Here is a 144,179-nt window from a genome sequence, read left to right as displayed (position 1 = left end):
TTGGCCACTTTAATGAATGGATCACTCGTCACTTTAATAATGGCACTTTAATAATGTTTACATATCTTGCATTACTCATGAATATATTGTATTTTATACCATCTATTGCATCTTGCCTATGATCATTGTTCATCCATATATGTATGTGTATATATTCTTATTCCATCCCTTTACTTAGATTTGTGTGTATTAGGTAGTTGTTGTGGAATTGTTAGATTACTTGTTAGATATTAGAACTAGAAGCACAAGCACTTCGCTACACTCACAATATCATCTGCTAACCATGTGCATGTGACCAATAACATTTGATTTGATTTGATTTGATTTGACATGGGAAAATGGGTTTGTGTATGATTCTGCATGCAAAGTTTCTCAAGTGAAGACAAGAGCCATTGTATCTATTCTGCACCCACTTGCAAGCACAATCTACAGACTATGGGACGACACATTGAGAACTATTGGCCAAATAAATGCAAAAATACAGACCAAAACTTGACACTGGCGGTTGAGGCTGGCTAATCTACCAATGCACTTCTTGAAGACACCCCATAATTTATCAAAGTCAAGTTTGAAGATCATTTTTGCAGGCATAACAGACTGAATCCCATTACATGTATCATTTGTCTTCAAAAAGTTCCATCTTCTCCTCATTTAGCATGATAATAACTTTCAGTTGTTCTTGGAAATTAATCCAGATTAGCTGGTGTCACTTTGAATAACATGTGTCAAACATCTTTCATGTTTCACATTGCTTTATTGGAACAAAGTGTGAAGCTGGCCGTATGGAAAAAGAAAGAGCATGAGGGGAAATAAGCTGTCTGACTGACTCGTCGTCCTTTTCATTATTTACAGATTGACCTAGCAGTATTTCTTTCTGTTTGGTTCTCTCATAAAAACTGGATTTTCCTATTTGGTTCCAGGTAGACCACAAAATATGTTTACAAACATGCCGGTACCAGATTTTGGGGAACTGAACTAGTCCCCGAACTGACTCAAAGGATCATGGAAATATACAGACGTGCACCAGCTCAGATACAATCCACATCAGAACATATGAGGAACATTGTATTTGTATATATGTCATGGGTCTAGTATAAAGAAAATGTCTTTGCTTAGATTTTTGGAAAAATCTATCAACAGTTTTGCTCTCACAAGAACTCAATTTGTATCGAGTAAGACAAAAAATGAATTGGGAAATCAGTTTTCATAGCCAGGGATTGAGAGCTGTGATCTATGTCAGGGCCAGGACTTTAAAACTTCGTTGCCAGAGTAATATATTTCTTATTCCCTGCCTGGGTAAATCACTGCCTGATAATGGGATATTAATAATCGGACTCCAATGGAGCCAAAGAGTGAATTATGCTTTTAAAGATGGATTACTGAATGGTGTGAGTGTGCTGGTTTTATTGCTGTAAAAGAGAGGAGTTTTTTTGTAATTGATTAATCCGATGTGCAAGCAACTGTGTCCGCAGCAAGGTGTGATGTCATCATAGAAAGATAACAATAGGAATATGTCTCAACATCAAGACAACTGTTAATGATTGGTTTACGGATGAACACTTATGGACAGAAATGGTCAGAAAAGGGATCGGATTTAGTTCAATAACAGAGTCTGTAGAGAGAGTTTATAAAACTGGGCATGTAATCCCAAATTCAACCTGGCTTTAATACCAATCGCAAACCTTTCATTCAAATAGAATAACTGGACCAAAACCCATGGGAAAGACATGAAAGGTTTCAGAGAGTGCAAATGCTTACAGCAAGAGAGCTTTTGAATTGTGTCTCACTCTGCATCCTGTTACCTGTCTCAGCAACAACTGCCCTCATTCTCTCTACCTGTTTCGCACAAGCAAAGCATATGGGCCATGCCAAGTGATCACCATGTGCCATCTGGGGTGTTTCCAGGTAAAACCACCCAGGCTTTGTAATCAACAAGGTTGAATACTGCGCTGTTCTATAATGTTCTCCCACATCATTTGAGTTGGAAGCATTTTTTCCTCACCTCCAACCTCCCTATTGATTCCCCTGATCGGGCCTATAAGGCCTTGGATCTGTGCATCTGGTAGAAAAGCCTCTTTATCCTGTCAGTTTAAAGTGAGAGCCTGGGGTATGACTGCTGGGACCACATAGGACAAGCCTGGGGTCACATACTGTATCTGTACAGACCCAGGGATTTGGTGGATGAAGGGGGTCAGGTGGTGCACGCTGGCAGGGTGTCAGCACTAATAACATTGCCTCGCTCCCATCACTGTTGACAGATGCAGCTTGGATTTAAACACTGACTTAGATGTATCGATACATAGAAAAACACAGCTGCTCTATGTTATAATCATTTGTTATTTGTGTCATGAAATGCACAGCAATGGATTTGATGTGCATTTCTGGAGTTATTACATCTTCAATGTGTCCTCAATATTTTCCCCCCGAATTCAACAGTCATCAAAGACAATACGAAGATAGATTCTGAGACCCCTCGGAACTCATTAGGTCTTCTGAACTTCCAGAAGTGAATCATGTTTAAAACATTCAGTATCTCTACAGTGCCCAAATAAGTAGACCCTATTCATCTCATAATTCCTCTATCAAAATAAATGTTTTATATGAGTCTTGAGAGAGGTCAGAATTATACGGCTATACACTTTATTAATGTGATATTAAATGGTCTTTTAAGTCTGGACTGTATTAAAATGTGTCATTACATATCATGTAACGTTGAAGTGGAATCTATGGGCAGTATATTTGATAAGGCTGGCTACAGAACATGACAAGAGATACATGAGAGAGTCATAGCAGAGGTTCACACTATCCTTCACCTTTGACCTTTCATTTCATCAGGCCTTGTAAATGGGAATTATTTTCCTTGGTTTGTTATCCATGGACAGTGCTTTCAGAAAGTATTCATACTTGACGTATTCCACATTTTTGTTGTGTTACAGCCTGAATACAAAATTGATTAACCTTTTACTGCAGTGGGCTAAATCAGGGTCATTGACAGCAGGAAAGGTCTACATAGATTTTCTTTCTCACCCATCTACACACAATATCCCATAATGACAAAGTGAAAACATGTTATAAGACATTTTTGGAAATGTATTAGATTGATCTAATTTACATAAGTATTCAAACCTCTGAAATTATACATGTTAGAATCACCTTTGGCAGCGATTACAGAGATTACAGCTGGGAGTCTTTCTGGGTAAGTCTATAAGAGCTTTGCATATTGGATTGTACAACATTTATCCATTATTCTTTTCAATGTTCTTCAATCTCTGTCAAATTGGTTGTTGATTATTGATAGACAACCATTTTCAGGTCTTGTCATGGATTTTCAAAGAGGTTTAATTGAAAACTGTAACTCGACCACTCAGGAACATTCACTGTCTTCTTGGTAACTCCAGTGTAGATTTGGCCTTGTGTTTGCAGTTATTGTCCTGCTGCAAGTTGAAATCATCGCCCAGTGTCTGGTGGAAAGCAGACTGAATCAGGTTTTCCACTAGGATTTTGCCTATGATTAGCTCCATTATATTACATTTTTTATCCTGAAAACTCCCCAGTCCTTAACAATTACAAGCATACCCATAACATGTTGCAGCCACCACTATGCCTGAACATATGGAGAGTGGTACTTAGTAATGTTTTGAAATAGGATTTTCCTCAAACATAATACTTTGTATTCAGGACACAAATGTAATTGCTTTGCTACATTTAGCGTCTGCCTTGTTGCAAACAGGATGCATGTTTTGGAATAATTGTATTAAGTACAGGCTTCCTTCTTTTCCCTGTCAAGTAGGTTAGTATTGTGGCGTAACTACAGTGTTGTTGATCCATCCTCAGTTTTTTCCTATCACAAACATTCAATTCTGTAACTGTTTTAAAGTAAACATTGGCCTCATGGCGAAATCCCTGAGCGGTTTCTTTCCTCTCCAGGAACTGAGTTAGGAAGGATGCCTGCATCTTTGTAGTGACTGGGTGTATTGATACAGCATCCGAATTGTAATTAATAACTTCATCATGCTCAAAAGGGTATTCAATATCATCTTTTTTTAGTTTTACCCATCCACCAATAGTTACCCTTTTTTGTGAGGCATTGGAAAACCTCCCTGGTCTTTGTGGTTTGTAATGTTGAGTCAGGATGCAGGTGTAGTTAGTGAGTTTAATAATAATGAATGTAGAAAGATACAAAAACAACCCCTCCCAGTCCACCAGGTACTGGAGCCGACCCCCACGATGTCGGGAGTACAGGAGTTATCTGACGGCACAGGCGGGCACCCCTCGATGTCCAAGGGAGGCGGAGGGGTGTTGTGGAGGGGTGTTGTGGAGGACGGCATCAGCCAAGGGACCAGTAACCACCGGCCTAAGGAGGGAAACATAAAAAGACGGTAAAATCCAGTAGTCGGTGGGGAGTTGTAATCTGTAAATTAACCCGTTGACCCTCCAGAGGACCTTGAACGGCCCCACAAATTGGGGAATCAGCTTCTTACAGGGCAGGTGGAGCAGTAGGTTCCTGATGGAGAGCCAGACTCGATAACCAGGATGGAACACGAGTGCCCCACTGCGTGGTGATCCGCCTGCTCTTTCTGACAGCGGATGGCGCACTGGAGACTCACGTGGGCATTGTTCCATACCTCTTCTGCACGCCTGAACCACTCGTCCACCACAGGAGCTTCAGTCTGGCTCGGAGTCCACGGAGCCAGGGCCGGCTGACCCAGATCACGTTGGAACGGAGTCAGCCCGGTGGAGGAGTGTCACAATGAATTCTGGGCATATTTAGCCCAAGGAAGGAATCGGGCCCACTGCCGGTCCTTGCAGTGACTCCACCTGTCCGTTAGACTGAGGCCGGTAACCGGAAGTGAGGCTGACCGTGACCCCCAGCTTCTCCATGAAAACCTTCCATACACGTGATGTGAATTGGGGGCCATGATCAGAGACAATATCCTCCGGAAGGCCATAGTGCCGGATGACCTGCTGGAACAGTGCCTCAGCAACCTGGAGAGCGGTAGGGAGACCAGAGAGAGGGGTTAAACTGCATGATTTTGAGAGTTTTGGTGATGAAACCATCAGAGTAGGGGAGATCAGTGACGAAATCAATGGACAGATGAGAACCATGGACGCTGAGGCACGGGAAGGGGAAAGAGTTTTCCTGCTGGGGCATGCTGGGGAGTACATACTGAACATAGTGTGCAATGTCCTGCGCAAAAGGGGGGCACCAGTATTTCTTAGAAAGGGATTGAGTGGTCAGGGGGATACAAGAGTGTCCAGCAATGAGGGAAGTGTGTGCCCAGGTCAACAACCGATCTCTGACCACCGTGGGAATGTAGATGTGCTCCGGAGGGCAGGTGGCAGGAGTGGGTTCCCTCTCTAGAGCCCGGCGGATGTCCACATCTACGTCCAAAAACACAGGGCCAACAACACGGGAGGACCGATTGATGGGTTGGCAGACACTCACATGGCCCTCCACCAACGTGGAACCACAGCGTGCGGGAAAGCAGGTCCTCCGACATCCTGGTCCCCAAGTGGTAATCCTCCTCTCTGACCAGGAGTTGGTGGTGTTATGGAGATGGAGCTACGGGAGGCCAAGGATGACTTTGTGCACGGGTGTGGAGGGGATGAAGAAGGGAAGGCTTTCCTGGTGCTTGAGTCCCACGGTGAGGGTGAGCGGAGCTGTGACGTGCGTAATAGTGCCGGATCCCAATGGTCGCATATCCAACGCTTGGACCGGAAACGGAGAGGAGAGCGGGTATGACGTGATATGCAGATAAGAGGCACAGGCCTGGTCAATAAAATTCCCTGCGGTACCGGAATCCACTAGAGCTGTAGAAACAATAAATGAGGGATAGACAGCTAGTGAAATCAATATTAAAAAAGGTTTGGCGGAAAGTGATGATGATGGATTACTCATGCCTAACCCAGGAGACGGGACGACCCTCTGCTCTCGTGGATTCCAAGTTGGGACATACCGGACACAGTTGAAGCTAGTGCCCCTACTGGCCACAATAGGGATAGAGCCCCAACTGTCTCTGTCGGCATTGCTCAGCCGCGGGGATGCATGTGGCCCCTACCTCCATGGGTTTGGGCTCTGACTCAGAATGGTCAACGAAGGAGGAAGAGAGGCGATGGGGGTGCTGGAGCTCCCGAAAAAGGTTATGCAGACGAATGCCCATCGCGATGAGTGTGTCCAAGGCTAGATTTGTCGTCTTGGCACGCCAACTCAGTCTGGACCTATTCCATCCGCTGGATCCTGCCACTGTCTGAAAGGTGAGTGGTCTGGCCATCCTGCCGTAGTTGGAGTATGCGCTTATCCCCCTCTCTGCCCTCTGGGGGATGGTTGAAGACCACCCTGAACAGAGTAATGAACCCCTCATAGGAACCCAGATCCTCCTCTCCTCTCTCCCAGATGGCCGTAGCACACTCTAACGCCCGCCCGGTCAGCAGGGAAATGACCGTGGCAACATTGGATCTCTCGGTGGTGGGGGCTCCCATTTGATGAGTGAAATAGAGGGAGCACTGGAGTAGGAAGCCACGGCACTTGGATGGAGACCCGTCATATTTGTCCAGGAGAGACAAATGGGCATTGCTGATCTGGGCGGACTGTTGGATGGGCAGGTGATGCCCCGTAGGAATGTTGAGACATTGAAGAACGCAGAGGACCTCATCCATAGCCATCCCCAGTTGTGGCAGCTGGTCATGTGGTTGGTTAAGTAGGTATCCCTGTTCACCGACCATTTGAGATGAGATTAACTGATGAGATTAACTGATTAACTGCTGCTTCCATTTGTATCGGCAGTATTCTGTAACATTGATGCAGGGAGTCGGGAAGCAGTTAGCGAGTTTAATAATAATGAAAGTAGAACGATACAAATCAAGAGAAACGTCTGACAAGGAAACATAACCAGTACTGCCTGAAGCGTGATGCTAGGAAGTGCTAGATAAAGGGGGAGTAATCAGGGAAGTGATGGAATCCAGGGGGCAGGTGTGCGCAATGAAGGGTTGCCAGGACTGGTGGTTAGTAGATCGATGACGTCAAGCACCGGAGAAGGGGAACGGGACTAGACATGAGATGGTTGAATCTGTGTTTGAAATTCACTACTCGACTGAGGTGTCACGCCCTGATCTGGTTCACCTGTCCCTGTGATTGTCTCCACCCCTCCAGGTGTCGCTTATTTTCCCCAGTTTATTTATCCCTGTGTTTCCTGTCTCTCTGTGCCATTTCGTTTTGTATGTTTAGTCAAGTCAACCGGCGTGTTTTTCCCCGTACTCCTTTTCTATTCTCTTTTGCTAGTCTTCCTGGTTTTGACCCCTGCCTGACTCTGGACTACTTTCCCACCTGCCTGATCATCCTGCCTGCCCTGACCTTGAATCTGCCTGCCCTTCGGTACCTATTGGACTCTGAACTTGTTTTGACCTTTTGCCTGTACTCGACCATTCTCTTGCCTACCCCTTTTTGGGTTAATAAACATTGTAAGACTCCAACCATCTGCCTCCTGTGTCTGCATCTGGATCTCGCCTTGTGCCTTGATATGAGGGACCTTACATATAATTGTATGTGTGGAGTAGAGAGATGAGGTAGTCATTCAAAACTCATGTTAAACACCATTATTGCACACAGATTCCATGCAACTTAATATGTGACTTGTTAAGCACATTTTTTACTCCGAAACTTATTTAGGCTTATTTAGGGGTTCATATTTATTGGCTCAAGACATTTCAGCTTTTCATTTTTTATTAATTTGTTAAAGAAATTTTGGGAAAAACATCATTCTGCTTTGACATTATGGGGTATTGTGTGAAGGCCAGTGGCACAGAATCTCAATTCAATCCATTTCAAATTCAGGCTGTAACACAACAAATTGTGGAAAAAGTCAAGTGGTGTCAATACTATCTGAAGGCATTTTAAATGTATGGTTAGCCTCTGTGGAGATAGATTTCATGGAAGTTAGCAACTTGCACGATTTATCCTTATGTACAGTAAGTGACCATTGAATTCAATCATTACTGGAAAATGTATGTAACCACAGCTTGGCTCTAAATAACCTTTGAGCTGCCTCATTTCCTATACATTTTATAAAATGGGAAACCGATGGGAAGGACTTAATCTACCTCTTTATCTGAATAGTCCACTACAGTGAAATCAAAGTACTATAATACAGTACTTATAATAATATATACAATAATACATATAATATAATACAATAATGTTATTTTGTAGACTGTTTTGTTGTGTCTGTCACCCATAGTAGTGGTGTCAGTGTTCCTGTATTCAGCTGGTGATGTGAGCCACAGCCCTCCCTGTGAGTCCTAGGTGGCTGTGGCTGTGACAGGGCTGCTGGGGATCAGGGGAGCATGGCCTGAGACCTGCTGGAGACAGGAGATAATTGGGCAGAACGTTGCCCAGTGTGGCAATGTGGCCACCCAGGGGCTCCAGCACTAATCCATCACTCCCGTGAGGGGATTAGTCGAGGGATCACTATCTCCACTCCCACTCCATGGCACCAGATCTACTGGGGAGCCACTGGGGGTTTAGACTGCTGGAGTTAGTCCTGCAGCTAAGCACTCGCCCTCCCAGTGCCCTGTCCGGATGCCACCAACCTGAACCTCCACACAGGGCCAAGCCTCACAGCTCTGCCCTCCACACATACATTCATACACTACCTTTTGTCTGGAGGATGAACCTCTGACAGAGTTGTGACTGGTATTCAGTTATCCGGTGCCAGGTGAAGTATTCAACAGAAGAACAGGATATAGCCATTTAGATCTCCCTCTCTCTTTGTCTTCCCCCGCCCCATCACTCTCACCGGCCTAGCAGGATTCACAAGGTGCCTTTGTCAGGGTCCAGACCAGTAAGATGTTCAGCTGTTACCAGGGGTCACAAGGAGTAATTAGTGGAAAAACAGGTTGTAAATTGAGGCCTGTGTCACATCCTGTTTTAATCATCTAAATCAGTGGTATCACTTTTCTTTCTAATCATTAAGGGAATAATCCTCTGGGTTCTGGGGTTATGAGAACAAATGCCCATCATTTACAATAATTTTCCTTTGGAATGTTTTGTCTGTCGAAGTCTGAACAATTCCAATCAGACGCCTGCTGGATCCAATAGAATGACTTCCTCAGTTACAATGAGTTTTTGTAACTTCTAAATCTATAACGCTGCAGCAATGGGAAATTGAGATACCAAATAAGAAATATATATATTTTTTTCATTAATTCATAATAATTTGGTAATGTATTGTGGCTCTGAACATTTACTGATTTGTCAGACATGGATATTAGCATTGCCGTTATTCATTTCTGCAGTGATGTTTGTGTTAAATCTCAAGACATTTATAGCTGGAGGTTGTTTGTTACAATGTCTCCTCCAGCACTCAAAATATTTACAGGCCTATGTAAAAATATATTTAGCATCTGTATGAAGTTAACAGGGAAGGGTTGGTGATGGATGAATGTATGTCCTGGCCCCACTATTTCACAACGTTAGTATTCTCCTCCTCACGCAACAATCAGGAACGGTTTGGAATTTTAAACATCCTCGGACCAAGGGCTTCGTCACAGACGCTTGTCGTTCTGTCTTTCACTCACACTTCTACTCCCTTGTTGACTGTTCATTCATTCAGTCATTCAGTCTCTCTCTCTCTCTCTCTTTCTCTCACTTGCTCTCTCTCTCTCTCTCTCTCTCTCACTTGCTCTCTCTCTCGCTCTCTCACTTGCTCTCTCTCTCTCTCTCACTTGCTCTCTCTCTCTCTCAAGTTTTGATTTATTTATTTTATTTATTTATCATTTGCAACTGCGACCTGGCCAAGATAAAGCGTAGCAATTCGACACATACAACAACACAGTTACACATGGAATGAACAAAACATACAGTCAATAATACAGTGGAACAAAAGAAAACAAAAAGGTCTATATACAGTGAGTGCAAATGAGGTAGGTTAAGGAAATAAATAGGCCATGGTGGCGAAGTAATTACAATATAGCCATTAAAACACTGGAATGATAGATCGGCAGAAGATGAATGTGCAGGTAGAGATACTGGGGTGCAAAGGAGCAAAATAAATAAAAAATTAAATAAAATACCAGTATGGGGATGAGGTAGGTAAATAGATGGGCTGTTTACAGATGGGCTATGTACAGGTGCAGTGATCTGTAAGCTGCTCTGACAGTTGGTGCTTAAAGATAATGAGGGAGATGTGAGTCTCCAGCTTCAGAGAATTTTGCAATTTGTTCCAGTCATGGGCATCAGAGAACTGGAAGGAAAGAGGACCAAAGGAGGAATTGGCTTTGGGGGTGACCAGTGAGATATACCTGCTGGAGCGCGTGCTACGAGTGGGTGCTGCTATGGTGACCAGTGAGCTGAGATAAGGCGGGGCTTTACCTAGCAGAGACTTGTAGATAACCTGTAGCCAGTGGGTTTGGCGACGAGTATGAAGCGGGGGCCAACCAACGAGAGCGTACAGGTCGCAATGGTGGGTAGTGTATGGGGCTTTGGTGACAAAACGGATGGCACTGTGATAGACTGCATCCAGTTTGTTGAGTAAAGTGTTGGAGGCTATTTTATAGATGATATCACCGAAGTCGAGGATCGGTAGGATGGTCAGTTTTACGAGGGTATGTTTGGCAGCATGAGTGAAGGATGCTTTGTTGCGATATAGGAAGCCGATTCTAGATTTAATTTTGGATTGGAGAAGCTTAATGTGAGTCTGGAAGGAGAGTTTACAGTCTAACCAGACACCCTGGTATTTGTAGTTGTCCACGTATTCTAAGTCAGAGCCGTCCAGAGTAGTGATGCTGGACGGGCGAGCAGGTGCGGGCAGTGATCGATTGAAAAGCATGCATTTAGTTTTACTTGCATTTAAGAGCAGTTGGAGGCCACGGAAGGAGAGTTGTATGGCATTGAAGCTTGTCTGGAGGTTAGTTAAACAGTGTCCAAGGAGGGGCCAGAAGTATACAGAATGGTGTCGTCTGCGTAGAGGTGGATCAGAGAATCACCAGCAGTAAGAGCAACATCATTGATGTATACAGAAAAGAGAGTCGTCTCGAGAATTGAACCCTGTGGCACACCAATAGAGACTGTCAGAGGTCCGGACAACAGGCCCTCCGATTTGACACACTGAACTCTATCAGAGAAGTAGTTGGTAAACCAGGCGAGGCAGTCATTTGAGAAACCAAGGCTGTCGAGTCTGCCAATAAGAATGTTGTGATTGACAGAGTTGAAAGCCTTGGCCAGGTCGATGAATATGGCTGCACAGTAATGTCTCTTATCGATGGTGGTTATGATGTCGTTTAGAACCTTGAGCGTTGCTGAGGTGCACCCATGACCAGGTCTGAAACCAGATTGCATAGCGGAGAAGGTATGGTGGGATTCGAAATGGTCAGTAATCTGTTTGTTAACTTGGCTTTCGAAGACCTTAGAAAGACAGGGTAGGATAGATATAGGTCTGTAGCAGTTTGGGTCTAGAGTGTCACCCCCTTTGAAGAGGGGGATGACCGCGGGAATCTTTGGGAATCTCAGACGATACGAAAGAGAGGTTGAACAGGCTAGTAATAGGGGTTGCAACAATTTCGGCAGATAACTTTAGAAAGAGAGGGTCCAGATTGTCTAGCCCGGCTGATTTGTAGGGGTCCAGATTTTGCAGCTCTTTCAGAACATCAGCTATCCGGATTTGGGTAAAGGAGAAATGGTGGGAGCTTTGGCGGTTTGCTGTGGAGGGTGCCGGCAGTTGATCGGGGTAGGGGTAGCCATGCGGAAAGCATGGCCAGCCGTAGAGAAATGCTTATTGAAATTCTCAATTATAGTGGATTTATCGGTGGTGACAGTGTTTCCTAGCCTCAGAGCAGTGGGCAGCTGGGAGGAGGTGCTCTTATTCTCTATGGACTTTACAGTGTCCCAGAACTGTTTTTGAGTTAGTACTACAGGATGCAAATTTCTGTTTGAAAAAGCTTGCCTTACCTTTTCTAACTGTCTGTGTATATTTGTTCCTAACTTCCCTGAAAAGTTGCATATCACGGGGGCTATTCGATGCTAATGCAGAACGCCACAGGATGTTTTTGTTCTGGTCAAGGGCAGACAGGTCTGGAATGAACCAAGGACTATATCTATTCCTAGTTCTACATTTTTTGAGAGGGGCATGCTTATTTAAGATGGTGAGGAAGGCACTTTTAAAGAATAGCCAGGCATCATCTACTGACGGGATGAGGTCAATGTCATTCCAGGATACCCCGGCCAGGTCGATTAGAAAGGCCTGCTCGCAGAAGTGTTTCAGGGAGCGTTTAACAGTGATGAGGGGTGGTCGTTTGGTCGCAGACCCATTACGGATGCAGGCAATGAGGCAGTGATCGCTGAGATCTTGATTGAAAACAGCAGAGGTGTATTTGGAGGGTGAATTAGTTAGGATGACATCTATGAGGGTGCCCATGTTTACTTATTTGGGGTTGTACCTGGTAGGTTCATTGATAATCTGTGTGAGATTGAGGGCATCAAGCTTAGTTTGTTGGATGGCCGGGGTGTTAAGCATGTCCCAGTTTAGGTCACCTAGTAGCACGAGCTCAGAAGATAGGTGGGGGGCAATCAATTCACATATGGTATCGAGGGCACAGCTGGGGGCAGAGGGAGGTCTATAGCAAGCGGCAACAGTGAGAGACTTGTTTCTGGAAAGGTGAATTTTTAGAAGTAGAAGCTCAAATTGTTTGGGTACAGACTTAGATAGTAATACAGAACTCTGCCGGCTATCTTTGCATTAGATTGCAACACTGCCCCCTTTGGCAGTTCTATCTTGGCGGAAAACGTTATAGTTAGCAATGGAGATTTCAGGGTTTTTGGTGGTTTTCCTAAGCCGGGATTCAGACACGGCTAAGACATCTGGGTTGGCAGAGTGTGCTAAAGCAGTGAGTAAAACAAACTTAGGGAGTAGGCTTCTAATGTTAACATGCATGAAACCAAGGCTTTTACGTTTACAGAAGTCAACAAATGAGAGCACCTGGGGGGTGGGAGTGGAACTAGGCACTGTAGGACCGAAAAATTTGTAAAACTATATATACAAGGGACACGACAGGACAAAGACGTCTGACTGCTACGCCATCTTTGATACGAGATGTGTGGATACGAGAAGTGTGGTTTTAGATTAAAATGCACTGTAAAGAGCTGAAAATAGTATTTTAAACCTTTTACTATTGTCTTGTTTGCCATTGTCAGACTCCAGTGTAATGCTGCTTGATGCTGATGGGATTACAGTGAACAGTCAATCATCTCAGAGAAGCCTGGAAAATTAGATTTGGGATGAAAGAACTCCTTCAGCAGAGTAGTTGGGTGGAACTGCGACAGACAGGAGAGAGTGAGGAGTGTGTCGTGGGTAGGCCTACCTACATTGAACCCCACCCATTCTAACACACTGACTAGTTCACCCTCCAGTCAGCGTTAAGCAGGCCTGTGATTCCCTTAGCACTGCCTCTTTCATCTCCTTTCCGCCTTTCAGCTTAACGTCTCTGAATACCATATATACTGTACATTAGGAACATTATAATATTGAGTTGCACTCTTCCCTTTTGTCCTCAGAACAGCCTCAATTTGTCGGGGCATGGACTCTACATGGTGTGGAAAGTGTTCCATGGGTATGTTGGACAATGTTGACTCCAATGCTTCCCACAGTTGTGTCAAATTGGCTGGATGTTCTTTGGGTGGAGGACCATTCTTGATAGATCTGGGAAACTGTTGAGCGTGAAAAACCCAGCACCGTTGAAGTTCTTGACACAAACCGATGCGCCTAGCACCTACTAACAAAACCTCTTCATTGGCACTTAAATATTTTTCTTTCCCATTTACCTCCTGAATGGCCTACATACACAATCCATGTCTCCATGTCTCAAATTGTCTGAAGGACTTCTTTAACCTGTCTCCTCTCTTTATCTACACTGATTGAAGTGGACAAGTGACATCAATAAGGGATAATTTCTTTCACCTGGATTCACCTGATCTGTCTGGAAAGAGCAGGTGTTCTTAATGTTTTGTATACTCAGTGTATGTTTTTGTCCAATAATCCAATCATCATACTGCAGTTTCCAAGACAGGATTGTGAAAGAGCTGCCTAGGTTACGTAAGGACATGTCAAGCATACTGAGACAGACAGGCAGACAGGCGTCCAATCGCATCAATTACACAGGTGAAATGTTCTGCGGAATATGCAAGTCAGGGAAATGGCGTCTGGCTTACTTCATCTGACAGGCCTGGCTATGTGGGGGCAGAGGGGTGGTGAGACACATCCCAAGCTGCATGGTGTTATTAAAAGAGCTGTGTGGCTTTGAGCAGTACCATAAAAATCCCTGGCCACTGTTCATCCCTTACATCACAAGTTCTTCTACATCAACGTCACTATTAATAGCACTGATTTACTTCATGTGGTCCTTGGTCTAGGAAGTCTGGGATGATCTTCCTCCCCTCTCGTGACTTGTATATGGCTCTGAGACCTTTGTTTGGTTTCAATTAAGCTCATGTTTAATCCTCCCCTGTGTATATTTTCTAGTTTTCAGATGCATGTCCAATTCCTTACTTGGAGACAGACAATCTTCGTCTTGAAGTCACATGCCAAAAATTGTGGAATTGTTTGAAGAAGTGAGATTTAGAAAGATGGTTATCTCAATATCTATGTCAGTGTTAGTTTTGTAGATGACCTGGAAACGAGGTCACAGGCGAGCACATTTCTACATGTTTTGAATATTCCAAGTCAGTAGTACTGTAGTTAGATGAGGGATCTCAGCACTGGACTTGAAGCACATTCCATTGTTCAAGTAGAGATGTCTAGCTACTTGTTTTGCAAAAATTATGTAAACACTGGTCTAAAAGAATCACTGCTGATACTAAGTAAAGTGCAAGAGGCAATTGCTTCTCCTTCGTACCATATATTTTGGGAAAGTTCAGAAAGCTAAGTGTACTGAATCTAAATAATTGTAGTAATCTGTAGACAACCGAAACAGCAGTATTAAGGTCTGTGCCAGTCAAGGCTTTAATCAGCATAAAAGCCTTCTAAGAGCACTGAGATGTGGGACATTAAACTAAATGACACAGGTAATGACTTTGTGTTACTACATTACCTAAGGCGACTGGTGCCAACAGAACCCTGGATCTATAACACTGGCTCATTACGTGACCCATAATGCAATCAGACGACCTTTCCGTCTTAGGTCTACGTTCTATCACTCTGTGAAAGAAGGAAAACGGAAGAAGAGAAGTTCGTTGTCAGCTCTGATCTTGCTTTATCACGCTGGCAGAAATGAATGCTGGTTTGTATAGTCCTGTGCCCGCAGTGAAGCAAAACTTCCTCCTTTGTCAGAGGAAAGAGGTATATTTTTTGAATTCCATAGTGTGCTAAGATGCCTCTTCATTTGAGTAGTATGACACTCTGTATGAGTCTTCCGGGCCTCTCCTTGTTATAACCCTACCCAAATAAGCATATTTTAAGTCAGCTCCTGTCTCGCTGCAGTGAACTTGTCAACATTTTACTATGACTGTAACGTGTACCCATGATATGTTTCAGCACTTTTTTATTTCAGTGTCCTACAGTTAATAGCTCTCTGTTTAGGAAAACACTGAGTTAGACAATGTTTGGGGCGTGTCAAAGTGAAGTGGGCAGGAGGCAGTCAGGAGAAAACTATTTTGATGTGAAATCAGGTATAGAGAGTAACTAAGGTTTTTCATAACAGCATTACCGTAGGGAGAGGTGTGGCAGGGCATCACAACCCTTCAAACAGGCAAGCTTTATTAAAATATACCTTGCCTCTTGCAAGGTTATCAGGGGAATAATTTCTCTAAAAATAATCTATATTTTCCATACAGCTGACTGAACTGCAATTTCTCTGAGATTACAGATCTTGTCAGATGAAATGTCAGAATCCACCCAAAACCCAGTATGTTCTGTAGTACTGGCAAGTATCTAGGTGTTTCTTAAAGATGGGAGCACATAATATAATACACTGATTTAATAAAAGTGCTATTGCCACAGAGCTTTAAATAGTAATTTTCCAATGCGAGACATTTACTTTTTATATATATAACACAGTGTTTCATTTTCATTCAGTCTTTACTCTCAAGTGAATCTGCACCAGCTTGCCATATTCATTGGACTGTTTATAAAATATCTGTTTATCCCATGGTCATGAAATATAAAGAACAAACTTTAACAAGCATATAACTCAATTGAAGGAGTAGATGGAGGAGATGAATGAGGACATTCTAGCACACTACTTAGCTCTTAACCCTGTCCACTACCACATCACATGCCACAGGGAGGGTCGGAGGAGTCTCTATAGATTCTCTATAGCTTTTCTTGGAAATTGTAACTAAATCAGTGGCTGAAAAAAAAGCAAAACCACCCAAAGGTCAGAATAAGGCTGAGAATGATTTCTCATTTAAAAAAAAACGAATTTAACCAGGTAAGTTTACTGAGAACACATTCTCATTTACAGCAATGACCTGGGGAATAGTTACAGGGGAGAGGCGGGATGAATGAGCCAATTGGAAGCAACAGCTGCACTAACCAGCATATCTTTATTATGAATGATGTGGATGATGACATTGGACACATAGCTAAGCCCAAACCCCAGGTATAAGGTTGCAGTATCACTGTACTGTGTAAGCGGTTGATTTTTCAATAAAGTTCACCGCCTAACGCATTTCAACCAACACTTAAGTGACAATAATGTACATTGATTATATGTCTTTGGATGAGTAAGAACCTACACAGTATTGTCATAGAAGGGTAGAAAAATAGGATGCCCTAGGACACCACTACTGTGACATACAGCATGTATACTTAGTGTATTAGCTGCTATTTACATTGTGAGAGGTAGCTGAACCGGCAGTTATGTGCATGAAACAAAAACAAGACTTTGATTTGTATGTGCATCTGTAAGAAGCAATTTCAAAGAAGCCCGTAAATAGTGCTAGTGGAACCACTGGGACATAAATGGCCTCTTCTGCATAATTGCTGTGAGTCTTGAATTGTAGTACGCCTTGATTGCATGTTTAGTATGGGGTCCATTGAGACCTTCTATGTAATTTAGAAACTGACGATAACATTACATTTTTCTAAGACTATGAACTGAGTCTTTTTTTCATGAGTCGGGAATAAAAGTCACCCTGTGATGGTGGCCCAATGAGGGGACCCATGTAAAAATTACACTCTGAGGGGAAATGAAATTATATCCCAGGCTGCATCAGTAATTACACGCTGAGAGAGACTTTAGCATGTCGGATGACATGGGGTAGATCCGCCAAGGAATGTCTCTGAAGCGCCTGGCTGTCTGCCTGTTTGGCTCTGCTCTGAGTGACACAGCGAGGGCTGGTCTTTCTCCGTGCTCCAGGATCAAAGATAGGCCTATCACATCATCTCAAGAGCACCAAGGAGGGAAGGGACAAAAGGGAAAACTTAATGAATATCAGGGTCTATGTAAATATGACAATGGGACATCTCTGGTCATCACTTTGGTCTCCCTCTCAAGTTGTCCCCTCACTTTATAATGCTCCCTACCGCTTCCCAGCTCGGTAAAGAAAAGTGCTGCTATTGAGCCTACAGCCAACTATTGGCAGGAGGCATAGTGTCTGCCAAAACCCGCTGAGAAAACCCATGGGGAATTTGGTGGGAGGTAGTCTGAAGGAGAAGAGAGATTTTCAAAGCTCACTGGTGCATTGATGCATCTCACCCCCAGCTGGGTATGTTGAGATAGACCACCATAAATAACCACAGGAGGGCCAGTATACCTGACTTCTGAGGATGGGGCACTGCAATAATCACCTGATAGTGATGACTAGGCTATTACCCTGCAATTTATGGCGCAATTCCACTAGAGGAACCAAACCGTGCTGGGTCGTGACGTGCCGGAACCAGCACTAACTAGCCTTGTTGGTTCTTCGTTGATTTTTCCATTTGCAGTGGAACTGGAAACAGGACTAGGTTTAACTCGTGGAAATTATTCTAGTGACTGCCATTTTTAAGTATGGAGTAGGGAGACATACTGTGGAGTTAGCTGGGCTATTTTGTGCCGTCCTTTTCATTTTTTTGGTTTGTGGGCAGCAAACGAGAGGAGACAGCTGAAAAGAGACAGAGAAACACACAACGTGTCATCATGCGAGGAGAGGATTGCTTCAGCCGGTTGACAGACCAGTTTATGTGTCGAAAGTAATGCTCAAGAGAGGTATGTTTATCTGTTTAGCTAGCTGTTGTGCATCTGTCTTTGTGAATTGTTCAAAACCTTTTTGGAATGAGGACAGCTACAGTATTACAGTTTCTTTCAATAAGTTGAAGACCTGCAAATACGGTATTACTCTTGCAGTATGCTGTGTTATAGGCCCCTAGGAGGTATGTAAAATGCATCTATTTAGCTAGTTACATCATGTGTATTTGTCTTTGTGACAGATACATTACATGACTAAAAATATGTGGACACTTGCTCGTCGAACATCTCATTCCAAAATATTGGCCATTAAGATGGAGTTGGTCCCCACTTTGCTGCTATAACAGCTTCCACTCTTCTGGGAAGGCTTTTACTAGATGTTGGAACATTGCTGCGGGGACAAGAGAATTAGTGAGGTCGGGCACTGATGTTGGGAGATTAGGCCTGGCTTGCAGTCGGTGTTCCAATTCATCCTAAAGGTCTTCGATGAGGTTGAGGTCAGGGTTCTGTACAGGCCAATCATGTTCTTCCACACCGATCTCGACAAACCATTTCTGTATGGACCTTGTGTTGTGCACGGGGGCATTGTAATACTAAAATGGGAAAGGTCCTTCCCCAAACTGTTCCCACAAAGTTGGAAGCACAGAATTGTCAAGAATGTCATTGTATGCTGAAGTGTTAAGAATTCCCTTCACTGGAACTAAGGGGCCTAGCCCAAACCATGAAAAACAGCCCCAGACCGTTATTCTTCCTCCACCAAACGTTACAGTTGGCACTATGCATTGGGGCAAGTAGAGTTCTCCTGTCATCCGCCAATTCCAGATTCATCTTTTGGACTGCCAGAAGTGAATTGTGATTCATCACTTCAGAGAAGGTGTTTCCAGTGCTCCAGGAGCCAATGGCGGCGAGCTTGATACGACTCCAGCCGAAGCTTGGCATTGCACATGGTGATCTTAGGCTTGTGTGTGGCTGATATGCCAAGGAAACCCATTTCATGAAGCTCCGGACGAACAGTTGTTGTGCTTACGTTGCTTCGAGAGGCAGTTTGGAACTCGGTAGTGAGTGTTGCAAACGAGGACAGACAAATTTTACGCGTTACACGCTTCAGCACTCGGCGGTACCATTCTGTGAGCTTGTGTGGCCTACCACTTCGCAGCTGAGTCATTATTCCTCCTAGACATTTCCACTTCACAATAACAGTGCTTACAGTTGACCAGGGCAGCTCTAGCATGGCAGTAATTTGACAAACTGACCTGTTGGAAAGGTGGCATCCTATGACGATGCCACGTTGAAAGTCACTGAGCTTTTCAGTCAGACCATTCTACTGTCAATGTTTGTCTATGGAGATTGCATGGCTGTGTGTTATACACCTGTCAGCAACGGGTGTGGCTGAATTAGCCAAATCCACAAATTTGTATATATAGTGTACACATTGTACATACCTAGGCCTACATCATATACCCTATACTGCAAGAGTAATATTTCAGGACTGTGTAATAGCTAGTTGTCCTCATTCAATACTGCAAGAATAATTTAGTAAAACATTCTTTTGAGAAACACTTCCTGACCTACATCAGACAATAATTAATCAACCCAATCAACTATATCATCTCTACCTATGCTATGGTGAGTTGATGTGTGTCCATTTAACAAAGAAACACAATGTTTAATAAGAGATATTTTTTCTTTCTTGTGTGTGATTGTCTCCCTCTAACAGGCACCAAACTCAACCAACACCCTTTGGACAACAAAGCGCCTGGACCAACAACAGAACTACTAGCATGACAGACCAAGCCTGGTACCAAGCTTAGGAAATATGTATATATAACAACATTTAACACATATTTAATACCTTATTTTTGTTGGCACCTCCATACATCCATTTGTTTGTGTGTGTGTTACTGTCAGACAAATCCTGTGACTTGGGGTCGTAGAACAAAACGGAGAACCATTCGGACGCTACAGGCATTTTTGTGAGAAGACCGATTTTCGGGATGTCTCATGGTCTTACAACCATCACTGTATCTCGGCCACCTTCCAACGCAGATGCGGAATAGGCGGATAGGTGGATGTGGTGAATTGAGATGCATGCTGATGTCTTTAGCTTAATAAAGTGCTACTATATACTCCTTTATGTTAATTTTACCATTAGACATACACTGTCACGCCCTGATCTGTTTCACCTGTCCTTGTGCTTGTCTTCACCGGTGTCGCCCATATTCCCCACTTATCCTCTGGGTATTTATACCTGTGTTTTCAGTCTGTTTGTGCCAGTTCGTCTTGTTTGTTCAAGTCAACCAGCGTTTTGTCTCAGCTACTGTTTTTCCCCAGTCTCCCTTTTCCTCGACTGTCCTGACCCTTGACTGTCCTGACCCTGTACCCGCCCGCCTGACCACTCTGCCTGTCCTTGACCCTGAGCCTGTCTGCCGTCCTGTACCTTTTCTCCACCTCTGGATTACCGACCTCTGCCTGACCTGACCCTAAGGCTGCCTGCCGTCCTGTACCTTGACCTCTGCTCTGGATTAACGACTCCTGCGTGCCTTGACCTGTCGTTTGCCTGCCCCTGTTGTTATAGTTAACGTTGTTACTTCACACAGTCTTGGGTTTTACCTTGATTCCGTTCAAAAGCTTACACTCCAGGATGCTGGCCTTCTAGGCAGAGTTGCAAAGAAAAAGCCCATATCTCAGACTAGCCAATACAAATTAAATATTAAGATGGGCAAAATAACACAGACACTGGACAGAGGAACTCTGCCTAGAAGGCCAGCATCCCGGAGTCGCCTCTTTTCTGTTGACGTTGAGACTGGTGTTTTGATGAACTATTTAATAAAGCTGTCGATGAGGACTTGAGATGCACATGTTTCTCTAACTAGACACTCTAATGTACTTGTCCTCTTGCTCAGTTGTGCACCGGGGCCTCCCACTCTTTCTATTCTGGTTAGAGACAGTTTGCTCTGTTCTGTGAAGGGAATGGTACACAGCGTTGTTGCCAGTTTCTTGGCAATTTCTCTCATGGAATAGCCTTCATTTCTCAGAACAAGAATAGACTGACGAGTTTCAGAAGAAAGTTATTTGTTTCTGGCCATTTTGAGCCTGCAATCAAATCAAAGTTTATTTGTCACGTGCGCCGAATACCACAGGTGTAGACCTTACAGTGAAGTGCTTACTTACAGGCTCTAACCAATAGTGCAAAAAAGGTATTAGGTGAACAATAGGTAAGTAAAGAAATAAAACAACGGTAAAAAAACAGGCTATATACAGTAGTGAGGCTATAAAAGTAGCGAGGCTACATACAGACACCGGTTAGTCAGGCTGATTGAGGTAGTATGTACATGTAGATATGGTATAAGTGACTATGCATGTATGTCACATTCTGAACTTAGTTCCTTTATTATGTCTTTGTGTTAGTTTGGTCAGGGTGTGAGTTGGGGTGGGTAGTCTATGTTTCTTTTTCTATGTTGTATTTCTGTGTTTGGCCTGGTATGGTTCTCAATCAGAGGCAGCTGTCGATCGTTGTCTCTGATTGAGAATCATATTTAGGTAGCCTGTTTTCCCCATTTTGTTTGTGGGTGATTGTTTTCTGTCTCTGTGTCTCTACCAGACAGGACTGTTTCGGTTGTTCTTTTGTTTACTTTGTGTTTCAGTGTTCAGTTATTGAATAAATTTAACATGGACACTTACCACGCTGCATGTTGGTCCGATCCTTCCTACTTTTCCTCAGAAGAGGAGGACGAAAATCATAACAATATATGATGAACAGAGAGTAGCAGTAGCATAAAAGAGGGGGTTGGCGGGTGGTGGGTGGCGGGTGGCGGGTGGCGGGACATAATGCAGATAGCCCGGGTAGCCAATGTGCTGGAGCACTGGTTGGTCTGGCCAATTGAGGTAGTATGTACATGAATGTGTAGTTAAAGTAACTATGCATAAAGGATGAACAGAGAGTAGCAGCAGCGTAAAAAATAGGGGTTGGGGGGCACACAATGCAAATAGTCCGGGTAATCATTTGATTACCTGTTCAGGAGTCTTATGGCTTGGGGGTAAAAACTGTTGAGAAGCCTTTTTGTCCTAGACTTGGCACTCCGGTACAGCTTGCCATGCGGTAGTAGAGAGAACAGTCTATGACTGGGGTTGCTGGGGTCTTTGACAATTTTTAGTGCCTTCCTCTGACACCGCCTGGTGTAGAGGTCCTGGATGGCAGGCAGCTTAGCCCCAGTGATGTACTGGGCCGCACACACTACCCTCTGTAGTGCCTTGCGGTCAGAGGCAGAGCAATTGCCCTAGCAAGCAGTGATGCATCCATGCTCTCGATGTTGCAGCTGTAGAACCTTTTGAGGATCCCAGGACCCATGCCAAATCATTTTAGTTTCCTGAGGGGGAATAGGCTTTGTCGTGCCCTCTTCATAACTGTCTTGGTGTGTTTGGACCATTCTAGTTTGTTGTTGATGTGGACACCAAGGAACTTGAAGCTCTCAACCTCCTCTCCTTGTTCGGCGTCATTCGGCGGTCGACGTCACCGGCTTTCTAGCCATCGCCGCTACATTTTTCATGTATCCATTTGTTTTGTCTTGTTCCCTGCACACCTGGTTTTCATTCCACAATCAATTGACATGTATTTATTCCTCTGTTACCCATCATGTCTTTGTGTAAGATTGTTTGTGTTACGTGTATTTTGTCTATTGGTGTGTTTGTTACGCGCCAGACATTTGTCTATGTTCCGTGTTTTGGGCACGTTGTTTGTGCTTATTATATTTTACCGGAATAAAGTGTGCGCCTGTTCACTTCACTCTGCTCTCCTGCACCTGACTTCGCCTCCAGTACACATCCACTACAGTCCCGTCGATGAGAATGGGGGCGTGCTCGGTCCTCTTTTTCCTGTAGTCCACAATTAACTCCTTAGTCTTGGTTACATTGAGGGATAGGTCGACAGGTCGAACCCACAAATGCTGATGCTCAAGATACTCAACTAATCTCATCTAATCTAAAGAAGGCCAGTTGTATTGCTTCTCTAATCAGAACAACAGTTTTTCAGCTGTGCTAACATAATTGCAAAAGGGTTTTCTAATGATCAATTAGCCTTTTAAAATTATAAACTTGGATTAGCTAACTCAACGAGCCATTGGAACACAGGAATGACGGTTGCTGATAATGGGCCTCTGTACGCCTATGTAGATATTCCATTTAAAAATCTGCCATTTCCAGCTACAATAGTCATTTACAACATTAACAATATCTACACTGTATTTCAATTTTATGTTATTTTAATGACCAAAAAATTAGCTTTCTTTCAAAAACAAGGTTATTTCTAAGTGACCCCAAACTTTTGAATGGTAGTGCACCGTCTTTTAAGTTTTTAGTTTTTATCCGCTGGGAATACCCTACGACACTATTGTATATTCTATCTTCAACCAATGTGTGATTGTAGTTTAATAAAAGTGTGTAAATCATAGTATATCTAGTCTTTATTTCCTACATTTAAAATCCACAAAATTAGCTAAATGTACATTATTTTCATTTTTTAACAATAGGCTAAATTCAATTAACAATAATTGAAAACCAAATTCACAATGTTTTTGGTGTAGTGCAAATTTAAGTGAATAAAAACAAAGCATTTTACATAAGAACATTATGTTTAAAATATTGAAATGTCTGCTGCTGGTGTCTTATGTTGTTTTATGGCTTGGACAAACTTTCCAAATACAGCTATGAAGCTGTTGTTAAACGACACTGTGAGTCCCACGTAGCCACCCTGGCTGTCCTGTCTGCTGCGCTGGCTGCTGCCTCATCTTCACATAGATGATTGAAGTGCTGATCCTGCTGCTGACGCTGGACCACAAGTGTCTCCAGGTATGAGGCCTCAGTCTCCCTCATGAAATTCAGGTATTTGCTGGTTGTGCTTGCAGTGTGTTTTCTCTTCCTTAGGAAAATATATAGGCAGAAGTAATGGCATGTACAGTACAGGAATGATAAGTTACAGTGTCACGTCCTGACCTTAGTTCCTTTTTTATGTCTCTATTTTAGTTTGGTCAGGGCGTGAGTTGGGGTGGGCATTCTATGTTTTGTGTTCTATGTTTTTTATTTCTATGTGTTTGGCCTGGTATGGTTCCCAATCAGAGGCAGCTGACAATCGTTATCTCTGATTGAGAACCATACTTAGGCAGCCTGTTTTCAGTCTATGGGTTGTGGGCAGTTGTTTTCTGTGTCTGTGTTTTCCATACAGAACTGTTTCAGTTTTCATTTATTTCTCTGTTTTTAATTGTATTCTGTGTTCAGTTTAATAAATACATTATGGACACTTACCACGCTGTGCATTGGTCCGATATTTCATACTCCTCGTCAGATGAATAAGAAAATCGTTACATAAAGACTCCAAAGCAAACCTGAGGGCAGCCAGTGTGAGTGCAGTTTTTTTCTCCAACCATGTATTGTCTCGTCAAATGTATTAAATATTATCCTGCAAAGGCCAGTGCGGGGCCAACCAGATCTACCAACTAGATACACCAGTGATGCAAATAATAAAGGTCTTGGGTCAGAATATGATTCATTGAATTTATCAGGTATGAAGGTAAGACCCAGATGCAGACCATGTCGAATAAACAATAGTTTAATATCCCAACTGCAGGCAGGGGTCAGTAAACCAGAGGTGGGGCAATGGTACCGGGCAGCAGGCAGGGTCAGGGTGGGGCAGAGGTTGGTAATCCAGAGGGGGGCAAAGGTACAGGTCGGCAGGCAGGGTCAGGGGCAGGTAGAGTGGTCAGGCAGGCGGGCTCGGAGTCAGGACAGGCAAGGGTCAAAACCAGGAGGGCGAGAAAAGAGAGACTGGGAAAGCAGAAGTTGAGACACAAAACGCTGGTTGACTTGAACAAACAAGACAAACTGGCATTGGACAAACAGAGAACACAGGTATAAATACACAGGGGATAATGGGGAAGATGGGTGACACCTGGAGGTGGGTGGAGACAATCACAAAGACAGGTGAAACAGATCAGAGTGTGACAGAATCAATGTAACAGTTTTATATGTAAATTCCTATATCCTCAGTGGAAGTTAATAGAAATCGTGAAAGAAGTTATCCTTTTTAGATAACACTATACTAAATATATTCATATGTCACCAAATAATTGATTGAAATACGCTGTTTTTCAATGAAGGTCTACAGTAACTTCAACAGCACTGTCTGGGGTAGCACCATGGTGTAGCCGGAGGACAGCTAGCTTCCGTCCTCCTCTGGCTACATTGACTTCAATACAAAACCTAGGAGGCTAGTAGGCCTCACCTCCTTCCATAGACATAACGACCACTTCCAGGGGATGTCCTCCAAACAATCAAAACTTTTGCAGTATGAACTGACATGTTGTCCATCCAATCACAGAATTAGGATCAGAGAATGAACTGGAGATGGAGATGGAGATTGTGCCACAGAGCATTATGGGGGTTCTATGTGTTGAGAAGCTTGGTGACATTGTTGGCTAGAGATGCAGCGTGATAGTTGAGCATTTTTTGGATTTTACTATTAAATTAGTTTTTTCAAATTACATGAGATATATTATAAAGGTATATTCTAAATTGTTTTCTTGGTTTTAGAACTTTATTTTGTGTCCAGTTAGTAGACTTGCGTGAGTGTGAGTTTTCTCCACCAGAATGGTAGAATGGCCAACTCTGCTGAGAATGTTATGGACTTGTTGTTGAAGAACCCCTTTCATTCTCTGGGGTACACGGAAAAGGTGAGAATGAAAAGTGAGGGTCAACCTCTGCCTGAGATCAGTTTCATGAAGGAGGATGAAAAGGGGAGGGTGTTCACTACCAAGTGGGTTCAAAAGTATAGCTGGTTAACAGGGAGCCTTTCATCAAGCCGCTTGTATTGCTGGCCTTGCCTGATTTTTGGAAAGCCTTGGTCGAAAGGTGGGCATAGTGACCTGAAGAACATTGATTATTCAGCTAAATGGCAAAACAAAAGCAGGGAGCATATAAATGCCCACATCAGATTCAAGCTTCTGGGAAAAAGCTGCATCGATTATGACGAAGGTCTGCGTATTCAAACTGCAAAACCACGAGAAAGTAAGAAGAAACGTGAATGTTCTCAAGTGGCTGATCAACACTACTGCATTTTTGAGCATTCAAGAATTTGCTTTCAGAGGACACAACGAGAGGGAAAGTCCCGCCAACAAGGGCAACTACAAGGAGGTTGCAGAGGTAATTGCACGTTACGATGCTTTACTTGCTGAATATTTCTAACTTTCGACTGTCTTTTCTGGATGTTGAAAACAATTCTGAATGATTTGATAGCTTCCATCGCATAATGATTTATTTCAGCTTTTATTTCTTTCATCACATTCGCAGTTGGTCAGAAGTTTACATACACTCAATTAGAATTTGGTAGAATTGTTTTTAAATTGTTTACTTGGGTGAAACTTTTCGGGTACCCCTCCATTCCTCCTGACAGTGCTGGTGTAACGGAGTCAGGTTTGTAGGCCTCCCTGCTTGCACACATTTTTTCAGTTCTGGCCACAAATGTTCTATAGGATTGAGCTTTGTGATGGCCACTCCAATACCTTGACTTTGTTGTCCTTAAGCCATTTTGCCACAACTTTGGATGTATGCTTGGGGTCATTGTCCATTTGGAAGACCCATTTGCGACCAAGCTTTAACAGCCTGACTGATGTCTTGAGATGTTGCTTCAATATAGCCACCAAATTTTCCATCCTCATGATGCCATCTATTTTGTGAAGTGCACCAGTCCCTCCTGCAGCAAAGCAACCCCACAACATGATGCAGCCACCCCTGTGCTTCACGGTTGGGATGATGTTCTTCAGCTTGCAAGTCTCCCCTATTTTCCTCCCATCAAAACAAGTATCATTTTGGCCAAACAGTTATATTTTTGTTTCATCAGACCAGAGGACATTTCTCCAAAAAGTACAATCTTTGTCCCCATGTGCAGATGCAAACCATAGTCTGGCTTTTTTTAGGGCGGTTTTGAAGCAGTGGCTTCTTCCTTGCTGAGTGGCCTTTCAGGTTATGTCGATATAGGACTCGTTTTACTGTGGATATCTTCACAATGTGCTTTGCTGTTGTTCTGGGATTGATTTGCACTTTTCACACCAAAGTACGTTCATCTCTAGGAGACAGAACGTGTCTCCTTCCTGAGCGGTATGACGACTGCGTGGTCCCATGGTGTTTATACTTGCGTACTATTGTTTGTATTGATGAATGTGGTACCTTCAGGTGCTTGGAAATAGCTCCCAAGGATGAACCAGATTTGTGGAGGTCTACAATTTATTTTCTGAGGTTTTGTCTGATTTATTTTGTTATTTTCCCATGATGTCAAGCAAAGAGGCACTGAGTTTGAAGGTTGGCCTTGAAATACGTCCACAGGTACACCTCCAATCGACTCAAATGATGTCAATTAGCCTATCAGAAGCTTCTAAAACCACAACATCATTTTCTGGAATTTTCCAAGCTGTTAAAGGCACAGTCAACTTTGTGTATGTAAACTTCTAACCAACTGGAATTGTGATACAGCGAGTTAAAAGTGAAATAATCTGTCTGTTAACAATTGTTGGAAAACTTAATTGTGTCATGCACAAAGTAGATGTCCTAACCGACTTGCCAAAACTATAGTTAGTTAACAAGAAATTTGTGGAGTGGTTGAAAAACTAGCTTTAATGACTCCAACCTAAGTGTGTATAAACTTCTGACTTCAACTATATGTCACTCCCTTTGGTTATTTCCCGAGTCATTACTGTTTCTCTTTCAGTGTTTCATGTATGTACACTACTCGTCTTTCTTGTTTTATTCCTTGTGTTATTTTTTATTAAAGTCACTTTCTGTACTTGCTTCCCGACTCCCAGGGTACATGTTACATATACATTTTTAATAAGAAATTATTCACTGGAATTAATCAATCAAAATAATAGTGATAACAGATGTGAACACATTTTTTAGAAGGCCTACGGTTGAAATGGACATCGTTTTCATCAAGCCAGCTTCTTTCTATGGTGCTACCCTTTCCAGGGTTAGGATTTTTAGGAGGACTTGAAAATGAGCCGGAGCTGAGAGGATCACCAAAACTGAATGTATTTTGGTTTCAGTGCATTTTCTTAAACAAAAATGTAAATAGACTATCAATGTGTAGGCATACTGTATAATAAAATCAAATAATTAAATAAAGGTTCAATTTAAATAAAAATAAATAATAATAATTGTGTACTAAAAACATTCATGTGTTTTTGCAGAGCATACATGGTTGCTAAGAAAGAGGTTAGTTTTGCTATATCCTTATCATGTGTACGCAGCATTTGTGTGTTGGAGTCACTTTAAATTCTTAATTGATCTACCATTTCTATCATAGGCCACTGTAATCGATGGCGGCTCAGGGCAGTACCATTCTGCTCATTTGATGAAGATGCACATGGATCAGATTCAAACTTTGAAGACCGAGTTCGAGTCATTGAAGGCAGACCAGCAGAAAGAGAAACATTGTCTGAAGGCAGAGATACGGGCGACAGCTGATGCATTGGTCCAGAGTCAGGCGCTATTGGCGGAGAGTCAAGCAGAGAATGACGTGTTGAAGAGGGCGAGGAATGAGATGGAGTCACAATCCATGCCAGGTACACCTGTGAGCTCTGGAACTCAACATAGTTGCCCTCAACATTCATCAGGTCGTCGGTTCATCCTGACATTTCCATTCCTCTTCTGACAACAGAACTTGACCAACTGCTCACCAGGCACAGCAAGGGCCGTCCGGACCGTTATGCTGTTCTACTATTCCAAAGATGTGTAACCGAAGAGAGATACCACGAGTGGACACAGAATACCAACTGGGATGGATCCCGAGGCAAATGTGGCTTGCCATTGAACCTCCGGGTGTTAATATCCATGACTGATGCAATCTGAAAAAGCATTAAAGACAGAGTTAATGAGTATTTGAGGTCACGAGAAATTCTGGACATGGCCTGCTCACCGTTATGTCAGGAATTAGGCATTTTACCATGTTTACTACAGTATGTACTGTAGGCTATGTTTACTTGTCAGACTACACAGTAGCCTAATAAACAAATGCAGGCGACTTCTATCTTCAAAATGCTTTAAATGCTTTATTATCCAAATGTTTAAAGTACGTGTGGGTGACCTCATCTAACCCCAAACTGTTGGATAAGCATATACAGTACAGTACTATATTTATTCATCAGCATCTTTATGCTTTCGTTCATAAATAATGATAAAATACTGTTTCAAAATGCAGATGTTTATTTAGGTATGGATCCATATCAAATTACTATGGGAATAAATATCACTGAATGACAGAAATATTGGGACAAAGTAGGCTAATGAAGGTAACAAATTGTTGCTTACTGGAAAATCCTCTTTCAAACACACGGTCACCTTGTACATCGCCATTATGGCTATTAGCAGGGCTATTACCAGGACAATAGACATGCCTAGAAGGAGGGTAGGGGGAGAATTCTATCGTCAAATGTATTTCTTAGTTAGGTTGGCTGTATCACAACCGGCCGTGATTGGTTGCAATTTCAGTTTAATGCACCAGAAAACACAAAACAAATAATACATCAAATATTGTGGTTAAACTCAAATATACTAATTTAATTTAAAAAACAGAAACGTTTACATGCGGTAGGGGGAAAATTATTATTATTATTATTAACAGTGTTTTTCACAAGCGTAGTAGGCTGGGAATTCTGCATATAACATTTCTAGGATGGGCTATTAGCAGGACAATATATATTGGACATATTGGTCATGGCTCCCAAGTGGTGCAGTGGTCTAAGGCACTGCATCTCAGTGTAAGAGGCATCACTACAGTACCTGGTTTGAATCCAGGCTGTATCACATCTGCCCATGATTGGGAGTCCCATAGGGTGATGCACAATTGGCCCACCGTCATCTGGTTAAGGGGAGGGTTTGGCTGGTCGGGATGTCCTTGGTTTCTCTCCCTCTAAAAACATAAATCAATATTTTGGCCTTTATAAATATAATTTTGTTCTTTTTTCAGATTACAATCACTCAGTTACATTTTTTGGAGAATTATATAATCTCCAAAATATCGTTATATATAGCCTACCCGCTATTTCAGCATCGTTTCGTGATACTCTGAGACAAGCATGGAGAAACAAAAATGTCCAATTATATTCCATGATTTCTAAAGATATATGTTTTGACCGAATATAAGCAGGTGATGTCTGCTAAATAATCAAGTTGACGGCACAGTTATATAGCCTCGGCACCTACATAAACTTAGTGACTCACTCATTCATGGCTTCAGAGACCCATTTCGGTTAAGAGACCTATTTCGTTATTAGGTACAAGCACTCTGGTGAGCCAGACTGGGAATCCTCTAATTCCCATCAACCGCACTCCTTTTTTCGCGATACTGCTGTGGGGAGCCCAGTCTAAGTCTCTCCGGGTGCTCATTGACTCTGGGGCTGATAAGAGTTTTATGGACGCTACCCTAGTTTCTGAATTAGGTATCCCCACTCAACTCCTCTCTGTTCCCATGGAAGCTAGAGCACTGGAAGGCCGCTCCATTGGCAGAGTTACCCACTGTTCCTGTTAATCTGCGGTTTTCAGGAAATCACAGTGAGGCTATACAGCTTCTACTCATTGAGTTCCCCCATGTTCCTGTTGTGTTGGGATTTTCTTGGCTCCAAAAACACAACCCCGTTATTGACTGGACCATAAGTTCAATCCTTTGTTGGAGTCCGTTCTGCCCTTCCCATTGCCTCAAAGCAGTGCAGACTTCCCCGAGATGGCCTCCTCAGGGCTTAAGTCAAGACACGCATTTCTCTGCCGCAGAGTACCATGACCTCTTGGAGGTCTTCAGCAAGGCACGGACTACTTCTCTTCCCCCGCATTGCCACTACGATTGTGCATTTGACCTTCTCCCAGGCACCACACCGCCTCGTGGTCAGCTATATTCCCTATCCGGCCCAGAAACCAAAGCCATGGAGAAGTATATTGAGGACTCTCTGGCTGCTGGAGGCATCCGTCCTTCTGCATCCCCTGACGGTGAAGGGTTTAACTTTGTGTAAAAGAAGGACAAGACCCTGTGTCCGTGCATTGACTACCGGGGCCTTAATGACATAATGATCAAGAATGGTTACCCCCTACCACTCCTCTCATCGGCTTTCAAACCTCTCCAGGGGGCTACCATCTTCTTGGACCTTCGGAATGTCTACCACCTGGTTCGGATACGCAAAGAGGATGAGTGGAAGACAGCCGTCAACACTGCCAGCGGACATTATGAGTACCTGGTCATGCCATTTGGATTCACCAACGCCCCCACGGTCTTCCAGGCCTTGTAAACGATGTGCTCTGGGACATGTTCGTCTACCTTGACGGCATTCTGTTTTTTTCCCGTTCTGCCCAAGAACACATCCTCCATGTTCGACAAGTCCTTCAGCGCCTCCTAGAGAACCAGTTATTTGTGGAGTGGAGAAATGCGAGTTCCACTGTTCTACCCTCTCCTTTCTGGGATATGTCATCACTGAAAGAAATGTTCAGTGTTTCATTCACGGCTACAGCACCCTGGCGGCCCCCCTCTCGGTATTCACCTCTCCCAAGGTACCATTCACATGGTCCCCAGCGGTTGACAGAGCCTTTGTGGACCTGAAGCGCTGGTTCACTACGGCCCCCATCCTTGTCCAACCGGACTTGTTCCGTCAGTTCGTGGTTGAGGTCGATGCTTCTGACGTTGGAGTGGGGGCTATCCTGTCCCAGTGATCCATTCAGGACCAAAGGCTTCATCCTTGTGCCTTCCTGTCCCATCGTCTCAACTCTGCAGAAAGAAACTACGACATGGGTAACCGAGAACTCCTGGCGGTCAAGATGGCACTGAAGGAGTTTGTCTTTTGTTACCCTGTACCCTCCATATTCACCCTACGTTCCATGTGTCTAGGTTTAAGCCTGTGTCTCACAGCCCTTTGTCTTCTGTTTCCAGGCCCATCCCTCTGCCACGTGTCATCGATGGCCATCCGATGTAAACGGTAAGACACCCCCTGAGTGTTCGACTGCAGGGCAGGGGTTCCAGTACCTGGTTGACTGGGAGGGTTATGGCCCATGAGGAGAGGTGCTGGGTCCCCGCTAGAGACATCCTGGACCCAGCTAACTCATCGTTGACTTCCACCGCCGGCACCCTGGTCAACCAGGTATGCGCCTGTGTAGGACGCCAGGTGGCGCCCCGGGGGTGGGGGTACTGAGTTCTATTGTCTATCAGTTGTTGTCTATGTGTCTGGGTGGAGGAAATCACCCTCCTGATCTAGTCTAAATATCATTTATATGAGCAAATATAAGGTAGAAAATATAAGGCCCCCCCAGGGCCAGGAGTTTTTTAAACGATGTGATTAGAAAAAACTGTTCCCATCATTCCCGCCCATACAAAAACATTTTATAAACTATTAATCACTGCCATACCTTATAGGGTCCAGAGTTTTCTTAGTGTCTATGCATTCCATGCCTATACCGTGGGTCTCCCATCCTCCTCAATGTTTCAAGTCACCAGCCTCCACTGATGTTTATATGACAAGTTGTCAACCCTGGTTCAGGTCTCGCGCAGTGCTCACTCTCACTCTCACACGCTACAGCTAGCTATGCTGAAGACATTGGTTGCTAGCTAGATAGTAATTTGGCTAAAAACAATGTATTACCATGCTGATCATTGCTGCTCGGCGTCATCATGGTTTCAAATATCTGATACACTTTTGTTGTTGTGTGGTCTTATATTTTTATAGTCTTGTTTGAGTTTCTCAATTTCTTTTGAATACCTTTTCATCCCTGGTGGAAGAATCCAGTTACCTCTGGATGCTGGAGTCTGCCCAGGTGCGCATAAGCGTCTCCGACTGACCAATTTGCTGCTTCCATTATTCAGTTTTAGCTTTGGAGTTGTTCATTAGTGTACAGTATCTGTACCAAGTTCTGTCTGTGGCTGTACCGTTTTTGTACTGTACCTAATAACAACATTATTGTGCGGGACCTATCATTGAGTACTGCCATTTGTAACCCCACCCACCGGCCTACTTGGTTTAAGGTCAGTATCCTGCTTGGTTCCAGGATTCAAGCTGGCCATGGGCACATGGAAATGAAATGGAAACGCTGATATTCAAGGCCCGGCGTGGCCCTGCAGTGGAACAATGCCATTAAGAGCTACCAACGCATCTTTACTTCTCTCTCGTCTTTTAAGACTCTTAGCTGTAGTCATACCCTCTGGACATACTTTGGCTTGGACAATTTATACTTTGAATTGCATTTTTTCCTTCTCTGATTTATGTAAATGCTACTGGAAGCCTCAGCTATTTTGCGTATTAGTAATATAAGCACATGAAAATGGATAATGGCAATAATAAGTATTGATTACTTTGCAATCACTGAACAATTATGAGTGTCTTCATTATTCTAAAGCATAATTGTTCAGAGATTATAATGTTCTCTGCAAATACTAGGCACTTAGTAAACCATTTAGTGATGTCTAGCACATAATAGCAGCAGTTGAGAGCAGTTTCATAATTGTTACTCTTTAAAATGTTTTTGTTTGATATTAAATACCTATTGCAAAGCTTGTGAAAGAAATACTCATTGTTGGATGAGTTTATCTAGCATAATGTGCCTACAACTAAAGAGAAACAAAGGAAGTGTCTGAGTAGGAAGTAAAATATATACTGTACATCCAGTTTTCTCCTGTAAGCCTGATACAGGGTGTACGGAAAAAGAAGTGTCGGCCTCTATCGGATTTAATTGAAAATCTCATAGCTCAGAGTACATCAACATTTTTCAATTTATATTTTAGTCGTTTAGCAGACGCTCAGTATTGAGTGCATACATTTTCATACTTTTCTACTGTACCTGCAGGGGATAAGCGACAGAACTGCCCTTTATTCATTTGAAACTTGCCTTTTATTTCCTGATTTATTGATACCGCTAATGTGCCTCCAAGGGTCCATGTTTTATTTCAGGAGGCGCTTTTCTGCAAGCTATCTCTCCTCGGTATGAATTTTTTATTTCAAGCTGAGCGGATGCTCTTGTCCATAATGCACATATCTTATTAATGGAAGTTTTTCACAACATAGTTTTAATCGCTCCACATGCGGATGTTCGGCCACCCCCCTCCATTCTGAGCCCAGTCCCTGAGAGTTATTGATGGCCATGCCTCAGAAGGCTTTCAGCTGGTTTCCCCTACTGATTTGGGGACTGCACCTGAGCTACAGATTCTGCCCTGCAACCACAAAAAAAAATCCCTGCCAGGGATTTAAAGCCTACAAATCAGAGACTACAGAATGTCTAAATATGAAGTATACACATTTTACAACTGTAATCAATGCTAACTCAAGACATAGAGGCTGACTAAACCTAACATTTGTGGAATGTCACATCGTCTGCTATGCGTACAAGTCCTCTTTTAAAGACAAGACTTGTTTGTGTGTTTGATTTGTGTTCGTTACATACTGTAGCATGTGACTTGCATACAAGTTTGATTACAACTCAGATAAAGTGATGTGACTTTGTGGTACACCAATAGGAGTCAAACATATAAGATGGGATAGTAGGACTTCATCTCGGACTTCACCTTTAGGTATTAATCGATTTTTTTTACTGACACTATTCACCAAACAAGGATAGAAAAGAAGACACTTTTGGAAAAAGTGTACTCCCGCTCTCTCTCACTTTATCAGTCATGGCAGATGTCACACTGATCTGAGTGATAAATGTTGTCATGCTGCCCACTCTAAAGGATGACATGGTAGAGGAGTCATTTCTCAGAAAGAGCTCTTACTGTGAGGAAGTTAGAGAGGACTCTCACCCCCCAACATATATCCAACAATTGGGCCGACCAATCAGTGCTCCCGCACATTGGCTGACCGGGCTATCTGTATTGTGTGCCGCCACCTGCCACCCACCACCCGCCAACCCCTGTTTTTTACGCTACAGCTACTCTCTGTTCATCATATATGCATAGTAACTTTAACCATATATACATGTACATACTACCTCAATCAGCCCGACTAACCGGTGTCTGTATGTAGCCTCGCTACTTTTATAGCCTCGCTACTGTATATAGCCTGTCTTTTTACCGTTGTTTAATTTCTTTACTTACCTATTGTTCACCTAATACCTTTTTTGCACGATTGGTTAGAGCCTGTAAGTAAGCATTTCACTGTAAGGTCTACCTGTTGTATTCGGCGCACGTGACAAATAAACTTTGATTTGATTTGATCATAATATACGGATGGGCCTGAAACGATTCTACATTTTCTCAGGAATTCCCAGGTTTGTAAGGATTTCATCTATGGACCATGTTTAGTAACAAATAACTTTGTCATGAGACCAGGAGCTATCTGTACATTACAGAGATAAGATATGAGGAATGAATATGAGGAATGCATCAGAGGAGGCCGAACCATCTGTTTCTTTCAGGTTTATCAGTATCACTGACCTGATGTTTCAGTGTAAATGTATTTCCCTTTTATGTCTCAGTGCCACAGGTTATCTATATTTTTGTAGCCTATGAATCTTGATTTTAGATGACTAGGCCTAAATAAACTTGTATGTTTTATGTTAGACTCAGACAGTGGTGTAAAGTACATAAGTAAAAATACTTTAAATTACTTTTTGGGGTATCTGTACTTTACTATTGATATTTTTGACAACATTTACTTTTACTACAATACATTCCGAAAGAAAATATGTACTTTTTACTCCAAGTGTGGAAAAATGAGCCTTTCAAGTGTTCTGATTGGATAACATGGCCTGTGTCTCCAACTGGCTGCCCTAAATATAACTCAGGAAGAGGGCCACTTGATTCAATTACAGTGGATGATGATTCACTGGTCTGTGCCAATCTCACATTTTGTGAGGCTGCAGGCAGTATTCAAGTTAGACCCAACTAGATTATATTAGCATACAATCACTTTCACCATCTTCGACTCATGTGTCCATGTTGCATTTATACATCATCAAACACATCACAAAGGTCAATCTTCACACTATCATACAGTTTATCCAACATGTTCTTTGAAAACTACAGACCAGGAGATTTTTTCTATTGAAAGTACAGGCAAGCAGGAATCGGTGATTAAAAGGTAGAAAGGTCACTGATAAAAAAAACAAAAAGCAAAGACTGAAGTTCCTACAATGAGAAAGTACTGTACTGTATGACGGCAAGCGCTCCAGCTCACCTTTGAGGCTGGGTAAGGCCCTTCAACGACAAGCAAATTGTCTCACCCTAGAAAACAATTTTGTCCACTTTGGTTGTTCACACATTGTGCCTGTTTTTGAGCAAATTGCTGTAGGTAAATAATGAAAGTGCACAAGATAACACCTCCCAGGAATTGCCTTTGTTATTTATTATAACTTTTTCTGCCTTCAGAAAACACTGGTAAGTGGCAACACTGAGTTAACTTGTGACTTGATGATGAATTCTCTACATTGATAAATGGATGTAGGTCATGCCAGGCAAGGGAACATCCAGACCTAAACTTAATTATGTCACGTCAAAGTTTGCTGCTTATGTTCAATTTATAAGGGCACTGTTCGTTGTGATCACCTAAGTAATACACTCAAGGCCAGAGTCATTCTTTCAAACTCGGTTGGCCACAGAGATAACACTTAAAGATAGAAAGGGGGTATAAAATCACTGCTCAACTGTGGTGAATTATTCAAGACGGCAGATTTTTGTGACTTCTGAACAACAACAAATATATTTCCCCCAATTGGGTCTGTGAGAGTGCATGGACGAACGTGCTGTTATTTCACCTCACAGTTATGTAAGTGAACAGAAATTGGTCAGGTAGAAAATACTTTCCCCAGTGATTTATTCTTAAATATGCAATTGTCTAGAAAGTGAACTAACTTTTAAGCTTATTTTCTGTGGTATGTCTTAAAGGGCCAGTGTGTGGGTAATAATTAAGTAACTTACTGTAATCTTATTCTATTGAAAAAAAGTAAAAAGGTAAAAAGTAATCAAAGAAGTGGATTAACCGAAGTTCATCACCAGAGTGAAGGGGCCCAGTGGGAGGGATATGTAACCTGAAAACAAACTGTTTATTGTCAGTGAGGTTTTGAACTCTTTGTTGTTGGTCTGTTAACTTACACAGCCTGGTGATGTCACCAGTCAAGCCAAAACTCCACCCATGCAAAATCTGCTGATTTGAAGGTCCTGTGTATATTGTATTTTCAAAATTATTATTATTGTTTTTAGTATGTAACCTTTTTTTAACTAGCCAAGCCAGTTAAGAACAAATTCTTATTTACAATTTACAATGCCGGCCTGCACCAAGCAACTAAGAAAGAAAATAAATAGATTATACCATACATCGAAACAATATCTCTTGCAGGTTATTGTTGAGTCATTACACAGCATGGCATGACTGCATGGCTAGGCACGACTCCACCACCATCATCAAGTTTGCCGATGACACAACAGTGGTAGGCCAGGTCACTAACAACGATGAGGCAGCCTATAGGGAGGAGGTTAGAGACCATGCCATGTGGTGGCAGGACAACAACCTCTCCCTCAATGTGATCACGACAAAGGAGATGATTGTGAACTACAGGAAAAGGAGGCCCGAGCACTCCCCAATTCTTATCGGGCAGCGGTTGAGCAGGATGAGAGCTTCAAGTTCCTTGGTGTCCACATCACCAACAAACTATCATGGTCCAAACACACTAAGACAGTCGTGAACAGGGCATGACAAAGCCTATTCCCTCTCAGGAGACTGAAAAGATTTGGCATGGGTGGTCAGATCCTCAAAAGGTTCTACAGCTGCACCATTGAGAGCATCCTGACCGGTTGCATGACTGCCTGGTATGGCAACTGCTCGGCCTCCAACTGCAATGCACTACAGAGGGTAGTGCGTATGGTCCAGTACATCACTGGGCCAAAGCTTCCTGTCATCCAAGACCTCTGTACCAGGCGGTGTCAGAGGAAGGCCCTAAAAGACTCCAGCCACCCTAGTCATAGACTGTTCTCTCTGCTACCACACGGCAAGCGGTACCGGAGCGTCAAGTCTAGGTCCAAGAGGCTTCTCAACAGCTTCTACCCCCAAACCATACGACTACTGAATATCTAATTAAATGGCTACCCAGACTACTTGCATTGCCCCCCCCCCCCCCCCCCCCCCCCTCTTTTACGCTGCTACTACTCTCTGTTATTATCTATGCATAAGTCACTTTAATAACTCTACCTACATGTATATATTACCTCAATTACCTCGACTAACCGGTACCCCCGCACGTTGACTCTGTACCGGCACCCCCTGCATATAGCCTCGCTATTGTTAGTTTACTGCTGCTCTTTAATTATCTTTATTTTTCTTCAGGTATTTTTCTCATAACTGCATTGTTGGTTAAGGGCTTGTAAGTAAACATTTCACTGTAAGGTTTCACCTGTTGTATTCGGCGCATGTGACAAATACAATTTGATTTGATACAACATTTCAAATACTGTTAAATGTTATTTTATTTGCATACCCAAAATGCCTATTATTTAGAAAGCCATTGACTTTTGTGAGTGGTTTAAAAACCAATGATTAATTCAACGCTGTATATATGACATATGCTTTGTATCAGATTTCAACATGCATTTTTTACATGCCAGAATAAAATGGCAGGACAATTCCTCTTCCTATCTGGACACGAGGGAGCCTGTGGTCCATTAAAACGGATCCTTTAAAAGTGATATTTGCTTTCAAAGTGGAAAACCAACAAGAGAGGATGAGTGCAGATTAAGTCCATCTCCTTCCATCTCTGTTTATTTATCCAAGTGTGCACAGCCATTCGTGGACAAGGCTGCAGAAGGAGCTGCATGGGGCAGGAAGCCTTCCCTTGGTAGAAATCTTCCGATTACACGCTTGTTTTGATTTTATGCCCCTAGAGCTTGTACCTCTCTCTCTCTCTTTGCCAAAGGCCTGGCTACATCATGAAACGTATTTCAATCATGACACACTAATTGTTGAAATTGCGTGGCAAGGTCCTCCCTCAGAAGCTTGACAGCCTCATAAAAAGGATCCCATTTCAAACGACGAAGCTGTTGTTAGGCAGTGTGCGTTACAGAGGGAATTAAGCCGATTGCTGTTAAATGACCATGGCAAAACAATCCGTTTTGGAGACATTTCTACAAAATCCCAATTTCACTCTTGACAATAACACATTTCTAAACTAGTATATTGCCTTGGATTATTCTGTTTTACAAAAAAAAGATATCTGGACATCCTACAGTAGCTACAATTTCGACCATCGACAATAGCCAGCCAGCCCCTGCAGGTAGAATCAAATGGCTCTACTTCATTGTGTTCTTCATTGTGTTCATGGTTCTTCTGATACGTGTTTGATTAAGGACATGTAAGATGGACATGTGTAACACATCACGTACCTATTATATTACCAATAACTATTATATCACTTCTTATGGGTCATAAGCTAATTTTGCTGTTTTCTTACATGACAGTGAGACATGAACACGTGGCACAATCCAAATATGTATATAATCTTAATTCCGATCATCCAAATATTTATATTTATCTATGTCTATTCCTTTACTTTAGATTTGTGTGTATTGTTGTGAAATTGTGAGATATTACTTGTTAGATATTACCGCACTGTTGGAGCTTGAAACACAAGCATTTCGCTACACCCGCAATAACATCTGCTAAACATGTGTACAGTATGTGACCAATACATTTGATTTGATTTGACAAATCACAGTCGGTAAATATGTTTAGCTTCTAAATGTGGTCTTTGTCTCAGGCACTTAGTATGCACGTCATGATCGCCTTGGCATCACATGTGAATCTTTCGAGCGTGGCCATTGATCACCTTGCGGTAGTTCCACCTGGGCGCCTCTCCATTTGTCTCCTGTCCCCTGCTGCTGATCCCCTGAGCCCAGTAGGGATATGCTGATGTGCTCCGCTCTACCCTGGCTCCCCTGGCCTGCTGGCCTGCTGCTGTGCATCATGACATCTTTGTCAGCCTCCCATCACTTACCTTTACACCCCTAACCGATGGTCATGCACCCACCACGAAAGGCAGAGCGGGTGTGATGGCTAGTGGTGTTAGCACCCTGATCTTCTTATCAAAGAGATTCTTCGAATGCACAATTAGATGTACTGTGTTACATAGGGTAGTAACAGTGTCCAGACAATAAATTATTAAATATCCTTATGCACAGGTTTCAAATACAAAGCCTGAGACCATCGCAAAGGTAGGCAATGGGGGATGAGATTACAGAGTGTTTTCTTAGCCTCAGCAGAAAGAGCTTTGCACATGGTTGATGGATCCCAATACATGTAATTCATATAGGACACCAGTGCCTAGGTTCAATACCAGACATCGTGAATCAATACTGTGCCCCATGGTCAACCAACTGGTTCACTTTACATTGGAGAACTAAAATCGATAGATGAGTCCAAGATTACTCAGCCACCTAGGCCCCATTGGTAGAGTGAGTGGTGGGAAGAGGACATGTACATTACAAATGAGAATTGGTGCTTCTGATCACTGATGGATTGTGGCATTGGGAGAATGGTGGGATTACTATTTAAAGATTACAGTAATCACAAGATACATTACATGACATGGGACACACCTGGGCCCGGGTGTATCCCGGGATAAATACACCTTTTCCCAATTAACTGAGGAGACACTCTCCATGCAGACACACTGATAGATTTTGGTTGTGGCATTTTTGTGCCCGTTTTGTTTGTTTGCCTTGGCACCATTCAACACCCCTCATTATCACATTTATACACGCAAACACTCACTTACACTGCTGATTACTGACTACACACACCATTGTTAATTGTATTTTGTTTACTTCAGTTAATAAATATATTTTGTATTCCTTATCTCCACGTTGTCTCCCTTTTTGTTACGAACTTCGAGCCGATTCGTGACATGACCAAAAGTATGTGGACACCTGCATGTCATCTCCTTCCAAAGTCATGGGCATTAATATGGAGTTGGTCCCCCCTTTGCTGCTATAACAGACCACTCTTCTGGGAAGGCTTTCCACTCGATGTTGGAACATAGTGAGGTCGGTCACTGATGTTGGGCGATTAGGTCTGGCTCGCAGTTGGCGTTCCAATTCATCCCAATGGTGTTCAATGGGGTTGAGGTCAGGGCTCTGTGCAAGCCAGTCAAGTTCTTCCACACCAATCTCAACAAACAATTTCTGTATGGACCTTGCTTTGTGCACGGGGGCATTGTCATGCTGAAAACAGCAAAGGCCCTTCCCCAAACTGTTACCACAAAAAAAATAATGTCATTGCATGCTGCAGTGTTAAGATTTCCCTTCACTGGAGCTAAGGAGCCCGAACCATGAAAAACAGCCCCAGACCATTAATCCTCCTCCACCAAACTTTACAGTTGCCACTATGCATCGGGGCAGGTAGCATTCTCCTGGCACCTGGCAAACACAGATTTGTCCATAGGACTGCCACATGGTGAAGTGTGATTCATCACTCCAGAGAATGCGTTTCCTCTCCTCCAGAATCCAATGGCGGAGAGCTTTACACCCCTCCAGTTGACGCTTGGCATTGCGCATGGTGATCTTAGGCTTGTGTGCGGCTGCTCGGCCATGGAAACCCATTTCATGAAGCTCCTGACAAACAGTTGTTGTGCTGACGTTGCTTTCAGAGGTTGTTTGGAATTCGGTAGTGAGTGTTGCAACCGAGGACAGACGATTTTTACACGCTACGTGCTTCTGCACTCGGCGGTCACGTTCTGTGAGCTTGTGTGGTCTACTTCACGGCTGAGCCATTGTTGCTCTTAGACGTTTCCACTTTACAATAACAGCACTTACAGTTGACCATGGCAGCTCTAGCAGGGCAGATATTTTATGAACTGACTTGTTGGAAAGGTGGCATCCTATGACAGTGCTATGTTGAATGTCATTGAGCTCCTCAGTAAGGCCATTCTACTGCCAATGTTTGTCTATGGAGATTGCATGGATGCGTGCTCAATTGTATACACCTGTCAGCAATGGTTGTGGCTGAAATAGCCAAATCCACTAATTTGCATGGGTGTCCACATACTTACAGTGAGGGAAAAAAGTATTTGATCCCCTGCTGATTTTGTACTTTTTCCCACTGACAAAGAAATGATCAGTCTATAATTTCCCTCATTAAATTAAAATGCAAATCAATTTCTACAATTTTTGACATGCGTTTTTCTGAATTTCTTTGTTGTTATTCTGTCTCTCACTGTTCAAATAAACCTACCATTAAAATTATAGACTGATCATTTCTTTGTCAGTGGGCAAACATTGTCACGTCCTGACCTTAGTTCCTTTGTTATGTTTCTTGTTTAGGTTGGTCAGGGCGTGAGTTGGGGTGGGCATTCTATGTGTTCTAGTTTTCTATGTGTTGTGCCTGGTATGGTTGTCAATGATTGAGAATCATACTTAGGTAGCCTGTTTTTCCCCACTTGTTTGTGGGTAGTTGTTTCCTGATTTGTGTTTTTTCACCTTACTGTTTCGTGTCGTTCACTCTCTTTGTTGTTTTTTGGTCATTCAGTGTTCAGTTTATTTAATTAAATTTACTATGAACACTTACCACGCTGCGTGTTGGTCCGATGATTCCTATTCCTCATCATCAGACGAAGAGGAGAGCCGTTACAAACGTACAAAATCAGCAGGGGATCAAATACTTTTTTCCCTCACTGTATGTATATGTAGTGTATATCGACCAGACCAATACATTCTTGATTAAGCCATTATGATCAAAAATCATCCGATGCGGGTCTATTAGAGATTTCAATGGAGAACATATTATTATCAACCATTGTTATCAACCATTATTATCAACACTATATACCTTTGACTTAAAATGACATTCCTGAAAGCTTGAGTAATGCATCTGGGATAAAGCAACTAAATAGGATTGTTTCTAATTAACAGGTTGTGTAGAACGAATGGCCCCACAGTGTTGCCTCAAAATCTGTCAGACACAGATGGCGATAAAGGCAAAAAATCAGCAGAGAAAGATGTTTAGAGAACATGATATGCTATGTGTGTGTGTGTGTGTGTGTGTGTGTGTGTGTGTGTGTGTGTGTGTGTGTGTGTGTGTGTGTGTGTGTGTGTGTGTGTGTGTGTGTGTGTGTGTGTGTGTGTATTTGTGTACAGTTGAAGTCGGAAGTTTACATACACCTTAGCCAAATACATTTAAACTCAGTTTTCACAATTCCTGACATTTAATCCTAGTAAAAATTCCCTGTCTTAGGTCAGTTAGGATCACCACTTTAATTTAAAAGTGAAATGTCTGAATAATAGTAGAGAGAATGATTTATTTCAACTTTAATTTCTTTCATCACATTCCCAGTGGGTCAGAAGTTAACATACACTCAATTAGTATTTGGTAGCATTGCCTTTAAATTGTTTAACTTGAGTCAAACGTTTCGGGTCATGTCATGTCATGCACAAAGTAGATGTCCTAACCGAATTGCCAAAACTATAGTTTGTTAACAAGACATTTGTGGAGTGGTTGAAAAACTAGTTTTAATGACTCCAACCTAAGTGTATGTAAACTTCCGACTTTAACTGTATGTATGTATGTGTGTGCAAGTTTGCTTGTGTGCTTGGGGGGAGGAGGATCATTAACCAACTAGCTTGTCATTGTAAAATATTTGTGGAAAAAACAATTTTTGTTGTTCTTACATTCAAAACCTTTTGGTCTGTTTGGTTTTCGAAATATTCTTCCTGTTAAGTTAATGTGTTGCTTGAATCTGGCTCTTCTTTTAACTGCGGGGCATAGACGGAGGCAACGATCAGATTGAATAATTCTGCAACCCATTGGTGTAACGCTCGTCGTTGGGAGATAGAGAGGAGGACCAAGGTGCAGCGTGGTAAGTATTCATATTCTCTTTTAATGAAAACGAATACTCCAACAAAAACAACAAAACACGAGAACGAAATGAAAACAGTCCTGAACGGGGAAATACAAACACAGAACAGAAAATAAACACCCACGAAACACAAGTGGGATAAGGCCACCTAAGTATGATTCTCAATCAGAGACAACTAACGACACCTGCCTCTGATTGAGAACCATACCAGGCCAAACGCAAACACAACACAGAAAACGGAACATAGACCACTCACCCAACTCACGCCCTGACCATACTAAAACAAAGACATAACAAAAGAACTAAGGTCAGAACGTGACAATTGGGAATTTACAGGTGTTTGTCTGTTACACCCTAAAGTCTTTAGAGGAATGAGAAAATCATCATTGTCTTCTGCAGTTAGGAAGGAGATCATCTGGTGCTTGCCCCGCTCTGATGGTAAGTGTTCCAGCTTGACAGAATCAGATCTGACTTTTTCAAGTGACTTTCTGGATATACCTTACTGTCACTATTTATTTTACTCAACTTGATGATGTGCCACCGTAGCTTCTCCAGAGGTATCCTCTCGCTTTCAGACGCACGACAAATAGTCCCTGGTGAGTGACGAATACCTTGTTGTAGGATTGCCAGGCTTCTGTTGGATACATATTTGGCGCCCGTTGTTGGATATGTCTTTGGCGCTCTGTAACCCGTTTCATCACGCTGGCAGACAGCGGCAGTCCCTATACAAGATGCAAGGAAAGCCATGTCAACCCAGAAGACTCAACTCAAGCTGACAGTGATCATTCAGTCTCATGCTAGTTGAGTTATTCATTGGCTCTTTATGGATTTGCATACCGATAACATTTATAAGTACTTTCACGTAGAAAAAAGTCGGCCTACTTCAGCTACACATGCACAAAATATAACACAGTATGTATATTTTACATCCATCATGTCCCTTGAGTAAATATAAATTCAAAGATATTATGGAAAGAGAGAGAGGGGGGAGGGGGAGGCTGGAGGAAGGGAGGGGGGAGAGGGAGAACTCCCAACAGCCATGACATGTTGATGCTCGACAGTGGGAGAGTTGTTTCTTTTAACAACACATAAAAAAAAACGTGGAACAGGAAAGCTGTGACATATCTGGTGACAGGTCGCAAAAAGCTTTTTCTTAGTGAAGAGGTGGGGGCTTCACACTGGACACAGGGTGCCTGTAGTCTCATCGGAAGACTCCCCACTTCCCTCTGACACCCCACCTCCCCCTTCCACTCAGCTGTCTAGCTAAAAAACAAACAAAAAAAAACAGATAAGGAGAAGAGGAGAGATGTGACAACCAACAAGCAGTACCTTTCGTAAGGCCGTCGTGAACTGCTGCATAACAGGCTTTTAAAAGCAAGGGAGCAGCACTGAAATGGGCAGCCTGAAAGGCTGGCTGTACTCTACACTACCTCTGATTCAGCTGCCAAATGTGCAATTTGCACAAGCTGTGAAAGAAAATTCTACTTGAATGCATCAAAATAACAGGCTCTAAGGCAACAGGATGTGAAATCTGTGCAAGGAGGCCAAGTATTTCTTTAAACTTCTGATAAAGGTTTTACTATGGTAATCAACAGTCATATCACCCCTGTCATAGCCACCATCTGGATCACCTCAGCTCACCACTCCAACCCACCCTAACCCATTACTCTCTTCCCCATTTTTCTTCCCTTGCTGGTTTGGAGATGCTGCCTATCTGGAGCTGTTTTCGATGTGTCCTGAAAGCCTGTCAGGGGGAAGACTCTAGCTTCCATGGCATTAAATCATCAAAGGAGGCTGTCTGATGTTCCGAGAACAGAGGAAGACATTGTACACAATGGGCCAACACAACCCCAACATTCAGTCCCAAACCCATCCAATGAATCATGTATGACTCAGTTTGTATCTCCTAGCATGCTCACATAATGGGACGAGTGATATAACATTTCCATTTTCTCTTACCGTATTTATACTGCTGGAAAAAATATCACACATACATTTGAAATGGGCTTGTAATACTGTACATACAATTCTTATTATAAAAGTCCTGTGCCTCTATCCCACTAAATTCCTCTGTTTGAGAGTGAAAGAAGGCTTTAGATCCAGATATTACATTTGAAGAGTTTCTTAAGTGCTCTTTGTGTGTGTGTGTGTGTGTGTGTGTGTGTGTGCGTGTGTGCGTGTGTGCGTGTGTGCGTGTGTGCGTGTGTGCGTGTGTGTGTGTGTGTGTGTGTGTGTTTGTCTGCCCTGAAAGAGCTGACTGTTTATGCAATATGACATCCTCATGAGAAGACATTATTGTGCCTCTAGGTTGCAGGGCAAAAACAAGATGCATCTTGCATTATTTTATCCCTAGACATCCCTAGTAGTATGTGGTATCGGAAGATGCAATACATGTCCCTTCATACATATGGGTTTGATATATGTGAAATGTAAGCTATGAGAGAGAGCATCAAGGACAAACACATGAGAAAAGCAAATCAATAACATAAGACTTATGATGGCTTGAGTGATGCTTGTTCTTACTGTGGGATTTGACCAGATCAGCCATGCTGCCCACTCACATTAACCCACTTCGTAGAGTAATGAAGAGTGTGGTCGGTCTTTGAATGTGAATGGGGCCACGCATGCACGTGACATCTCCTTAGCAGCTGTGTGCCCAGCAAGCGCACACTAGAGAAGTGCTCTGTGCCCTCGTCGGCATCGGATGCAATTGAATAATTTAAAGCAATTAACGCTGGCAAAGGCCGAGGCCTGCAGCGTCCATCTTCCACTGAGTGTGCTGCTGTTTGTGTCACATAAGAATCTCTGTTTCCCCAGCACTCGCAGCTGGCCGCGAGGCGGCGAATGAGTAATATCAGAGCCCACGTTACCAGGCTCAGTAAATGGATGCTGGCAGGGGGCCTATGTTTATCAGAGCCACCATGATAAAAGACATGCCTCAGATGGCATTCATTTTTGCTCAATTGACACACGTTTGCATGAATACGTTTTATTTTAGCATGGCCTAAAACATGGTTCCCCAACTAGTGGCCTACGGGCTGATTTTGTATTTCAATTTTGTATTTATTTATTTGAATTTTTTTTTTTTTTGCATTTTCATTGTTAGACATCCTGTAAAAGTCTGTGACAGCACCAGGAAATCGGCTCCAAGTGATTTAAATTTAGTAAATCTGTTCCCAAATATTCACAAGCATTATAGAGACGTGATCACAATATCATGTAAGTAAGATTTGAAATGATGTTTAAGTCAAATATACTGTATGTTCCGGAACCCTGACCATCCGCTCAATAAATAAATTGGCCCGCGGCTGAATCTAAATGATGATCCTGGGCCTAAAACCACCTCTCTAACCATGTTACTATACAATTGTTTACCTTGGTTGTGTATTTGACAAATAGGCCTAACCCAAGTACAATATAGATATAATTATCACATGGGTTATACTTATTCATAATGTGGACACTGTGAAACAAACATGATTTATACTAGTGTACCATATGTCTGATATTCCTAACAGTGTCTTCTGATGTCCAATCCTTGAATGGGAATATTTCCCTACCTAAACTACCTAAACAACATAATTGTGTGTTATCTACTGTGATTAGTGTGTATTGTATTGTTTCGTTCTCAACTAGGTATCTTCACTCACTATGACTTGGGCAGGGAATTATTATGGCAGCCCTGAAAGGTCAAACCTTATCAGACTGTAGTAGAACACTAATCATCTCTGCCGGCCTATTTCCCACATTGACATTGCATCATTTGTTTTGAACCATCCATTCGCTTCAAAGTGCTGTGGGCCACAAGCGGTGTTTTGCCTTTGCCTCTTAAATAAGAATGAGGGAGGCTCATTCTTATTTAAGGAGAGAACAAGGAGTAAATGAGAAACAAATACTCCCGTCAATGGCCTTGTCTGTAAAATGAAATAGAAGGCCAACCTTATGCACAATTTATTTAGTCTGTCTTGTAAATGTCCCCTGGAAATGCAACATGTCAACTGCAAGACTGGTGTCCTGCTGTCTGAGTCATGGCTTACCGATTTTTATTGTCTCTCAGGCAGAGCCAATATGAGGTATGACTCACGCTCTCTAACCCTCTCATGCTTTGGGATTGGATGACACCATCACCTGCCAGAGTAGCGACCGTTTAGATCTTGAATTGATTTCAAAATGTAATTATGAAGAAGGTGTCTGTGTTACATCAACCTCAAAGATGATGGCTATACTGGTGGTTGTAGCAGGAGCACCTATGGTGGTAGTTGTAGTAAAAGTCAATGTAATGGTAGATACAACATTTGAATTGATTTTATTTCACCTTTATTTAACCAGGTAGTCCAGTTCCCATTTACAACTGCGACCTGGCCATGATAAAGCAAAGCAGTGAGACAAAAACAACACAGAGTTACACATGGGATAAACAAACGTACAGTCAGTAACACAATAGAAAAATCAATATACAGTGTTTACAAATGTACTAAGAACATGATGGTACCCATACTGTAGTGGAGTATCAGGCTGCAATAGTAGCAATATTTGTAATGCTATCTGTTTCTCTGTTCTATTCCTAAATATAATGTCCTTATAATAGCAAGCAGCCCTCACTTCCTGCCCCACTAACAAGATCCTACTACTGAAGATGTCTACCTTCAGTAGTACACTGGTGAGTAGACATTCAGAATTATTACAGAGACGTCCATTAATGTTATAGAAAATCATATGATTTATATGTTTAAGGTAATGGTAAGATAATGACTAAATTATTTATATGTTCAAATTAATGATAAGGCAATAACTAACAGTATTCCACCCTGTCACTGTATAATGGAGTGAAATGTGTTTGAATCATAAGACTAGAATTCTTATATGTATGTGCATAGGAAAAGAGGAACTGTTAACAGACAAGGAACTGTGGCAGACAACTTGTGTCATGCTCTGACCTTTAATATCTCTGTTTTCTTTATAGTTTGGTTTGGTCAGGGTGTGACGAGGGTGGGTATGCTAGTTTTTGTATTGTCTAGGGTTTTTGTATGTCTAGGGGTTTTGTAGGTCTAGGTATTTATATGTCTATGGTGGCCTGATATGGTTCCCAATTAGAGGCAGCTGTTTATCGTTGTCTCTGATTGGTGATTATATTTAGGTGGCCATTTTCCCTTTTGTGTTTGTGGGTTCTTATTCTATGTTTGGTTGCCTGGCTGCACTATTCGTATTATCTTCACGGTTTGTTTTGCTAGTTTGTTCAGTGTTCATTCTATGAAATAAAGAAGAATGTACTTATACCACGCTGCGCCTTGGTCCGATTCATACGACGAACGTGACAGAAGAACCCACCACAAAAGGACCAAGCAGTGTGTTCAGGGGGAATGGACAATGGAAGACATTTTGGATGGAGCGGGGGAGTAGAGGCAGGGAGGAGATAGAGGCAGCGAAAGCGGAACGGCAATATTACGAGGAGAAATACAAACGAGGCAAGCACGAGAGGCAGCCCCAATAAAAAACACTTTTTTGGGGGGGCACACGAGGAGATTGGCTGAGTCAGGTTGGAGACCTGAGCCAACTCCTCATGTTTACCGTCGGGAGCGTGTGACTGGTCACCGTGTTATGCAGAGATGCGCACGGTGTCACCAGTTCGCATTCATAGCCCGGTGCTCTCTATTCCAGCTCCTCGCATTTGCTGGGCTAGAATGGGCATCCAGCCCGGACACATTGAGCCAGCTCTATGTTCCAGATCACCAGTGCGCCTCCACGGTCCAGTACGTCCTGTGTCTCCTCCCCACACTCGAACTGAGGTGCGTGTCACCAGCCCGGTACCACCAGTGCCGGCACCACGCACCAGGCATCCAGTGCGCCTCCACAGTCCAAAGATTCCGGCGACAGTACCCAGTCCAGAGCTTCCGGCGACAGTACCCAGTCCAGAGCTTCCGGCGACAGTACCCAGTCCGGAACGACGGGCCACAGTCCGGAACCTCCAACGACGGGCCACAGTCCGGAACCTCTAACGACGGGCCACAGTCCGGAACCTCCAACGACGGGCCACAGTCCGGAACCTCCAACGACGGGCCACAGTCCGGAACCTCCGGCGGCGATCCCCAGTCCGGAGCCTCCGGCGACAATCAGCAGTCCGGGGCCTCCGGCGACGATCCGCAGCCTGGGGCCTCCGGCGATGATCCACGGTCCGGTTCTACAAAGTCGGAAGGATCAGAGTAAGAAGGGGTGGCTGTGTCCAGAACCGGAGCCGCCCCGAGGGTAGATGCCCAACTGGACCCTCCCCTATAGGTTCAGGTTTGCGTTGTATGATTCTTTTTTTGAACGTTCTCTGAATAAACTTTTGACCTATTGCAGACTGGAACTTTGTCTAATTCTTCATTAACCAGGGATTTACAACCCCTGGGAATTATTCAAAGCTTAAGTGATAGTTGAGTTTACAACATTGGGATAAAAATTCTCATGACAATTTACCAAAGCATAGCGGAAGAGGGGGCCAAATGGAAAATGATCATTTTACTTTGATTAAGACCAGAGAGCCACGGATAAGTGAATGGGACTTCAGAGCTTCATGTTTTGTAACTGAGGTATCTCCCAGAAGATAGACCCTATGATCAGATATGTTCCTACAGGATAGGGCCCCAGGCAAACCAGGCTTTAACATTTGGACCAGACAGCAACTCTGATTGAGAATCTGCTGCTTCGCCTAAACCCAGATGTAGGAATTATCATAATTGTTATATATACTGATGCTGTATTCAGCCTTTTGAGACAGTGAGACTCTTATTCACGCCAGTGTGTGCAGACAGCAGGCTGAATAAGTCAGTGTATATAGTAAATGGCTCTGAATTGAAGGTTTGCTGCTATGTGGTTATGACAGTTTGGGGGATTGAAAAATGCTAAGTTATTAACCTTAGTCAGCAGATGTCAGGATCAGAACTCCTCCCTCTCCGCTGGTATAGCCCATTTCTGTCTCCCCTCATTGGACTTCCTGTCTATCGTCAACAGTTGCACAGTAATTCTTAAAAGCTCTCTTCTTTACATATACTTTCTTAAATTAATTTGTATACTTTTTTTGCAAGGATATTTTTCCGGAATACCCTGGATTTGCTGCGTGCATTCACTGCAGGAGACTGAAATAGTTTGTTTTTGTGTCACTTAGCCATGTGCATGTCAAGTCACCTGGCATTCCAGTAAGACAGAATGAAACAAAAAGGCCAGTCAACGAGGTCCATAGACATTGATCGATTGGACTCATTTTAGTGTCCCTGAAAGTAATTCAATTATCCAATTGTCTTGTTTTGGAGCCTGTTTAAAGGAAAACCAAAATGCAGCTTCAGGGTAACAAAACATTTGCTGCACACATGTAGACGTACATTTCAGAACATCAACCCAATCCCCTTTGAGTCAAATGCAGAAAGTTCTCAAATGTAACACACAATCTACTACAAGAAAATCTCTGCTCTTCCTCTCTGTCTCTGGTATGATCTTCTGTGTGAAGAAATCATCTACTTGACCCTTCCCCGGCGGTGAAGGCTGATAGAAGCCCACCAGAGACCACAGTGGAGACGGAGCCCTGTCTCCATGCAATGACATTAGACTCAACTTGCCTCTCAAACAAACAGGCAGACATCTGTGACATTAGTGTCCTCTCTCCACTCAGATGACCACAGTCCCTGGGGCACTGTGCATCTCTGTACCTGCCATTGGACATATTGAAAGGGGTTGAACATATTTATTTTTGAAAGGGCTCTTCAGAGACTTCCTTTGTGTGCTGGGGCTACAAGCCGAAGGACACAGTGGCTGTCTCACTCACTGCTGCAAAATGTGATATACAGTAGAAGCTACAGTATATCACAGAGTTTAAAAGATTTAAGTTTCCATGTAGCATATTTATAATTTGTAATCCTTGGCAACATTGATATTATTTGGGTTTGTTTAGAACAGGGATAGGCAACTAGTGGCCTGCAGGCTGCATGACCCCCTTTTGTAGGCTTTCCAGATTTGGAACTCAGAATCGTCGAATACACAATGCGCAATTTTGAAATGTGGCTGTGCATCAGCAGTTTTTCTGTTGTTATGTCAATCAATGACAGTCACTCAATTAGCCAATGTCAGCAATTTATTTTAGATTGTTAAATTAGTCTAGCGGCCAGCTATATAAACATGTAGTGATCATGGTCGAATTACCGACTGGGGGGGGGGGGGCATTTATTTTGTTAGTCCCTTAGATATTATATTGAAAACTGCAAACATTTCTATCCACCCTGTGTCAACAAAATGTTGCTTAGGGCCGGCTCTGACTGCATGTGTGGGTATGGGCTCCTGAGTGGGGCAGTGGTCAAAGATACTGCATCTCAGTGCAAGAGGCGTCACTGCAGTACCTGGTTTGAATCCAGGCTGCATCACATCCGGCTGTGATTGGGAGTCCCATAGGGCGGCGCACAATTGGCCCAGCGCCGGGGCAGCCTATCATTGTAAATAAGAATTTGTTCTAAACTGACTTGCCTAGTTAAATAAAGGTTACATTTAAAAAAGAATGGATGTGAGATGCTGCGGCCCCCCATGATTTTGGGTGGCCCCCACCCCCATTAAAAGTTGCCCATCCCTGGTTTAGAATCTTAATGGACATTTTCTAATGAAAACCCATGCACACTTCAAAGCCCCAGTTACACACATCTGTTGTAGCAATAATTGCCTGTGAGCAATCAAAAATTGACATCTGAGTCTTTGACCCCTAATTATGGTGATTGAGAGATTAGGGAAGTAGGTGACCAGAAGAGATCAAGATGCTCTTTCAAAAAATACACAACGATCAAACAACAAACTTGGCAGCAACATAAACACATCCATCTTGAGCACAGATGAAACAGCTATTCTCACGACACATGAACAGTCACACACACAAGTGAACAATTACACAGTTGAAGCTTTGGTTCACTGTTAGAATTTCCAGTCTGTTTCACTCCACATATGCTTAGTTACACCCATGCCATTTTGTGTGGCTTTCATTTCTACCAAATGTCTTAAACTGCCACCAATAAAAGCATAGCTCAGTAGCATGCTTTTTCCACTGATGCCTCCAGCTGTGGAAGTTAAGAGCACAATGCAGGTGTTACAAATCACAAAGGAGAACTGAGAAGGAGCAATGGGATAAAATATATGACATTTTCTTCACTGTTTGAATGATGCACATAAAATCATTACACACACTAACCCTAAATATAGAACATCAGTCCATTCCAACTTAGTCAGTGACTAAAGGGGTTGGTTGGGGAGACAGAGGGATATGACTAACATGTCTTGGAGACGGTTTCTCAAGTCTAATCCATGAAATGGCTATCCCTTAAAAATGTGGTCACAAACGCAAAATACATTTTGTCATCAGCCAAATAGTGTTCCTCAAATTATTTTAGTAAGACCCAGCAAAACAAACTTCCTGTATCTGGCTCGTAGCTCCCAGGCAATGATATTCATTTATGAATTATTAAATGATTGTCCTGATTATGTGTACTGAAATTATGTGTACTGTGTTTGGCAATTGTCCACATTTCATAATCTGTTGCAATTTGTATTATTTTGTAGGTTTGTTCCCTTATAGCTAATAGGAAGGGTTAAACAGTCTGTATATGTATTTTTTTTTAAATCCAGTCCAGCATTCTTGATAAGTGAAGGAAATATTTCATGCATAATAATAAACATCATACTGTATGTGACTATGTAGCAAAATTTGAAATGTATTTCCAAGCTAATTTTATCTGGAATTTATCATAAAAAAAAAAAACAATTGGGGCCCACGAAATCCTACTACATCTATATTAAAATATGCAGTGCGGAGTGGAGTGTGGTCCCTGTTCACGAGCTGTTTAATCTCTTTGGGCTTGACATTTGACATTTCCTTCCCCACCTCTTCCCTATCTCACCAAAGAGAAGTGATGTGTGCAAATCCAGCATTGTTGTTGCATAGGCTCATGTCTCAATGGTAAAAATCACCCTAAACCATTGTCTACTGTTAATGCCATTTCACATTACAGCACAAACGCCTCTTAAATTCCTTATGCAAAAAAAACCAGTATAGAGGGAAAGAGGAGGAATTCTCTGAATAGCCTTGCTTAATTTGACATGAAGAGTTTAGATTATTCTGCAAAACTAATACAGGACTCTGAGTCATAAGGAGTGTAAATTAATTACAGGGAACCCACAAGGATATTTTATTGTTACCTAAGAATAACTAAAGGCAGAAAAATAAATATAAAGGAAGCTATAGTCATACCCCATCACCCCCCTTCAGAACCTTAAACAAGAGCCCATTTCAACACTGAAAAGGATCCTTTGTGAAAAGTCTTCAGAAATTGCAGTGTAAATATTTACAGAGACCTTAATGATGCATGGGGCTTGGACACTGTCTCCAGTGGGGTTTATATTAAACAGAGCTGCAGAGGTCATGATGGATGTGTCAGATTACTTGGCCAGCTTGGGTATGAATGAGAAAGAAAAAGGCTGTTTGTTGTCGGCCTGGAGTAGCATTTGTTCTTGTAACAATGTGGAGGATGTATCGTGTTACAATATGTGTGGCACATTATTGTGAGTGTGATGGATGGGGTAGGGTGAGGGGCAATGAAAGGGCCTAATGTGGTCCCGTCCAGGGTCCCCAACTGGGCAGGATAATGCTTCTGCCTCTCTGTCTAAACACAGGACCAGTAATTGACAGGTATGGCTCAGGTGATATTTGGGCTGATTGAGATGGCTTCCAGCAGAGCGAGAAAACTATTCTCCAAGGTTGAAATACATTGAGAAACTATGGAATGATGGTTTCTTTGTTTTACTTAGCATATCAACGACTGAAAGCTACTTTAGTCACATTACATAACTATTAAAGTACCACATTTTAAACAGACAGGATTTATATAACACTTTGCCAAGGGGGAACTAACCTCATCCTCATGATGCTACTGCGACTGTGTCCATTTTGTGTCAGGAAGCCCACCACCACATATGTGGAGATATGAATAAATATAGGAATTAATGAATTCATGAATGTGCCCTTGGAACCAGTTATAAAACTCTTGGTGGGAGAGGGCAGAACAGCTTTCCGTGTGTCTTTGTTGTGTTTAAGCTGTACCTCCAGGTCTGGATTTCATCAACCTAAATAAGATCTGTCACTGACTAAAACAAATAATGTGTGCAGCTTTGTTTGTCCCTTGTGTGGAGATGCTTCAAAACTTTGTTTACTGAAGTGGGGAATGTTTGCCTCTTATCATGGAGTTCAGAGAGAGGTGAGAATGCAAATGATTCTGGTTTTATAATATTCTGCATGTGTTAATACACAAGAGTGTAGTATAGACCGACAGCTTACTGACATATCCAACTTTTTTTTTACAGTATGCATATCATATGAGCCAAGTCAAAATAATTAATTAAATGAAATACAGTCCTGAATGTATTTCAGTGACCATCCATCTCTGTCAATAAATGGAGGTTATGTTTGGGCTATCACACCACAGGAGATTAGATTAGCAGGCCACACATGTCAAAAGGATGAGGAGATAGTAGATAGATGGTAGATGGACTGGAATGGGTTTCCCTCTAAAAGGTCCATCTAAGGGTCCTGCCCCCTGCCCCTGATCCAGCAGGCAGATCCCTGAAAGGATCTATCCTATGTACTGGATATCACCAACGCAGCAGCCCCCGCCGCCCGCCTGGCCCACACCCCCTGTTTGGTCTGTGAGATTCTCATTTCTGCCCAGCAGCTTGTTTCCTTTCCATTAGCTGGCGCGGCACAGGCCCCACGTTCATTCAATTACATCTGCTGTACCTGCCAATGGCTCCCCTGCTCCCCAGCAATGCACCGCCAGCCAGACCATCCATCGCCGCTACCTTATCAAGCCAACTGTCCATGGCACCGCTGAGTATCCCCATTCAAATGCAGGATCTGTCACCTATAAGAATAAAGAGAATAAAGAACAAGAGACAAAGGCACTCTTACCACCAATACTTTACTTTTATTCAAGTTTAACATTGATGCTGCCCTAGTCATTATGATCAAACATGATTCTTCTTTCAAGGAGTAGTCAGTAGTTATACTAAATTAAACATCAGATTAAATCAAACCTTTTTTGTGTATGTGGACTTCTTTGAATGCAAACATTTAGTCTACTTTTTATTGTAAGGATGCCAGTTGCATTAACTCTAATTAAAGCATTCTTGGCAGACGTTCATATATTTAGAAATACAATGTCTTTCTTCCACTGACAATATCTAAGAAGAGCTTGTCCTAATACATCTGTCAAACACTGCATCTATTTAACAACTCAGACACTAATTAGCCTAAATTTGATCAAAAAAGGTTGACATCATCAGAGAAAGAACATCATAGACACCAACATGATCAGCCCTGCTTTTAATGTTTGCATTTAATTATTCATATAACCTGTATTTTGTGCACTCCTTCACATAGAAATTATTTTAGAGTCGAACATTTATTGGTGTTCCCGTGGAGAGGCATTGCTCTTCACGGGAGAGGTTACCGAAAGGTTACTAGATCGAATCCCCGAGCTGACAAGGTAAAAATCTGTGGTTCTAACCCTGAGCAAGGCAGTTAACCCACTTTCCCCAGGGCGCCGAAGACGTGGATGTCGATAATGGCAGCACCCTGCACCTCTCTGATTCAGAGGGGTTGGGTTAAATGCGGAAGACACATTTCAGTTGAATACATTCAGTTGTACAACTGACTAGGTATCCCCCTTTACCTCTGTGAATAATTGTGTAATAACTTCAAAATGAACAAAGCAGTTATAACCAAGAATAACAGTTTTTTTTTCTGGCCATGTGACCTGACCATGAAAAACTCAAATGACCTAAGTGACAAAATAATGTGAGAAGAAAGTGATATTGGTTGACTTTTTAATAAACCACAATCTTAGTTGCCTACACTGCCTGTGAAATCCCTCTGTTTCTTTAGCAATTACGCCCTGGTGCGATTAGGTCAATGATGCAGTACAGTTTGTGTTTTTACTGTCACTAAGCACAGTGGGGTACCCTCCATCTCTCTCTCTCTCTCTCTCTCTCTCCCTCTCTCTCTCTCTCTGAGAGGAAAATCAGTCCATGCTCCAATGCCCATCGACTGATAAGGTGTCAGATATCTTGCTCTCTCCATATGATGGGAGCTGCTCTGTTTTTGTTTAATCTGAACTCCCACAGCATAAAAACATTTGAATCATCCTCTTTAACATGCTCTGTGGGCTGCCTGCTGATGCATCAGACCTTGCAGCAGAAATCTATCTTTGTGGATGGGAGACTTTTAAATGGGACCAGACAGAACAAACCATATTTATATAATAAAAAAGTCAACATGGGGTAGCCATATTCTTCAGAAGCTATATTCATAGCTATAATAAATAGCTATATTCTTCAGAATTCTGATTGTAGGCCGATTTGGTTCTACATTGGATTCCTGATCTTTGGGAGTCACAAAGATGGTTAGCCTACATAAGCCATTCAGTATTCTTCAAGTAACCATATGAATGTATCAATGCATACCTGAAAATAAAGGCGTTTTTTTTGTCATACGGAATAAGTGTTAGTCCAAAGTTATTTGCCCCATACCTTATTTGTTGAAACTGTAATTGGTTCTATATATAGAGCAATGTCTGATGTGTGTTATTTTACTTAGATCACTGGCCCAGTTCCTACCAGACTCAAAAGAGAAGCAAAATGGTGGTTCACATCGCAGCCAATAAAAGGAGAGAAGGAAGGTGTTGTTCTCACCCAATGACTAATTTGTGCTTTTAGAGAACTGATTAAAACCTGCCACACTTGCTGATTGCTATGCCATCCACCAGTGTCACCTCAGACATGGTATCTGTTTTTCCTTCCCTCTCCCTGCTTTAGTCTGCTAAATGCGGCTGTGTGAACAGTGAATCCATTACCCCAGCGACAGCCACATTCAATTATTAGACGGGCTAATAATCTGACGGAATTGATTGTTCACTATATTCCCAGACAAATGGCCAATGCAGGAAGGATCATGTTTGATATTCCCTGCGGTAGGACAGGAATAGGACTCTGTGGCTGAAAATGAGCTTTCACCGCCCAGAGTGGAGGGGCCACTGTTCTACTTGTAATCGGAGAAAATGGAATACTGATAATCAAACACATTGTTTGATTAGGCTATGTTTATTACATTGTATGTCCAATGTAAAAAAATAAAAAATACAAATCTGAGTCTTTGCTTCAATGCCAGGTAAATATATGCATGCAGAAAATATAATTGTTCCTATGAAAGGCCATTCCTGCCACCAATGGGGGCCCAAAGTTTTTCCTGATTTGGTAAGCTAATGTAACCAGGTAAAACTCTGGATCCTAGTAATAAATCAGCTGTAAAATGGTTTATGTGGGCTATGATGGCTACGGTTCCAGATTTTCTGGAAACCTGATTTGCCGTGGCAAAAAAAGAGAGAGATTTCTTGATCAGTGATGAACGGCTTTGTCTGCTGTAGCCTACAATCTTCATGGTGTACACAAAGGACATGATCGAAATATTCCACCTACTGCGTTCCATTCCTCAGTAGGTCATTAAGCATAAACTCGATTTCATGCACTTTTTTCGGGAGGCGAGTAAGGCTACATGCATCTTTTTACATGTTGTCAACAAAAGACATAATCAACATGTTCGTACAAACTCGCAGATATTGTAGTTTTTTTTTCCCAATGCAAAACTCAAGTGGGGAGTTACACTAAAGTGTACAAAACGTTAGGAACACCTGGTCTTTCCATGATATAGACTGACCAGGTGAATCCAGGTAAAATGTATGATCCCTTATTGATGTCACTTGCTAAATCCACTTCAATCAGTGTAGATGAAGGGGAGGAGTCAGGTTAAAGAAGGATTTTTGAGCCTTGAGATAATTGAGACATGGATTGTGTACGTGTGTCATTCAGAGGGTGAATGGGCAAGACAAGACATATTTAAGTGCCTTTGAACGGGTATGGCAGTAGGTGACAGGCGCACCGGTTTGAGTGTGTCAAGAACTGCAAAGCTGCTGCTGGGTTTTTCCTGCTCAACAGGTTCCCGTGTGTATCAAGAATGGTTCACCACCCAAAGGACATCCAGCCAACTTCACACAACTGTGGGAAGCATTGGAGTCAACTTTGGCCAGCATTCCTGTGGAATTCCTTTGAGACATTGTTAAGTCCATGCCCCAATGAATTGAGGCTGTTCTGAGGGCAAAAGGGGGTGCCACTCAATATTACCAAGGTGTTCCTAATGTTTTATACACTCAGCATACTTACAGCTATCTAGGCAGCATTTCAAACACTAGCAAGACACAGACACACAGTCTAATTAGTGATTTAATGTTATTTTTTCTATCATCATTGCAAACATTGGCTAAGCAGGAGGCAGACAGGCAGTCAAAGTAATAGTGTTCTTTTTCAGCAACTCTGGCTAGCAGATATATGGAAATGTGAGGCAGAGACATAGGTTACATCATCATGGTTCAGAAGAGGGTGAGTAAAAGAGGAAAACGTAAAGGGAAGGGCAGTGTGAACAGCATCTACGTAGAAGAAATGTGTGTGTAAAATAACACATGCGCAGAACCTGTATTCGCACAAAAAGCCTTTTAAAAACTAGACAACAACTGTGATTGAACAATAGAACTAACAGGGCTGGGCTTGCTTTATGCAGGGTTGCATAGTGACATTTGCATCTGTGATTAAAAAGTTACTCACACAGTATGTCATCACTATTGTGTTGATTAATTTATTCCAGTCAGTAATTTTGGATTGATAAGGTCTCAATAGCCTAGCCAACTGAAGTTTGAATATACAGTACCAGTCAAAAGTTTGGACACACCCACTCATTCAAGGGTTTTTCTTTATTTGTACTATTTTCTACATTGTAGAATGATAGAGAAGACATCCAAACGATGAAATAACACATTTGGAATCATGTAGTGACCAAAAAAGGTGTAAATATAAACTGTAAATAAAAATATATATATATATTATATGTGAGATTCTTCAAAGAAGCCAACCTTTTGCTTTGATGACAGCTTTGCACACTCTTGGCATTCTCTCAACCAGCTTCACCTGGAATGCTTTTCCAACAGTCTCGAAGGAGTTCCCACATATGCTGAGTACTTGTTGGCTGCTTTTCCTTCATCCTGCAGTCCAACTCAAAAGTGTGCCTTGAATTCTAAATAAATCACTGACAGTATCACCAGCAAAGCACCCCCACACCATCACACCTCCTCAACCATACTTCACGGTGGGAACCACACATGCGGAGATCATCTGTTCACTTACTCTGCGTCTCACGAAGACATGGCTGTTGGAACCAAAAATCTCAAATTTGGACTCATCCGACAAAGGACAGGTTTACCCCAGTCTAATGTCAATTGCTCATGTTTTTTGGCCCAAACAAGTCTCTTCTTCTCATTGGTTTCCTTAAGTAATGGTTTCTTTGCAGCAGGGCCTGATTCACTCAGCCTCCTCTGAACAGTTGATGTTGAGATGTGTCTGTTACTTGAACTCGGAGAAGCATTTATTTGGGCTGCAATTTCTGAGACTGGTAACTCTAATGAACTTATCCTCTGTGTTTCTTTCCTGTGGCGGTCCTCATGAGAGCCAGTTTCATCATAGTGCTTGATTGTTTTTGCGACTGTACTTTAAGAAACTTTCAAAGTTCTTGACATTTTCCGGATTGACTGACCTTCATGTCTGATGGACTACATGATTCCATGTGTTATTTTATAGTTTTGATGTCTTCACTATTATTCTACAATGTAGAAAATATCAAACGTGAATCAAAAGTGTGGTGACAAATGCAAGCTCCCCACGCGTTTAACGGCAGCCCTGCTATGCTAATCTCAACATGGCCAGATGGAAATCACCACATAATGCTACAAAAGAAGAAATATATCCTATATGTAGGGGTGGCAGGTAGCCTAGTGGTTAGAACATTGGGCCGGTAACCAAACAGTTGCTAGATCGAATCCCCGAGCTGTCAAGTTGAAAACCTGTTGTTCGACCCCTGAACAAGGCAGTTAACCCATTGTTCCTGGTCTGTCATTGTAAGTAAGAATTTGTTCTTAACTGACTTTCCTAGTTAAATAATAAAACATGTACAGTGCATTCAGAAAGTATGCAGACTCCTTCCACGTTACAGCCTTATTCTAAAATATATTAAGTTGTTTTGATTCCTCATCGATCTACACAAAATAACCCATAATGACAGAGTAAAAACACATTTGTATACATTGTGCAAATGTATATATATAAAAAAAATAACATGACCCTTTACTCAACACTTTGTTGAAGCACATTTAGCAGTGATTACAGCCTCTTGGATATGACGCTACAACTTGACTCTCCTGTATTTGGGGAGTTTCTCCCATTCTTCTCTGCAGATCCTCTCAAGCTCTGTCAGGTTGGATGGGGAGCATTGCTGCACAGCTATTTTCAGGTCTCTCCAGAGATGTTAAATCAGGTTCAAGTCAGGGCTCTGGCTGGGTCACTCAAGGACATTCAGCGACATGTCCCAAAACCACTCCTGCTTTGTCTTGGCTGTGTGCTTAGGGTTGTTGTCCTGTTGGAAGGTGAACCTTCGTCCCACTGAGAGTTCGGAGCACTCTGAAGCAGGTTTTCATCAAGGATCTCTTCCTACTTGGCTCCTTTCATCTTTCCCTCGATCCTGGCAAGTCTCCCAGTCCCTGTCTCTTAAAAACATCCCCACAGCATGATGCTGCCACCACCATGCTTCACCGTAGCTTTGGTGCCACGTTTCGTCCAGACATGATGCTTGACATTCAGGTAAAAGAGTTCAGTCTTGGTTTCATCAGACGAGAGAATCTTGTTTCTCATGGTCTGAGAGTCCTTTAGGTGCCCCTTAGCAAACTCCAAGCGGGCTGTCATGTGCCTTTTAATGAGGACTGGATTACATCTGGCCACTCTACCATCAAGGCCTGACTGTTGGAGAGCTGCAGAGATGGTTGTCTTTCTGGAAGGTTCTCCCATCTCCACAGACAAATTCTGGAGCTCATGCGTCCTTCACAAAGACGAATCTGCCCGATTCCAGCCTTGCTGAAGCACCTCCTGATCATCACCGATCCTCCACCAAATTTTACAGTGGGTGCGAGACAATGTGGCTTGTAGGCCTCTCCAGGTCTCGCATGAATCAAGCTTCATACAAGGTTGTCCTGGAAGAAAACTTTCTTCCTTCTGCTCTGACAATGTTCCCCAACTCTGAGGATTGGTTTTTCCAGCAGGACAATGCTGGGGCAGCTCTAGCAAGGCATACATATGACAAACTGACTTGTTGGAAAGATGACATCCTATGACGGTGCCACGTTGAAAGTCACTGAGTATTAATATGTTTGTTTTTTTCAGGGGGTGCTGCACAACCCTCCTTGCTCGCACACGCTTTTTAATTTCTGCCCACAAATGTTCTGTAGGATGGAGGTCAGGGCTTTGTGATGGCCACTCCAATCCCCTCTACTTCCCGTGGCTATGCCAGTAGCTATTTGCAACAGCAACACTATTAAAGTCATTTTAACCACTTTCAGTCATAGGCCTATTGTGGTTGGAGATATGCATAGCTTCATTCATCTTGTTTCGGTGTTTGTTTGATTTCCCCTTCATGTTAGTAGGCCTAGCTTTCGATTTTTAAACACAGTCAGCACTTAGTTTACATGGTCCGCTAACTATTATACATTTTTCAGTAATTAAAAGTAATATATTACTCACTTTAGTAACGTTTATGTCATTTGTTACAATGTTTCCCGCGCGTCCGACGTTGACTTCCTGGTCCTAGGCGGAGGGGACGTTCCGGATTGGGTGCCCAATGCCCATTCATGCCCAGTTTGGAGGTACCACTGGCACAGGGGTTCAATTTCTCCCTGTTTGTTATTCTGAGAATATAAATGTATGAGCTCTTCATTATTTCTGCTTTGCACAATTTGTTCTATGCTGATTCATCTTGGAATGTCATGCCATGGTTATGAGTGTAATAAGCCTACGATGATGTATATCGTGTCGCTATTTGAAAATGGTCTTTTAAAAAAAAAAAAATCTTATCTTGAACTCTCCATTGTTGGAAAAGGACCCAGCATTTCACTGTTAGTTTACACCTGTTGTTATACGAAGCATGTGACAAATACAATTTGATTTGATTTTAGAGCGATAACATCACCTCTCTGGAGAAGTGTGTTGGTATGACCAAATCCAGGTACAAGGGTTGCCAACTGATGGCCTATTTATGACAGTCTGTTTCAGACCTTAGGGTTAGAGTTAGGTGGTGGACTGCTAAAAATAGCTTATATTTTCTGGATCCATTTGTGTATATACAATTTGACTGCTAAACACCGATCACCTGGCTTTAAATAAAATCTGAAAGACTTGTCCAGCACCTACATGCCACCCCGTTGGCCGTGAGACACCATGTTAGTGTACTTCACCACAGCTCTCAATGTTGCTATGCAGTTACAAAGCTAATACTAAAATGGTATGCAATTACAGGTTTATTACCTAATAGCAATGTAATATTATGTGTTACCATACGCTACAGCTATAGGTTTATGTTTTTCACTTAAAAAAAAATGTATTTCCCTACAGCCTAATTAAACAGTGGCTCAACCATTGCAACATAGGCCTACAGTAGGCTGTTAAGGTCAGTAGGGGTAATAATGAAGGGAAGCTAACCTGTAATTGGAAGCAAAACTATGTTGTCATGAAATTGAATACTTTGTAACTATATCACTTTACTCATGGAAAGTTTTTATTTTCATGTGATGTACATTTATTTTGAAGATGAGTTTTGTTTCCATCTCCCTTGAGTGCTCTCGGTTCCCAGTGAGGGCTTTACTTCCACCCGCCTGTTTTGATTGGACGAAGATTTCTTAACCTAGTCTAACCGTTCGCGCTGTTCTCTTGCACTGTCTGGATCTGGGAACGTGCGACAGATGAGAAACTGCTTCCATCTGGTATCGCAGGGAAAAGGGGGTGATTCTACTTAGCCGCCCTCGGCAAGACATCCTGTTTGCATTGCTACTAAGATCTGCAAGCTTCGTTACGTTTCACTAGAAAGCTGGAGAGGACGTGCGCTCCTAAGCGTCTACACCGGATTGATCGTTGGGGATGCTACGGTTTTAATCCTTCACTCATTCTCATTTTCTCATGATACTATACTCGCCCTAGGCGTCTAGTTCCACTGTCTTCTCAAACGGTCCACGGTATTTCTCTTATCCAGCGGAACTCACAAGAGGAGAGGCGCTTGGACCAGGAGTGATAACGCAAGGACCGGTCGAGTTGGATGTTCATAGCCATACAGAAGTGGTCATAGTCTGGAGCTGCTAATGGGACAAGCAGTGGACTGACAACATTGAGTCTTGTTTTACTTCAAGCAAGGTAAAGGATTTAGCCCATAGTTATTGTCCTGTCAATTTATTTTAGTACAGTTGTGTTGTGCAATTTCTGGAGTCATTTGAACTGGAAAATGTGATAGTCCTGCGATTGGACCGAAATTGCTTTTCCAAATGATAAAACCTATCTCTCAGAAGCGACATTTTTGATACATTTAATACGCAGTCTGAGTGGACTGTGTCCATTGTATGTCCAGCACTTTAAATGTAGTAAATTAGGGCTATAGGCGACTTATTTTGGGGGGATATTTTGATTGTCATCAGGACGGTAAACATAGCCTATATCGAATTATCTCTTGACGTTAATTTTTTCATATATCCTCTGTTTCTAATCGGAAGCCTGGCGGTCCAATTACATCTATTCACGGCTTGTTTGACACACGGGTTGGCTATACTACATATTTGAGCCCATCGATCCAGTTTCAGGTTTTTGTGACGAATATTCTACACGGTAACTTTCTCTGCAAGTGTAGGGTATACGGGGATACATTTCCTTGAAAGTGTTTGTCTTTAAATAGCTAATTGAACTGAATGGGATGAATAGCCAAATCATATGTATATTGTATTCATTGTAATGCGGACGATATTCCACTTTCTCTCCGTCCTGCATTCATAATATAATTTATTATATTATCTTTTAAAGTCAGTTTAATTTTCTTCAAATGTGTATGTTTTGTATTTGTTGCTATTTGATAGCTGTCGTTTGAATATTTTTGTTTAGCCTACTTCTGAGTCACAGTTTTATAGTGATAACAGGTTGGTGTATCATTTACAACTGAATACAAACTGAATGGGGCAAAACATATTTTCCCCCTTGTTGCGTCTCTAACCAAGGCGATATAGCCTAGTGTACATTTTTGTTGCATTGATCATGGACATCTTATTAGGCTAAACTACTCAACAATTCATGTGAAATGTGAATTTCAGAATTCACAGGCATTCTAACATGTTTTCAATAGGTTTTATTCATAGGGAGAAGGAAGCCTAAAGAAGACAGCGTGCGTAACTGGTTCATTGCATTGACTGTGTGTATTCACATAACCCTCAGTATTCATGTCCACAGCTCATGATTGCTGCTTGCGAGAAGAAAATAATCTCCCCCTCCCACCCGCTACTCCTCTATACCCCCACCGCACTGTTGCTCAGCGAAATGTCTCCTCTGCTTCCCTTCATGTGCTCTTGTGGGAACCATTCATATAATAATTTAACGTTCTCCTTATTGAACATGCTTTTACTGATATTATTGGTCTGTGTTATGCCCTAACAAGGTATTGAAATGAAATAATGCACATCAAAGGGTTTATCATTTAATCGATTGTATTTAATGGTGATTTTACCCCTCAAAATTAATTCCCAATGCTTAATTTGATGAAACAATAATTCATGAATTAAAAATGAAAGTGTAATAATGCTTGATGGTGAAATCTTTTCAGCAGCATAACCAGAAGTGAATGACACATCAGAGAAGGCTTAGCTCCAGTCACAACTGAGGCATTGGTGTGTGACATGACTGCTGAAAATAGTTGAGATATACATATATCAAAGAATTGCATAGATTGTTTCATCGCTTATTCCATAGCCTATTTCAAATTTACTCAAACGTTTTAAAATCAGTTTTGAACAACAACAACAAAAAACATTTCAGAATCATAGTTAACTGAAATATCAGTTTAGTTTCTGACTGACTGACCATACTTAAATAGTTGAATGACAAAACTGAATAGACCTCTATAACTACAGTTACAGGCAACAGTCTTGAAACCCCTCTGAGGAAGAAAATACATGTATTCAAGGAATCAATAGAGGGTGCTGTTGGTCTGTGGACAGCTGGCCCAGTTTGCTTACCTCGGGCACTAGTCTCTGAGGGACACTCGAAAAGATGGAGCGCCACCACCGGTGTTGCCCATGGTCCCAGGGGACGGAGAATTCAATCTAACAGAGGCTCTGGCTAATGCTGTGGCACTTTGTCAGGATTAACATCTTTCTAGTCAGTAGCTTCTGTTACCTTCGGTGTCACGTTACCACCTTGGAGTTCTGGGGAGGGGAGAAAAACGAGGACCCGGTTTCCTGCTCTGCTCCACGCTGTGCAATTCCAATTCCACATTACTGTGAGACGATAGAGGAAGAGGCTCCATCATTTTCAACGAATAAAGGCATTTGTTATTTTGACTGCCAGCTAGAGCTTTTCAAGGAGTTATTTTTCTACTTCGGAAAAAAAAAGGAAAGACGCCAAAGTGTGCCCTTTTTAAAATGTAGACTAAATGCACATCCGTCAGCTTAATAGAAATAAACAGCTCGCAGTTTGCTGATTTTGAGCTGAAAAAATATCTGAATATTGTCATCGATTTTGGAAGTAAAGCAAGACGTTCTTGTTTGGCCATGTGTCCTTAGGTATGGATTCTAATCGTAAGGTACTCTACAAATGACTTGACATAACAATATTACAACTTTTAAACACACAGTACCTGGATAATTATTAGTGGATGCCACCTAGGCCTTGGTCCTCCTGGGGGCGCATGGCAGCCTAGTTAAGGCATCAAGTTATCTGAATATGTGACACTTCTTCTTAACCGTGCTTACATGTCACTGTTTGATAGTATGCTAAAATGGGACGTCTGTGTCTCTCCATCAGCAGCTAATAGGGTGAGAGATTGGATTGAATCATTATCCTCATGTCGTGGGACAAATGGTGGGGTACCATTTCACAATCCAAGACAGTAGATATTCCGTGTCTACTGCTTGGTTAGCACTAGGCTTCTTTTCATTCTCTGTGCATCTCTATTGTTTACATGTCATTCAGGTCATGTGACAGACATTAAGGTCAGGCGAGGTGGTTTTTAGGCAGTCCCGTGACATGCCCACACCATCTATCTCACAAGCAATGGGACATGAAAGGAAGGTATTACGGCATTGCTGGTTGAACCTTAGCCTTGGACTTTTCTTCAGACGGATATTTACAGTGACTTTGAGGACGAATGAAGATAGTAATAGTCAGGTAGTAGAATAACCAGCAAGTCTCATTTAATGAAGCATTCTGGACAGAAATAATCTTGATTAGTGGTGTTTGAATCTATTTTCATTCACTAATTGCGGCATTGATAGTGGGTGGACAATTATAGAGATTTAATGAATAGTTAGAGAATTATGCAGTACTAATATTGCTTGACACTGATGAAAGTATGACCATGGCTCAGTTTATTCAAAGCTGTTCTTATTGTTGCACTCTACTTATTGATGGGTAAATCACTATGTGGGTGCACAGAACACTGTCACTTACCCTCAAGAGCATCATCGATAATGATTCCATGTTCCAGCAATTTAAACACAAGTCATTTCAACTTATGTACATACTTGCTGAATAAGACAATCATAACACATGTAGGAATGTCCAAGTAAAATACATGCTTATTCTTCAGTCTGAAAACAACAGGAACACTTGGGCTGGTAGACTTGACCCTGAGTGTGTTAAGATACTACAAGACCAGAACACCATGTTCCTTCCATGCCACCTATAGTGTACAACGTTGTAATCTGAAAGGACTCTTCGTTGAAGGCCATATGAAGTGTTTATTTTCTCTCTTCACCCATAAGTGCAAGGCCATGTGTGAGTCAATGTCTATTTCAAAAGGTGTCAACATTGAGGCCATGTAGTCCCCCTTCTCCTTGGGCTACCTTTTCAAGACAGTAACTTGCGCAGAATAACGTTTTGCTTTCTGACATGGTATTTGAATGTAATGCTTCTGATTAACATACTTTAGGGGTTCTAATACTCTCTAGAGCTTGTGTATAGAAGGGTAGCTTTGAGAAGGGAATATGTCAGCATCTTATTGCTGGTGATCAACTCTGAAGCTGTGCACAAGCTGTGTATATGATACTGTATGAGCATCAGTGTCTATGTGAGTGTGGATATGCGGACACATGCTCAAACTGTGTCCATATGCGTGTCAAAAGCACAAGCTTAACATACTGACGGCCAACATGCCAAATGCTGCATGAAGCTTAACTGATTATGGGGTTGATTTAGGTAGGGCCTCATTTACACTACCAGCGTTGCAGTCTGAATTATCCACTCATTAAAACAGACCTCTCAGGAACATTCTAATGCCTTTATCAACCTTTCTTCCACTGTTTCCTGGAGGGGACATGTTGGCTGAACTGGATTTGATGTCTGGCAGCAGCATGCATAGTCTTTCTCTGATGTCAAATTCACACTTTGATCAAATTACGCATTACCCCATTGCTTTTCTTTAAGCTTGGTGCTTGTCGTGATGTTCTAACAAATTTCCCCTCGTAACTTTTGTGTGTATACATTTTTGGATCACATGCACTTGGGAAAAAAGGGTCGAAGTCACACAAAGTTAAACAATTCCATAACTTTTGAGAATGGCAAGTTGTGCACTGCACATTTGCTCTGAGTACATTTTGTGAACTGGAAAGATTTTTTGTCATGAGAGGGTTTGGCTGAATTTCACCCTGACTTTCAAAAAACGAATAACAGACTCTCCGATTACATTCACATTCTAGTCATTTAGAAGACTCTTTTATCCAGAGAGACTTACAGTTAGCACATTCATCTTACGATAGCTAGGTGAGGATATGATAGATATAGTATAGATATAGACATACAGTAGTGAAGACAGTATCTATCTATAACATCCTAGCGGTTGGCAGGCTAAGGCTACTAACGTATAACTCCCATTGCAATCAGCGTATCCTCCACAACATATCAGCATTCTTTTAACATTCTTTGGAGCTGCATCTATCTATCTTCCCTCTTTCATGTAAGGACCCACTGAATGTGAATTTCTGGCAGGCTCTTTGTTGCATAAGAATGAGTGTGCTCATGGAGATACTGTAATGGGATATACAGTGCTTTCGGAAACTATTCAGACCCTTTGACTTTTTACACATTTTGTTACGTTACAGACTTATTCTAAAATGAATCTACACACAATACCCCATAACGAAAAAGCAAAAACAGGTTTTTAAAAAATATAATTAAATATTCAGACCCTTTACTCAGCACTTTGTTGAAGCACCTTTGGCAGTGATTACAGCCTCGAGTCTTCTTGGGTATGACGCTACAAGCTTGGCACACCTGTATTTGGGGAGTTTCTCCCATTCTTCTCTGCAGATCCTCTCAAGCTCTATCAGGTTGGATGGGGAGTGTCGCTGCACAGCTGTTTTCAGGTCTATCCAGAGATGTTCGATCAGATTCAAGTCTATGTTCTGGCTGGGCCACTCAAGGAAATTCAGAGACTTGTCCCGAAGCCACTCCTGCATTGTCTTGGCTGTGTGCTTGGCATTCAATCCAAATAGTTCAATCTTGGTTTCATCAGACCAGACAATCTTGTTTATCATGGTCTGAGAGTTCTTTAGGTGCCATTTAGCAAACTCCAAGCAGGCTGTCATGTGCCTTTTACTGAGGAGTGGCTTCCGTCTGGCCACTTTACCATCAAGGCCTGATTGGTGTAGTGCTGCAGAGATTGGTGTAGTGTAGTGCTGCAGAGTCCTCCCATCTCCACAGAGGACCTCTGGAGCTCAATCAGAGTGACCATCGGGTTCTTGGTCACCTCCCTGACCAAGGCTCTTCTCCCCCGATTACTCAGTTTTGGAGGGTGGCCAGCTCTAGGAAGAGTATTGGTGGTTCCAAACTTCTTCCATTTAAGAATGATTGAGGCCACTGTGTTCTTGGGGACCTTCGATGCTGCAGACATGTTTTGTACTTTTCCCCAGATCTGTGCCTCAACCCAATCCTGTCTCAGAGCTCTACGTACAATTCCTTCAACCTCATGGCTTGGTATTTGCTCTTACATGCACTGTCAACTGTGGGACCTTATATAGACAGGTCTTTCCAAATCATGTCCAATCAATTGCATGTACAATAGGTGGACTCCAATCAAGTTGTAGAAACATATCAAGGATGATCAATGGAAACAGGATGCACCTGAGCTCAATTTCGAGTCTCATAGCAAAAGGTCTGAATACTTGTGTAAATAAGGTAATTCTGTATTCTAATTTTTTTATGTGCATAAAAATCAAAGTTTTCACTTTGTCATTTTGGGGTATTGTGTGCAGATTGATTAGGAAAAAATGTAATTTAATTTAATTTAGAACAAGGCTGTACCATAACAAAATGTGGAAAAAGGAGGGAGTCTGAATACTTTCCGAATGCACTGTATGTACATCTGTACCACAGCTGAAGTCCCTACAGCTATTTTTTGTCTTTCAAGAAACAAACAATAGACAGTGACAATATTCTCTTATATAAACTCAGCAAAAAAATAATTGTCCTCTCACTGTGTCAACTGTGTTTATTTTCAGCAAACTCAACATTTGTAAATATTTGTATGAACATAACAAGATTCAACAACTGATTCAACAAGTTCCACAGACATGTGACTAACAGAAATAAAATACTGTGTCCCTTAACCAAGGGGGGTGGGGGGGGGGGGGGGAGTCAAAATAAAAAGTAACAGTCAGTATCTGGTGTGGCCACCAGCTGCATTAAGAACTGTAGTACATCTCCTCCTCATTGACTGCACCAGATTTGCCAGTTCTTGCTGTGAGATGTTACCCCACTCTTCCACCAAGGCACCTGCAAGTTCCCGGACATTTCTGGGGGGGAATGGCCCCTTCCCTCACGCATCGATCCAACAGGTCCCAGGCGTGCTCAATGGGATTGAGATTCGGGCTCTTCGTTGGCCATGGCAGAACACTGACATTCTTGACTTGCAGGAAATCACGCACAGAACGAGCAGTATGGCTGCTCGTTCTGCAGGAAGGATTCCACATGAGGGAGGAGGATGTCTTCCCTGTAACGCACAACGTTGAGATTGCCTGCAATGACAACAAGCTCAGTCCGATGATGCTGTGACACAGCGCCCCAGACCATGACCAGACCCTCCACCTCCAAATCGATCCTGCTCCAGAGTACAGACCTCGGTGTAATGCTTATTCCTTTGACGATGAACGCGAATCCAACCATCACCCCTGGTGAGACAAAACCATGACTCGTCAGTGAAGAACACTTTTTGCCAGTTCTGTCTGGTCCAGCGACGGTGGGTTTGTGCCCATAAGCGACGTTGTTGCCTGTGATGTCTGGTGAGGACCTGCCTTACAACAGGCCTACAAGCTTACAGTCCAGCCTCTCTCAGCCTATTGTGGACAGGCTGAGCACTGATGTAGGGACTGTGCGTTCCTGGTGTAACTCGGGCAGTTGTTGTTGCCATCCTGTATCTGTCTCGCAGGTGTGATGTTCAGATGTACCGATCCTGTGCAGGTGTTGTCACACATGGTCTGCCACTGCGAGGGCGATCAGCTGTCTGTCCTGTCTCCCTGTAGCGCTGTCTTAGGCATCTCACAGTACGGACATTGCAATTTATTGACCTGGCCACATCTGCAGTCCTCATGCCTCCTTGCAGCATGCCTAAGGCACGTTCAAGCAGATGAGCAGGGACCCTGGGCAAACTGGATGCAGTCTATCACAGTGCCATCCGTTTTGTCACCAAAGCCCCATATACTACCCACCATTGTGACCTGTACGCTCTCGTTGGTTGGCCCTCGCTTCATACTCGTCGTCAAACCCACTGGCTTCAGGTTATCTACAAGTCTCTGCTAGGTAAAGCCCCGCCTTAACTCAGCTCACTGGTCACCATAGCAGCACCCACTCGTAGCACGTGCCCCAGCAGGTATATCTCACTGGTCACCCCCAAAGCCAATTCCTCCTTTGGTCGTCTTTCCTTCCAGTTCTCTGTTGCCCATGACTGGAACAAATTGCAAAAATCTCTGAAGCTGGAGACTCACATCTCCCTCACTAGCTTTAAACACCAGCTGTCAGAGCAGCTCACACTGCACCTGTACATAGTCCATCTGTAAACAGCCCATCTATCTAACTACCTCATCCCCATACTGGTATTTGTTTATTTAATTATTTTGCTCCTTTGCACCCCAGTATCTCTACCTGCACATTCATCTTCAGCCGATCTACCATTCCAGTGTTTAATTGCTATATTGTAATTACTTCGCCACCATGGCCTATTTATTTCCTTAACTTACCTCATTTGCACTCATTGTATATAGACTTTTTGTTTTCTTTTGTTCTACTGTATTATTGACTGTATGTTTTGTTTATTCCATGTGTAACTCTGTGTTGTTGTATGTGTCGAATTGCTACGCTTTATCTTGGCCAGGTCGCAGTTGCAAATGAGAACTTGTTCTCAACTAGCCTACCTGGTTAAATAAAGGTTAAATAAATAAATAAATAAATATATTTATTTTTGTGTATTTCAGAGTCAGTAGAAAGGTCTCTTTAGTGTCCTAAGTTTCCATAACTGTGACCTTAATTGTCTACCATCTGTCAGCTGTTAGCGTCTTAACGACCGTTCCACAGGTGCATGTTCATTATTAGTTTATGGTTCATTGAACAAGCATGGGAAACAGTGACCCTTTACAATGAAGATCTGTGAAGTTATTTGGATTATCTTTGAAAGACAGGGTCCTGAAAAATGATGTTTCTTTTTTTTGCTTATTTTACTCTGCTTGCATACCACCGCTAGTCCTTGAATAAAAATTCAAATATATGAATGTATGCAATAAGTCCTGTATTGTCTGTGCAAACTTGATTCCTAAATTAGATTTTTCATGGCATAATCGAAAGAAACTGCTTTGATAAGCGCTATGGCCAAGCTGACCTTTAAAAATAAAACACAGTCCATAAGGGATTTGGCTTCAATATACTGTATGTATGGTAATATGGCTGAGTTCTCTCCCAGGCCTTAGGAGACCTTCTTAGCCCTACTTTCCTGAGAGGTGAATATCTTTTCCATTTCAAAGACGAAAAAAGTTTATATGCTGTTTGTTGGGTATTGTCTTTGTTTGTTTTTCACGGACAACTGACAGTCACTGCATGGTGCTTTTCTTCACTGTTGCTCCAAGGCATTAGCAGATGTGTTATGAGTATTTCTGATAGGACTTTGCACTTGACATCTAATGCCATTGTACTGTAGGTTCAATAAGCAAGGGCACTGAGGGGAGCGATGGAAGGGGCACATAAATTAGCTTGCTGAACAAAAGCAATTAGCTTGCTTTTGACCTTTTTAATAAGATACTGTTACTCAGAGGATTATGATCTCGGTTTACTATGGAAATGCTTACGGCTAAACATATACAGAAAACACTGTTGCGTTGACCTAAGACCGAAGTATAAATGCAGACCCCTGGTTGAAAACAATAATCTTAAGCATCTCGGAGGTGCACCTTGTAATCAACCTCAACATTTACTTTCCTTTTTAGCCCTGTAAGGGGTGGAGGAGGAATTGATTAGCTATGACAGGCTCCATTACACCCACTCTACATCTGCAATAACCCTATTTGCTGGTTGCCCACACACCAACCCAGTCAACAACAGAAAGCACCTAAACATAAAGAGGACAAGGGGAAAGCGTTTCTGTTTAAAGGAACCACTAAGATGGAATACACAGGCACTAAATGTGCAGCCCATCCTCCCCCTTGCTCTAATGCTAAGATAACATCTTTTTGATTTATAAATCACCTGTAGTCTGCAATCAGAGTGCTAAGTGCACTAGGTTCATTCATTATTTGCTGGCATATGGTGATACATTTGCATAATCAGCTAATGCTTACTCTAGCTCTCTTCCTTTTATCATTTGCTGTGCCTATTGGCAGTGTGAGATTCAGGGCAATTCAACTTCTCAGTGATGTGCACTCTTCGTTAAATAGTCTAATTATACGTCTTAGACAATCCTGAAAGAAAGAATGAAAGCGAACTGAGAATCACAACCTGCTTGTTGTTAAATTTTCTGTTGATGTGTAGCTATTTGAAAGTTGTGTCTGTAGATATGAAAAGAGCCCATGTTAATCACGGATGCATATTCCATCTTTGAATGTGTATCAGTTGCTTCAGCAGCCTGTGAAATTAGCTGAATTTAGCAAAGTAACAGAAAATGGCAGGTGGAAATAACAGTGTTTCACAGTGTCTGGTTCTTTTGCATCCGTTTGTATCTATTTTGGAATGAGATGCAAAGAGCAAACTACTTGCTGGCTTATATTTGGACAAGTACTCCCATACATTCTTATTTTCATTGACAGCCTAGGTACAGTGGGTTAACTGCCTTGTTCAGGGGCAGAATGACAGATTTTTACCTTGTTAGCTCAGAGATCTGAACTTGCAACCTTTCACTTACTAGTCCAACACTCGATCCACTAGGCTACGCTGCCACAATAAAATATATGAAATTGATTGGAAGCTTGATAGATCAAGACTGTAAGCGGCAACATATTTCAATAGGCCTTTTCATTTTCGCTGTCCTTATTTTCTGCATTGTGCCAGTTTATTAGGTACATCCATCGTACTAGGTCGGACCCCCCTTTGCCTCCAGAACAGGCATTCTACAAGGTGTCGCAAACGATCCGTAGGGATGTTGGTCCATGCTGACGTGATGGCATCACACAGTTGCTGCAGATTGGATGGCGGTACATTCATGGTGCGAACAGCCCATTCGATCTCATCCCAAAGATGCTCTACTGGGTTGAGGTCTGGGTCCTGCGCTGGCCACTCAAGTAAACTGAACTCACTGTCTTGTTCCAGGCTATGTTTTTCCACTCCTCAATTGTCCAGTGTTGGTGATCGCGTGCCCACTGGAGCCGCTTCTTCTTGTTTTAAAGCTGATAGGAGTGGAACCCGGTGTGGTCGTCTGCTGAAATTGTCCGTCTGTGACGAGGTCCTACGAGTTGTGCGTTCCGAGATGCCCTTCTGCACACCACTGTTGTACTGCTCTGTTATTTGTCTGTTTGTAGCCCGCTTGCGTGATTCTTTCCATTATTCTTCGACCTCTGTCATCAACAAGCTGTTTTCGCCCGCAGGACTGCCGCTTATTGGATGTTTTTTGTTTGTCGCACCATTCTCTGTAATCCCTAGACACTGTCTTGCATGAATGCTCAGGAGGGCGGTTGTTTCTAAAATACTGGATCCTTACGCACCTGGCACCGACAATCATACCATGCTCAAAGTCACTTAGGTCACTTGTTGTCCCCATTCTAATTTTCAATTGAACAGTAACTGAATGCCTCGATGCCTGTCTGCCTGCTTGATAAAGCAAGCCATGGCCACGTGACTCACTGTCTGTAGGAGTGATCCGTATTTGTGAACGGGATGATGTGTCTAATAAACTCTCCGGTGAGTGTATATTGTGGAGATGCTGCTTGTAATAAAGTGAAGGCCAAGAGCTGTGTCCGGCCTCTTCCCCACTCAGAGTAGGACTGTAAATGTCACACTGTCTGTAATAAAGGATTGTGAAACTTATCCCATTGTATCTCAGGCTGCCTGGCTCTACTTAGTGTTGTCCACCTGCTACCTCACTACCTCTACCTTTCTGCAAACTTCAGTCAGAATTCTAGGGATTTCTTTATAACTGCTACTTTAAAACTTTTCTTCTGAGAATAATTTTAAGTATTGAGATTATATTGTAGCTAATTGAAAGCGGTTTGGCAATCTTTCCATGGCCTTTGTTTCTTGGGGGTTTTACAGCAGGACAGAAATGGTTACTACATGGGTTAAGTGGCTGACGTGGGTGGCCCAGAGATAGGTACCCATTAAAGGGATACTTGGGGATTTTGGCCCTCTACTTCCCCAGAGTCCTGGATAGCATTTTTATGTCTCTGCATCCAGTATGAAGGAAGTTAGAGGTAGTTTCACGAGCCAATGCTAACTAGCCTTAGTACAATGACTGGAAATCTATGGTCTCTACTAGCATGCTTGGAGTTACCCTAGACTTCCATTCATTGCGCTAACACTTGTTAGAAACTTTCTTCATATTGCACACAGAAACATAAAATGGCATCCATGAGTTCATCTTACTCTGGGGAAGTACAGTACCTGTCAAAAAATTTGGACATACCTACTCATTCAAGGGCTTTTCTTTATTTGTACTATTTTCTATATTGTAGAAAAGTAGTGAAGTCATCAAAACTATGAAATGACACATATGTAATCACGTAGTAACCAAAAAAGTGTTAAACAAATCTAATTATATTTTAGATTGTAGATTCTTCAAAGAAGCCACCCTATGCCTTCATGACTGCTTTGCACACTCTTGGCATTCTCTCAACTAGCTTCACCTGGAATGCTTTTCCAACAGTCTTGAAGGAGTTCCCACATACGCTGAGCACATGTTGGCTGCTTTTCCTGCTTTTTCTTCACTCTTAATCTCAGGCCTCCCTTCCTCTCTGAGCTCAGCCGCAGCCCTATCAGCCTGTTCTGTCTGAGCTGAGGCTTCTTCACTTGGTATTATCCCTCATCAGTCTGTTAGCACCCTGCCAGTCAGCCAGGCTCCCCTCTCAGCACCTTTAACAAAAAAATACTGGATTTAATGTGTCTGTGTGATGTAGGCCTGTCTTCCTTGGGGAATCCAAGATCACTTTGAGATAGGCCAAACACAAGCTACACTAGACCAGGTGTCATCTTATCAGTCACAGCTGGAGGACAGTAAGACAAAACAGAGCCCTAAGGCCTCCATGCTATAACTGGGATATATGTGGTCTTAAAAGCTTTGGCAATGTATACTAATACTGTCAATCCTACCGTTAGACAATTCCATGGAGAGGGAATAATCAGGGTCTGCTCCCAGTTGTTTCAATCCTTTGGTCACCCTCTTCCTCAGAAGGGGTCATAAGGTTTAAATTAAAGTTTAAACAAGTTTAAATAAAATGCTCCAACCAGAGGCCAATTAGGAATTGTCTGGAGAATGTAATATCGTTTTATTGATAGAAAAAAACGATTAAGTCAACCTATATTTCACAGGAGAGGGAGTTGGCGAGACAAAGGTTTTTGAATTCATCGGGAAGTTAGCACACATGTAAGGGGAAGTGCAGTCAGCACATACTGTAGAAGCTGTTAGGGCATCATACGCCTTAACATACTGGGGTGAAACAAGGAGACCAGATGCTGCACTCATAGTCTGTTGACTCATTGAAAACCTTTATGTGGTCTTTGGCATTCACAGCTTTGTTCCAGCGATCTTCCGAGCTTCAGAATTACCCATGGAAGGAAATATGTCTCATATGAATTATGAAACAAAAATACCCCCCGCGGATCATCATCAGTAGTTTGTTTACTTCTTGTGGAAGAGGGATGCAGGCTATGTACTGTGGTATAATGTGGTCTTTGCTTCCATCCTGGATGCATTAAAATTGTATAGGTATGCAAATTATTTTCTCCCATTTCTCATTTTAGATTTTATTTGTCATTATAATAAGAAATGGAGTGTCATTGATTACATTTGTTTCTTTCATTTTGCACATCTAAAGTTCTAATTTCCTCCAGGGGAAATTGTATGGGAATCAATAGGTTAGGGGGAGAGGCTGTATTCATGTGAATCCCATTGTGATGGTACATCTGGTGGCCCACTCAAATGGTTTCTCTGCTTTTGACGTGCAGATTCTAACCACACAAACCAGTCAAACTCAGTGACACACAAATGCTAGAGAAAAACCTTACCACCACATATTTTCAAACTGATGCATGGCACTTTTTAATCAACTTTTCTTTACTCAGTCATGTGGTCATGAAGACGGTTGTATTTCTTTTTTAACCATTAAGAACAGTGAATCTTTGAATAATTTATTTAGTTCTGCTTCTAGTATTTTTGCTAATGGGGAATTATTTGGTCACAAAGGCATACATTTGTAAATGAGACTGATAAACTTTTGGTGCAGAGTTTTGTCTGACACAGGAATTCTCTTGTCCACTGTTTAGGTTGTCAAGTGTTTAGGGAAGGCAGGATGTGTACCGGGGCCCTTTCATACAGGCGACTCAGATGCTGGGATATTCAGTCCTGCCTCTTTTCACAGTGCCCTAATCTCTTTATCAGCTCGCAACAATGAAGGATTGAGCCCCCCCCCCCCCTCTCTTCTCCTGAGCCAGACCCCTTGATTCAGGACACTGGAAAGGGGAATAGTCAATACTGACCACACTCTTCCCCTGGACAGCAGCAGACTCAGCACTGTCTGTAAGAGTTTGAAGTATGTTGTCACTTTCCATTTGACTCCATGGGTAATATGGCAGACAATGCTAAAACCAAAATAGGGAAAAAAGAGAGAGAAAAGAAAGAAAAAAGTTTGCATCTATTATGTGTTGTTCGCTTGGGTTGTTTCAAACTGTCAGGGTAGCTTTGCATCAGTGCACCCATTCACCACTCTGGAATTGGCACCTATTAGACCCCACCAGCTCCTCCACTGTGTCTGCAGGGAAGCCATTTTGATTTCTGTCCCAGAGCTGTTTGTCAGCCTCCAATGAGATGGCTTTTCCGTGACTGGAAACCCCTCTGGGTCATTTCTCATTCTGTGTTTTTGGAAAGTGCATTAAAGTATTTTAGGCCTCACTGATTGGTATGAGGCCAAGTTTCAGCTAATTTCCTACCTCTGTTTTAACTCCCTCATATCTAGGGATTTCTTTATAACTGTTACTTTAAAACTTTTCTTCTGAGAATAATTTAAAGGCTTGAGATTATATTGTAGGTAATTGAAGCAGTTTGATAATCTTTCCATGGCCTTTGTTTCTTGGGATGAGTTTTACAGCAGGGCAGAAATTGTTACTACATGGGTTAAGTGGCTGACATTGTGGGTGGCCCAGGGGTAGGTACCCATTAAAGGGATACTTTGGTATTTTGGCCGTCTACTTCCCCAGAGTCAGATGAACTCCTGGATACCAGTTACCAGTTTTATGTCTCTGCATCCAGTATGAAGGAAGTTAGAGGAAGTTTCACGTGCCAATGCTAACAAGCATTAGCACAATGACTGGACATCTATGGTCTCTACTAGCATGCTAGCAGTTACCATAGAATTCCAGTCATTGTGCTAACACTAGTTAGCAACTTCCTTCAAACTGCATGCAGAAACATAAAACATAAGCAACGTTTGGACACACCTACTCATTCAAGGGTCTTTCTTTATTTTTCCTATTTTCTACATTGTAGAATAATAGTGAAGACATCAAAACAATGAAATAACAGATAGTAACCAACAACAAATTTTAACCAATCAAAATATATAGCCACCCTTTGCCTTGTTGATAGCTTTGCACTCTCTTGGCATTCTCTCAACCAGCTTCACCTGGAATGCTTTTCCAACAGTCTTGAATGAGTCCCCACATATGCTGAGCACTTGTTGGCCTATTTACCTTCACTCTGCGGTCCAACTTTTCCAAACCATTCCAATTGGGTTGAGGTCGGGTGATTGTGGAGGCCAGGTCATCTGATGCAGCACTCCATCACTCCCATTCTTGGTCAAATAGCCCTTACACAGCCTGTGTGTGTTGGGTCATTATCTTGTTGTAAAACAAATGATAGTCCCACTAAGCGCAAACCAGATGGGATGGCATATTGCTGCAGAATGTTGTGGTAGCCATGCTGGTTAATTTTGCCTTGAATTGTAAATAAATCACTGACAGTGTCACCAGAAAAGCACCCCCACACCACCACGCGTCCTCCTCCATGCTTCACAGTGGGAACCACACATGCAGAGATCATCCGTTCACCTACTCAGCGTCTCACAAAGACACGGCTGTTGGAACCAAAAATCTCAAATTTGGACTCATCAGACTAAGGACATATTAAGGACATTGCTTGTGTTTCTTGGCGCAAACATGTCTCTTCTTCTTATTGGTGACCTTTAGTAGTGGTTTCTTTGTAGCAGTTTGACCATGAAGGCCTGATTCACCCAGTCTCCTCTGAAAAGTTGATGTTGAGATGTGTCGGTTACTTGAACTCTGTGAAGCATTTTCTGGGGCTGTAATTTCTGAGGCTGGTAACACTAATGAACTTATCCTCTGCAGCAGAGGTAATTCTGGTTCTTTTTTTCATGTGGCGGTCCTCATGAGAGCCGGTTTCATCATAGCGCTTGATGGTTTTTTAAGTTTTCCGTATTGACTTACCATGTTTTAAAGTAATGATGGACTGTCGTTTCTCTTTGCTTATTTGAGCTGTTCTTGCAATAATATGGACTTGGTATTTTACCTAATAGGGCTGTCTTCTGTATACCACCCTTACCTTGTCACAACACAACCGATTGGCTTAAACACATTAAGAAGGAAATAAATTCCACAAGTAAATTTTTTGTTGTTGTTGTTGAATTCTACCCCTTTTTTCTCCCCAATTAGCTACTATCTTGTCTCATCGATACAACTATGGTGTACGGGCTCGGGAGAGACTAAGGTTGAAAGTCATGTGTCCTCCGATACACAACCCAAGCCAAGCCGCACTGCTTCTTAACACAGCGCACAGCCAGCCACACCAATGTGTCGGAGGAAACACCATGCACCTGGCAACCTTGGTTAGTGTGCACTGTGCCCGGCCCACCGCGATGAGACAAGGATATCACTACCAGCCAAACCCTCTCTAACCGGGACGACGCTAGGCCAATTGTGCGTCGCCCCACGGACCTCCCGGGTCACGGCCGGGAGGTTGCCTGGGCGCGAACCCATAGTCTCTGTTGGCGCTGCAGTACAGCACCCTTAACCACTTAACCTTAACCCGGGAGGCCCACAAATGAACTTTTAACAAGGCACACCTGTTAGTGTGCAAAGTTAGTTAGTGTGTTATTTCATAGTTTTGATGTCTTCACTATTATTCTACAATGTAGAAAATAGTAAAAATAAAGAAAAACCCTGGAATGAGTACATGTGTCCAAACTTTTGACCGGTACTGTAGATAAAGGGCTTCATTGACAAAATCCTGAAATATCCCTTTAAGGAAATCATTTTTTCTCCCTTTATAATTGAGGCAGTTGAGCATGAGCAGCACAACCAGTGAAGGACCAGGAATGTCATGGCCTGCTCAATGGAAACGGCTGTGGGCTGAAAGATGCCTGTCACTCCCGCAAGGACATTGGGGCTGTAAACTCCACGAGGGCTGTCATTAACATGACACTCAGATGGGTGTAGTAAACGAGGGCCTGATCGTAATGGAGGGCAGGAGTGGGAGATGGGAAGACATGTCTCCTGCTGTGCCTTCTACCAGAACACCAGGCCCCTTACCATACCATAACCCTGTCACCCCCGACACTCCCACCAATACACACAAGAGAGCAAACAATCCCCAGCTTCTATTTTCTGTCATGTAAAATGGTAGTCTTTTCATCTGCTGCCCAAAAGGCTCGTTCACGTTAGTACTTAGCCATCCCTTCCCAGCAATCAAACCATTCGCCTTTTATTTATTTTACACTGGGAGGAAACCTACTTTACTTTTGAAGGCCAGATGCATTATTGCAGGCCTGACAGCTGCTTCCATTTGAACTACTCTCCTTAGTTACAGCAGAGCGCTGGTTTATTCAATGGCTTCCTAGGTGATGCCTATACGATACACTGTAAACTTAAGATTTCATCTTAGGCAAAGCGTGGCTCCTTTGAAGAATCTAAAATCTAAAATCTATTTTGATTTTTTAAAATACTTTTTTAGTTACTACATGATTCCATATGTGTTATTTCCTAGTTTTTATGTCTTCACTATTATTCTACAATGTAGAAAATAGTAAAAACCGAGAAATTCCCTTGAATGAGCAAGTGTGTCCAAACTTTTGACTGGTACTGTATGTTACAGCACTTTGGTTTCACGGATGAATACTGTATGTTGAAATGGAACTCAATGATCTGTTTCTGTCTTCTGTCCTTTTTCAATAGGATAGATTGGCTATATTGGCTACGGTATATGTCTAATTTGATAGTCTGCCTATAACCAGCCTGATTAGGCCTATAACTCCATTCCTATTCTATTCATAGTTTAGAGAAATTAATTGAATAGGAAACAAGCTATTATCAGGCTGATTAATACTATGCTGTCTGTTGAATTTGGAAAAATCCACCCGCACTTGGTCCCGCCCCACCTACTCAGCCAGTCAGGAGCTGCAACTGCGTTGTGGCTGTGGCACACTGCATACTTTTTACTAAAACAGTACGTGCTAAAAAAGTATGCGACAATGAGTACATGGTATGCAGTTTAAGTATGTAGTACGCTAGTATGGATATTCAGACGCAGCCAGTGTCTGCTGTTGTTTCGAGAGAGGTGCAGCAGCCTTGGTCTCAGCACATCCACCTGAATAAAGCATTTCAAAAACAATTTGCCAACGTGGCTTTGAAGAAGGAGGCGCTTGCATGCCTCACAGTTAGATTTGTGTATGGCGGAAACGCTGACGTTATTTGTTCCCTCGTCCTTGGTGCCTTGATCTGTCAGACACTACTTGATAAAAAAATGTAAAGGCTCACCTGTTAGGCCCATAAATATGGCAGGTGTATAGTAGCTCATACTGATGGCTGTATATTTTTTAAATCCTTGAAAAGTGTGGGTGTAAATGATCAGGGGTTATGCTGAGGTGGGCATACAGATTGACTTATTTTTCCCATTCACAAGCCACTAAACAGTACAGCACTTGCACTACCACCTGCACTTAATATGAGCAATTACATGCCTGACTAGAATGTGAGATCTTAGTTTTGGGGATTTAGTTGAGTCTCTTGGGTGTTTGTATGGGTTGATAAGTGGCCCTGTGATACTGTGTGTCACATTAGGGACTGAAGCTGGAGCTGCACTTGGCATTAAAGACAGGCAGATGTGGCCATTTATCACCAGCCTTCGCTCTGCAAGCAAAGCAGCACCTGGGGGCCTCTGCAGGAGGGAGACAAACTGAGGTAAAGGAAGAAAGAGAGATGGAGGAAGAGGGAGAGAGAGAGATCGAGGGTCAGACAGGAATGTGCATGTCTGCCGAAGCCATTAGAAAGTGAATCTGCTCGGCCTCGACTGAGATTTCTGAATGGATTTGCACAGATATGACATTGATACTAAATTGACTTCATTTTTTTCTCCTGCACCTTTCAATTCTGTCTGGCAGGCTATTAACAGGCGTTTTCAAAAGAGCCAATGTAAAAATGCAGCTACTTCATCTTATTCTAACTTAGCTGATACACAAGCATACATGCATCCAGAGAGACTTGCTGGGTTCAGTTGGTATCTGGGTTTTGCGAGCCCCTGCTTTGATAATGTGTCAAATAAAGTTGACCAGTGCCGCTCATCGCCCATTTTCCCCAAGCGTCAGTGTTCAGAATGCAGCAAACATAGCCGGTCAACCCCCTTAACTCATCTTATTCTGAAATGGCTTTTCAATTACAAAGTGGAGCTGCAAGGGAAAGGAACTTGACAAAACCTATGACATAAACCATTTATAGTGCAGCTCCATCATACCGCCCAATGTCAAATCAGCCTGGATAGTTAATTTAGAAGAATTTAAAAAAAAGTATAATCGCACATGGTTTCAGGGAAACAATAACAGATTATGACTGGCCAGTGGCAGTTCTCGAAGTTGAGGGTTTGACTTGAAAAAACTAAGATTGAGAAGAAAAAAATAAATAAATGGAAAGTTTAGTCACTGTGGGAGTATGGTTGAGACTGGGACTTTCCAGTATTGCTAGGCAGACAGAGCATAATGTGTGTGTGTGTGTGTGTGTGTGTGTGGACCTGTTTAACTATTAGTAAACAAACAAAAATTGTTTAGGGTTAGGTTTAGGGTTAAGGTTAAGGTTAAGGTTAGGGTTATGGTTACGTAAGAGTACAGGTTAGGGTAATAGGATTAGCTGTACAAGACTGTGTGTGTGTGTATGTGTGTGTGTGTGTGTGTGTGTGTGTGTGTGTGTGTGTGTGTGTGTGTGTGTGTGTGTGTGTGAGAGAGAGGGAGAGAGAGAGAGAGAGAGAGAGTCAGAGACTGTGTGTGACTTAGGTCTAAGATAACTGCATAATTGATTGTCTTGACCCTTATTTTAAGGTCAGACTTTTCATTGATTCTAAGTGGTTACCAAGTGGAATTACAATGAAACAAATTGAGTGTTTTTTTCTCTAATTAATTATTGTTAGATTAAACATGGTGAGAGCGGCTTTGTGCTGTCTGGGTTCTCTCTGGACGATCTCTTACAAACATTTAGAGTATGTGTCTGTGCCCATAGAGATCCTATACTTCCATTCACATTTTTGTTCACACATGCCAAAGCATATCGGGCATTCATTCAGACATTGGAAATTACGCCTTTCTTACGCACACCTTTCCTACGCACTTGGTATTCAGACTTACCTTATGAAGGTGCGTAACGGGCATTGCAGGCATGGTTCCTTTGCATGTGCTGAATAATTGTAATTCAACCGCTGAAAACCCTCCCTCTTGCTGACCAACAGATTTTCTCATGGAGTTTTCATTCAATATGGTTTTCAGTACATGTATCTTAAGCCTTTCCTTTAAAGAATTGTGTACACTTTAGTTTGAATATATCGAGAGAATGGTTTCAGAATATTAGGGATCAATGAAAGCAAGCCGTTTCAGCACCTTTTTCTATATTTGAAAATACTCTGATCTTGTAGATTATTTAGGGTTAGGAATGTATTTATGAATCATAAAAATCAGGTTTGGAGAGCCTTTATGCGCGAAAGAAAGAAAACGTTGGTTTGATTCATTCTGTATATTTCGTTATTTAACCCATTGTGATGTTGGAAGATTAGTGTACATAACATTATCATAGGGAGAAAAGTCTACAATAGTAGGATATACCCTTGTCTATTGCCTGCAGTAACCATGGAACTGTGTACTGACACAGCCAAGTATTGCGCCATGAGTTGGGTTCAAACTGATACGCTTGGTCTGCGATTTGCTCCGTAACGATTTAATTTGCCTACTTGTCTTTTTTTAATATTTACAACGGTTACTAATGATCCTCCGCAACAACCACATGGCTGTGACATTGTTTACAGAGGAAGCAAATTAAGGTAAACAAAACAATGTAATTAAATGGCATGATAATGTAGGCCATACCAACTGAAGGGAACTGACAGTAAATTGGAAGTTGAATATATGTTGTTATTAGGCCTACTGACGGTTGGTACAGATAGTGGCTAATATTTTACATGATAGAAACAGGAAACAGAGAAAGTCGGGGTAGCCTATAATTAAGACATTCAAGAGTGCCCATTCCTGCAAGTTAAAAGGCTGTACAATTCAAATTCTCTCTCTCTCTCTCTCTCTCTCTATATATATATATATATATATATATATATATATTGATATGCTTCAGTTTACTGCCATATGACTGGTTTCACATTTGTCTGTAAGCGAATATAAAATAAAATATATCTAAAACAATTCATATTTACAAATCCCTTATCCGAACAGATTACTCAATATATCTTATCAAGTTGTAAATTACATTGCGTGGAGAATGGTGTTATTTCTATTGGGAAAAATGAAGTCTATATTTTTTCCACTTGGAACTGGTAGGTTCGCGAGACCTCATTCATGGTTTTCTCCTGCGTAAAGGTTGTGGAATTATTAGGAAAGGTCAGAATACAGCGTATCTGTAAACACACCTCTGCCACACCTTCAATGATTAGATCTCCACACGATCAAAACAAATAGCAGGTGAATAGCACGCTATTCTCATGCTTAAGTTCACGGTCAGCATTTTTATACATGACCCTAATCGTGATGGGATGTTCAATGCTCAATTAACTTAGGAACCACACCTGTGAGGATTTCATTTGTATCTCTCATTTGCTCAAGTGCTTCCATTATTTACAAGGTAAATCATTCAATTCAAGTGGTAATGAGGGTCTACCCAGCTGGCATATATTTTGTACTAGTAATAATACAAACTTGTCCCATTGTCCCCCCCCTTCCAAATAGATAATGTGTTGTGTTTACTTCAGCTGTTGTCCAATTGAACTTATACTATTTTGTTGCAAGAAAAAGTTAATATGCAACCATTAACCATCAGAAGCTGGAGAGCAGGGCACGTAGAATGGAAGTGATTGAATGATGCATTATTTAAATAGTGAGGAGTCGAGCTGGCTGGCTCAAACCATTTTCATTATGGTATGAATTATTTCACATTGTAGTCTGTGCAATAATCAAGGGCCATGGTGAAAGAGTGAGAGATAGAGCGTGAGAAGATACTCTAAAGGAAGAGAGAGGGGACAGAGAGTGAGGGAGGTCGAGTCTGAAAGCGAGGAGCTTATTTCACACTGGATCTAGCTCACCGGAACTAATCAGCCATGATGGAGTTGTAGGCAGAATGCACAGAAATCCTCATAACATTGAAAATGACAGATTTAGTCATTAGTGGCAGAGCGGAGCGTACAGTGGGAAACCTACATCTCCTGGTCCACTCAGTGAGTGGGCGTGTGTGGGGGGAGGAGACTAGCCAGCATTGATGAATGAGCCCCAACTGGGTCCGATTATACAGCGTACAGGCTGGCACAGAGGGAGAGAAGGAGAGGTTGGGGGAAGGAGGGAGAGGTAGGGGGAGGGAGGGAGGGGTGGTTGGAGGAGAGAGTCCTTTAGCATCCTTGCCACTGCTGCAGCCAATTTCGTCCGCACCAATGACTCTTAACACCTGTAAATAAGCCCATGCCAAAGCCTTATTCATCAAATGATTCAAAGTTATCGATTTCTCCCACCCATGTAACAGGGTTTGTGGGGAGTTTGCAGTGTGTGGGCAAATTGTGAAAGTCCAATCGGAGGGAATGAATTAGTGGCATAGAGAGCGAGCCAAGCGATGTTTAGTATTCACCAAAGTAGGCCGGAGCCTCTTTTAATTTGGCAAGCGACAGCGGGTGTATGTCAGCGCCCCCCGCCTCACCTCTGGCCAGTGTGCTGTGAAGAAATGGCTGTTTAAATGAAGAAGGCGACTCTAATGGAAGAGCATTTTTTTCCGGAGCTGCTCCCACTCTGACTCATGTCACTTGATATTCATTGGAGGCTGTCTCAGCGCGACTAGCTCAGGGCTTACTCCTATCAAGATAACCATTCGGTGGCCCAGCTCTTTTGACTACTCCAGGAAATAAAAAAAAGAGATACTATAGGTTACTTACCAATGACAACAAAAAAGCAAAGAAGAGAAATTGCACTTACTTATCATTAGAAGAGGAAGATTGCTGTCTTATCCTTTAGGACTGATGGTTCCAGCCTGCCATTAGATACAGGCTCGATACAAGTGGAGAGAATGGTGGAAATATTAATGCAAATCATGCTCAACATTTATATTGACTATTGAAATGGTGTGAGGCAAAGTTCAGGAATTTAGAGTATGGCAGATTACCCAAGGGCTTATCTCATTAAATGCAGTTGCTTTATCTTAAATAGGGCGAGTTCTTCAAACGTCCACCACCACACTAATTTATCTATTATGTATTGCATGGCTATTCAATTCTATGCTATTTTTTACACAAATTAATCTCCCCCACAGAGAGAACTGCAATATCATAAACAAAGAAGTACCAATGTCTAAATAGCACTTTATCATTTTCACAGCATGTACTCTACTCCTATGCAGTTTGAAGATGTATGGAGATAAATTGATGCGATCTAATATCAGCCGCTACACATCCTATTAGTCAGCACTGGTGAGAGACAAAATCATTTGCTTTCGGTTGTGAAGTAAAATAGTATGGTTTATAAACTGAAAGACGGACTTAAATGATTTGATGTTAATTTTTGTTCTCCTGGGTGAAACATAGATTTTGAATCTGACACCCATGCTGGTGAGGCTAAATGTATGTTAAAAGCATATTGAATTTCCCTCAATTGCAGGTTTTCTACACAGGTAATACGATGCAGTGGCGGCATCTCCTTCAGAATGAATCACCAGTCAAGGAGGCAAAGTGGAGGGATTTAATTCGGGCACAAGTAGGGTGCGCGTAAACAGAGGAGGTCAGCGACCTCTATCTGGATAAATAAAGGACGGTCGTTTGGTGGCAAAAGCTCATAATCTGGCAAATACATATTCATCAGCTTATCCATAAACATCATCCACAAGAGGTGAGCACTACTCTGAATATCAACATACAGGGGAAAAGGCTCTGGGATTGAGCGTTTTATCTCCTAACTGTCCAGGCCTACTTTATGTCCCCTTCTCCCTACTCCCACTCCCACCACTCTCAACTCTAAATGTATTACCTGTGCAATTTCACTCTGGCTCTCCTGCTGTCATTACACACACAGGCTCACTCACCTTGGCTAGGTAATCTTCTCTCCAACCATGGAAAAATGCTGAGTATTGTTGATAAAGAAGGGGGAAGGTCAAATAAATGGCCCTGAAACTCATTACGAGGGTGTGCTCCTATTGTATAATTCATACAAAATGCAAAAATAAATACTGCCGGGGTGTTTTCATCTCCCTTTCCCTCCGTCTCACATATTTATTGTTTTTAAAGGACTGGAAAGAAAATACAGCTGCTGAAAAGAGTGACAGGAGAGTTGACTTGAATAATGTCATTTGTCATTATCAACAGCTCAATGGGTGTGTCAAATAAGGGGCCACACAAAGGGTAGTCTGTTATCAAAGCCTAGTGGCTCTGAAAGGAAGAGTGGGTGAATGATGCTTGTCAAAGCTGATGTTCTGATAGGCTTTTCTACTCCAATGACCTTATTTTTGTTCCCTTGCTAGGATGGCATTGATGTATTCTGTTGGGGACTGATATTAAGCCGATCCACTCTGAATACTGGATTTCATCCAAGCTGTTTTGAGCCACCATATTCCTTAGTCCAGCGCTGCAATGCGTATTATAAAATGTAAAATGTTGCTTATTTTGATTCTGTATTGGACAACCCCCTCTGGCCCTCCTTTACTCGATAGTTCTGTCAGATGGCTAGAAGGATTTGGGTTGTTGTTCTTGGTTCACTAAATCAATGTGTCATGGATAATGCTAGTCTCTTCTGTGGAGATTTACTCTGATTCCGTTCAATTACCTTTTGCACTTGCTGTGTAGGGTGGCACATGTTGTTTTGTGGTTACTTATTCATTCAGTTTGTTCTCCCACGTTTCATTTGAAGTGGGTGAAATCAAGCCTATACAGAGCTGTCAGTGATGGCACCATGAACACATCTCCGGGGGATTGCAGCAGGTTTGTAGTACTGGGTTTCTTTAAGGTGGTTATTGTTACGTTACTTTGCATTTATATTGACTTTGGCAATTCGTTATTTTTCTATATATATTTTATGTCTAAATTTACATTTTGCTTGCAGAACACATCGTGTGGGCAGGGGTTCTTATAGAGCATGTGTCAAACTCATTCCACATTAGGCTGAGTGTCTGCAGGTTCTCGCTTATCTCTTGTACTTGATGAATTAAGGTCACTAATTAGTAAGGAACTCCCCTCACCTGGTTGTCTAGGTTTTAATTGAAAATAAAAAGCAAAAACCAGCAGACAATAGGCCCTCCATGGAATGAGTTTGACTTCCCTGTTGTAATGCAATAAGCTGTGAAATATCTGCTTATGTTATGTTCAGCAAGCCATCCTTAGGCTTTTCTATGAGCTTCTCTTACAATGGTTTTAACCAAAGGAACTGTGGTAAATGTGAGAAGTTGAAGGACATTTCCGAATAGCCAATGATTTATATGTGAGTAAACCAGGAATGTGTCCAGAGGTGCTCAGTGGTGATTGTGTGTGCTCAGTGTGTGTGTGTGTGTGTGTGTGTGTGTGTGTGTGTGTGTGTGTGTGTGTGTGTGTGTGTGTGTGTGTGTGACTAGAATGACTAACATCTAATGTAGAGGAAGTGGGAAACTGTTATCTGGGGTAAATACTGGCCCTAGTGCGCCAGGAGGAAGACGTGTCCTTCGAACATCTCTGCCTGGCATCATTTGACAGTCCTCTTAATCAGACTTGCAGAATAGATGAACTCAGTCTTTCTGCACAGACATTTTTTTTTGGTGTGGTTGTGGCCTTGTTCAGCTACGTTGGTCGTGTGTGTGTGTGTGTGTGTGTGTGTGTGTGTGTGTGTGTGTGTGTGTGTGTGTGTGTGTGTGTGTGTGTGTGTGTGTGTGTGTGTGTGTGTGTAAGTGACTTCGAAACATTGGCATCGTTGCCACCTGTCAACTCCACACAGCTGTGGCCTGCAAAATCCTCCCGAAAGCTGGTATAATTCTGTTTCTGCCTGAAAGCCCTCTCGTTGATTCTGCTCATGCAGCCATGCATCACAGGTAAGAGCATAGTAGAGTATAGGTTGGGTCCAATAGCACTGCTCCTGCTCTCGCAGTATCAGAAGTCAAGGTTCTGTTGAGATTGAATACCAAGGTCTGAAAGGAAGCTGCTGTTACAACACATAATTCTAGGGACATAGCTCTCAATTTCATTTGTGTGCCCTCTCCTATGTCCGAGCAGTCACCCATAACAGATCTGACCAAAAACAAACCTTATTTCAACAATATCTTGTTCCTTCTTATAATAATTGCTCTGACAGACTGCTGTTTGCTGGTAATCCCTATCTCACAGTAGAGGATTTCTAGAATCACAGACCAGGGTGAGTTGACCTCAGGAGGCCTCAGTGGCACAAACATTTAGAGACATACACCTACTTTCACTGTGTTGTGTGAATGTTTTTCCAAAAGAGCCTATATCGCACCATCCATGACCATCTGTCATTGGCATTGTATTGTCAGAGTGAATTAGATACCAGAGATCGACTAGCAATAATATTCTTATGTTGAAGATGATGATGTGCTGTATGCAGATACAGTGCCTTCAGAAGGTATTCACACCCCTTGACTTTTTCCACATTTTGTTGTGTTATAGCCTGAATTAAAAATGTATTACATTTAGACTTTGTCATTGGCGTACACATAATACCCCATAATGTAAAAGAGGAATTATGTTTTTTGAAATTTGCACCAATGAATTAAAAAGGAAAAGCTAGTCAATGTGTATTCAACCCTTTTCTTATGGCAAGCCTGAATATGTTCAGGAGTTAAAATGTGCTTAACAAGTCACAATACGTTTCATGGACTCACTTTGTGTGCAATAATAGCGTTTAACATGATTTTTGAATGACTATCTCATCTCTGTACCCCACACATCAGTCGAGCAGTGTAGTTCAAACAGATTCAATCACAAAAACCAGGAAGGTTTTCCAAAGCGTCGCGAAGAAGGGCACCTATTGGAAGATGTGTAAATTTTTTTTTTTTAAAACAGACATTGAATATCCCTTTGAGCATGGTGAGTTTCTGAATTACACTTTGGATGGTGTATCAATACACCCAGTCACTGCAACGATACAGGCGTCCTTGTTTCCAGAGAGGAAGGGGGCCAATGGTGACTTCAAAACAACTACAGAGTTTGGATGGATGTGATAGGAGAAAACTGAGGGCGTATCAACGACAATGTATTGACTCAGGGGTGTGAATAGTTATGTAAATAAGATACTGTATTTCCGTATTTCATTTTCAATACATTTGCCCCCAAAAATGTTAACCTGTTTTCACTTTGTCGTTATGGGGTATTGTGTGTAGATGGGTAAAAAATAAATAATAATATTCAATCAATTTTGAATTCAGGCTGTAACACAAACAATTGTGAAATAAGTCAAGGGGTATGAAGGCACTGTATATAATTTAATATGGAGAGAAAAGAGGTGGACGATCACCACAAATGTGGTCCAATATACTGTATCTTAATCAAGAGTGAAAACCACATTATGGAAATGGTACCAGTGTTTGTATGCAGACCATTGTCATTGCAGGGTCTCAAAGAAGGACTGAGATGTGAAATATAAGGTTTCAATTTTTATCACAGTTTCCTCAGATGGAGGTGCGTAGCTGATCGAATTGTACTGCATTTCAATGTGGAAAGCTCTATTGTGGTCTCTTAGATGAGAGTGAATGTCTATGGACATACTAACGGTGCACCTTAGAGATTTGTGTCTGATTGATGTCGTCTGTAAGGCTGATGATGTTGTCATCAAGGGGGAAATGAACTCGTTATGGATTTGATAGTTCTGTGTGTCATCGTGTGTAAATAATCTGACTTTGCAGCGTTTAAAAGACAAAGCAAGAAATGATGATTGCTGTAGGGTGAAGTCGGTGTTGTGTAACTGTTCCTTGGGAAGAAAAATGGAGATCTACTCAAATCCCTTCCAAATGTCCTTGCAGCTTGATGCAATTTATTTCATTGCTACAGTATTTACAAAAAGTATTCCTCCCTCACTGCTGTCTTATACGTAAGTAGTATATGGCAGTTTTACAACATTACAGTGAAATAAATCAAGTATGTGAGTGAGAGGTTTTATGTGGCTAATAAAATTAATTGTAAGAATGTATAAGCAAAACTTTCTGGTATTCAACCTGATAATGTAATGTAGACTGTTGGAGTGTGTAGTTACTGTACGCTCAATCACGGGAATACTTTTATTAAACATCTTAATTTTGTATAGCTTAGAGAGAACAGTTGATGATAACTCATTACAGAGAATCAAAAACTAGAGGATTTTCATATGTGGGCAAATTCAATGGTAACAGAATGACGCTGAAACTGCTTTTTCACTTTAAAAGTATGGCAAACAAAACCCATTGATTGCAAAGTTAAACAAAGCATACAGCTCTATGCACAATAACTATTTATTCGAATTTCCATAGAACATTTTACAAAAATATGTTTACTCGAACAGTGCAGATGTAAAGTTTGGCAACGGAATGGCGGTATAATCTTCCTCAGTTTTGTATGTGACTATATTTTCCCCTGAACTCGGTTAAATATCTACTCGGAATTAAGATTCAAAGATGTCTGCAGAAATAATGGGGTGTCAGCTATGATAAGACACGGGTTTGAAAAAATATATATTTTGGTTATCGAACTACGGTAAGTAAAGTCGGTAACAGAATGTTGGTAAGATAATATCATCACGAGTCCCTGATCTGTACTATACAGAAATGCATAATTGTGAATTCCATTATCTTCATGGTGATGCATCCTGAAAGGTACACAAAGGTAGAACATGTTCCTTTGAATTTTGGGGTATTATTATTCTGAGTTCCACCCCCAAACAAGACCACAGAGAGAGGGACGGGTTGTCCAGACAGTTTTCACACTCTTGCTTTGACAGAAATAGAAAGAAATCAGTTATGAGCTGAACACAACCGTATGCCACTGGAAGGGAGGACAGAAGCAGGTGACCCAACTGTGGTTTGTGACTACTATGAATTCCCATTGTTGCCAATTCAGTTGCAGTCAATCTGTTACAGGTTTTTTGGTCAATCTGTTACAGATTTGGTAACAGAATGACACTTAATAAATCATAGACTGGGACATTTTCAGCTTCCAGAAGTTGTGTACAGATCCTTGCGACATGGGGCCGTGCATTACTATGCTGAAACATGAGGTGATGGCGGCAGATGAATGGCACAGCAATGGGCCTCATGACCTTGTCACGGTATCTCTGTGCATTCAAATTGCCATGGATAAAATGCAATTGTGTTTGTTGTCCATACCATAACCCTACCATAACATTGACATCAGCAAACTGCTCGCCCACACAATGCCATACACGTGGTCTGCTGTTGTGAGGCTGGTTGGACATACTGCCAAATTCTCTAAAATGACGTTTATGCTTGAGAAATTAACATTCAATTCTCTGGAAACAGCTCTGGTGGACGTTCCTGCAGTCAGCATGCCAATTGCACGCTCCCTCTGAACTTGAGTCATCTGTGGCATTGTGTTGTGTGACAATACTGCACATTTTAGAGTGGCCTTTTATTGTCCCCAGCTCAAGGTGCACCTGTGTAATCATGCTGTTTAATCAGCTTCTTGATCTGCCAAGCCTGTCAGGTGGGTAGATTATCTTGGAAAAGGAGAAATGCTCACTAATAGTGATGTAAACAAATTTGTGCCGAACATTAGAGAAAAATACGCTTTTTGTGAACATGGAACATTTCTGGAATCTTTAATTTTAGCTCATGAAACATGGGACCAACACTTATTGCGTTTATACTTTTGTTCAGTGTATATATGCCTTAATAAAAATAAATAAATTGACTCTTAGCTTTCATTTTACACCAAATAGTATGCGCTCCTATGAACTTCACATGTTAGTGCTCATGGGGCTTTTTACATGGAAATGCCCATTTCTAAAAGAGAGTGAGTTCACTTCTACAAAAAGGCAATTGATTTGACCTTATTAAAATATACAACTTTGTGGATTCGCTGCAGCACTGTAACATGTTTGAGGGTACATTTATTAATTTTCCAGATTTTTTATGGACTTCATGACAATTTCATTAGGTTGGTTGACTTATGCTATGTGATTTTCTTGTCATATGGAATTCATGCTACATCGATAAATAGAAAGCATGGCCGCCACAGAATAAGCATGGTTTGATTATAACTGACTGGAATTATGTAGAAACTGTGCTTCATAACATCCCTTGGTGTTTTGAAATCAAAAAGCGTGTAAATTGTCTGTGACACCCACTACTCAGATAGCGGTATAGAATTATTCAAAGTCACTTTTTCCACACTGAAAAGAATCGGAGGAGACATGTTGTTGCCGCCCACCCCCTCTGTGAGCAACACTAATTTGAGAAACATGTGTATTATATATATCTTTTAAATAATGTATGATTTAGAAATATTTATCTAAATGAGATGTAGTTATTAGGATTGTGTCCCTGGGTGACCTTATGTCAGAGAGTACCAGAGTCTCTAATCTTAGAAAAGTCCTGCAATGTGAGAAAAAGACAGACAGCATGGCAGCTGTTTTAACTACAAGGCAAGGCAGTAGGATGTCAATATCTCCAGCAGAAGGCCTCCCCTCTTAGCTCTACCCCCTGACCCCTGGTCCTAAAGCCAGATCCATCAGCGATATAGGGACTTTTATTTCAGCCTTAACTCTTTTGAATATGCAGATTATTTATATTCTTCGCAGACACATTTAGGGCATCAGCTCTGTGCACATCCCGCACAGGGACAAAAGCGCTTAGCGTCAGGGCTTTCAGCTGCAGATTACTGCTTCAGCCACGCTACACAATTACTTGTTGTCTAGTTGCCATGGTAGAAGACTGATTTTCTTTTAGTGTTTAGTTTGTCACTATAAATAGATAAACAGCCTCCCTCTGTCTGAATACCTGGTTCTGACTGGCGTTGCTAAATCCCATCTCCTTGTTGGTGCGGATTTGCTGGGATCTTTCCTGTGCCACTGCTGTGTTTTATACCCAGTAACACTATTGATTGTTACCAGGAGGTTTGAACAAATGTATGGTAGAAAACTGACAAATCAGAACAAACGGTACAGTTAAAGTAGCAGCCGGATATTTATTTCACTGTGCAAATTAATTGAATTAGCTAAACATTGAGTGACATGATGTAACCAGTTTTCCTTATTTCTTTTTTACAATTCATTACAAGTTTCCGTATTTCTTGGGAGTTAGGGCATTGCAATACTTGCAACAATCCATCATCTAAATCCAAACCTGACAGCAAGGTCAAACGGTGAAATTATGCCTCGATACTCTGATCGACTGGGCATCAAGGTCACCTGGAAGAATTAGAATTCTGTCTGGGTGCCCAAATCAAACCAAATGTTTGCCAGGCTCCAGTGACACAGATCAAAGCAATATTGATGCTGTCCCAGTGCAAAGGGAAAAAAAGAAGCTGAACTCACTTCCTGTGGGATTACCATGGTTCATAAATCCCAAAGGAATCAAACTCAGAGATACAGAAAACAAATGTAAGCCCTTGAGGATTAACAATCTAATTTCTCTGCTTGCAAGAATGAAAAGAGGATTTCTATTCCTCCTTTGATATGTGTCATATTAATAATGTATTAATTTCTGCAATTTATGGGATAAAGCATAGCCCTGTGCATCAGAGCCTAGACAGCTCCGGTCAAAGCGAGGCAGGGCTACATTTCTTTTTTGTCTCCTTTGTGCGTTACCTGAAATGGCGGATTGTGTGTAGAGGGTGAATTCCCTGTCAGGCATGTTTTCCCCCCTCCTTCCATTGCCTGCAGAAAATAATATCACTTTATATAAAGGGAAAAGGATAAAGCAAAGGCCAAGATACAGATACAGTAATGCTGCATTAAATGTTGGATTAAACCCAGAGAATACCTAGCCTAGGGCTCTGGGGCTCCGGGAGACAGACCTGATGATAACGCTATATCGCCTTCCGCCTCACAACACTGCCAAAGGTCACTGCTGTCACAGGCTGCAGAGAACTGGGATTTTATTAGCCATGGCCGACTTCTTTAGAGACAGGGGTTAAGGGTGCATACAGATCATTGTCATTGTTGTGTTATCAATGTGTCCATTCATGCTTTGGGTTTTTTGTAGCACGCTGTACTGTGTAAAATACAGTATATTCACTTTTCCTCCCTGTGCCCGTATTCAAAAGTAGAGCATGTGTGTTGATTTAGGCCCAGCACATTGTGCTGATCCTGAGAAGATGAGAGCCCCTCATCCATTATTGGTCTATGTGTTATAGTTTAAATGCCCCCTTTTCATACCTCTGCTCTGAATTGACACAATTATCTTTTGAGGACCTTGATGGAGTTGAACATCTCTGTCAATATCTCATTTTAAATGAGCAGATATCCTGCCAGTGCTCAATCTTCACAGGATCTTTAGAGACAGGTCATAACACACCATCGTTCATTTTCTCTCCAATTAGTCTCACAATCATGTGCTATGAGAGGAGAGGGTGATGGGTAATTTCCTCAATGGTGACTCCCACAGGCTTGAGTTGGATATAATTGACTTTAGAATGTGACTCATTAACCTGCGTCTGTGGAATAGATGATATATGGGATTTTTATTCACAAATAGACATATCAGTCCCAGACATAAAGGATATTGCTAATTAATGGTGGCTGGACTGAACCGCCAAGACCCGGTAAGATTGATAACACGTGGGATCACATTTCCTGTCTCTTATCTTTCTTCCCTTGTTTATTTCCCCTGTTGGCCACTCTGTTGTGTCTAAGAGTTATTATCCTCTTGCTTTGCTCATTTTTAATCACTTTCACTGAATCAGAAGAAGGGATTAAGCCTATCAACTGTTGTTGTCATACTAATGTTTCTTAAGGCGGATATGGTCAGTTTAGTCAGCAGTGTGTTAGCAGTTGTAGTAGCACTTGAACAGTCCCATCTCTGTTTGGACAGAAAAAATTGATACAGTAACATATCACAACATTATTTTTATTACAATATTACATCAATATTTGACTCCAAGTATCGATATGTAACATAAAATAAAAACATGCATTTTATTTTTTTGCTACTTTAGGTAGAGTCAGCTAAAGCTACAGCAGATATAGTGAGCAATATGTTTGGAACATTCAATCGTAATGAAATCGCAGTATTGAATCGCAATACATATAGAATTGTGAGAATCGTGAGAATCGCAATACATATAGAATTGTGAGAATCGTGAGAATCGCAATAAACATTGTATCGGCACCTGATAATATCATATTGTGAGGTCCCTGGCAATTCCCAGCCCTACTTTGTATGGGGTTTTTATGGTATAACCTCCGGTAAATAGCCTACATTTATCTTCAGAATAATGACAAAAAAATTCACCCATGTACTTTTAAATGACCACCATGGTACAGCCAGAAGAGGACTGGCCACCTCTCGGAGCCTCTAGGTTTCTTCCTAGGTTCTTGCCTTCTATGGAGTTTTTCCAAGACACTTTGCTTCGGCATCTGCATTGCTTGCTCTTTGTGGTTTTAGGCTTGGTATCTGTAAAGCACTTTCCCACTGGGCACAGACGTCAGTTCAACGTCTAGTTTTCCATGGCCGACGTGAGTAAGACATTTAAGCGTGTTAACCCTCGCAAGTCTGTCGGCCCAGATGGCATCCCTAGCCGCATCCTCAGAGCATGCGCAGACAAGCTGGCTGGAGTGTTTACGGACATATTCAATCTCTGCTTCACCCAGTCCACTCTCCCCACATGCCTCAAGATGTCCAGCAAAGATAACTGAACTAAATGACTATCGCCCCGTAGCACTCACTTCTGTCATCATGAAGTGCTTTGAGAGACTAGTTAAGGATCATATCACCTCTACCTTACCTGACAACCTAGACCCACTTCAATTTGCTTACTGCCCCAATAGATCCACTAACAATGCAATCGCCATCGTACTGCACACTGCCCTATCCCATCTGGACAAGAGGAATACATATGTAAGAATGCTGTTCATTGACCATAGCTCAGTATTCAACACCATAGCACCCTCCAAGCTCATCACTAAGCTCGAGGTCCATGGTCTGAGCCCCGCCCTGTGCAACTGGGTCCTGGACTTCTTGACGGGCCGCCCCCAGGTGGTGAAGGTAGGAAACAACGGCTCCACCTCAACACTGGGGCCCCAGCGAGGTTGCGTGCTCAGCCCCCTCTTGTACTCCCTGTTCACCTATGACTGTGTGGCCATGCACACCTCCAACTCAATCAACAAGTTTGCAGATGACACAACAATAGTAGGCCTGATTACCAACAATGACGAGACAGCCTACAGGAAGGAGGTGAGGGCCCTCGGAGTGTGGTGCCAGGAAAATAACCTCTCACCTAACGTCAACAAAACAAAGGAGCTGATCATGGACTTCAGAAAACAGCAGAGGGAGCATCCCTCTCTCCACATCAACGGGACCGCAGTGGAAAAGTTGGAAAGCTTCAAGTTCCTCGTAGTACACATCACTGACAAACTGAAATGTTTCAACCTCAGGAGGCTGAAGAAATTTGGCTTGGCATCTATAATCCTCACAAACTTTTACAGCAACATTATCTGGCTGTATCAACGCCTGCTACGGCAACTGCTCCGCCCGCAACCGCAGGTCTCGCCAGAGCGTGGTGAGGTCTGCCCAACTCATCACCTGGGGCAAACTACCTTCCTTCCAGGACACCTACAGCACCCGATGTCACAGGAAGGCCCCCAAAATAATCAAGGACAACAACCACCCGAGCTACTGCCTGTTCACCCCACTATCATCCAGAAGGTGAGGTCAGTACAAGTGCATCAAAGCTGGGACCGAGAGACTGAAAAACAACTTCTATCTCAAGGCCATCAGACTGTTAAACAACCATCACTAATACATTAGAGGCTGCTGCCCTATATACATAGACTTGAAATCACTGGCCACTTTAATAATGGAACACTAGTCACTTTAATGATGTTTACATATTTTGCATTACTCATCTCATATGTAGATACTGAATTCTGTCCTATTCTACTGTATCTTATTCTATGCCGCTCTGACATTGCTCGTCCAAATATTTATATATTCTTAATTCCATTTCTTACTTTCGATTTGTGTGTATTGTTGTGCAATTGTTAGATATTACTGCACTGTTGGAGCTAGAAACTAGAGTCTAGTTTCAAGTTTTCAAGTTTTCATAACAATCGGAAATCGATATTTTTGGGCGCCGATTTGCAGATTTATTTGTATTTGTATACCTTTATTTAACTAGGCAAGAGAGTTAAGAACACATTCTTATTTTCAATGACGGCCTAAGAACGGTGGGTTAACTGCCTCGTTCAGGGGCAGAACGACAGATTTTCACCTTGTCTGCTCGGGGGATCCAATCTTGCAACCTTACAGTTAACTAGTCCAACGCAATAATGACCTGCCTCCCTCTCGTTGCACTCCACAAGGAGACTGCCTGTTATGCGAATGCAGTAAGCCAAGGTAAGTTGCTAGCTAGCATTAAACGTATCTTAAAAAAAACAATCAATCATAATCACTAGTTAACTACACATGGTTGATGATATTACTAGATATTTATTATCTAGTTTGTCCCGCATTGCATATAATGTGACTGAGCATACAAGCATACAAGTATCTAAGTATCTGACTGAGCGGTGGTAGGCAGAAGCAGGTGCGTAAACATTCATTCAAACAGCACTTTCGTGCCAGCAGCTCTTCGTTGTATGTCAAGCATTGCGCTGTTTATGACTTCAAGCTTATCAACTCCCGAGATGAGGCTGGTGTAACCGAAGTGAAACTGCTAGCTAGTTAGCGCGGGCTAATAACATTTCAAACATCACGCGCTCTGAGCCTTCAAAGTAGTTGTTTCCCATGGGTAACGGGTAACGGGTAACGCTGCTTCAAGGGTGGCTATTGTCGTTGTGTTCCTGGTTTGAGCCCAGGGAGGAGCGAGGAGAGGGACGGAAGCTATACTGTTACACTGGCAATACTAAAGTGCCTATAAGAACATCCAATAGTCAAATGTTAATGAAATACAAATGGTTTAGAGGGAAATAGTCCTATAATTCCTATAATAACTACAACCTAAAACTTCTTACCTGGGAATATTGAAGACTCATTTTAAAAGGAACCACCAGCGTTCATATGTTCTCATGTTCTGAGCAAGGAACTGAAACGTTAGCTTTCTTAAATAGCACATATTGCACTTTAACTTTTTTCTCCAACACTTTGTTTTTGCATTATTTAAACCAAATTGAACAAGTTTCATTATTTACTTGAGGCTAAATTTATTTGATTGATGTATTATATTAAGTTAAAATAAGTGTTCATTCAGTATTGTTGTAATTGTCATTAGTATAAATAAAAAAATAAAAGCTTGGCCGATTAATCGGTATCGATATCCAGAAAAACGCATGTCAAAAATTGTATAAATTGATTTGCATTTTAATGAGGGAAATAAGTATTTGACCCCTCTGCAAAACATGACTACTTGGTACTTGGTGGCAAAACCCTTGTTGGCAATCACAGAGGTCAGACGTTTCTTGTAGTTGGCCACCAGTTTTGCACACATCTCAGGAGGGATTTTGTCCCACTTCGCTTTACAGATCTTCTCTAAGTCATTAAGGTTTCGAGGCTGACGTTTGGCAACTCGAACCTTCAGCTCCCTCCACAGATTTTCTATGGGATTAAGGTCTGGAGACTGGCTAGGCCACTCCAGGACCTTAATGTGCTTCTTCTTGAGCCACTCCTTTGTTACCTTGGCCGTGTGTTTTGGGTCATTGTCATTCTGGAATACCCATCCACGACCCATTTTCACCCATGGCACATCCATCGTCCCTTTGATGTGGTGAAGTTGTCCTGTCTCCTTAGCAGAAAAACACCCCCAAAGCATAATGTTTCCACCTCCATGTTTGACGGTTGGGATGGTGTTCTTGGGGTCATAGGCAGCATTCCTCCTCCTCCAAACATGGCGAATTGAGTTGATGCCAAAGAGCTCTATTTTGGTCTCATCTGACCACAACACTTTCACCCAGTTGTCCTCTGAATCATTCAGATGTTCATTGGCCAACTTCAGACGGGCATGTATATGTGCTTTCTTGAGCAGGGGGACCTTGCGGGTGCTGCAGGATTTCAGTCCTTCACGGCGTAGTGTGTTACCAATTGTTTTCTTGGTGACTATGGTCCCAGCTGCCTTGTGATCATTGACAAGATCCTCCCATGTAGATCTGGGCTGATTCCTTACCGTTCTCATGATCATTGCAACTCCACGAGGTGAGATCTTGCATGGAGCCCAAGGCCGAGGGAGATTGACAGTTATTTTGTGTTTCTTCCATTTGCGAATAATCGCACCAACTGTTGTCACCTTCTCACCAAGCTGCTTGGCGATGGTCTTCTAGCCCATTCCAGCCTTGTGTAGGTCTACAATCTTGTCCCTGACATCCTTGGAGAACTCTTTGGTCTTGGCCATGGTGGAGAGTTTAGAATCTGATTGATTGATTGCTTCTGTGGACAGGTGTCTTTGATACAGGTAACAAACTGAGATTAGGAGCACTCCCTTTAAGAGTGTATTCCTAATCTCAGCTCGGTACCTGTATAAAAGACACCTGGGAGCCAGAAATCTTTCTGATTGAGAGGGGGTCAAATACTTATTTCCCTCATTAAAATGCAAATCAATTTATAACATTTTTGACATGCATTTTCTGGATTTATTTGTTGTTATTCTGTCCCTCAATGTTAAAATAAGCCTACCATTAAAATTATAGACTGATTATTTCTTTGTCAGTGGGCAAATGTACAAAATCAGCAGGGGATCAAATACTTTTTCCCCTCACTGTATGTGACAAATAAATTGGATTTTTTTATTTACATTTGGTTGAGTTGTCAACTAATGTGTATTCAATGTGAAATCACCATGTCAGTGGATTTAGGTAAAAATTTGGGTGAGAAAAAGACTAAATGCCATTACGCTGATGACTTTTTTCAAGTCCAATCAGTTTTCCACTTTGATTCAACGTCATCACATACATTTGTTTTGGTTGAAATGACGTGGAAACAGCGTTGATTCAACCACTTTGTGTCGAGTGGGTTGTGACAACTGCTTATGGAAAAAGCCAACAAGGTCAGTGTATTTTATGGGTCAACTGAAATCTGATCCGTAAACTAGTGGTATGCATTCAATTTGAAATCTCTTTCTGTGAATTGACATTGTTGTCTTCATCATCAATAAGGGGAACTTTGAAGCACTGAAGTTGTCCCTGACATTCTGTGTGCTTTCCCTTTGATTTCTCTTTGCTCATCTTGATCACTTTCCTTTCTCTCTCTCGCTCATCACCTTGACGTCTTCTTTGTTTGTTTAACAACCATAGAGACTGTTTCAGGTCTGCTGCTCTTGTCCATGAAAGAAATCAGTTCAGTGGCTATGAAATTGTGAGTTTAGTAATGTTTTTTTCTCTTCAGCTGCTGCAAAGGCAGATTACCAGCCAGTGGTCGCTAGATGGTTTCTGAGATTCTTTATGGATTCTACTGATACAATATATTGATACATAACCCAGTGTAGACTATCTCCTATATCATTATTCAACCTGGCAGATTCATTACCACTGACGAATTACTTACTTTTAGCAATGGCTAAAATGACTTATTATGCTGGCTATGACATTAAAACGATACTTTTGATATCCTGGATGGTCAGTCCTTGCATCCATAACTCTGTCAATACATTTGAGTGGTTACATTTTTCAAGCCCCAGCCCTCAGCTTTTACCCGAAAAAAAGTGGTGGGGAGATGCTTTGTTATTGTTTCAAATGCGGATTACCTCTTTAATAGGAGATGAGATTTTCTATCATTATAGAAAATCCAAGTTGGAAAGCTGTCAATCAATTTGTTCATCAAGGAAATACATTGCACAGAAGATAAAATATATATATATATATATATATATATATATATATATATATATATATATTAATTCAAATTAGTTAAGTTCAAGTATGACAGTTATGAAAAGTAAAGTCTGGTCATACAGTCTGGTGAAAAGGTGCTCTCCCTCCCCCCAAAATATATTTAGGTATTTTTTTCCTTCTGTGCACACACTTTGTGTATGAGGCTTTTCACCAAACATTTCTGGTCTCCATTTTCATTCTGGGCATTTCAACACAGAATTAACTAACAAAACCCCCACTCTATCACAGTTTCTCACTTTGCTCCGTCCTTCTCGTGTGTCATCCCCCAGCCATAATGGTTGGGATCTGGGGCTTTGTCTCCTGTCCCCTATCCTTAAGAATCTGAAGTATTTTATTTTCCCTTTGCCTCAAATCACTTCCAGACACCGCAGTTTCCTGCTCCCTAGATCAGGCTGGCTGGACTGGGCCATCTGAAACTCCAGCTACTCCTTCATTTCCAGGAATAGGAGAAGGCTGGGGAGTTTGGGGCTTTGGAAACTGACAGTTCCACTGTTCCACAGTTTGAGTGTAGCTGTAAAAAGACATTATGCTGGCAATTCCTCTTTTTGTGACTAAAATACTAGCATCTCGTTGCTAGACAAAAGGGAAAAGACAGGATTTTTTATAAACCTCACACATTTTAATTATGGTTAAATTGTCTTGTGGGTGATTGAATAGCGGAAGAGATGCAGATGTCTTCAATTATTTTTTTTCTTACTTTTTCTATATATCCAGTCATTAACATTCTTGGATACACAGCAATGAGGCATAGCAATTAGACTTGCATAATAACCGAAGACATAATTATTATGTTATGGATGTGACACAAAAAGAGAAACCCTGGTTCTTACTAATTGGAGGCACCACCATAGCATGCGTTGCCTTCTGACGTCTGCTGGTTGTCAGTAGTGGAGACCCTTTGTAAAGGTTTTGAGTACATGCCATTTGGTTTCACATTCAGTGGAGAGATTTCAGATTGGTGCTTGCAATTACAGTCTATTTAGCTATTTCCGATTCAAATGTCTTACTGCTTTTTTGTTTCTTTAATTGTATTCTCAGCTGTTTAGAAAGTATATTTTTTGAGCTGAATAGTTATTCAGCATTTTCTTAATGATGCAACTCTTTGGTTAATGGTATTGTTGTGCAATTGCAACATCAATTCAGTTTTGCTGACTGAAGTAAATGTTCATTAAGAAGATGCATAACTTCTGTGTGCACCTAACCATTTTCGTCATTTACAAAAATAGTCTTTCCTCTGCTTTATTCATTTAAAGTTGAAGATACATTTACTAAATGACAGAGTTTGGGGATACTGGCATGAATAAGTTAAATTTCAGACTTCCTAGATAGGCCTATTATTAATGCTGTTTGTGTTCATAGACATAATACAGTGTACTCATGTCCTCTGAGACTAGGATTACTAGTCTATGAACAAACTGATGTGGGTACTTGTAGTTAATAATTACTCCTTAACTTTATGTAGTGGCTTAAGAGAGATCCGATACCCCCTACTCCACCAGATACATGCAACACACATGAACACACATAGTCAGAAGCTCCTGTGAAGTGGAACAATCATGTTTGTCTCGCTGAACCTTATCATTCCCTTTGTGGTTTGTTTGTGACTGCCCTTTGTTCAGGCTGTGTATGGACTGTACTGTTTCAGCTGTAGCTTCTTGTCCTTCTCTTACTCTCCATCTTGTTTTCCTTCCAGTTTGTTGTAGTCATGAGTGACAGGTGCATCCTACCTTCACAGTGCTCTATCAAACCCCTTCCCACCCACACTCCTGTAGCCAGGTATACAGAAGAAGCACTGTGGTTGACTTGTGCAGGGCTTCTAACCTTCAGATATTTCAAGGTAACTTAACCTGAGTGCTGAGCCTTGTTTGCCACAGTAAAATGATACCCAGTCATAAACCTTTCAACTCCAAGGGCATGCACTGCCTTCCTGAGCACACCAGAGAGGAAAGAAGCCTAGGGCTGATCTGAAATATCATCACTTTGAGTGCAGCTCCTCTGTGATACATACCTCCTCCGCCATTTCCATCTCCATCCCACAGCCAGCCGTCTCGGTAACGAGACTCCCACCATCGCTTCAAGCTCAGCTGCATCCTCTGCATCCTCTCCCTCACTCTTTTTTTTGGTTGCTTCCCCTTACTCCCATAGTGCAAATTACTGGCTGCTATCCGTGGAATCAGTCGTTTTCCACCGCTCTTGACATCCCTCTGAACAACAGCATCGGCAGCAACACGAACAGCAGCATGCAAAGGCTGTAGCAGCAGTAACAGTATCTTCTGTACATGCACTCTTCCTTCACCTGTAGCTGTGACGCCACATTGTGGATGATGGCTTTAGCATATTATTCTGACTCTGTCAGCTCAGAGGGAAAAAAAAGCGGGTGCATCACTCACCTGTTAGAATACTAATGACCTCTTTGTTTCTGAAGTGCAGAAAGCCAGACTGGGGTATTTTGTTTGTGAAACACCTACACTGATTAGTCTGTGTAATTGAATGGCAATTAAGAGTCAGGATATGTCCTGGGAGCACAATCGTTGGTTTCTTTTCTCTATTTTGTTGCTTATAAAAGCCACAGGAAGCAGCCCACAGTAACCAGAAACCAAAGACCACTTTTCCTCCTTGCAGTGCGGCTTCAAAGCCTCTTTCCATGCAGTCGTATTGAGTAGAAAATCGTTTTTTTGTTGTTGTTGTTTATCCTCTTATGTCTTCTTTTAAAGAGTTTAGTCCGTCAAGGCCATGAATGCTATGATATCTTTGTAGATATACTAGCATGTCTTTGTTGTGAGGCATTGATTTACAGAAGCCATGTCGTATACAAAAGGTAAAAACAGGACAGTATTTTCAAAGTTGATAAACTTGTCAGCAGGGTATATGTGACACAAGTGGTTGCTTAGGGCCCCTGGCCGATAGGGATTCAGTCAGTGTCTCAACTTACTGTTGCAATTTAGAATAGTAGAATACAAAAGGTGCAATTTCTAAATTTGGTTGCGCTTTCAGCAGTTTCTCTCTTTTTTTGTCAGTCACTAAATTTGAATGTCAGCTAAAAAAAATTTGCTTGGTAAGTTAGTCTAGCCAGCTAACTACACTTCTAGTTATCATGTCCGAATTGAGACTGGGCATGCAGGGCAGGTGCCCAGGGGTCCTGTCTGCCAGGGGACCCCCCATTGATTTTGTTAGTCACTCTCACTCAGCTATCATTAACATGGCCTACATTTTGGCAAAAGTGTTCTCTATACTCCATGGAAAAATGGGTAGAATTGTGTGAAATGTGTTATAAGATTGCAAAATGTTTGCTCCCCCATGGCAAAATGTGTAGAATTGCAGAAAGCTTGCTTTAAAACGGCAACATGTTCTCTGCCTCCCATAGCAAAATGTGTAGAATTCCAGGAAATTAACTTTAAAAGAAAACATTTTTCTCTCTCTAAAATGAATAGGAGAATAGCAGAGAACCTCCTGATCTCTAGAGTCCTCTATGGTAATAGTTTTGGAGCAATTACCTGTCAGAGTGAGAAGCAGCATGATGAAGCTCTGAGGACTACACAAGACTACAGTCCTGATCACTTGACCCTGATCTGCTTATTTCAACACTGTAAGAATAGGTGGTGACAGTGGTGTTATTTCTCCATTTTTTTTTATCCAAACAAAGATTTTATGTGTGCAAGGGGTTAAGATTCCGAGAAAGCTCGAGTCCTAGGAATAGAACCACCACTCAGGCGGATACAGGGGTCATGCTCCAAAATACAGCATTGTTAAAGGATAACACTCAGCACCTATGGTGTAATATACAGACTGCAGTGCACCTTGTTTTTCCATGAAAGTGGCGTATTGCAGAGCATGTGGTTGGCTTAGAGGGGTGGTTGATTTTCATTATGACATGGTCTGTCTAACAATCTGCCGTGATCATATGGCCACTTTGTGTTGAGTGCAAGCATTTTCTTATCCGTATAACCTGTACAGCACCGTGCTTGTATCTTTAACGGATGCATAGTCTACTGTTTAGAGGTGCAATCTTATTCCCTGTATTTAACATTTCTTGGAACTTGAATGAAAATACATTTGGCTGTATATTTAATGGTATTTGTTATTGTTGTAATGTTCATTATTTGATTCCATATAGATTAGGTAATTATGATGAGAAATGATTCAATATCGCATTCGAGCAGTGCAAAGGTATGTCACACATGCCATTCTTAGAGCAGAAATACCTCCACTCTTTTACATCCCCTCAAGCTGCACAGTAAACCAAGCACTAAACCCTCCTCCACTGCTCCAGTAAGTGCTTCAAAGCTGGTCACGAAAAGGGAAGGCCAGGATGCAGGCAGCACATGGAGAATTAATTCCAAAGCGGCTTGCATCCCTCTCAGCAACCCCATTTGTAACGCTAGACTGGAGTCTCTACCTCTCTTTTTCTCCCTTGCTTTCTCTCTCTTGTATTTCTCTCTCTCTCTCTGTATTTCTCTCCACCCTCTCTCTCTGTATTTCTCTCTCTCTCTCTGTATTTCTCTCTACCCTCTCTCTCTTGTATTTCTCTCTCTCTCTCTGTATTTCTCTCCACCCTCTCTCTCTGTATTTCTCTCTACTCTCTCTCTCTCTCTGTCTCCCTCTCTCTCTCTCTCTCTCTCTCTCTCTCTCTCTCTCTCTCTCTCTCTCTACCATGTTGTGTTGTTGTCGTAGGTCTCTCTTTATGTAGTGTTGTGGTGTATCTCTTGTCATGATGTGTGCTTTGTCCTATATTTGTATTTTTAATCCCAGCCCCTGTCTCCGCAGGAGGCCTTTCACCTTTTGGTAGGCCGTCATTGTAAATAAGAATGTGTTTTTAACTGACTTGCCTAGTAAAGTTTAGCATAGGCAATTCATTGTATAATGACAACACCCAATAAATAAACTGTTTGCCCACACCATTCACACAATCAGTACATGTGCACACTCAATATACATACTTTGTGCACACACACACACACACACACACACACACACACAATAGTATGACAATACAGTCCTAAACACTTGTGAGAACAGACGGTGGAGCCTCCAGGGTTCTGGAAGACAGGGGCATATATCAAATCTACACAGACATGAATCACCTTTATTGCTTTAAACCAATTCCATCTATGCCTATGTGTGACTGGACTTACAGAATTAAACTGGCACTAGAGAATAAGAGAGAAAGAGAGAGAGAGAGAGAGAGAGGGAGTGGCAGAGGGAGAGGGAGAGAGAGAGAGAAGAAAACCCCCTTGTACAATTTTAATGGTAGGTAAGCTCTCTGCACCGGGAGGTTCGGGTTTGAGCATACAATTCCATCCTGTCTTCTGTTAAAATGCATTTGTTTTGCTTGCGATTAAAAAATTAGAGCTCCAATAACCATTGGGGAGCGATTGTCCTTCTACTTAAAAAAAGAAGAACACATCTCCCAGCTGTAAAAACCAAACCCCAACCCCCACATGCACCTTCAGAGGCTGAAGAAATGCTTTACTTATTGAGGACATCATTTGACAGGCCCTCTTTCTACTGTGTGAAAATCATGAGATATTTGATTCTTATTATAACCCTAATGAAGCCCTGCATTGAACGAGTAAAATATTTTTTGTATGCACTGCTTAATGATATTTCCTTTGAGGACTATACTAGCTGGTTAGAGTTCAATTATGTAAGAACCCCACTGAGCTGATAAGTGCTTTTTGGGGTTCCCCCCAATCAAATGGTGTGGGATCGTATGCCTTTTAGAGTCTATTGATGTGTTGGTACTCAATATGAAACATCAGCATGGAACGAACTCAAGCATTCCACTTTCCCCTTGGTTCCATTTAAAATAGTCCTATTGGCAGTGCACTAAGACGTGCTGTTACAGCACCTCTATGAGATACTGAAGTCACTTGCTTAATGTCAAAAAGACTGCGCTGAAAGAGAGGGAGGATTTTTCTGCCCAGTGCCTCTCTCCTGATCTTCTCTTTTCATGGCTGTGATAGTGTGAAGTTACTGGCTACTTTTAGAATAGCGGAGACTTGGAGAAAGACTAGAGGGATTGTTTTAATTGTCCCTCACTGTCAGGTCTCTCCATTTCTCCTCAGACATCCCCTCTCCACCACTGTCCATGGCTGGGCTTGAACAGTAGAAATAGAGCCGGAGTCACACACTACAATTAAGAAACAAGGATATTTGTAGCTGGCAATTTAGTATCTTCTGGAACACAAGCTATTTTTTTCCCCTTTTTCCCATAATTATTGTCTCTACGTCTCAGTAATAATTTTGCACTTACAAGCAGCTGTGGCATTTTCTTACCCCTCATTAAGTTATTTATTCAAGAGGAACATGATACTCTTCTTTAGCGTTTTTCTTCATGAATCTTGTTCTGGAGGCAGCTCTGCAGAGTGGTCACTAGCTGGCACAGCTACAAAGTCATAACATCTGATTTTAAACCTAACCTTAACCCTAACCTTGACCACAACTGCTAACCCTAACCTTAAATTAAGACCAAAAAGCAAATTTTAGTTCATACATTTTTTACAATATAGCCAATGTTCACTTTGCAGCTGGTCAATTTTGCTGCAGTCGCTAAGTCCTGCCTCCAGGGCAAGACTCATGACAGTAAACCTGCATATATTACAGTCTGCAGCTATGGCCTATCCCTCCTTTTACAATATTTACAAGATGCTATAGCGTGTTGATATACACGTGAGTATAAAAACATTAAGAACACCTTTTCTTTCCATGACATAGACTGACCAGGTGAATCCAGTTGAAAGATTTGATCCCTTATTGATGTCACCTGTTAAATCCACTTCAATCAGTGTAGATGAAGGGGAGGAGTCAGGTTAAAGAAGGATTTGTAAGCCTTGAGACAAGTGAGACATGGATTGTGTATGTGTACCATTCAGAGGGTGAATAGGCAAGACAAAAGTTAGGTTTGTGTCAAGAACTGGAAGGCTGCTGCGTTTTTCATGCTCAACAGTTACTAATTTGTATCAAGAATGGTCCATCATTCAAAGAACATCCAGCTAACTTGACACAACTGTGGGAAGCGTTGGAGTCAACATGGGCCAGCATCCCTGTGTTATGCTTTCGACACCTTGCAGAGTCCATGCCCGACGAATTGAGGCTTTTCTGAGAGCAAAAGGTGGTGGTAGGGGGTGCTACTCAATATTAGGAAGGTGTTCCTGATGTTTGGTATATTCAGTGTATTTTTCCAGATTCACAAATTCTCACCATTCTCACCATTCCATAGTGGTGCTGCATTGAAACATTTAGCTGTCTAGCCATCCACTGGAATACTTAATACATGAATCACAATCCCTGTATTACTGTAACAGATGAGAGATTTTGCATCACTGGTGAATCACTTACCATCAATTAGTGACTTTGGACCAGAACACTTATTCAGCACATCTGTCTTAGCCAAGACGGAAGCAAATAGAGATCGATCTGGAGGTGAATCATGTATTAGAACCCTCTTGATTCGTCTTGGAGTGGGGATGCATTTTAAATCAAATGTAGGCAAAGTTATAGGACTGCAATTTTTTTACATTTACATTTCAGTCATTGAGCAGACACTCTTATCCAGAGGAGCGACTTACAGGAGCAATTATGGTTAAGTGCCTTGCTCAAAGGCACATCAGCAGATTATTCACCTAGTCGGCCCTGGGATTTGAACCAGTAGCCTTTCGGCCACTGGCCCAATGCTAGGCTACTTGCCGCCCCTATGTACCACATGGATATTGTTGCAACATGTTGTGGGTGGAAGCTCACTCTTTCAAGTACCTCTTTAGAGGACATACCAAGAGAAATACTTCAAAAATACAATAAAAACATGGAGTGGGTTTCATTTCACCCATTGTAGACCTGCGAAAGGTGTGTGAGTCAAGCTTAAATCCTGTGGAATGTAATGGAATATCCAGCGTTGATTAGATCCTAGTCACGTAATTTCATCATCAAACAAGTAGGAGACTTGTGTCTCAGACTTCTGAGTCGGCTGTTTGAATCTCAACTCATTTCCTTTGATATGACACAGATTGAAAATAACTGCTTCTGCATAGGAATTTCCGACATGATAGCATAGAGCTGCATTAGTTGTCTATTTTTTTTTATGTACCTCTGCAGAGTGGGCCTATAGGAGCTATCTGGATTTACTGGAAAGGAATGAATGCCTGTGATTCCCGAAGCATTTAAATGGGAAACACTCCCCTTGAGATGATGGGGCTTCGGAGGCAATAAAACTGCTCCTACACACACAGTTTGCTGACATTTTGGTGGCCAGTCAATAATGAAAGAAAGCATAAAATGTATTATTTTTCCAGAGTAGCTGCCAATTTACAGCTGAGACACTGGAAAGCATGAAGCGTTATCAGGCGTTCATTATGGGGGCTGACAGTGGAGAGGTCCAGCTGAGTTAGAGTGCCATTTCCCTACTTCACTGGTGGATGCGCTTTATTTGGACTTTATTTATGAGCTCTGTCACACAAGCTGGAGATTTGTTCTGTTTTTTTCTCTTCTCTCCCTCCCTCTCTTCCCTGCTGGACTGTGTGTTTAACTGGTTCCAGTGAGAGGCAGCTTTAAGCAGTGTGTTAAAGCATTATTGTTGTGTTTGGGCTTCCAGCTAGCATCGTTGCTGAAGTGCTGAGGCTGAAGGTTCTTAGTGGCTCACTGAATGGGAAAATCCCCCGCAGGGCCATTTGTTCCTCTGTCCATCCATGAGCAGCCAAGTAAGAAGTGATGAAAGCCAATCATGGGACTGACAACAACACCTCATCTGGGTAATTGTCGGATGTGTAACATAACCTATTGGCATGTGATAAAGCCTGCTTTTGGTTGCAGTTGTGACTATTCTCTTTTTAGCTCCATTGTCACGTTGTTGACCATCGGTGCATGGTCAGGGAATGAAAATGAAGTGATGCATTTTATCCAAATAATCCAAACAATTTCAGTTTTGCTCTAATCACCTAATGTAATACTACAAGGGACAAAACATAGGCAACGTTTCAATTTGAGAACACCAGTGGCTTGATGTCTAATTAAATAAGAGCAAATGAGTTTACAACCTCTGTCACTTAATTAGAGCGAGATACAGAGGCACAAAATGAATTAATATGTCGAGATTTAGAGAGGAGTCAATTAAAACTTTGGTTGGAGTGTGGGCTGACGATAACTACTCTTGAACAAAACTGTTTTGTCCCCTGTGACTGACTGTGTATTTTCATTTCAGGGCCTACGTCGGGAGGAGAAGAAGGAGGAAGAGAGAGAAGAAGAAGAAGGGGGTTGTGATGAGTAACTGCATAAAGCAAAACCAAAGGATCCGGTGAGGCTTAGGGTCCAAGTCCCCAGGCTAGTGAGTGAGTGGAGTGAAGCCACCGTCCAGGAAGGACCTCAGAGGAAGGTTTTCCCAGGATTATCTCTGGGTTGTGCCTCTCAGGGGACACAAGCACACGTGCAGGAAGGCCCAGAGGAAGGTCGGAGTAACGTTGGTCAGCAGGCAGCAGGCAGCAGGCAGCAGGATGTGGGAGGGACTAGGACTGCAGGTGTTTCTGATGTGCCTGGGCGCCGTGCTGTGCAGCACTGTGGCCGCCTCGGCACCCCTGGAGCACAGCCACCGCCACCGCCTCTCCCTACACAGGCACCGGGAGAGGACAGGCAAAGAGGGACAGGTCCTACACCGCTCCAAGAGAGGCTGGGTCTGGAACCAGTTCTTTGTCATTGAGGAGTACACAGGGCCAGACCCAGTGTTAGTGGGCAGGGTAAGGTCACTGTTTTAAATTCTTAATCATCACCTTCCCACCTCTCTTTTCTCTCCCATTCTTTCCCTCTCTCTATCTGTTGACTGCTGAATTAGAGTCACAAGGGGTTTTCATTACCAGCAGAGACCTTGCAATATCCTCAATTTGTTACACAAAAGCAATCAGTGGCCCACTTGATTAAAGGTTATGAATTGGATTTCATTTTTAATATCAAAGCATCCCCCAAAGACACTGACATCTGGGAAACAAGCGATTTATGGGTCCACAGAAATGATGATTACAAATGGGGACCTAAATTTGCCTCTAATTCCAGCAGTGACAGAGATGGTACCTTGTTATTATTGGATTGGAATATCAATCATGACATCAATCAACAACAAAAACAACATGCATGCAGAACAGGCTTCTATGAAGAATACTAATATATAGAATATAATGAAAGTTGGTAGATATTGCAAAATTAAAATGTCATTCATATATGCGTTTGTGGGAATATAGTTCTACGTGTTTTGAATTGCAGAAATGAACCAATCAACTAAGTGACTAACTACCTGATAAGGTGACAGACCACTAATTGTAATGTTGCTGTGTTGCACCTAATGTTTATCATCAGAGTAAATATAGATTGATTCTCTGTGTTGAAACATATTGGTTTCAAGGCAGTTTAGCATAATCACATTTACATGATTGCCTGGGCTGAATGTGCTTCTCCTTATCCATGTTCCTCCTAGTGATCACACTACATGTTGGAATGTAGTATTTTTAAATGGTTTTTAACATATTTTCCCCAAGTAATTTTGCTAAAATGTTCTGCTGTCCATTTGTTTCCAGCTCCACTCAGACGTTGACGCTGGAGATGGCAATTGCAAGTACATTCTCTCAGGGGAGGGTGCAGGCACCATTTTCGTCATTGATGACAAGACAGGCAACATCCATGCCACCAAGACACTGGACAGGGAAGAGCAGGCCCAGTACACCCTCACAGCCCAGGCTGTGGACAGGGCCACCAACAAGCCTCTGGAGCCTCCGTCTGAGTTCATAGTCAAGGTCCAGGACATCAATGACAACCCACCTGAGTTCCTACATGGACCATACTATGCCAGGGTGCCTGAAATGTCCAACGTCGGTGAGTCTGGCTGGGGAATGGACCGTGAAGGATTCCCTACCCTCTGTCTAATTCTCCCTTCCTCAGACTGTTTGCCAGTGAACAGCTTGTTTCCCATGCATTATTCAAAATTACTGAAATCTGACCGGGGGAGGCAAAGTTGGAAGTGTTCCTGTTGTTGTTGTGGCTTTGCAATTTCCCTCTTCCTTGTGAGTGTTTTGTGTGTGTGTGTGTGTGTCTGTGGGGGGGGGGGATCACACCTTGTAATACAACATCCTTTATGCTGGCCTGTCACAGAGTAACAATCTGTTACCCTGTGATTCCACCCGCTGACAACCCAAATGGTGCTTCTGGGGCTCAGACTTGGCAGTTTAAACCAGCCCAGCTTCAAATATGTTCAGAAACCATTGTGATGGCAAATTCATTTCAAGTACTGGTGAAACGGCTAGGCTTTGTGTGAATCCCAAAACCATGAACACTTAAGGACATTATAACCAGAGGAGGGATGCTGACTGCACCACCATTCCGGTTAAGATTAAGTGATTTCTAGAATGGCAAAAACTTCCAGCATCAGGAGCTATATAGCAGGAATTTCATTTGAGAAACATAGGATTGTCTCAAGCTAAATGCCATAATGATTTACAAATTGCAGGTCTACTATTATGTTGGGTAAATAAATGGTGTTGAAAATAATAACACCTGCGTTTCTTGTGTCCTCCAGGTACCTCAGTGATGCAGGTAACGGCCACAGATGCTGATGATCCCACCTACGGGAATAGTGCCAGACTGGTGTACAGCATTCTCCAAGGCCAACCCTACTTCTCAGTGGAACCACAAACAGGTACCCAACCTCTCTGTCCTGCCTTGTTCCATATTCATCCAGGTAGCATAACATTATATACAGTTGAAGTCGGAAGTTTACTTACGCTTAGATTGGAGTCATTAAAACTAGTTTTTCAACCACTCCACAAATGTCTTGTTAATTAACAAACTATAGTTTTGGCCCTACTTTGTGCATGACAGAATACTTTTTTCCAACAATTGTTTGCAGAAATTGGTACAAAAGTATCTATATCCACAGTAAAACGAGTCCTATATCGAAACAACCTGAAAGGCCACTCACAAAGGAAGAAGCCACTGCTCCAAAACCGCCATAAAAAAGCCAGACTATGGTTTGCAACTGCACATGGGGACAAAGATTGTACTTTTTGGAGACATGTCCTCTGGTCTGATGAAACACAAATAGAACAGTCTGGGCATAATGGCCATCGTTATGTTTGGAGGATAAAGGGGAGGCTTGCAAGTCGAAGAACAGCATCCCAACCTTGAAGCATGGGGGTGGTAGCATCATGTTGTGAGGGTGCTTTGCTGCAAGATGGACTTGTACACTTCACAAAATAGATGGCATCATGTGGATGGAAAACTATGTGGATATATTGAAGCAACATCTCAAGACATCAGTCAGGAAGTTAAAGCTTGGTCGCAAATGGGTCTTCCAAATGGACAATTACCCCAAGCATAATTCCAAAGTTGTGGCAAAATGGCTTAAGGACTACAAAGTCAAGGTATTGGAGTGGACATCACAAAGCCCTGACCTCAGTCTTATCGAACATTTGTGGGCAGAACTGAAAAAGCGTGTGCGAGCAAGGAGACCTACAAATTTGACTCAGTTACACCAGCTCTGTCAGGAGCAATGGGACAAAATTCACCCAACTTATTGTGGGAAGCTTGTGGAAGGGTACCCGAAACGTTTGACCCAAGTTAAACAATTTAAAGACATTGCTACCAAATACTAATTGAGTGTATGTAAACTTCTGACCAACTGGGAATGTGATGAAAGAAATAGAAGCTGTAATAAATCATTCTCTCTACTATTATTCTGACATTTCACATTCTTAAAATAAAGTGGTGATCTTAACTGACCTAAGACAGGGAATTTTTACTAGGATTAAATGTCAAGAATTGTGAAAAACTGAGTTTAAATGTATTTGGCTAAGGTGTATGTAAACTTCCGACTTCATCTAGCTAGATAGATAGATAGATACATAGAAAAGTTTTGAGAATGACTCAAATATTAATTTCCGCAAAGTTTGCTGCTTCAGTGTCTTTAGATATTTTTGTCACATGATACTAAGGAGTACTGAAGTAATATTACAAGCATTTCATAAGTGTCAAAGGCTTTTATTGACAATTACATGAAGTTGATGTAAAGAGTTAATATTTGTAGTGTTGACCCTTCTTTTTCAAGACCTGGCATACTGTCAATTAACTTCTGGGCCACATCCTGACTGATGGCAGCCCATTCTTGCATAATCAATGCTTGGGGTTTGTCAGAATTTGTGGGTTTTTGTTTGTCCACCCGCCTCTTGAGGATTGACCACAAGTTCTCAATGGGATTAAGGTCTGGGGAGTTTTCTCGCCATGGACCCAAAATATCGATGTTTTGTTCCCCGAGCCACTTAGCTATCACTTTTGCCTTATGGCAAGGTGCTCCATCATGCTGGAAAAGGCATTGTTTGTCACCAAACTGTTCCTGGATGGTTGGGTGAAATTGCTCTCGGAGGATGTGTTGGTACCATTCTTTTTTCATGGCTGTGTTCTTAGGCAAAATTGTGAGTGAGCCCACTCCCTTGGCTGAGAAGCAACCCCACACATGAATGGTCTCAGGATGCTTTACTGTTGGCATGACACAGGACTGATGGTAGCGCTCACCTTGTCTTCTCCGGACAAGCTTTTTTCCGGATGCCCCAAACAATCGGAAAGGGGATTCATCAGAGAAAATTACTTTACCCCAGTCCTCAGCAGTCCAATCCTTGTACCTTTTGCAGAATATCATTCTGCCCCTGATGTTTTTCCTGGAGAGAAGTGACTTCTTTGCTGCCCTTCTTGACACCAAGCCATCCTCCAAAAGTCTTCACTCACACCTGCCTACTGCTATTCCTGAGCTAGCTCTGTACTGGTGGTGCCCCGATCATGCAGCTGAATCAACCCCCAGCTGAATCGGTCCTGTCGCTTGCTGGACTTTCTTGGGCGCTTTGAAGCCTTCTTCACAACAATTGAACCGCTCTCCTTGAAGTTCTTGATGATCCAATAAATGGTTGATTTAGGTGCAATCTTACTGGCAGCAATATCCTTCCCTGTTAAGCCCTTTTTGTGCAAAGCAATGATGACGGTACATGTTTCCGTGCAGGTAACCATGGTTGACAGAGGAAGAACAATGATTCCAAGCAATGATTCCTTTTGAAGCTTCCAGTCTGTTATTTGAACTCAATCAGCATGACAGAGTGATCTCCTGCCTTGTCCTCGTCAACACTCACACCTGTGTTAATGAGAGAATAACTGACAATGATGTCAGCTGGTCCTTTTGTGGCAGGGCTGAAATGCAGTGGAAATGTTTTTTGCGGATTCAGTTAATTTGCATGGCAAAGAGGGACTTTGCAATTAATTGCAGCTCATCTGATCACTCTTCATAACATTCTGGAGTATAAGCAAATTGCCATCATACAAACTGAGGCAGCAGACTTCGTGAAAATGAATATCTGTGTCATTCTCAAAACTTTTGGCCACGACTGTATGTCTCGTATCAAAACGGGCATGTATTTAAATGTATCTTATGATAATCTGTCAATTCTCTGATTTTGTAACCGTGCCAAGTAAGGGGCGTTGAGGATCAGCCCTGTCGTGCTTTGGGATTTCTCCAAGGCAAAGTCTGAGTGTACCTGTCCTTTGCCAAACAGAATTAACTCACGGCCAGATTAGGCAAGCAATATCCTGGTTGAACTCTAAATATCCTGGTAGCCAAAGTACCCCCAGCCAAACAGGGAGATCTCAGAGTGAGAGAGAGATCGGAGAGAGAAAATCCTGCTAATAAACCAAAGCTGGATATTTCACTGGATCCTGTCCAATGCTCACATTTCTAATTTGTTTTTGGCTTATCTGCGTTTCATGCACAGGCTCATCTAAATATCACCAGAGAACAACCATCCCCATCATATTCTCCTGTGATGTGAGAAGCGCCAGTTTCCTCACAGAAAAATAAATAAATAAACAACTGGCTTAAAAAAAACAATTCCTCACTGTTGTTCTGAGCATTGTTCTGCAGTTTCCAATGAAACAAGTCACTTCTTTTTCCCTTTTATATATCACACTAATTACCCCAATATTAGAAAAGGAGCCTGATGAATGAGATGGCGATGGCACTTGTCACAATGTGATCTCACGTTTCAGTGATGACCCAACATGCCCTGCTCCTCCCAGTAGGCCTTGCAGAGTAGTAGGCTGTTGAAAGGTCACAGGCAGCTCCTTCTTGAATTAAAGCCATTTTCCTCCTCTCCTGTCCCCAGGGATAATCCGGACAGCTCTGCCCAACATGGACAGGGAAGCGCGGCAGGAATATGACGTCGTCATACAAGCCAAGGACATGGGGGGACACATGGGGGGACTGTCAGGGACAACAGAAGTGAAAATCACCCTGACGGACGTCAACGACAACCCACCAAAGTTCCCTCAGAGTAAGTGAAGAGTCCTGTCTCTCTTTCTTTCACTTTTCTGTTTTTTTCTTTTCTTTTCTGTTTTCTTAAGCTGACTGAGACCCTGAGATGGTCTCTCTTCCCGCCGTCACTGTCCCTCTCTGCTGAGGTACGAGCAGCATCATCCAAGAGGGACAGGTCTGCTTTTAGCCAGTCTAGCGCTCTCCCAGTCCCTCAAGCCTCAGCTGACATATTAGGATTGACACTTGAAAATATGGATCGCTGCTGGCCCCAGAGGCCATGCAACACACGGTTTATACAGGGTGTTGATGTTAAAGGGGAAATATTGAAGCTTAATTATTAAACGGTTTCATTGCGCTCATAGGAGATGTGATGACAGCAAGTATCTTAAGCCGATAAAGAGTTGTGAAATATTAACAGTGTTTGTGTCAGTATTTCTGTTCGACAGGGGGGGGAATGGAGGGAAATTTTTGTAGCTCTAAAGCGCGAGCTAAACACAGATTTATGTCTCATATAGTAGAAATGGCCTACATCAATTTCCCCCTACTTCTTGAGAGTAGAGCCTGAAGATTTGTCCCAGAGAGCCCCACTCTTTCCCCTACTATCAGGACTCCGGCTCGGATGTAGCCCTGCTAACAGTGACTCTTGGATGGAAAATTAGCTACATATTTGGGGTAAACTAGTCCTGGGTAGGGTGAGAAACTGGTTGAGTTATTGGGCTGACTCAACCACGTGTCATAATTTCAACTATTTCCCAGATGATGAAAACTGGAACATTGTTCAATAAGTAATGACATACTTTTTGAGATGGCATACAGATCAGTATTGTCATATTGTTCAGCCTATGATATTATTTTCATATTTATTCCAGGTCAGAGCCATTTTAGACTGGGAGGATTCAGTAACGTTCTCATGAAAATATCCCATAGTTTTCTATGTAGTCTGATTGAAGTAGCAGCCCTTTATATCATCAGGCCATTTTTAAAAGGCTCCTTCACATGCCAGAGTTATTTTTAAATGCAGCTGAAGCGTTTGGCTCTGAACACTTCAATAGGTGGAGCAGATAGGGCAGAGAGGGCATATGGCCCTACTGCTCTGGCTCGGCCACAGGCAGGTGCATGCACCCCTGTAGACACACACTCACACATGCAAATACAAACACAAAACACTGACTGCTCATTGGCTGTGGCCTTCAGGTGCTGGCCAGCTGACCTCCACAGTTATCTCTTGTGCTCCATTAATAGCTCTCTCTCTCTCTCTCTCTCTCTCTCTCTCTCTCTCTCTCTCTCTCTCTCTCTCTCTCTGTCTCTGTCTCTGTCTCTCTCTCTCTCATTAAGTGTAAATGCAGAACAGTTAAAGACACACTGTTTTTCAAAGATGGACCACAAATGTGTTTTACAGCATTAAAAGTGAATGGAAACAGCAGCTAACTCCAACTTGCCTAGTTAAATAAAGGTAAAATAAAATAAAAAACTGTAAATCGCCATATTGGTATTGTTGCATCATCGTTTGGAGAGTTTAGGAATTCCTGAATTTACTGAGACGATGACCTCAGCGTGCATTAATGAGCATACTTTTCTGGTGTCAAACCATATATGAAAACATGATACAGATTTTGAAAGCTGAGAAACAGCCCTGTGATAGGACCACATCAATGAAATGGTAATCAGTCAAGAAAAAACACCTGTGAAAATGTGTATCTTTGTCACGTCCTGACCATAGAAAGCCTTTATTTTCTATGGTAGAGTAGGTCAGGGCGTGACTAGGGGTTTAGTCTAGTTTATATTTTCTATGTGGGGTTCTAGTTTGTTTTTTCTATGTTGGTGTTTTGGTATGATTCCCAATTAGAGGCAGCTGGCTATCGTTGTCTCTAATTGGGGATCATACTTAAGTAGCATTTTTCCACCTGTGTGTTATGGGATATTGTTTTGAATTAGTGCACGTAGCATATCGTTAGTCACGGTTCGTTGTTTGTTTCGTTATTTGTTTTGTTCCAAGTTTTCACTTTAATAAATTATGTGGAAACCATATCGCGCTGCAGCTTGGTCCGACTATTATTACGACGAACGTGACAATTATATATGCTTTTCCCCTCAAACAACTGCCATTGAAGATAGAGAAAAACTGAGCATGTTTAGTCGTTCTTATATTTTGTAAAGATTGATTATCTGAAATCAGAATAGTAATATACTTTACTGTGAATGAGTTACAGCCGTTTTCTTGACTAGTAGTATTTTTCTAGTATTCTATGGAATGTTCAATGACCAGACACTTTCTTATCTGGATTGTATTTTAAATACATACAATGAGCTTCACAAGTATTGGGACAGTGAAAATGTTTTTGTTGTTTTGACTCTGTACTCCAGCACTTTGTATTTTGACTGGTCCATTGTGACAAAGCTCTTAAAAGAAAATTTGAAAAAAAAAAACCCAGAATGGTCTTTACCTACGTGTGTATTTATCCTACTGTTTTTACCAAACAAATGTCAATGATAAGTGTTATGAACAAAACATTTTCTCTGTCCCAATACTTTTGGAGCTCACTGTAAATGCACCAAAACATATTACAAATGACATTTAGTCTTACATTTGATAAGGAAAGACATACACAATATAATATAAAAAAAAAACATTATTGAAAGAATAAGGTTGGGGGGAATTACATTGTCTCAACCCTAAAAACAAAGTGCAAGTTACATCATGCTATCAGAACCATAACATTATATATATATATATAACATTCATTTCAGTGATATAGATAGGCATCTCAGTGCTAGAGGCACCGCTACAGACCCTGGTTCAATCCCAGGCTGTATCACAACCGGCCATGATTGGGAGTCCCATAGGGCGGCGCACAATTGGTCCAGCGTCGTCCTGGTTAGGGGAGAGTTTGCCCAGGGTTATGGTAAAATAAGAGGGCCCAGGGTTATTGTAAAATGTGTTCATCAAAATTTTACTGGAATTATAAAATGTTTCAAGAATAAGGCATATAATAACAATAATTGGCTTTTCCAACTTCAATTTCTTCTAACATACATCCCCAAGCCTATAGCCTAATACAGGAAGAGAAGGGGATTGACCAGTGACAATCTGAGCTACTTGGTGAAGACTAGGAGCCTCTTTACTAGTACCTAGCTATGTACTGTATCTAACTATATACAGCTGCCCCCACGGTGACAAGAATAGACAGGGGCTCATTTAAAACAAGATTACATGAATGCAGTGGAAAGTTGGGTGAATGCTATTCTGTACCTCGGAGTAAGTCAAAGCAGGCATCAGGCATCAGGCATCGACTACAAGTGTGAATTATATATTTTTAAATTTGTAACAGTTTCTATTGTTTCTCCCCACAGGTGTATACGCCATGTCCGTTTCAGAGGACAAGGTTTCGGGTGAGGAGGTAGGCCGTCTGAAGGCTAAAGATCCAGATCTGGGGGAGAATGGACTTGTGTCATATCGTTTCATCGAGGGCGATGGGATGACTGTGTTTGAGATTACCACCGACACTGACACCCGTGAGGGTGTTATCAAACTGAGAAAGGTGAGAAGGGACTGAAGGGGATTTACTATTCCATAAAAATGATGGAGGAATGAAAGGAATGTGTGAGACAGTCTATAGAGTCATCTGCATTGAATCACCCTTTTTGTTACTGCCCTTTCACTAACATTCTGAGGACTAAAATGATAGCCTCAATACTTGACATTACTTGATACACCTGTGTGTGTCTGTGCGTGTTTGAATATGTAAAGGTGGCTATATGCAATTTCTGTGTGGTAGAGAGAGAAAGAGAGGGACAAATAGAAAGAGAGCGTGTGCCTGTGTGTGAGACTGAAGCACACACTGAGCAGGAGAGAGAGAGAGAGAGAGAGAGAGAGAGAGAGAGAGAGAGAGAGAGAGAGAGAGAGAGAGAGAGAGTGGGGAGTGATTTTTCACCGTTCCACTCTGTGATTGCAATGACACCGCCTCAGTTTCTTATTACGAGCATTGACTTTCATGGTTGGTTCTCTGGGAGAGGAATCTATGCAGTCTGACTGTGGGTCGGCTGCTAGCGTGGCGCTGCAGCTCTGCTGTGCTCCAGGGCTGGGATTATGCCGACGTTTACCAACCTGGGGAGGTCAGCCTTGCACTGCACCGCGCCTGGGCTGCCTCTGGGTGATCACTGGCACCATTGCGCCTGGAGCCGCCTGCCTGCCATGGTTAGGCTTAGCCGGGCCTCCAGAGGAGAGAGAGAGAGGCATTGCTTCCCTCCCTAGTCCCTACGCAGCAGTAGCAGCAGCCTAGATGGAACATTGCCACCTGGTGGTGCTTCATTATTTAAAATCCCTCAACTGTCTTTCACAGCACAGGCTCCCTCACACTCAGAGATCAGCAGCAATCTCACTCACACTCCTCTCTACTCCTCTCCAAAACTAACACAACTCTGAGAGAGGGAGGCCTTTGCATGCGTGTCTGAGAAGTAATCATATTTTCTCAAGGGTTTACGCAAGCTGGGTAATTTTGTCAGTTCAGTGGAGTGTGAGTACCAGTGTGTAGTCTATGTGCTGAAAAATGCCGCTGTTCTATTAATCATGCCTGAGGATTATACCAGGTAAGCCACGACAGCGGCCATTGAAATGTGGAAAACGGACATGTAAACAACTTCCTCTATGGCCGGATGAACCCAAGTGGGATCAGACATCGCTGCTCAGTGCAGATCCCCTTCATTTCCATAACAGAGAGGGGCACCAATCATAATAAGTCTTATGAACACCGGATAATACAAATTGTAGCTGGGGAAAGTGGAAGAATTGAATCAGAGGAAATAATGGCTTGACGCTGAGTAGAGAGGGTGGTGGTGGGTGGGTTGTAATTCTTAACAGTGTTTGACTATCACAAATACCAGGACCCAGGTCCCAAATGAGGACATTCTGCCTGCTGATTAGGCTGGGTGTGGTGTGTGTGTGTGGAGGTGGGTGGGTGGTTAGGAGTTGGGGGGGGGCGACGACAATACAGCGTGCCGACAACAATCAGTTTGATGTAGCCCTGCTCTTCTCAATAACATAATGCCTCCACTATACACCTCTCGGGAAATCATCACCTTTTGCTCTTCAAAGCATGTAGAAAATTAAAGTCGAAATTACTGTCGGAATTGCCAGAGTTTTAATCAAGTATTCTGTTTCAACTGTGGGCTACCAGGCACAGGCTGAATGCTAAGAGGAAGTCTGGCATTATTGTGAATATTATCTACCGCTGATTAGTTTCAGCTGCAAATTATTAAGTGCCAAAATAAAAGAACCGAGAGAGAGAGAGAGAGAGAAAGAGAGAGAGAGAGAGGGGCAGAGATTGAGAGGACGGAGGAAAAGAAAAGAAAAGACAGAAAGAAAAGGAGAGAGGAGGGAGAAAGAGAGAGAGGGAGACAGAGAGAGATAGAGGGGGAGGAAAAGAGTGAGACAGAGAAGACCACAGCTTCAGGAGACAACGTCAGTGAGGAACATTCACCGACCTGTTAAAGGAAAGAACTGGGTCATGACTGTTCCCACCGTTGGCAGCTTCATTAAAGACATGCAAAAAATACTGAAGGATGAACAAAAAAACTGAGATAGGAAAACAACTTCAAATCAATCACCACACAGGCAGAGAGAGATAAAGTGTGTGTGTGTGTGTGTGTGTGTGTGTGTGTGTGTGTGTGCACATTCTGGTATGCTGCCCCCTCAGCTCCGGTCGGTACTTTAAAGTCTCACTTGGTAATTTGTGGGAATGATGGCTGCCGAGTGAGACAGGGTAACAAGAAAACAGGTGGATATGTGAAAGCAGTAGGAGGCAGGGTGTAGAAGGATGAGGGTTGTTCACACTAAATGGCCATTAACTATATTTGAGCATAATTGATTTGGGAGTGTCTTTCCAATTTCTTGCAATTAAATGAACTGGTGGTGATTGAGGCTATGACTTAGATACGCCATTGAACTGAAATAAGGGCCATCTTACGTATAAGGACTGAGCAAAGAATGTCTTTGTGTTGTCTCGTGCTGATGTTGACCACAACCACTGTCTTATTTTACAACAGCACACTCTAGCTAGCATCTCAACTTCATACTGATATTTGATTTGACACTCTTATAAAAAAGGCATCCAAATGGGTTCTTCGGCTGTCTCCATAGAATAACCCTTTTTGGTTGCAGTTTAGAACCCTTTTTGGTTCCAGGTAGAACCCTTTTGCAGTAGAAAGGAACCTGGAACCTGGAACCAAAATTGTTCTACCTGCAACCAAAAAGGATTCTTCAAAGGGTTCTCCTATGGGGACAACTGAAGAACCCTCTAAGGTTCTAGATAGCAGTGTACAGCTACAGTAAATTATTTTTATGATGCAGTAATAGTATTATAGAAAGAACTACATTGAGACAACCTTCTCCTTATTGGCCCATGATTTTAATGGTCATATAGTTTAAATGTATTATTACTAAATCCACGCTGTTCCCTCTTTCCAGCCTGTGGACTTTGAGACTAAGAGGGCTTACACCCTGAGAGTAGAGGCATCCAACACACACTTGGACCCCCGTTTCATCGCCTGGGGCCCCTACAAAGACACAGCCACGGTTAAGGTTATGGTGGAGGACGCAGACGAGCCACCTGCTTTCATGGCAACTAGCTACAGCTTCGAGGTGGAGGAGAATGCCCGTGATGGGACCGTGGTGGGCCGTGTACACGCTAAAGACACAGACGTGGCCAACAACCCTGTCAGGTAGGCTACTTGGAATACTCTGTCTCACTCTCTTTGTTACACATTTGTGTTTGTTTTTAGCGCCGTTGTCTGATTATCAACCCCACTCCGTCTCATAGTGTTATAATACATCCTTTCTGTTTTAAATTGACCATTTTATGTTGATATGTAGATGATATCAGTTTCAAAGGCCTCACCTTGTCACCATAAAATACTGCAGGGCCCAACTCAATCAGTAAACAAAATAAATATCCTATAGTATTTCCTGCTCTGCAAGAACAAATGTTTAAATTAATATGCAATTTCAAACTATAAATATTGTTCCATCGAATACATTAACCCAAACAGTGCAAAACATGCATTCTTACAGCACAATAATAATTGGGCTTTTGTTTTATCTAAGGAACCAGGCCCTAATTGAATACAGTACGTGTTTACATATCACTACTGTTCACTGCAGGTACATGATTCCCCGCTACACGGACGTGGAGCAGTTCTTCAGTGTCGGCCCAGAGGATGGCATCATCAAGACCACCAGACCGTTGGACCGGGAGACACTACCCTGGCACAACATCTCTGTCAGCGCCACTGAGATTGGTACGCCACCCTCCACCATCCACCTCGGGTTTCAAATTAGAGAGTAGCTGTGAATACCAGAGACGCCATGCCTCCCAATCCAGGAAATGTTGTGTTCCCCCTCGGCTCTTATGTCGTCCTAGAGTCGCCACCCCTCAAGATGTTTTTAGAGAAGATTACCACAAAGTGCCTTTCAAAAAGTGAAATGAGTAGCTAGAGACTACTGCAAAACATCCACATCCCCCAAATCAGAAATAAACATCTTGAAGTTGCTGTTCTCTGTCTGTGTGATTCTACTCCACATTATTATGTCTGGTTTTGAAGTATATCTGTCTCAAATATTTCCATCTCTCCTATCAGGGATAATTTGATGCATCAAAAATGTATGTCTGGAACTTTAGAGATCAAGCAGTTCTGTTGTATTATGCACAACACTGGTCTGACAGCATCATTTCCAAGCATTCAACAATCTACATCATTTCTTATACAATAAATAGGGTCATACTGTGCTGTCTTCTCATTGTGTTTGCAGTGAATTTCAGAGGGAGCTGGTTTTGTTTTCCTAGCAAGCCAAATCCCATGAATGCGCACTGAATCACTAACTTGTTTGTTATTCATTTTTGTCATTCTGCACAGGGGGACATCACCAAGATACAAAAGTACGTGTCAACATCAAAGTCAAAGATATGAATGACAACGCCCCTGAGTTTGCCACACAGAACGAAATCCTTGTGTGTGAAAATGTCTCCCCTGGCAAAGTAAGTCTAATCATTTACAATGTATATTGTACTTTTTCCCAAGTCACATTTAGAAAAGACAGATCTTTATGCATACTAGTAACCATCATGTGCAAAAATATATTTATATTTTATTGAATATGTTCAGTGTTTTGGTGGACTCTGTCTGTACTAACTCTTGTGGTTGTTGTTCAACTCAGCTCATAGAGACAGTCAGTGCAGTGGACAAGGATGAGATGGTCCACCGACAGTACTTCCACTTCAGCATCGCCCCAGAGGCTGTCAACAACCAGAATTTCTCCCTGAAAGACAACAGAGGTGGGTGGCTCAAGCATTCTATTTCCATCAATGAGAAGAGCGACTTCTGTTTGGACACTTTTACTGTCTTTATAGTGGCTAGTCGGCACTCATGGACTCCAGTCAGTGAGATAGAAAACCACTGGGTATTTTTCCTTCTTTACATCAACATCCAGATGGGAAGTGATTCAACAGATCTTTGTAGACTGAAGTTTGATTTGAAGCTAGATCCAATAGAGCTCCCCACTTATTAATTACCACGGGTGTCTCTCTGGCGTCCTAGCCTCTGCATCGGTGAACTGCTGCATGTAGGAGACTGAGCCTGTTGGATCAGTTTGCAGAGTTTGCGATTGCATTAGCTATCCCTACATCACACTCTGACTGATCAGCCAGAGGAGTGGAGAGGTGTGAGAGAGAGAGAGAGAGACAGAGAGAGAGAGAGACAGAGAGAGAGAGAGAGAGAGAGAGGTGTTTGGGGGCCTGGCTGGCTGGTGACTCATCCCAGCTGTCCTTAAGCTCAAAGCCCCTGCCAGTCACAGTGATGGAGCGGCTGCTTAGGCGAGCTGATCAGAGAGAGTACCTGTTACATTCCATTTCAACAGATGAGGCACAGTGGTATTTATCCCCAGAGGATGCCATCTCTCATCAGAGGAGAATTACTCATCATGGGGATAGCGTTCATCAGCCTTGTTTATAAACTCCTGGATTAAAGATAATGAGAAGCAAAAGTTAATCACAGAGTTTTGACGCCATAAAAATACTTGATTAGACTTGCTTATATCCATAGAGATTGCTCAGGACCATGTGACAAAGCTATTGTAATGACTATGATGGAGACATTCAACAGCTGCTGCGAGTAGTTCAGTCAGCATTGCCATCTTTGAACAAGCAATTACATGACACTTCTCTTAATGACATGCATCCATCAATATTCTCGTCTACAAACTTAAGCCAACTTAAGCTCTTTTTTCATCCTCTGCCATTGCTTTAATACTCGTCCCGACCGTGCCGTAATCACAAGCTACTTCCAAGCATCTCTCCTTCTGTGATGGAGGAGAATGAATGAGGGGGAATGAATGTGTTAATTGCAGTTTAATGGGATATTTTTTTTAATCCCCAGATAAAGTCATATCAGACTGTTCCAAGCAGTGCTTCAGTGACTATATAGCAGCCAGCATGGCAAGGGATGGCTCTCTACCCGTTTGATCTGCTTTAATGAGAATCAAAATTTGTGCTTTTTAGCAGTGTTTTCAAAAAGCCCACAATATGAGCAGAACAGATTACAGCCCCTCCGATTTGTTGGGTTTAAAGAATCCAAAGCATCCTTTGAAATGGACAGCTTTCCAATCTAAATGTATCTATGTATTTTCGGTGTCGGTCTGAGACAGCAGGGGCTATTTAGTTTTTTCTTGCGCTATCATATCTGCAGATGTAAGAACATTTGCTAAGTTTAATTTTATGAAGAAAATGTTCCTCAAAAGTGGCTTCTTATGAAGTGCTTCTTTCAGCCATACTACCTTGTAGGATATTTAAGTTCTCATGGCTTTAGACTGTGTTCTACCTCAACCCTTAAAAGATGCTCTACCAAGGCAATGATAACCTTTCTAAGTATGATGTAGACCTATAATGAATAGCGCAGGATTCATAAAGCCCATTCACCCTTCCATTCTGTATGCACAATAGCCTTGTCATGAGAAACCTTTTCTGAAAAAGGTGTAGTGGGCTGAGGACACCGCTGTGAGAGAGGGAGGGAAAATGACTAAGCCACAAGCACCTAAATGAACTCGCTCCATCTCTGTTCTGAGAGCGACCTTGCACTGCGTCAGGAGAGTGCACTTGGCATCCTTCCACCCTCACCCAGCCCCAAATAAAACCAATACAGCTACCTCCGCTAGAGCTTTGATTACACTTCCAAAAGCTAATAAATGTTCACAATATTTCAATAATTTAATATCTGGAAATTCACAGCTCATTGCTTTCCCCCGCGGCTATACGTCTGCCTTCTGAACTCGTTGGATAAGTAAAACTCTTCGGTTATAACTATGATTGTGTTAAGCAGTCTGTACACTACCGGAAATACCCCCCTCCCAAGAGGAGATATTTAAAGGACCCTCTTTTCTCTGTACTTATTCTACTTCGGCTCCTCTCTTGTTCCCCACAGACAGCACAGCCAGCATATATGTGACCCGGAGGGGCTTCAGCCGGATGACCCAGGATGTCTACTTCCTTCCCATTGAGATCAACGACAACGGCATTCCTCCCATGAGCAGCACCAACACGCTGACCATACGAGTGTGCAGCTGTGACAGTAAGGACACCATCCTGTCCTGTAACGTGGAGCCTTACATCCTGCCTGCAGGCCTCAGCACCGGAGCTCTCATCGCCATACTAGCCTGTATCGTCATTCTCCTGGGTGAGCATCAGCACTAAAGAAAACATCAACTTTGTTGTTGATCTAATATTTACTCATGTTTGATCTTTTTTTCCATCCTGAGTGGTGCTTATCCTTAATGTTTTCAGAATAGTTTAATGTATTTATGGAACAGATGCTTGACAGAATATTAATAGTGTGCGTTTTGATTATTTACACAGGCTCAATTAATTATTTAGCTTGCAATTAACACGGTTTAAAAAAATGTCAGACAGATTCATACCACCTGTAATACTGTATATTTTTGCACTTCTAATACAAATGATCTGTTAAAGCCTGTCTAATTAGGCAATATGAAATGCTAAAGGTATTTTAAGAGCTATAAGAGCTAGAGCTTGTATGATTGGCTGACTGATATGTTTCTCATGGCAGCGATCGTGGTGCTGTTTGTGGCCCTGCGTCGTCAGAAGAAGGAGCCGCTCATTGTCTTTGAGGAGGAAGACATCCGTGAGAACATCATCACCTATGACGATGAAGGTGGCGGAGAGGAGGACACAGAGGCCTTCGACATTGCTACGCTACAGAACCCTGACGGTGCCAACGGCTTCCTACCCCGTAAGGACATCAAGCCTGAGCTCCAGTACCCAATGAGGCCTGGCGGGCACCCCGTGGCCAACAGTGTGGATGTGGATGATTTCATCAAGACCCGCATTAACGACGCGGACAACGACCCCACGGCCCCTCCCTATGACTCCATCCAGATCTATGGCTACGAGGGCCGGGGCTCCATCGCTGGATCCCTCAGCTCCTTGGAGTCGGTGACCACAGATTCCGACCTAGACTACGACTACCTCCAAAGCTGGGGCCCGCGCTTCAAGAAGCTGGCAGACCTTTACGGCACCAAAGACTCTGCCGATGACAACTCTTAACGTTCACCCATTTCCCTGACCATCTCCTTGCACCCTTTCTCCAACCTTCCACTGACTTTGTGTGGTGCTTGAAGTTTACTATAAGTATACCACAAGCATTTTTATTTATAGTAAACTTTGTTATTTGTACGTGTAAAGTATACTTGCAGTATACTAGATACCTGTTGGGGATGTTTGGTAAGGAAGGACAGAGGGAATTGAGGAGGTGGAAACAAAAGAGCAAGAGAGAGAGAGAGAGAATTATAAAACACATTAAAAACATTTAATAAAAACACCTCTGTGGGATGTACTGGTGTGTATGGAAAATTAAGACATGCTTAATGTTTGTGGTGAGAGATCAAATAACACTCGGTATTTCAATTTTTTATTCATTTTGTAGGTTACTACGGTTTGGGGTTGGAATGTGGGTCACAGAGAGACATGTAATTGTTGATACTGTGAATGAGCTCACAAAGAGGAGAATAAAAAATTGTTGCCTTATATCAATGAAAAAAACGATGAGAAAACCACAACAGCAAACTGAGACTGGTCGCTCGTGTAGCACCTCCATCTTCCTGAGGAAGATGAATTCAACAAAAAACAGAGACAGTGTTTTTTCACAAATCCAGTGAAAAATCCCCCCTTTCAGCCCAATTTCACCAATGATAAATCACAAGGAAAGACCTGTGAGCTCAAAAATCGCCTTAAGTAATGGACACTCTTGCATCACAGTGCATTTTTTGCAACTTGAAAAATATATCCTAAAGCAAGCTAAAGTACATATAACGTATGTACAGTACAATGTGCAAATATGTCTCTTGAGGATCAAACGTGCGCCGATTGGTTCTTGTAAATCTCATTTTTTATGATAATGTTAATATGATTATTATGATTTCTTTGTTCTCTTCATTTTTTAAACATTTTTTGGGGGCGTATGTTTTTCTCCCTTGTTGAGAAAATAGCAATCTGTCCTGTTGTAGTGAATGACGCCTAATTTCTATGTCGAATTTATGGTACCTATTTGTACAATTTTAAAAGTTCTTATTTTAGTACACATGCAGATATCAGTATTTCAACATGTAAGAAAATGTTACAGCATCACACTTATATTTTATGAACATTGTACTGTTGCTTTATTATGTGCTTCTATCTAAGAAGCGAAAAACTTTGAAATAAATGCTTTTTATAAAATGATTGATGGTGTTAATAAATCTGTAAGAGCAAAAGAGCAATCTGTTCTTTCCCTAGAGGTGATCTATGTTATGATATTGAACGGTGTCTACTGGATGATGCTGGGAGGACTTAGAGTAATAAAGGAGTTCAATATACAGTCACAAATGGTGCCACAGAACAACCAGGGACACCATGAATATGCACACACACGCACACACACTACACACACACTGCCCACATACACACACACTGCACATTCATGTATGGAGCTTTTCACTGGTATGGACCCAGGATGTCAGTGTTCCCATTGACCATTTCCTGAGATTAACGTATCTCTCCCAGGGATGCTCCATAGCAAACTTATTCAACCTCTCCAAGGGATGCTTCCCAGCTAAAGGTCAATGTGCACTTTAACACTAGAAAAGCCAGGCCTGGAGGGACTCCACTTTGAGCCATTTTGACAGCAACATTCTAACTGTCTAATAAGTACATTTCATATACAGTGCCTTCAGAAATTATTCACACCTCTTGACTTTTCCAAATGTTGTTGTGTTACAGTCTAAATTTAAAATGTATTAAATGTAGATTATTTGTCACTGGCCTACATTATATACCTTAACATCAACGTGGAATTACATTTTTTTATGTTTAGAAATTAATTGCAAATGAAAAGCTGAAATGTCTTGAGTCAATAAGTATCAACCCCTTTGTTATGGCAAGCCTAAATATGTTTAGGGGTAAAACATGTCCTAACAAATCACATGAGTTGCATGGACTCTGTATACAGTACAATACTGTTTAAAATGTTTTTTTAATGACTACTGTACCTCATGACTGTACCCCACACATATAATTAATTATATGTAAGGTCCCTCAGTCGAGCAGTGAATTTCTAACACAGATTCAACCACAAAGACCAAAGAGGTTTTCCAATGCCTTGCAAAGAAGGGCATCTATCTATATTTTATGTCCTGAATACAAAGTGTTATGTTTGGGGCAAATCCAAGACAACACATCACTGAGTAACACTCTTCAAATTTTCAAGCATGGTGGTAACTGCATCATGTCATGGGTATGCTTGTCAATGGCAAGGATGAGGGAGGTTTTTTTTAATTATAAAAATAAATGGAATAGAGCTAAGCACAGGCAAAATCCTAGAGGAAAACCTGGTTCAGTCTTCTTTCCAACAGACACTGGAAGACAAATTTACCTTTCATTAGGACAATAACCTAAAACCAAGGCCAAATATACACTGGAGTTGCATACCAAGACGACATTGAATTTTTCTGAGTGCCTAGTTACCGTTTTTACTTAAATTGTCTGGAAAATCTATGGCAAGACTTTAAAATGGCTGTCTAGCAATGATCAACAACCAACTTGACAGAGCTTGAAGATTTTTTTAATAATAATGCAAATATTGTACAATCCAGGTGTGCAAAACTCTTCGAGACTTACCCAGAAAGAGTTAGATATCTAATCCCTGCCAAAGGTGTTTCTAACATGTATTAACTCAGGGGGTTGAATAATTATTAAATCAAAATATATTAGTGTTATATTTTATATTATTTATATTTTATTTTATTTATTTTATAATTGTTTTACAAGAGTTACATTTTTATTCCACTTTGAAATTACAGTATTTTGCGTAGATTGTTCACAAAAAAGGACAATTAAGTCAATCTTTATCCCACTTTGTAACACACCAAATGTGGAAAAAGTCAAGGGGTGTGAATACTTTCTGAAAGCACTGTAGAACAATGTCCTGGTGTAGAGAGGAGTAGGCAGGAGGCAGTTGTAGTTTTAGAACTACTGAATTTATTTAAGCACCATATATCAAAGCAGGACGAAACCCAATGCTGTTGTCCTCAAAATATATCTTCGTAAACAAAAAGGCACAGAGCGAACCCAAAGTACAAAATATAAAGTACTCAGGGAATAGTAGGAGAGATTCCTCTCAGGAAAACAAGTAACATTTACAATGACCGACAAAGACAAATGGCAGAGTGAGTATAAATACAGTGACAGAGTGGGGATTGGAACCAGGTGTGTGTAATGATGACGAGACAAGTCCGGGGTTGATGAGTGAAGGGCGTTTGCCAGCAATAGGTTCGGAAGCAGTTAGAAGGCCGGCAACGCTGAACGCCTGAGCTGAACAGGAGGGGAAGCGAAAGCTAAGGCTGGGGTGACAAACACAAATAATCCTTTGGTTGTGTTTATGAAGGTCTTGGGTAACATTAGAACACAATTTTTTTCCCCATTAGTTTATATTACCATGTGTGGAGTGCAAGGAACAGCAGTTGTTCTTGGAAATATATTTTGCTTTGATTAGTGCTTTTTGAGGTCGTTAATTAAAAAAATATTCTGGTTTGTGATTTCGGTTCCGATAATTATTTTTTAACATTAAAATCATTATGAAATAATGACATTAAAATGATTTTAGAGCTTTTTATTGAAAATTCCAAAGCCAAACATAGTAAACATTCAATTGCCAAAACATTTCAAATATCCATTGTCTATGAAATAATAAACATTTTCAGTGGTGTATGTTACTTAGTTTTTATTTTATTACTTATTATTTTTCTTTCCTTTAGTCATCCTATTTAGCTAGGATAGCCAAGCGTAAGCATACAGTAGAGTTGTCTGAAAAAATCATTTGACTAGTTCTTCAAAGTAGATAAGACGTACTTTCACAAACGTTCACTATCCCTCTCGTAGTTGTGTACATTCCGTCTATGCGGTCTTTGTGTATCTAACCTAATGTATCAGGTGTAAAAGTGTGTCCATCTCTGTCTGAGTTTTTCTTTATTTTAATAATTTTCTACATTGTAGAATAATAGTGAAGACATCAAAACTGTGAGATAACACATATGGAATCGTACAGTAACCAAAAACAGTGTTAAATAAATCTAAATATATTATACATTTAGAGTTCTTCAAAAAAGCACCCATTGCCTTATAGACAACTTTGCACACTCTTGGCATTCTCTCAACCAGCTTGAGGTAGTCACCTGGAATGCATTTCAATTAACAGGTGTGCCTTGTTAAAAGTTAATTGTGGAATTTCTTCCCTTCTTAATGCATTTGAGCCAATCAGTTGTGTTGTGACAAGGTAGGGTGTTATACAGAAGATAGCCCTATTTGGTAAAAGACAAAGTCCATATTATGTCAAGAACAGCTCAAATAAGCAAAGATAAATTAAAGTCAATCATTAATTTAAGACATGAAGGTCAGTCAATACGGAACATTTCAAGAACTTTTAAAGTTTCTTCAAGTGCAGTCACAAAAACCATCAGGCGCTATGATGGAACTGGCTCTCATGAGGACCACCACAGGAAAGGAAGACCCAGAGTTACCTCTGCTGCAGAGGATAACTTCATTAGAGTTAACGGAACCTCAGATTGCAGCCCAAATAAATGCTTCATAGAGTTCGAGAAAAAAAGACACATCTCAACATCAATTGCTCAGAGACTGCGTGAATCGAGTCGAATTGCTGCAAAGACACCATAAGAAGAAGAGACTTGCTTGGGCCAAGAAACACAAGATATGGACATTAAACTGGTGGAAATCTGTCCTTTGGTCTGATGAATCCAAGTGTGAGATTTTTGGTTCCAACCGCCTTGTCTTAGTGAGACGCAGAGTAGGTGAACGGATGATCTTCGCATGTGTTGTTCCCCCCATGAAGCATGGAGGAGGAGGTGTGATGGTGTGGGGGTGCTTTGCTAGTATTACTGTCAGTGATGTATTTAGAATTCAAGGTGCACTTAACCAGCATGCCTTCGTAGCATCCCGCAGCAATACACCATCCCATCTAGTTTGTGCTTAGTGGAAATATCATTTGTTTTTCAACAGGACAATGACCCAAAACACCTCCAGGCTGTGTAAGGGCTATTTGCCTAAGAAGGAGAGTGATAGAGTGCTGCATCAGATGATCTGGCCTCCACAATCACCCAACCTCAGCCCAATTGAGATAGTTTGGGATGAGTTTGACTGCCGAGTGAAGGAAAAGCAACCAACAAGTGCTCAGCATATGTGGGAACTCCTTCAAGACTGTTGGAAAAGCCTTCCCCATGAAGCTGGTTGAGAGAATGCCAAGAGTGTGCAAAGCTATCATCAAGGCAAAGGGTGGTTACTTTGAAGAATATAAAATATATTTTGATTTGTTTCAAAGGTTTTTGGTTACTACATGATTCCATATGTGTTATTGCATAGTTTTGTTGTCTTCACTATTATTCTGCAATGTAGAAAATAGTAAAAATAAAGAAAAACCCTTGAATGAGTAGGTGTGTCCAAACTTTTGACTGGTACTGTATGTGTGTTAAATAGACTTTTTCAGGAAAGGACAGAGGGGGCATGACTTTAAAAATGGCAGATATTTCCATTATAAATGCATTGGCAGGCAAAATGACTGCTTCTGCGTATTTAGTGTTGAAAAACTATGGCGAAGAGAAAGGGAATAAAATTGAACTTCCCTCCACCTGTATGAGGCTTACGACCAATTTGCCCTGGGAGGTAACTGGAGGTAAACAGAAGGATACTCAACCTTCTTCCCCTACCTGAGTCTCAAACTCCTACCCCTCCCCTACTTGAGTATGGAGGGAGCCTGGGAATCAGCCTCTGGTGGAGGGGCAACACACTGAGAAACATTCAGTTCATCTCACATGGACCATGCTAAAGTGAGTGAGAAAAGCACTGTGTGAGCATTTTGACCTCTGAATTACTGTAGTTATACACTCTAAGGTGTGTCCTTCAATATCATGGTTGTTTGTGCTAAATATATATATTTCCCCAGTGCTATCATTGCCATTGGGCTATGCATTACAATCTTAAAGCTACAATATGTAACTTTTTGGGCAACCTGACCAAATTCACATAGAAATGTTAGTTATAGATCTGTCATGCTCGTTGACACCAGGTCTAAGAAGCTGTAGACCTGTTCTATGTGCACTATTTCTATGTTTCCATTCTAAAATGTTGTTTTTGAGTGTTATATTTTTGGTTTTGTACACCAGCGTCAAACAGCTTAAAATACTATATTTGTGGTTATGGAAAATATATTTCACTGCAGTTTAGATGGTACAATGATTCTCTATACAATGACTGCTTGTTTTGTCACATAAACTGAAATTAGGCAAATTATTGGCAGAACAATTTCTGCATATTGCACCTTTAAGTGTGCAAGATTACCTTTGACCCATTTTCTTTTTAGAGCAAAAACAAGGCCAGCATTTCAAGCTGTATCCAGAATGAAGACAGCAGCAGAGTAAATTTAATCAGGGTGATATTGCTTTCGTCATGTTTGCTTTAAGCCTTAACCACAGTCATCTTGTCAGAGCGGATGATAACATGAGAGTAATCTGAAATGTACAAGCGGCATGAGGCAGCATCCCTGGTTTACTGATCGACAATATCTTCAATGAAATTACAATTTGTGTACTTCTGACCCTTGGATGAATGTCAATCACTTTCTTGTGTTTATTATCCCTATAATGCGTTAGCCTTACACGAAAGAGACTGATTAACCCTTGTTTTTTTTAAATGCAGATGCCAGTGTATCCTCAGTGTTTCAGGATGTCAACCCTGTTTAAATCCGAAGAGTAACGTCCCATATCTGTTCAAGCTGCAATGCTGTTGGACCTGAGAAATTACATGTTTAGAAGAAAGACTACAGGTCAGCATGCTGTACCAAGATTACACTACATTACAGGTAGATACAGCTACTGTTAAGCATACTATGTATATGTCTGGATAAATATACATATCACCTTGGGGCCCGTAAACTTAATGTGATGTATGAGAGAGAGGTGTATGGATCAGGTGTCAGAGTGTATGGATGTGGCAGGGCAGAGTAGGCAGCTGGTCTTACTCACCTGTCACAGGTCTGTGGGTGGCCCTGCCAACGGTCTGCCCCCTCTCCCATCTCTCTAGGCTGAGGAGAGTCCCTAGCTGAACTCTCTTTCCATTAACCAAGCCACTGAGGTGATTATCCTGCACACCCAAGCCCCTGGAGGGCCTCTCTAATTCCTCTCTCAGGGATTGGGCGGCTGCTTTGACCTCCCTCTCTCCTCCACGCGCCAGAGAGGGAGGAGATGATGCACTCCAGCAGGCTGCAGGGTTTTCTCTAATCTCTGGGATCCACAAAAAAATGTCAGATTCTTCCTCTGGAACCATGAATCAATAGTTTCTTTCTGACACTGGTGCTGTAGACATTAAGTGTTGGTACCAAACACCACCTGAGGCCGGAAGAATAGGAGGGAAAGGGAGTTTGGAAAGCATCCAATTATCTAGTTATCTAGTTTTGTGGCTACAATTGTTTTGTGGGGTGTGCGTGCATGCCTCTGTGTGTGTGAATTCTCAATTGAAAGCAGTGGAGGTGAATGTGAAAACACACCTCTTTGTCAAGTACAGTCTGTAGTTGTATGTTTAGAACATCCAAATGTGTGTCAAGAACCACTGAGTTTGGGGAATTAGAGACAACTTCTAACTCTGTACTACAGGGGTCAGGGGACAGCGCTCTGTGCAGTCCCACAATTTACCTTTTATATCCGGTCAGATGTGGGAGATTGTAGACAAGAGGGCGAGGGACTCCTTGTTTCATCATTACAGACTACGAATAAAACCTGTTTGTCTCATCTTTACAGTTGTCGCTGGCTGCAGATCAGAGTTATAAATTATGCACAACCAACATGACAGCAACATGAAATCTGACCAAGGCAAATGACTCAGTCTGTGTGTAATTGCTCACAGATAATTATGCATTGTACCGTAGCTGAGTAACCTTAGACTTGAAACATAACACTGACTGTCAGTTGATTGTTATATTGTCTCTCTTTATTATTTTCCTCTCTGTGTTGATTTGGTGTTCCATGCCATTACATGGTGCCATGATCATGTGTTTTTTGTGTGAAACAGGAGTGCTTGAGTAAATCCCTCTGTACCTTCAGCTTCAATTGTTTTCAACATTATACCTTGCAGTTAGGGGGGGGGGGGGGGGGGGGGGGGGGGGGGGGGGGGGCATGGCCGCCAACTAGTGCAGCAAATTACTTTAACTTTAAGCAACCACGACAGACTATAGAATGGAAGCTCGAAAATATTTGATAAAAGTGTATAAATATGACATTTCATGTTAGCTATACTCCCCCCCCCCCAAAAAAAATAAATAAATAAATAAATAAATGAGGCCTGCTTGCTTGTTAGCTAGGTTATGTAGCTAGCTAGCTGCCAACGTTGCAAATGGACAAACTAAGTACATTTGCATATACATATAGTACTTTTAATCGTAAAAATGTTGTCTTTATTAAGGTCTGTTGGATAAATGCAATTAGCTGGGGCAGATATTATGGTTTAAACAATGTTTTCTGAATGACATAGGCCATGACATAGGGAGATTCTCAATTGGATTTGTGTGGATGTTTGAAATGTACTCCAGTAAAAACGCTAACTCTCTGGTTAATTAGCCAACAAATTAGTTAACAAACATCTGTGAAGGTACCACTCCTCCTTTTGAAAAAGGTCAAAGGTAATTGAGGAGAGGAGGCAAAGTAGAGGAAATGTGGAAACCAATGCTCTTGTATGAAATGAGTCTCTCCTTCTACACGTCAGGCACATTTACAAAATATATCTGTAAAATGGTTCAAAAGAAATGTAGCTGGTTGTGCCAGACATTTTAGAGATAAAATGTGAGTAGAATATTGTTTTTAAACATGTGCATAGTTTTCTCTCTATCATACATATGGCGATCATTTATCGGTTGCTGGGTCACGTAGGAGACCACGATGGAGGAGTCGAGGAGAGGAATTCATTAATTCTCCTTACCTGATATGTTAATTATCCTAACCTGATACATGAATTATCCTAACCTTCTGATTTAGTTCTCCTAACATGCCACCTCTCCCTGTAGCTGTACTCCTAGACAAAACCGGAGGACCGACTTTTTCCCAATTGAGAATCTCCTGACAGACCAACCCCACAGACAATCGTCAAAGTAAGTTCAAATATAATTTTATTCAACATTTGTTTCAGACAAGGGACGTTTAGGTTAATTAAGGTGTGCTGCTACAATGAAGGTGTGTTGCTTTAGAGTCAATGGAAAACATCGCCACAGCGGGTCTAAGGCCTACTGTGCTGTTGTTAGCTTCCAGCTATGCTATCCCTCTTTTGCATGTGACATGTCATATGTTTGCCGTTATCGCGTCGGGGATAACAGTTGTTGACAACTGTAGCATTTAACTAAGCCTAACCCTAGCCCCTTTCTTAACCTTGACCTCATTCTCCTAATTCTCCTAACCTGTGGCATTAATTACCCTAACTTGCGGCGTTAGTTCTCCCAACCTGCTACATAAAGTCAATTCTGTCCGTAGCTGGGTTATGCTTAGCTAAAATGTTCCAGCTGTCTACAAACCATCAGTATCACCAAACCGGTCGTAGGAAGGTTAACTGCTTATTTTATTTTTTACCAGAAATTGCATCCTCCAACAAAAATGGTTAAGTAATGTCCCTTCTTATGCCACTTGTTAAACAATTGTCACGTCTTGATACGTCAATGAACTCAATAAATATATTTTTGCAAATAATTATCTACCACAAATTAAGCTTCTAAGCATGCAGATTGACTTGAAAGTATGTCCACAGCCAACACTTTTCTGGTCTACAACAGTTGACGTGCAGGTGTCGGTCTTGAAATGTAGAACTTTGTTGTGTACTGTAAAAGTTACCTCATGAAAACGTGGGAGGAAAAACAAATAAACAAATACATAAAAGCTGGACATGCCTGGTGATTTATTGGTCAGAGGAAACTAGCAATAGTTTAGCTTCCATAATTCACACCAGGATCCTAACAAAGCTTCAGGGTCATATTGCTTTTCTGGTCCATATCCCTCACCCAAATAGGAAATGGGAATAAATACATATTTTGCTTCAACAGTTTGTCCCCCTTTCCAATTTCATACCAAACACCTGGGACTCTTGAAAGGGCAGGTAGTGTTCATGCCAGCATTGCTGCCTTAATCCTACTGACTTCTTTAAAATAAAATACAAACTATTCTAATTACATTTCAGTCATTTAGCAGACACTCTTATCCAGAGTGACTTACAGGACCAATTAGGCTTAAGTGCCTTGCTCAAGGGCACATCAATAAATGTTTTCACGTAGTCAGCTCAGGGATTTGAACCAGCAACCTTTAGGTTAATGTCCCAATGCTCTTAACCTGCCGCCCTAATCTAATTACACATTTATAATAAACTCAGAATATTCAGAATCAATCATGTGTGTTAACTTATGTACTATTGAAGTTACCTGCCTAGCTTAGCATTTAAGGTAAAAATGAGATCAAAAATATGCACTGCATGTGTTTATTGATTACCTCCACTTGTTTCCATCACTGTTATTGATTATTGCCCTGTGGGCCTTTAGAATACAGGGATATTGGTATTACTAAAAAAGAACACTTGAGTTGGCATCAGAAAGTTATAAGGGTAGCTCTTGATATTGTTATTTTGTCAAGTCTGTTGTGTAATGTGTTGGAGAGTTTGTGTCTGACATATATTTGAAGTACTTTCTGCTCAGTTCCATGTGAGCATGCACATTCGGGACTAGCAGGTAAAGCTACTATATGTGGCAGCAACTGGCAAGGGAGCATGTAAGTAGGCCAGCCTAATACCTAGTATGTAAGATTAGTAAAAAAAAAAAAAAAATATTAAAAAAAAGCTTCAGAATTATTTTAGTACCTACACAGGAGAGCCTGTAGGAAAACAATTAGGATTCTTTTGCCACTTTGATTAACATTTTACTTCTTTTTTTTGTCTCTCAGGCTTAACTCACTAGAGGTATAGCTAATTAAAACATATATCTTTTCAACTCTTAATAAGTAGGTTCACTGTGCATGCTGAAGTAGTAGAGCTTGTTCCATATATCTGATTTCACTCGATTTTGCTGTAGTAGCTAATAAGGTACTGTTGTAAGTTTATGATACAGGTATACACAGTAAGATGTTTTGGCTTTAACTCTAGAGTTTCCTTAGATACTGCATCTCATTAAAAAAGAAATATGATAACTTTGCGATTATGTAATTCCTCACAGTAGACCCTACATACTTTACCTTTTTGCTTAAGAGTGCCTTGCAGTAGACTCTACCTGGCAGTAGAAAAATAATGCTATTACAACAATACAAAAAACATACTTTAACGTAATAGAGAATTACGTTTGTGAGTCTGCTCTGAAACGTGAGGTAATTTAAATTGTACCATGGCATTGTTGAATATACTCATTTCTGATTAGCTTGAAGGGCATTCTAGAGCGTGCATTATTTCCCTATAACGAGCTGCTTTTGAAAGAAAAAGTTCAATTTAAAACATTATCGGCACTGTTGAATTAGATTGCCATAATGGCAAACTAGGTCTGATGGATTGGTTAGCTAAATTAACAAATTTGTTTGTTTGGTTACCATGGTAACTACTGTAGCTATCTAGTAAACTTGCTAGCTAGCTACTTCAGTGGATGTTGAACACATTTTTACAGGCTAATTCATAAACACATTTCTAGTGGCAAATGTGTTAAATTATAGCTATGGTATAAAAGGGATAATCAACTCGGGACTACTTCCGCCGAAGTCGGTCCCTCTCCTTGTTCGGGAGGTGTTCGGCGGTCGACGTCACCGGCCTTCTAGTCATCACTGATCCATTTTTCATTTTCCTTGCCTTGTCTTCCATCACACCTGGTTCCAATCCCATCAATTACATGTTGTGTATTTAACCCTCTGTTTCCCCTCATGTCCTTGTCGGTGATTGTTTGTTGTATGTATTGGTGCAAGTTATGTTCTGGTGTGCGACAGGTTTTGCACCCTCTTATTTTATTTTGTATATATTTTTTTTCCAAAGTTTTTTGTATATTTATTTAACTGCTCCGTTTATACCAAGTTCACTCTCCTGCGCCTGACTTCCCTGGCACCAGCACGCACCCATTACATTATACATGCGTTCTCTGGAAAATAATGCAGTGTGTGAAACACACCTTCCACATTGTTCATTATTTTCCATAGAACGCATAGCTCCTCATTATTATCCCTTTGTCACGTTCTGATCTCAGTTTATTTTTTATGTCTTTGTGTTAGGTTGGTCAGGGCGTGAGTTGGGGTGGGTTGTCTATGTTCTTTTTCTAGGTTATATTTTCTACGTGTTTGGCCCAGTATGGTTCTCAATCAAAGGCAGGTGTCGTTCGTTGTCTCTGTTTGAGAATCATACTTAGGTAGCCTTTTCCCACCTGTGTTTTGTGGGTGATTGTTTTCTGTTTAGTGTTTTCTGCACCTTACAGGACTGTTTAGGTTTTTTCACGTTGTTATTTTGTATTTCAGTGTTCAGTAATAAAATATCATCTCGTGCTTCTTCACCTGCATTGCTTGCTGTTTGGGGTTTTAGGCTGGGTTTCTGTACAGCACTTTGAGATATCAGCTGATGTACGAAGGGCTATATAAAATAAATTTGATTGATTGATTGATTGATCATGAAAACGTACCACGCTGCGCATTGGTCCGATATTTCATACTCGTCGTCAGACGACGAAGACAACCATTACACCCTTTTTATACAAGGTGATGGAGGGGGGGGGGGGGGGGGGGGGGGGGGGGGGGGGGGTTGTCTAATGCTGATTGGTTATTCCACAAGTTACCACCAGCTAAATCTATGACCTTAAAATGCCTATTTACTTTGTTTCATCTGACTGCGCAATCTACTGTCTCTTCAGCCCAGACAGTATAAACCTTGCTGTCTGTCTCTGACATTTGCAACAATGTTCCAATATTCACATTTGATCTCCTGCTGTTCCATAGTAATGAACGTGCCGGGAGTTGTCTTAGCCAGTTGAAATCATGCTGGCATAATTTTTTATGGATATATACAAAAAAAGGTCAATTGAAAAAAGGTAAAACTAAACAAAGTGCAGCTAGTTTGCAGTCTCTTCAGCTTCTGTTTGAAGTGATTGTGTTGCTATACTGTAGCTTTGTTGTTGGCTAGCTTCTCTGAACAACAGTATCCTGACGAGCGAGCACATTTTCTATGAGAGGCAAAATCGCACCTCATTAGCTCATTGCTATGGATGTATCCAAATAAATGTCACTAGAAAACAGCTTAAACAAATGCAAATGCAGCTACTTTATTATGGCTGTAATGTTTACTGTAAATTTGCCGTAGTTGGCTAGCTAGCAAGCAAGGAAACAGAATGTTGCCAGCCAGTATGGCAATGGAACGTCCATAGATTCAGAACAAAAAGACTGAGTCTCGTCTCTGGCAACCGAACAGAAAGAACAAACGACCAGCCGGCTTGGGTAGCAACCATAGATTTGTGTCGGGACTATATCTTGTGGAAGGATGAAATAGTATGAATACATTAATTAAATACAGTTTTCATGACATATGGAAATCATTATTTGAATTTGTTGGTAACCCGTTGTATTAAAGTGATAATGCCCTCAAAGCCGGTGTTTGGAGGATACATTGGCACGGTTTAACAACACCCACTTAAATTTCATAAGGCTGAATGTATGATAATCTTGATTTAACCAGTGCATAAAGTGCATTTCATGTAGTTATGGTGCATTGCGCAACATTTATCAAATAATGGTAGTCTGTCGAATTAGGCCATTAATTAAAATCTAATCAAATTTTATTGATCACATTCACATGCTTAGCAGATGTTATTGGGTGTAGCGAAATGCTTCATATATTTATTAAAGACTTGTGTAAAATACAATT

The 144,179-nt window shown here is 41.8% G+C and overlaps 1 protein-coding gene across 2 annotated transcripts; it reads left to right on the top strand.

Annotated features, from left to right (window-relative positions):
- Positions 1-63,892: 63,892 nt before the first annotated feature.
- Positions 63,893-131,459, top strand: LOC110526276 (cadherin-11). Of its 2 annotated transcripts, XM_021607096.2 has the most exons (13): positions 63,893-64,115; positions 64,220-64,377; positions 112,555-113,083; positions 113,915-114,209; positions 114,910-115,029; positions 118,532-118,699; positions 122,032-122,219; positions 125,144-125,397; positions 125,837-125,973; positions 126,589-126,710; positions 126,890-127,007; positions 129,148-129,399; positions 129,790-131,459. In XM_021607096.2, the coding sequence occupies exons 3-13, from the start codon at positions 112,844-112,846 to the stop codon at positions 130,284-130,286; spliced, it is 2,391 nt and encodes a 796-aa protein (XP_021462771.1). In that variant the 5' UTR covers positions 63,893-64,115; positions 64,220-64,377; positions 112,555-112,843; the 3' UTR covers positions 130,287-131,459. The 2 variants fall into 2 exon arrangements, with proteins under 2 accessions (XP_021462771.1, XP_036836523.1); XM_036980628.1 differs by having other exon boundaries at positions 63,893-64,377.
- The last annotated feature ends 12,720 nt before the right edge of the window (positions 131,460-144,179 follow it).

The sequence above is a fragment of the Oncorhynchus mykiss genome, chromosome 6 (genome assembly GCF_013265735.2).
Source record: "Oncorhynchus mykiss isolate Arlee chromosome 6, USDA_OmykA_1.1, whole genome shotgun sequence".
Classification (NCBI taxonomy): Eukaryota; Metazoa; Chordata; class Actinopteri; order Salmoniformes; family Salmonidae; genus Oncorhynchus; species Oncorhynchus mykiss.
The sequence above is the reverse complement of the archived record's forward strand: the minus strand, read 5'-3'. Positions and strand labels throughout refer to the sequence as shown.

Excerpts from the sequence above, each read along its gene's own strand:
- LOC110526276 (XM_021607096.2), top strand. The coding sequence starts at position 112,844 with ATGTGGGAGGGACTAGGACTGCAGGTGTTTCTGATGTGCCTGGGCGCC. Across the intron at positions 122,220-125,143 it reads GTGTTATCAAACTGAGAAAG|CCTGTGGACTTTGAGACTAA; the intron begins GTGAGAAGGGAC and ends CCCTCTTTCCAG. Across the intron at positions 126,711-126,889 it reads AAAATGTCTCCCCTGGCAAA|CTCATAGAGACAGTCAGTGC; the intron begins GTAAGTCTAATC and ends TGTTCAACTCAG.